Source organism: Lissotriton helveticus, chromosome 3_2, assembly GCF_964261635.1.
Source record: "Lissotriton helveticus chromosome 3_2, aLisHel1.1, whole genome shotgun sequence".
Taxonomy (NCBI): Eukaryota; Metazoa; Chordata; class Amphibia; order Caudata; family Salamandridae; genus Lissotriton; species Lissotriton helveticus.
This window is the reverse complement of record NC_136062.1, coordinates 477,705,171-477,849,349: the sequence shown is the minus strand read 5'-3', so window position 1 is coordinate 477,849,349 and position 144,179 is coordinate 477,705,171.

Here is a 144,179-nt window from a genome sequence, read left to right as displayed (position 1 = left end):
TGATGCGTGGTACTTGGCAGTGCTCCAGAGCCCCACAAATCCCCTCAGTCTATCCCCTTCCCTGAATCCTCTGCAGTGTCCTGTACCCTGCGGCTCAAATGTGCTGCATTGCGCACTCCTGCTAGTCCTCTCTGGGTCCATCTGCCCCTGTTATATTCCATATAGGTACACTACATAGGTCTGGGTAACACTGCAACCGTTCACCTATATCCTTCTCTACACTTCATACATAACGGTTCATAGGGACTGACCTTTTACCTAGATACAACACTGCATTAGAATGCAAGTTTTTCCCTGGTTCGAAACTCATACATTATGCATGAGTTCTTGGAAGCACAGCAGGACGAACAGCAGAACGAACATCTCCTGTATAATATCTATGATAAAGTTCAAGCCATACGTCATCCTTTAGGCCGACACAGTAACACAGCAAGGTAGGACCTCTGGGGAGACCTGTGGGTATATATACATCATGTCTTGAAAGACAGAGGAGACCGAGACTTCAGATTCAGGGGAGACGCTGAGGTTCCTGCTAACCGTGCACAGTAAACTTCGCTCCACCAGCGGAGTTCACAGAGTTCCCCCCACTCCGCGTTCGCTTTTGATGGGGAGTTCAGAAAAACTCCGCTTTTTCCGTGGTGTAGCGGAGTTTATCGGTGCAGCCGCTCACGCTCACCCCTTCAAGCCATGAGCAACAAGACTTAACTGCCTAGAGCGCCTCCACCAACACGAGCACATCAGTCATCCAATCAGACTGGAGAGACTAGAGATTAGTGTATCCCTCCTGTGCATGACTGTGTGTCTTATCGTAGAGAAGATACGAGAGTGGAGCTCCATCGACAATTGGATTCGGCCGCGTGCGAACCGCAAATGTGACCAACTGGCGCACCCCATTTATGTACCGAAAGGCACGGAAGGAACTCGGCATATCTCCAATGCAGCCTGATATAAATAACTGTGCCAGAATTGGGGCCAGGTTCCCGACAGTGCGAGTTTATGTAGGTTCCCCGGTGCCTCGCTCCCTGCAGCCAAACAGCAACCACCGGTCCGACAGAAGAACTTCACTGAAGTTTTTATTTATGGACAGTAGAGTTAGAGTAGAGACTGGCCTCTGTGCCCTCCTGCTAAACCGCGCAGCTGCTTTGCTCACTCAAGCTCCGTGTCTAGCTTGATTGATGGCTTGGAGGGTTTGGGTGGCTCGAAGTCACTACTGCAGTGCAACCTATCTGGCCACCATGATGAGAGACGTACCTCGGGCACACAGTTAACCTGCAGCACATCCGCCTTCCATTCATCCAAGGATCCCTGGCTCGCAGGGCCGTACTGGGAACCAAAACTGGCCCTGGCAAAGAGCTCGGCCGCCCCTCCCCCCCCCCCCCCCAACCCCCCCTGGCAGCGGCCGAGCTGTTTGCCAGGGTCGGTTTGGACAGTTTTTGTTACAGGGGCCGATTTTGCACGTATGCTGCAAAAATGACCCTGTAACAAAAACGGCCCCAGGGTCCCAAAATCGTCCCCCACCCAAGCGGGCCACTGGAGAAATGCCCGGTGCCCGCAATGGCCAGTCCGGCCCTGCTGGCTCGTAGGTATTGGGTGACTCTGCACGTCTCTCTCAGGTACTGTGACCGTCAAGGTCTGATTTGTTTTAATTTTGGTGGCAGGGTTTTCTTTATGAGGGATGTAAGAATATCTTCAGGTCAAAAGTATACTATCGGGTATCTTTAAGCGTCGTCCCAAAATGAAAACATGAGGATAATTGTACTTTATCTCCCTTTGTATTTTGTGGAGCATGCTGGGGTAACTAATTTTACAGCAGTACAGATGGAATTTTATATCAATTAAGCCTACAGTCTGTAAATTGAACGTTTGCACCGACCAACTGGCACAAATTGCGCACAATAGAAATGTGACGTACATGTTGTTTTTACTTTTTGGACAATGTATGTAATCCAGGGCCGGCAGGGCGTTGTGGTGAGCAGAGGGCATGATATTGTTAATAAAGTAGATGTTATTATTTTGTGGTGGCACGTATGGGTGACAGAGTGAAATCGAGAATTAAATTGGCGCCAAAATGTCTTTCTGTAATTTTCTCTTGAAGTGTCACCCCTCCTATGTAAGGAGAAAGAGAGCGCGCACTCATTATTTTATTTCTCGTACATGAACGAGCACGTGCTGTTTTTGGACACAACGGAATAGTCAGGCCAGGTGGAGGACAAATTGCTTTCACACCTCATTTTTAGAAGACGCGGGCAGTATGTCTGGGTCACTGGCTCCAATCCCAGCTGGCAGAAAGAAAGCTCGCCCTCACGAACAGCGAGTGCTTTGGGCACAGCGTGTTCCTGTGAAAGCAGCTCTGATCTACGATGCTGTTCCCTGCGAGACAGGCAGTAGCGCAATTTAGACCCCCCCAGTTAGTACATTTTTCAGATACACACCACTGATCAGGGCTCCACTGCGCATAATATATGATTCGCCAATTTGTGTACTTGCGCCGCTTGGTCAGAACATTCTTTGTTTCAGCTGAACAGAGAGAATGTGTCACAAGTAAACTAAGACCGAGCCGAAGTAGCGGCATAAGAGATTACTCCGCCCAAGAGCGGAACTCCGCGTAATCTCGTGGAGTGGTTTGGTAACTCCGCGGAATTACGTGAAGTGAAACTCCGTGAGCTCCGCCCACCCTTAGTTCCTGCATGCAGACACTCCAGGTAGCAGTGGTCTAATATCCCTCGTGGGGTGTCCAACTCGAGACCAGGATGGGGTCCCATATTCCCTCCTTTCTCAGGTAATGGGGTTGACTAGACCTTAGAGGGATTCTTGGATAACACCTACACCAATGCCAGGTACATTTAGGTACATCTAGTTAGGGAGACATCGTAGGAGTACGCACTTTGTTATCATGTGATTTATGTACTTGTATATATTCATGATTACTGCAAGATGGTAGGACTGTTCCATCCCTTTACTTTGTAGTACTGCTAATCATATATCTCTGCTACTGTCCAATGGTTGTTACAGCAAATCCATTCTACACTAGAATAACAACAGTTCAATAAATCCTTATTGAAACAACCAGCCTGTTTATTCTGTGTATCGCTGAGACAAACTAAGTGAGCACGAGTGACTGGGCGGAAAGTAGTGCATTGTTTCCATGATCCTGAGGGATCAGGGTTGTCATGTTCTGAGGATGCCACAAACTATTCTCTCCCCAATAAGAGGAGACTGTAGTGGCACTGTGCGCTAGCTAACGGAAACAGGTTAACATATCTGGTGGGGGTGCTCGGAACCACACTGCCAACAGCCCACAATTTATGTTATCCAAATGCGCAGATCCTGTATAGAATGTATAGGAACTACACGACAGCGTGGTACTTGGCAGCGTGGTACTTGGCAGGGCTGCAGAGCCCCACGCAGCGCCTCAGTCTATCCCCATTCTCTGTATCCCCTGCGTTGTCCTGTACCTTGCGGCTGTAATGTGCTCCATTGCACACTCCTGCAGCCCCTCTGTGGGTCCATGTGCCCCCTGCAGCCCCACTGTGTGCACCCTCATCACTAAGGGTCCCTAATCACCGGCCCCCTTGCAGCTGGGGAGCAGGGTGAAGGGGCGGGTCACAGCTGGCGCTCCCCTTTTTGTACGTTAACATTGACGGGCGACCGAGGAACATTTCACTGGAAGAAGGTCTGAGTCACCTGTTACCTTCCCTTGCAAGCTCTGCCCAACGTGGGAACAGTATGCAGGGATAGGTGGGTGACAGCTATCCCACTCCTCTGAACCCTGAAGCAACGTACAGGCAACAGAGGAGAGGATCATGGGAACAGAGTGCAGGGACGAGTGATAGCTTACCCACTCCTCTGTACCCTAAGACAATGTGCAAGCCACGGAGGAGCAGATCATGGGGACAGTGTAGGGACGAGTGACAGCTAACCCACTCCTCCGTACCCTAAAGCAATGTGCAAGACACAGAGGAGCAGATCATGGGGACAGAGTGCAGGGCCGGATCTAGGCTCATGGTGGCCCTGGGCAGGGAGCGTAGGTAGGGGGCCCCGGAAGAGGGGGTCCGGGCGGGGCGGAGCGCCGAGGCCAGTAAAGAGGGGAGGGGGTCAGGGTGTTTAGAAGTGGAACAGAGCCGGAGGCCTCCAAATCCCTGCCAGGGGCCACCACGCAAATATGTATCCATCCTCAGAGGATTATTATATCAAGGATATATATTGGTGTGGTGGCCCCTGGGGTTTGGTGGCCCTGTGCAGGTGCACAGCTTGCACATGCCTAGAGCCTGCCCTGCAGAGTGTAGCGACGAGTCACAGCTAACCCACTCCTCTGTAACCTGAAGCAACATACAGGCAACAGAGGAGAGGATCATGGGAACAGAGTGCAGGGACGAGTGATAGCTAACCCACTCCTCCGTACCCTAAAGCAATGTGCAGGCAAAGGAGGAGCAGATCATGGGGACAGAGTGTAGGGACGAGTCACAGCTAACCCACTCCTCTGTACCCTAAAGCAATGTGCAAGACACAGAGGGGCAGATCATGGAAACCGGTAGGGACGTAGGGACGCACGTTCTCCACATAAACGGGCCCGGTAGAATCTTAAATGCGCATGCGCACTGCTAGCGCCAGTTGTAGCTGGGCAACTGCTGCCTGAGTGGTGACCCTTCAGTGAGGGTTCTCGTCGTGTTCTGCCCCGGCACCGGAGTGCGTATTGTTTAATTTATTTGCAATTTTATATAGTGCAGACTTGGCCCAAAGGCATCAGAGGGCTGTACAACGAGAGCAGGATAACAAGTGTACTGCGAGTTACAGTTACAACAATTTTACATCGCTGCCAAGGTTTCAGATAGCTATGTGTGACATGTTCCTAATTTCAGTGTATTAATGTGTGACGTTTCAACGACTACGGGTGACACTTTCACCATTACAATATGGACACGCAGGATTGGTTAGCAGTCCGGGTGCCTTCTGTTTTGTTCGCTAAAATGGTTCCGCCAATGTTTTAGGAAAGGGCTTCCGGCGTAGGTGCGGTGACTCTGGAAGTGACTTTTGATTGGCTTGTGGTTGCTGGCAGCGTGGTGACGGTAGATTAGTCTGGTCGTATTTGCTCCCCTTCAGCTATTGAGCACCTAGTTCTGACGGTCAGTGTTAGACGGGGACCTGGAGGGTCGGCCGAGCACAAGGGGAGAGGCCTCCGGTGAGGGCCGTCTCCAGCGATCGTACAGACAAGTAACTCCCCCCCCCCCACAGATGGACACCACACGAAGATCAGAGTAACACCTTTTATAGGCAGTTCTTGAAGTAAGGTGGTACGATACAAGGAGATCAGGACACAATGATCCTCTCAATTCTAGTCTCTAGTAGGGAAAGGGGGTAGCGGGACAGTCTTGGTACCTACGGGTACTGAGGTGAAACGGCGGTAGCTCACAATCCTCGAGCTCGGCGGTCGGACGGGTCGGACCGCGGCAGCGCCAGCAGGTCCCGAAGAGATCGTAGGTGGCAACGGGCCGCGGCAGCGCCAGCAGGTCCCAACGAAGATGGAAGTTACAACGGGCCGCGGCAGCGCCAGCAGGTCCCACGAGGATGAAGGTTGCAGAAGGCCGCGGCAGCGCCAGCAGGCAGGACGATAGTTCACAAGGCAGGGCTGCGGCAGCGCCAGCAGTCCGTCAAGGATGAGTTCTTCTCGGTGTCTCTCGACTCCAGGATACAACTGCCTTCCTGCTCTGGGGCTCCTCGGTTATAGGTCTGGCGCCCTTTGATGTCCGGACCCTCGCACTGGGAGGTCGGGAGGTCCGGGATGAGGGAGTCCAGACACCCAGCAGGGGGGTGGAGCCAGCACCCGGGGAGGCTGGGGGCGATCGGCACCTGGCGGGGGAGAGCCATCGACACTTCTTTCTCCCATTAGCCTGCCAAGTGGTCCGTTCACCTCCTGGATGGATGGTGGTGCCGGGATGGCGGGGCCTGGCCGGGCCCAGGGTTGGGGTCGAGCTGAGGCCACGCGGCCGCGTGGTGCAGTGTCCAAGATGGCGGCTGGGCCGGGCAATGGGGCTGCCGGGGGCCCGGGCCCGTGACACAGAGATATCCGGGAGCAGGCGTCCCGGAGGGGACGGGTTGCGGGTTGCTTCTGCGGGTAGCCCCCGGAGAGCCGGTGTCTGGGCCCTGTCATGCGGGGAGGGAGCGAGCCCTTCGTGGGGCCTGTCCAACATGCGTCCCCCCCAGCTGAAGGCGGGGAGAGTCACCCATCCTCTTGGGGACTCTCCTCGTCGAGGCGGAAAAAGCGGGACAGGCCATCCGCGTTGGCGTGGTCTTGGCCAGGGCGATGCTCCACAGTGAAGTCCATCCCCTGCAGGGAGATGGACCATCGCAATAGTTTGGGGTTCTCCCCCCGCATTTGCATTAGCCATTGCAGGGGCCGATGATCTGTTTGTACCCGGAAGTGGGTTCCGAAGAGGTAAGGGCGGAGCTTCTTGAGGGCCCATACTACTGCGAAGGCCTCTCGCTCAATGGTGCTCCAGCGCTGTTCTCGGGGCAGGAGGCGTCTGCTGATGAAGGCCACTGGTTGGTCGACTCCCTCGGGGTTCAGTTGGGGGAGGACGGCCCCGATGCCATGGTCTGAGGCATCAGTCTGGACGATGAACTCACGGCTGTAGTCGGGGGCCTGGAGCACAGGAGCGGTGCACATGGCGGCCTTCAGCCTCTCGAAGGCCGCTTGACAGTCGGGAGTCCAGTTGACTGTTTTTGGGTTGGTCTTGGATGTGAGTTCCGTGAGGGGCCCCACAATGCTGCCATAGTCCTTTACGAACCGCCGATAGTATCCGGTGAGCCCCAAGAAGGCTCGGACCTTGGTTTGGGTTACGGGGAGGCGCCAGGACTGGATGGCAGCGATCTTGAGCTGGAGGGGGGCCACCAGACCGCTCCCCACTTGGTGTCCGAGGTAGGTCACGGACCCCTGGCCGATTTGGAACTTGCTGGCCTTGATTGTGAGGCCGGCCCGTTGGAGGGCCTGCAGGACCCCTCGGAGGTGGCGGAGGTGGTCTGACCAGTGGCGGCTATACACCGCGATGTCATCCAGGTATGCGGCGCTGAACTCTTCGAGGCCCGCCAATACCTGGTTCACAAGTCGTTGAAACGTGGCTGGAGCGTTTTTCATGCCGAATGGCATCACTCTGAAATGGTAGTGTCCATCCGGGGTGGAGAAAGCGGATCGTTCTTGTGCCCTGGGGGTGAGGCCGATCTGCCAGTAGCCCGCCGTCAGGTCGAAGATGCTTAGGTAGCGGGCCGCCCCCATGCGGTCAACTAGTTCGTCGGCTCGGGGGATGGGGTGAGCGTCGGTTCGGGTGACAGCGTTCAGACCCCGATAGTCGACGCAGAACCGGAGCTCGGGTGTGGTGCCCGGGGCCGCAGCTTTGGGGACCAGTACAACCGGGCTGGCCCAGGGGCTGTCCGAGGGTTCGATGACTCCGAGTGCGAGCATCTTGGAGACTTCTTCTTGGATGCAGGTGCGTACCCGATCTGGTACTCGGTACGGCCGGTGTCGGATAGGAGGACTGTCGCCAGTGTCCACGTCATGCAGACACCAGGGGGTGACCCCGGGTGTGAGGGAGAATAGGTTTGCAAATTGCAGCAGGGGGGCCCGACAGTCTTGGCGCTGCTCCGGGGTCAGAGCCTCGGAGAGTTGGACCCCGTCCACTGAACCATCTTTTTCCCCGGCCCCCAGTAGGTCAGGGAGGGGCTCGGAGTCCTCTTCCGCCCCACTGTCTGTAGCCATCAGCAGGCTGAGCTCCGAGCGCACGAAGTGGGGTTTGAGTCTGTTGGCGTGGAGGACCCGGAGGGGGTTCCGGGGGGATTCCATGTCGATGAGGTAGGAGAAGTGTGGCTCAGGGGTTAGAGGCAGCAGACCCGGAAGCTGAGATCGGTCCTGGACCAGGGTTCAATTCCCCGCCTCGGCGGGTCTTGGGCTAAAAATTCCACGGACTCGATAATTCTCGCCCCGGTGCCTCCTCGACTCACGGGTTCGCACTCTGCGACTCTGGGCAATAGCTTGCTTAATCTCCACAACGGCCCCTCGCGGCGGGATGCCTGACTTTCACCTTGTGGATACCCTGCTATCTCACAGGGGAATATCGGGACGGGTTCCCTAAGCAAGCGCCGGGACACCCACTGTGGGTAGCTGTGCGCTATATAAGCTCAACTACATTTACATTTACATTTACATTTACAGGTGACGGGGCTCTTACGCTCGATCACCTTGAAGGGCCCCGTCCATTTGTCCTGTAAGGCACAAGGTTCGATGGGGGACATCACCCATACCTGCTGGCCAGGCTCGAATTCGATGGAGGAGGCATGTTGATCGTACCACTTCTTCATGTCCTCCTGACTGGCTTCAAGATTGGCTTTGGCGAGCTCTCTGAATCGCCGGGTCTGATTACGGAGGGTCAGGAGGTACTTGTAGACGCCTGGAGGGGTCTTCAGGGGGGCCATTTCCCACTCTTCTTTAACTAGGCTGAGAGGCCCGCGAACAGGGTGTCCGTACAGGAGTTCGAAAGGGCTGAAGCCGAGGGACTTCTGGGGGACTTCTCGGTAGGCGAAGAGGAGGCACGGTAGTAGCACGTCCCACTGGCGGCGTAGGGGTTCTTCCAGCCCCATGATCATCCCCTTGAGAGTGCGGTTGAATCGCTCGACCAGTCCGTTTCCTTGCGGGTGATAGGGGGTTGTGAATTGGTAGGTGACTCCGCACTGTTGCCATAGGGATTTCATATATTTTTAAATAAAGTTCGTGCCCCTGTCGCTGACGACTTCCCTGGGGAAGCCCACTCGAGAGAAGACCCCCATTAAGGCTCGACCTACCACTGGTGCTGTTACAGTTCGAAGGGGAACCGCCTCAGGATAGCGTGTGGCGTGGTCCACCAGGACCAGGATGAATCGATGCCCTTGTGCTGTTCGGGGGTCCAGGGGCCCCACAATGTCTATTCCCACCCTTTCGAACGGGGTGGTCACAACGGGGAATGGTTGCAGAGGTGCCTTGAGTTTGCGGCCGCTCTTCCCGCTGGCCTGGCAGGTCGGGCAGGACCGGCAGTGGGTGGAGACGTCATTTCTCATTTTCGGCCAGTAAAAGTGAGTCACCAGGCGGTTGTATGTTTTGTCTTGCCCCAAGTGTCCAGCCCGGGGGACATCATGGGCCAAGTTCAGAAGGAAGTCTCTGAAACGGAGGGGCACCACCAGCACTCGACTGGCCCCCAGCTCCGCTATTCTTTGTTCGCTGTACAGTAGGTCATTGTCCCAATAGATCCAGTGGGCCCCTGCGGTGTCTCCTGCGCCCTGGGCGAGCGCTTGCTGTCGCAGTCCCTCGAAGGAGGGACATGTCTTTTGCTCTTGCCGGAATTGTTCTTGGGTGGGCCCCCCTTCCTGACGCCACTGAGCCAGGTCCGGAAGGTCTTGGGGCTGAGCGGGCTCTTCGTGGGTTTGTTCCGGGGTGTCGGTAGGGATGGAGTCTCCCTCTGGAGCGATCGGGGGAGGAGGTGCTGGCCATTCGAGTTCTTCAGATCTAGGGATGGTGTCGGCGGCCATGGACCGGGTTGTTACGCACGCCCAGCCCGGGAGGCCTAACATCCCCAGGTGCTCTCTTCTTTCAACGGCTGCCCACGGGGAACTCTCGAGATCGTTCCCCAGGAGGCAGTCCACGGGGGCATCGTCGCGGACAGTCACTTTTAACATACCGGAGACTCCTCCCCATTCGAAGGGGACGCAGGCCATCCGACACAGGCTCTCCGAATTGTCGGCCGATCGGACGGGGCAAAGAACGTTTGGCAGAATTTGTTCTGGGGTCACCAGGTGACAACGAACGGCCGTCACACTGGCCCCTGTGTCACGCAGGGCTTCGGCCTTACGCCCATTTATGTTCACCCACTGGCTGTATTTCCTGGTGTTGGCTGGTAGGGGAGCCCGCGGGATCAGGTCTCTTCCCCCTAGGCAGGCCAGGGTCATGGCGGCAGGTTCCCACTCGGGCTGCTCCTGCTCATACTCTTCAGGCTCTTCGGAGACTTGCTCTCCTCCTAGGGCGGCGGCAGCCACCTGGCGGGGTCCGGGGGTCTGGTTCTTTGGGCAGGTCGGGTCACTGGCATAGTGGCCGACTCGCTGGCATCGATGACACGTAACGTTGGCTCGGAACCCCGGGCGCATCGGGGGGTTGCCCCGGCCGGCCGGGGGCGGGGTGTTGTTGGCGGGAGTGGCCGGGACGGCGTCTCTGCCCCGGCCCTGTCCTCCTCCTCCTCCTCGGGGACGATGATGACCTTGGTTGGTTCTGTTCTGCTCGTTTGGCCCACTCCGGGTCACTCGGGTGCTCTCCCATCGGTCAGCCTCGGCGGCGAGCTGCCGTGGGTCAGTCAATTTACTGTCGAGGAGGTGCTGCCTGAGCTCGACGAAGCAGTTGTTGGAGAGGTGCTCCCACACAATGAGGTTGAAGAGCTGTTCGTAGGTTGTTACGTTGCTACCCTTGATCCATCCCTCGAAGGCTCGGCTGAAATAGTTCACATATTCTATCCAGGTTGTACCCGGGATCCGGGTGCAGTTGCGGAACCTCTGGCGGTACATCTCGGGCGTCAGCCCATATCGACTGAGGAGGGCGGCCTTCATGTGGTCATAGGACGTCATTTGATGGTCCGGAAGCTGCAGCAGGGCATCCCGGCCTTCATTGACGAATCTCCCCCATAGACCGGCTCCCCAGTCACTTCGAGCGATCCGGTGGGCAGTCATGGCGATCTCGTAGGCCTTGAACCACTGCTGTATGTCGTCGTTCCGATAGTATTCACGGACCACATCCTTGGGGATGTGGACCTTCTGTTCGGTAGTACCTGGGGGGCGCGGTTGCTCGGGCACCCCTAGGTCTTTGTTCTGTTTGCGCATTTCTATCTCCGCTAGCTTGCACTCGTGTTCGTATGCCAGTCTTTTTTCTTCGAGTTCTCTCTGTCTCTGCTTTTCCTCTCGCTCTTCTTGGAGCCGTAAGTGTTCTAAGTTCATCTTTTGTTCTGCCAGTTTCAATTCTCCGTCTAATTTGAGCCGTGCCAACTCTAACTCGTGTAGTCTATTTTTCTCTCGTTCTCGGATCTCTTCCCGGGAGAGATCCGTTCTCCTTTCTTCCGTCAGAGTGGTGTTTGTCTCCGGGGCTTCGGGGTCCCGGGGTCCGGCGATATTTGTCTCTGCCCAGGATTCTAGGGCGTGTTTGAAGTCCTCTTTCGTGCTCAGACCGGTGGTGGCAATGCCTAGTTCTATGCAAAATTGTTTTAGCTCTCGGTGGTTGTACTCTTCCAGTTTTTCCATCTGGAATTTCTCTGCAGATCCGCTCTCTCTGGTCGTCATTGTGGATTAGTCGTAGGGTGAGTTACTCTCTGTACGGTTACGCGTTGGTTCGGATCGCGCCGCTGGCCACCAATGTTAGACGGGGACCTGGAGGGTCGGCCGAGCACAAGGGGAGAGGCCTCCGGTGAGGGCCGTCTCCAGCGATCGTACAGACAAGTAACTTCCCCCCCCCCCCACAGATGGACACCACACGAAGATCAGAGTAACACCTTTTATAGGCAGTTCTTGAAGTAAGGTGGTACGATACAAGGAGATCAGGACACGATGATCCTCTCAATTCTAGTCTCTAGTAGGGAAAGGGGGTAGCGGGACAGTCTTGGTACCTACGGGTACTGAGGTGAAACGGCGGTAGCTCACAATCCTCGAGCTCGGCGGTCGGACGGGTCGGACCACGGCAGCGCCAGCAGGTCCCGAAGAGATCGTAGGTGGCATTGGGCCGCGGCAGCGCCAGCAGGTCCCAACGAAGATGGAAGTTACAACGGGCCGTGGCAGCGCCAGCAGGTCCCACGAGGATGAAGGTTGCAGAAGGCCGCGGCAGCGCCAGCAGGCAGGACGATAGTTCACAAGGCAGGGCTGCGGCAGCGCCAGCAGTCCGTCAAGGATGAGTTCTTCTCGGTGTCTCTCGACTCCAGGATACAACTGCCTTCCTGCTCTGGGGCTCCTCGGTTATAGGTCTGGCGCCCTTTGATGTCCGGACCCTCGCACTGGGAGGTCGGGAGGTCCGGGATGAGGGAGTCCAGACACCCAGCAGGGCGGTGGAGCCAGCACCCGGGGAGGCTGGGGGCGATCGGCACCTGGCGGGGGAGAGCCATCGACACTTCTTTCTCCCATTAGCCTGCCAAGTGGTCCGTTCACCTCCTGGATGGATGGTGGTGCCGGGATGGCGGGGCCTGGCCGGGCCCAGGGTTGGGGTCGAGCTGAGGCCACGCGGCCGCGTGGTGCAGTGTCCAAGATGGCGGCTGGGCCGGGCAATGGGGCTGCCGGGGGCCCGGGCCCGTGACACAGAGATATCCGGGAGCAGGCGTCCCGGAGGGGACGGGTTGCGGGTTGCTTCTGCGGGTAGCCCCCGGAGAGCCGGTGTCTGGGCCCTGTCATGCGGGGAGGGAGCGAGCCCTTCGTGGGGCCTGTCCAACAGTCAGCATGCCAGAGCTCGCCGTGGAAATGGTGGTGGGGCATCCCCTGGTGCTTCTAAGCGTTGTGGAGCAATGTAACAGGTGAGGCCCGGCACACCCTGGCTCAGAGAAGACTCATGGACGCCCTCAATAAGAAACCCGGTGGACAACCCGGCAAAGCAACACAGCAAACTAAAAAGTGTTTGGATTGTCAGGGAAGACGGGCGGAACAAGGGGAGACAATTTCACGGCGAGGTCACTGCCTGTACGAGGAGGTGAGACTAGAAGGCGTTGACATGCAATGACTTAAAGACAAGGAGGCAGATTTACGTTTCCTGGCGCATCCCTTCAAATCAGCAGGGATTTGCCAGGAAAGATGCCTGACGCAAGTTTACCCTTGCACCATCACAGATGCGCCGCATTTACAATGCGGCGCATCATTGCGCAAGGATAAACAGATGCGTGTTGCATCTGCCGGCGTAAGGTTGGCGCAGTGCTGGAGTTGTGTCACGGGCGCGACGCAACTCCAGTACTGTGCCAACCCAGCCTTTTCTAAACTTGGTGCGTCACGCCTTATGCCTGCTTCAAGCAGGTGCAAGGGTTTGACGCAGTGGCGTCGGAAAAGTGACTGAGTGAAATCTGGTAGATTTCACTCCGGCACTTTTCCAAGGCGTTCCTGAGACGGAACGCCCCCCTGCGCCGGAACGCCCACATGAAACCTGACGCAGGTTTCATGTGGCGCAGGGCATTACAACGTGATGCATCTCACTAGATACGTCACATTGTATGAAATGACGCAACGGCAGCGCAAATGAGGCATAAGGGGCTTGTAAATCTGCCCCTCTATTCATTTGGTTACTCCTTTTTGCAGTGAGAAACACACCAAATCTTGCCCGCTTTGTCCCTGGCTCCAAGTAATGGCAGATTGCGCGCCTATCAAGTTCTAATTGACAATAACAGTACACTGCAGTTTTGCACTAATGTGCTAGTAGTAGGCATGATGTAATGTGCACTCGGTGTATTCTGCTTTTGGGAATTTTATATGGCACAACCCACTATTAAGTAGTTCGCTCAGTGCTCTCTATCAGTAAAAAATCTGTGTTGTGTCCATTGCACTTGGGTTGCATACGCTAGATCTACCAGCCAGCCAGAGGGGTTGCGTTAGTTTGTCATGCCACAATAGGGGCTGTTACTGCAAGAGTGTTGAAAAATATGGGTTTGGAGCGCCAATTCTGACTATTACCTGAACACATTTGAAGTCATATTTAGAAGGTGCGGGTAAATTTGCTCATATGTTACTCTGTGTCTGCAAAATCCACAGCATTGACTAACCTTTCCGGCAAGCCGGGGAAAAAGCACAAAAAAGGCTACAATGTATTAAGAATACTTGGCATGTCCATTATTCAGGAAAATTCAAATTTGGCAGGAGCAGGTAAACTTCCACTGCTGGTGTAGTAAACGGTTATAAGGGCGAACCCCCAAAGTTTTGGGAATAAGCAAGTATGGGGGTAAAATAAGGGCTCAGTCTTCAGGGCTGGGGTGCGTTGAAGCACCAGGTGTGAATGTGTCCAGTACGACTTCTGAGCAAACTAAGTACGATCTTGCGTAGCACCATGGGCCGACATGTGTGCAGTGCTAGTTCTGAACAAACTAGGTGCTACAACCTCGGGGAGTCCATTGAACATGCCCCGGTGCGTAAATAAAGCAGGGAATAGCAGTTCCCAAGTTAAGTGGAGACCAGCGAACTTGCCTTCGGAAGGGTAAATAAGCCATGCGCAACGACCCCAAGCAGGAGGGCTTGATTCAACTCTATTCCATCATAATTTGAAGGGCTCGGTGAATTAGGAATGGTCTCTTTAGAGCTACATCGCAAGATTTCCCTGATAGGGCCGGAAAACACCTGCAGAGGTAGGTGTGAGTTGTCCAGCCAGTAGGACTGGTAACCATGTCAAAGGTAAAGGGGCATTGTCCGGGTCTGTAGAGGCTGTTGGAATTCCACGCAGGAGGGTATATAGCGCCATGTGCAAAAGTAACGGAACAGAGGGGTTTCTGGGTTATCAGATCCAGCTCTTGCATGCCATGACCACGGGATGTCTGGATGTGGATGGGGGTCCATTTGTCTGGTGGGCATGGACCTGTTTTGTTGGACCTGGGTGATGCCCTAGAATCAGCCTTGGTGGGGGTCCTGGTTGTGACTGTGGCCACACCCAGAGCTGTGGTGGAGTTACAGGGCGATCCAGAGGCTGAAAGGTAGATGGGGTACCCTCATCAGGAGCACAACAAGGGTGCAAATGCCAATTATCCCCAAGAAGTCAGCGCAGTGGACCCTGGAGGAGCGACGGCGCCACATTAGTCCTACGGGCGGTTATTAACCTGGCAACAAGGGCAGTCTGGTACGCTCCGCCCCCCTCAAGGGGCATGAATAATGGGTGGACTGACCGTCCACAGGTAGGAAGAGGTATACCCTCCCCCAAAATTGGTAAGCACCAATTGGTTAGTGCCACGGTGCAATTTGGCTCATCAGGTGGGCAGGCAGCAAAGGGGCCGCCTGCCCTTGCATCGCCCGTAAGTTGGCCCACCATGCTGACATATTTCCTATACAAATAAACCTGCAGCACTGTTTTCACGAACAACCAATGTGTCTTGTGTGTTCTTTATTATGGTATTACTGTATTTGCGGGTGGGGTGTGTTGCCGATATTGACACTATGAGGCACAAACCCGACCGGTGTAGTGTCAGGACCTCTGGGGTCTGGCTCTTCCGGTTGTCATTTCCGGCGTGCCCAGTGGGTGCGGGGCAGGTATATATACCTTTCCCACCTATCCTGCGACCCCATTCGCATCGAGGTTCCACGCCTTCTCCTTCCCTACCGCTTACCCAGCGTGTCGACTGGAGGGGTGGAAGACCATTAACTTGTTATTTTGTGTTGCAGGCGGAGTCACAGGGCGATCCAAAGGCTGAAAGGTACTTTATGGGTACCCTCTTCAGGAGCACAACAAGGGTGCAAAGGCCAAATATCCCCAGGAAGTCCTCGCCCTGGAGGAGCGACGGCACCCCGTCAGTCCTACGGGCGGTTGTAAACCTGAGCAACAGGGGACGGCCTGGTACACTCCGCCCCCCTCAAGAGGCGTGAGTAATGGGTGGACTGGCGGTCGACAGGTGGGAAGGGGTATACCCTCCCCCAAAATTGGTAAGCACCGATTGGTTAGTGCCACAGTGAAATTTGGCTCATCAGGTGGGCAGGCAGTCTGTCCTTGGATCGCCCTTAAGTTGACCCCTCATGTTGGCATATTTCTTATGCACAATAAACCTGCAGCAATGTTTTCACCAACAGCCAATGTGTCTTGTGTGTTCTTTATTATAGTATTGCTGTATTTGCGGGTTGGGTGTGTTGATGATATTGGCACTAATGGCACTGCCCCGTAGGTTGAGTGTCAGTGAAGTGTGGCACAGTCCCGGAGGGCAAGTGTCAGCACATTGTGGCACAGCCCCAGAGGGCGAGTGTCAGCACAGTGTGGCACAGCCCCAAAGGGCGAGTCTCAGCGCATTGTGGCACAACACCAAAGGGCGAGTTTCAGCACATTGTGGCACAGTGCCAGAGGGCGAGTGTCAGCGCAATGCGGGACAGTCCTAAAGGGCGAGACTCAGCGCACTGTGGCACAGCCCTGGAGGGGGAGTGTCAGGACATTGTTGCACAGCCCTGGAGGGCGAGTGTCAGCACATTATTGCACAGCCCTGGAGGGCGAGTGTCAGCACATTGTGGCACAACCCAAAGTACAATTGTCAGTTCATTGTGGAAGAGCCCGTGAGGGTGAGTGTCGGCACATTGTGGTATAGCCCCGGTGGGTGTGTCAACGCATTATGGCACAGCCCTGGAAGGTGAGTGTCAACGCATTGTGGCACAGCCTCGGAAGGTGAGTGAATTTTGGGGACCAAGTAAATGCAGTTTCCTCCTCAACAGCACATGTCCTTAAAACAGTGAAAAAAAATACTTCTGTTTTTACCAGCTGACAGCAGGCAGACGGTGGTTACCACACTAGTCCTATCGAGGCTGGCGTATTGCAACAGTCTCTATTTAAACATCCAGGAACGTTTTATGAACAAACTTCAAAGGCTACAAAATGCAGCGGCAAGGATACTCACGGGAACGCCTAAGCTTGCCCCAAACTCTAAAGAAATTAAAAAACTACGTTGGCTTCCGGTGAGGAACCGAGTGGTTTTAAATCCCTGTGCATTGTTTTTAAAGCACTCCAAGGAGTAGGACCGGACTACCTACAAAAACAGTTTAAATGGTACATTCCGAAAATAAATGTACGTTCGCTTGGAGCTCAGCTTGTTAGTGTCCCAGCTACAAAAAAGGCGACGTGGGGTGACCGAGGCTTCGTTTTCGGGGCAGCCAAAGCACGGAATGACCTCCCGGTTCACCTTAGAAACGCAACAGACTTGTTAGCCTTCAGGAAGGGTCTGAAAATATGTTTTTTTGATAAGTAACTTTGCCTGTGCCACTCTTGCATAACGGATAGGTAACTAGCGCCAGGACACCCTTTGGTAATTGTGCGCTTAATAAATATCCGTAACATAACATAACGCATTGTGGCACAGCCCCGGAAGGCGAGTGTCAGTACTCCTCTTCCCGGGCTGTGCCACAGTGCGCTGACACATGCCTTCCAGGGCTGTGCCACACTGTGCTGGAACTCGCCTTCCTAGGCTGTGCCACAATGCGCTGACACTCGCCCTCCGGGGCTGTACCACAATGCGCAGACACTCGCCCTCAAGGGCTGTGCCACACTGTGTTGGCACTTGCCTTCCTGGGCTGTGCCACAATGTGCTGAAACTCACCCTCCAGAGCTGTGCCACACTGTGCTGGCACTTGCCTTCCCAGGCTGTGCCACAATGCGCTGACACTTGTCCTCCGAGGCTGTACCACAATGCACAGACACTCACCCTCCAGGGCTGTGCCACCCTGTGTTGGCACTCACATTCCCAGGCTCAGCCACAATCTGCTGACACTCACCCTCTAGGGCTGAGCTACATTGTGTTGGCACTTGCCTTCCTGGGCTTTGCCACAATGTGCTGACACTCGCCTTCCCGGGCAGTGCCACAATGTGCTGACACTCGCCCTCCAGGGCTGTGCCACACTGTGCTGGCACTCACTTCCCTGGGATGTGCCACAGCCCGGGAAGACGAGTATCAGCTCCGTGTGGCACAGCCCCAAAGGATGAGTGTCAGCGCAGTGTGGCTCAGCCTCAGAAGGTGAGTGTCAGCAGGATGTGGCTCAACCCCAGAGGGTGAGTGTCTGTGCAGTGTGGCTCAGCCCCAGAAGGTGTCAGTGCAGTGTGGCCGAGCCCCAGAAGGTGAGTGTCAGCACAGTATGGCTCAGCCCCAGAAGGTGAGTGTCAGCATGATGTGGTTCAGCTCCAGACTGTGTGTCAGCTAAATGTGGCTCAGCCCCAGAGGGTGAGGGTCAGCTTAATGTGGCTCAGCCCCAGAGGGTGAGTACCAGCACAGTATGGCTCAGCTCCAGAGGGTGAGTGTCAGTGCAGTGTGGCTCAGCCCCAGAGGGTGAGTGCCAGTGCAGCGTGGCTCAGCCCGAGAAGGTGAGTGTCAGCATGATGGGGCTCAGCCCCAGATGGTGAGTGTCAGCATGATGGGGCTCAGCCCCAGATGGTGAGTGTCAGCGCAGTGTGGCCCAGCCCCAGAGGGTGAGTGTCACCATGATGTGGCTCCACCCCCGAGGGTAAGTGTCTGCGCAGTGTGGCGCCGCCCCAGAAGGTGAGTGTCGGCATGATGTGGCTCAGCCCCAGAGGGTGAGTGTCAGCACAGTGTGGCTCAGCCCCAGAGTGTGACTGTCAGTGCAGTGTGGCTCATCCCAGAGGGTGAGTGTCAGCCTAATCTGGCTCAGTCCCAGAGGGTGAGTATCAGCTTAATGTGGCTAAGCCCCAGAGGGTGAGTTTCAGCTTAACGTGGCTCAGCCCCAGAGGGTGAGTGTCAGCGCAGTGTGGTACAACCCCAGAGGGTGAGTGTCAGTGCAGTGTGGCTCAGCCCCAGAAGGTGAGTGTCAGCATGATGTGGCTCAGCCCCAGAGGGTGAGTGTCAGCTCGGTGTGGCTCAGCCCCAGAGGGTGAGTGTCAGCGCAGTGCGGCTCATCCCCAGAGGGTGAGTGTCAGCGCAGTGTGGCTCAGCCCCGGAGGGTGAGTGTCAGCCTAAGGTGGCTCAGCCCCAGAGGGTGAGTGTCAGCACAGTGTGGCTCAGCCCCAGAGGGTGAGTATCAGTGCAGTGTGGCTCAGCCCCAGAGGGTGAGTGTCAGCTCAGTGTGGCTCAGCCCCAGAGGGTGAGTGTCAGCGCAGTGCGGCTCATCCCCAGAGGGTGAGTGTCAGCGCAGTGTGGCTCAGCCCCGGAGGGTGAGTGTCAGCCTAAGGTGGCTCAGCCCCAGAGGGTGAGTGTCAGCACAGTGTGGCTCAGCCCCAGAGGGTGAGTGTCAGCACAGTGTGGCACAGCCCCAAAGGGTGATTGTCAGCGCAGTGTGGCTCAGCCCCAGAGGGTGAGTGTCAGCTCAATGTAGCTCAGCCCCATAAGGTGAGTGTCAGCATGAATTGGCTCAGCCCCAGAGGGTGAGTGTCAGCGCAGTGTGGTGTAGCCCCAGAGGGTGAGTGTCAGCTAAATTTGGCTCAGCCCCAGAGGGTGAGGGTCAGCTTAATGTGGCTCAGCCCCAGAGGGTGAGTGCCAGCACAGTATGGCTCAGCCCCAGAGGGTGAGTGTCAGCGCAGTGTGGCTCAGCCCCAGAGGGTGAGTGTCAGTGCAGTGTGGCTCAGCCCCTGAAGGTGAGTGTCAGCCTAAGGTGGCTCAGCCCCAGAGGGTGAGTGTCAGCGCAGTGTTGCACAGCCCTGGAAGGCGAGTGTCAGCGCAGTGTTGAAAAAGCTCCAAAAGGTGAGTGTCAGAGCATTATGGCGCTGCCCCTTGGGGGTGAGCGTGGGAGCAGTGTGGCACAGCCCCAGAGGGTGAGTCTCAGCGCAGTGTGGCACAGCCCCAGAGAGTGAGTGTCAGTGCAGTGTGGCTCATCCTCAGAGGGTGAGTGTCAGCACAGTGTGGTTCTGCCCCAGAGGGTGAGTGTCAGCACAGTGTGGCACAGCCCCAAAGGGTGAGTGTCAGCGCAGTGTGGCTCAGCCCCAGAGGGTGAGTGTCAGCTAATTGTGGCTCAGCCCCAGAGGGTGAGTGTCAGCTTAATGTGGCACAGCCCCAGAGGGTGAGTGTCAGCACAGTGTGGCACAGCCCCAGAGGGTGAGTGTCAACTTAATGTGGCACAGCCCCAGAGGGTGAGTGTCAGCGCAGTGTGTCTCAGCCCCAGAGGGTGAGTGTCAACTTAATGTGACACAGCCCCTGAGGGTGTGTGTCAGCGCAGTGTGGCTCATCCCCAGAGGGTGAGTGTCAGCTTAATGAGGCACAGCCCCAGAGGGTGAGTGTCAGCGCAGTGTGTCTCAGCCCTAGAGGGTGAGTGTCAGCACAGTATGGCTAAGCCCCAGAGGGTGAGTGTCAGCTTAATGTGGCACAGCCCCAGAGGGTGAGTGTCAGCGCAGTGTGTCTCAGCCCTAGAGGGTGAGTGTCAGCGCAGTGTGGCTCATCCCCAGAGGGTGAGTGTCAGCTTAATGTGGCACAGCCCCAGAGGGTGAGTGTCAGCGCAGTGTGTCTCAGCCCTAGAGGGTGAGTGTCAGCGCAGTGTGGCTCATCCCCAGAGGGTGAGTGTCAGCTTAATGTGGCACAGCCCCAGAGGGTGAGTGTCAGCGCAGTGTGTCTCAGCCCCAGAGGGTGAGTGTCAGCACAGTGTGGCTCATCCCCAGATGGTGAGTGTCAGCGCCGTGTGGCACAGCCCCAGATGGTGAGTGTCAGCGCAGTGTGGCTCAGCCCCAGAGGGTGAGTGTCAGCACAGTGTGGCACAGCCCCAGAGGGTGAGTGTCAGCACAGTGTGGCACAGCCCCAAAGGGTGAGTGTCAGCGCAGTGTGTCTCAGCCCTAGAGGGTGAGTGTCAGCGCAGTGTGGCTCATCCCCAGAGGGTGAGTGTCAGCTTAATGTGGCACAGCCCCAGAGGGTGAGTGTCAGCGCAGTGTGTCTCAGCCCCAGAGGGTGAGTGTCAGCACAGTGTGGCTCATCCCCAGATGGTGAGTGTCAGCGCCGTGTGGCACAGCCCCAGATGGTGAGTGTCAGCGCAGTGTGGCTCAGCCCCAGAGGGTGAGTGTCAGCACAGTGTGGCACAGCCCCAGAGGGTGAGTGTCAGCACAGTGTGGCACAGCCCCAAAGGGTGAGTGTCAGCGCAGTGTGTCTCAGCCCTAGAGGGTGAGTGTCAGCGCAGTGTGGCTCATCCCCAGAGGGTGAGTGTCAGCTTAATGTGGCACAGCCCCAGAGGGTGAGTGTCAACCTAATGTGGCACAGCCCCGGAAGCCAGGCTGCTCCTACCTGGTGGATCAGCAGCTGGCTGTGAACTGTAATCCCGACACTCTCCTTGCCGCTGGACCCCAGGTGTGTCCCTCAGGCATGTTTTTTCCCACCATCGATTTCTGGGGCCAGTTTAGGAAACTAGTCTCAATCCAAGATGGCTGCCGTCTTTGTGTCCACGCAGCCCAATTCAAGGTGGAGGAATTAATTCTGGTATAGCTTTCTGTTAGAATTCTATAATAAGAGCACTTTTTGACAGCACTCTGAATTTCAGGGAGCATTTTTCATGGCGTTCTTCGCCCCCTGGTTCTATTTTTGTCTCAGATACTTCGCTCTTGCCTTTGGGATTTTTTCTTCCAAGACTTTCCGCATCTGAGTTCCACAAACGTCGCTCCGGCTTTTTCTAGGCTAGAGCCTCTCCTCCGGTTCAAAATTCCTACAGGTTTCTGTCAGCCCAGGGGCGGCCTTAGGCATGTGCAAGCTTTGCACCTGCACAGGGCCACCAAACCCCAGGGGCCGCCACGCCAATATATATCCATAATATATTAATCCTCTGAGGATGGATACATATTTGCGTCGCGGCCCCTGGCAGGGATTTGGCGGCCTCCGGCTCTGTTCCACTTCTAAACACCCTGACCCCCCCAACCCCCGCCTCTTCACTGGCCTCCGCGCTCCGATCCGCCCGGACCCCCTCTTCCGGGCCCCCTACCTATGCTCCCTGCCCAGGGCCACCATGAGCCTAGAGCCTCCCCAGGTCAGCCGGCCTTCCCCACCCCTCAGTTGGGGGCTCTCTGTTGGTGGTATCTCTTGCAGGATGTCATTTCCGGCACCGGTGGCTACTGGGAAGGGTCACCCCCATCTGTGGCAGACGAGGCCAAGGAAGGCATCTCAGCATGGGGGGCCCTTGCCACACTGAGGAGAGAGTGGGACCCGAGTCCTGTTGGCCACGTGACTGACAGGGACGATAGAGAAAAAAGGGGAGGGGCCAGGTCTCAGCCACAAGCGGTAAATCTTTAAGTATTGCTCAAACCTTCAAGGGAGAGGGTGTAGACGTCAGAGTGCGCGCATCTGCTCTGAGGTGGCAGGAGCAGGGCAGATGCAGGGTTCAGGATGCGCGCTTCTCCTTTGAGGTGACGGGAGCAGGGCAGATGCAGGGTTCAGGATGCGCGCGTCTGCCATGAGGTGACAGGAGCAGGGCAGATGCAGGGTTCAGGATGCGCGCGTCTCCACTGAGGTGACGGGAGCAGGGCAGATGCAGGGTACAGGATGCGTGCGTCTCATTTGAGGTGACAGGAGCAGGGCAGATGTTGGGTCCAGGATGGTGCGTCTCATTTGAGGTGACAGGAGCAGGGCAGATGTAGGGTTCAGGGGTGCGCGCATCTGCTCTGAGGTGACAGGAGCAGGGCAGATGCAGGGTACAGAAGCGTGCGTCTCCCATGAGGTGACAGGAGCAGGGCAGATGTAGGGGTCAGGATGCGCGCGTCTCCTTTGAGGTGACAGGAGCAGGGCAGATGCAGGGTTCAGGATGTGCGCGTCTGCCATGAGGTGACAGGAGCAGGGTAGATGCAGGGTACAGGATGCGTGCGTCTCCCATGAGGTGACAGGAGCATTTCAGATGCAGGGTTCAGGATGCGCGCTTCTCCTTTGAGGTGACAGGAGCAGGGCAGATGCAGGGTACAGGATGCGTGCGTCTCATTTGAGGTGACAGGAGCAGGGCAGATGTTGGGTTCAGGATGGTGCGTCTCATTTGAGGTGACAGGAGCAGGGCAGATGCAGGGTTCAGGATGCGTGCGTCTCATTTGAGGTGACAGGAGCAGGGCAGATGTTGGGTTCAGGATGGTGCGTCTCATTTGAGGTGACAGGAGCAGGGCAGATGCAGGGTTCAGGATGCGCGCGTCTGCCATGAGGTGACAGGAGCATTGCAGATGCAGGGTTCAGGATGCACGCGTCTCCTTTGAGGTGACAGGAGCAGGGCAGATGCAGGGTTCAGGATGCGTGCGTCTCCCATGAGTTGACAGGAGCAGGGCAGATGCAGGGTTCAGGATGCACGCGTCTCCTTTGAGGTGACAGGAGCAGTACAGATGCAGGGTTTAGGATGGTGCGTCTACTTTGAGGTGACAGGAGCAGGGCAGATGCAGGGTTCAGGATGCGCGCTTCTCCTTTGAGGTGACAGGAGCAGGGCAGATGCAGGGTTCAGGATGCGCGCGTCTGCCATGAGGTGACAGGAGCAGGGCAGATGCAGGGTACAGGATGCGTGCGTCTCCCATGAGGTGACAGGAGCAGGGCAGATGCAGGGTTCAGGATGCGTGCGTCTCATTTGAGGTGACAGGAGCAGGGCAGATGTTGGGTCCAGGATGGTGCGTCTCATTTGAGGTGACAGGAGCAGGGCAGATGTAGGGTTCAGGATGCATGCGTCTCCCATGAGGTGACAGGAGCAGGGCAGATGCAGGGTTCAGGATGCGCGCGTCTCCTTTGAGGTGACAGGAGCAGGGCAGATGCAGGGTTCAGGATGCGCGCGTCTCCCATGAGGTGACAGGAGCAGGGCAGATGCAGGGCACAGGATGCGTGCGTCTCCCTTGAGGTGACAGGAGCAGTACAGATGCAGGGTTCAGGATGGTGCATCTCCCTTGAGGTGACAGGAGCAGGGCAGATGTAGGGTTCAGGGTGTGCGCATCTCCTCTGAGGTGACAGGAGCAGGGCAGATGTTGGGTTCAGGATGAGCGGGTCTCCCATGAGGTGACAGGGGCAGTGGAGACATAGGGTTCAGGATGCGCGCGTCTCCCATGAGGTGACAGGAGCAGGGCAGATGCAGGGTACAGGATGAGCGGGTCTCCCATGAGGTGACAGGAGCAGGGCAGATGTAGGGTTCAGGGTGTGCGCATCTCCTCTGAGGTGACAGGAGCAGGGCAGATGCAGGGTTCAGGATGCGCGCGTCCCCTCTGAGGTGACGGGAGCAGGGCAGATGTAGGGTTCAGGATGCGCGCGTCTCCTCTGAGATAGAAGCAGGGCAGATGCAGGGTTCAGGATAGGCGCGTCCCCTCTGAGGTGACGGGAGCAGGGCAGATGTAGGGTTCAGGATGCACGCGTCTCCCTTGAGGTGACAGGAGCAGGGCAGATGCAGGGTTCAGGATGCGCGCGTCTCCTTTGAGGTGACAGGAGCAGTACAGATACAGGGTTCAAGATGCGCGCGTCTCCTTTGAGGTGACAGGAGCAGGCCAGATGCAGGGTTCAGGATGGTGCGTCTCTCATGAGGTGACAGGAGCAGGGCAGATGTAGGGTTCAGGATGAGCGGGTCTCCTTTGAGGTGACAGGGGCAGTGGAGACGTAGGGTTCAGGATGCGCGCATCTCCTCTGAGGTGACAGGAGCAGGGCAGATGTTGGGTTCAGGATGAGCGGGTCTCCTTTGAGGTGACAGGGGCAGTGGAGACGTAGGGTTCAGGATGCGCGCGTCCCCTCTGAGGTGACAGGAGCAGGGCAGATGTAGGGTTCAGGATGCGCGCGTCCCCTCTGAGGTGACAGGAGCAGGGCAGATGCAGGGTTCAGGATGCGCGCGTCCCCTCTGAGGTGACGGGAGCAGGGCAGATGTAGGGTTCAGGATGCGCGCGTCCCCTCTGAGGTGACAGGAGCAGGGCAGATGCAGGGTTCAGGATGCGCGCGTCCCCTCTGAGGTGACGGGAGCAGGGCAGATGTAGGGTTCAGGATGCGCGCGTCTCCTCTGAGATAGAAGCAGGGCAGATGCAGGGTTCAGGATAGGCGCGTCCCCTCTGAGGTGACGGGAGCAGGGCAGATGTAGGGTTCAGGATGCACGCGTCTCCCTTGAGGTGACAGGAGCAGGGCAGATGCAGGGTTCAGGATGCAGGCGTCTCCTTTGAGGTGACAGGAGCAGGGCAGATGCAGGGTTCAGGATGGTGCGTCTCTCATGAGGTGACAGGAGCAGGGCAGATGCAGGGTTCAGGATGCGCGCGTCCCCTCTGAGGTGACAGGAGCAGGGCAGATGCAGGGTTCAGGATGCGCGCGTCCCCTCTGAGGTGACGGGAGCAGGGCAGATGTAGGGTTCAGGATGCGCGCGTCCCCTCTGAGGTGACAGGAGAAGGGCAGATGCAGGGTTCAGGATGCGCGCGTCCCCTCTGAGGTGACGGGAGCAGGGCAGATGTAGGGTTCAGGATGCGCGCGTCTCCTCTGAGATAGAAGCAGGGCAGATGCAGGGTTCAGGATAGGCGCGTCCCCTCTGAGGTGACGGGAGCAGGGCAGATGTAGGGTTCAGGATGCACGCGTCTCCCTTGAGGTGACAGGAGCAGGGCAGATGCAGGGTTCAGGATGCAGGCGTCTCCTTTGAGGTGACAGGAGCAGGGCAGATGCAGGGTTCAGGATGCACGCGTCTCCTTTGAGGTGACAGGAGCAGGGCAGATGCAGGGTTCAGGGGTGCGCGCATCCCCTCTGAGGTGACGGGAGCAGGGCAGATGCAGGGTTCAGGATGCGCGCTTCTCCTTTGAGGTGACAGGAGCAGGGCAGATGCAGGGTTCAGGATGCGCGCGTCTGCCATGAGGTGACAGGAGCAGGGCAGATGCAGGGTACAGGATGCGTGCGTCTCCCATGAGGTGACAGGAGCAGGGCAGATGCAGGGTTCAGGATGCGCGCGTCTCCACTGAGGTGACAGGAGCAGGGCAGATGCAGGGTACAGGATGCGTGCGTCTCCCATGAGGTGACGGGAGCAGGGCAGATGCAGGGTTCAGGATGCGTGCGTCTCATTTGAGGTGACAGGAGCAGGGCAGATGTTGGGTCCAGGATGGTGCGTCTCATTTGAGGTGACAGGAGCAGGGCAGATGTAGGGTTCAGGGGTGCGCGCATCTGCTCTGAGGTGACAGGAGCAGGGCAGATGCAGGGTACAGAAGCGTGCGTCTCCCATGAGGTGACAGGAGCAGGGCAGATGTAGGGGTCAGGATGCGCGCGTCTCCTTTGAGGTGACAGGAGCAGGGCAGATGCAGGGTTCAGGATGTGCGCGTCTGCCATGAGGTGACAGGAGCAGGGTAGATGCAGGGTACAGGATGCGTGCGTCTCCCATGAGGTGACAGGAGCATTTCAGATGCAGGGTTCAGGATGCGCGCTTCTCCTTTGAGGTGACAGGAGCAGGGCAGATGCAGGGTACAGGATGCGTGCGTCTCCCATGAGGTGACAGGAGCAGGGCAGATGCAGGGTTCAGGATGCGTGCGTCTCATTTGAGGTGACAGGAGCAGGGCAGATGTTGGGTTCAGGATGGTGCGTCTCATTTGAGGTGACAGGAGCAGGGCAGATGCAGGGTTCAGGATGCGCGCGTCTGCCATGAGGTGACAGGAGCATTGCAGATGCAGGGTTCAGGATGCACGCGTCTCCTTTGAGGTGACAGGAGCAGGGCAGATGCAGGGTTCAGGATGCGTGCGTCTCCCATGAGTTGACAGGAGCAGGGCAGATGCAGGGTTCAGGATGCACGTGTCTCCTTTGAGGTGACAGGAGCAGTACAGATGCAGGGTTTAGGATGGTGCGTCTACTTTGAGGTGACAGGAGCAGGGCAGATGCAGGGTTCAGGATGCGCGCTTCTCCTTTGAGGTGACAGGAGCAGGGCAGATGCAGGGTTCAGGATGCGCGCGTCTGCCATGAGGTGACAGGAGCAGGGCAGATGCAGGGTTCAGGATGCGTGCGTCTCATTTGAGGTGACAGGAGCAGGGCAGATGTTGGGTCCAGGATGGTGCGTCTCATTTGAGGTGACAGGAGCAGGGCAGATGTAGGGTTCAGGGGTGTGCGCATCTGCTCTGAGGTGACAGGAGCAGAGATATGCAGGGTTCAGGGGTGCGCACGTCTCCTCTGAGGTGACAGGAGCAGGGCAGATGTAGGGTTCAGGGGTGCGCGCATCTGCTCTGAGGTGACAGGAGCAGGGCAGATGCAGGGTACAGAAGCGTGCGTCTCCCATGAGGTGACAGGAGCAGGGCAGATGTAGGGGTCAGGATGCGCGCGTCTCCACTGAGGTGACGGGAGCAGGGCAGATGCAGGGTTCAGGGGTGCGCGCATCTGCTCTGAGGTGACAGGAGCAGGGCAGATGCAGGGTACAGGATGCGTGCGTCTCCCATGAGGTGACAGGAGCAGGGCAGATGTAGGGTTTAGGATGTGTGTGTCTCCTTTGAAGTGACAGGAGCAGGGCAGATGCAGGGTTCAGGATGCACGCGTCTCCCTTGAGGTGACAGGAGCAGGGCAGATGCAGGGTTCAGGATGCATGCGTCTCCCATGAGGTGACAGGAGCAGGGCAGATGCAGGGTTCAGGATGCGTGCGTCTCCCTTGAGGTGACAGGAGCAGGACAGATGCAGGGTACAGGATGCGTGCGTCTCCTTTGAGGTGACAGGAGCAGGGCAGATGCAGGGTTCAGGATGCGCGCGTCTCCCATGAGGTGACAGGAGCAGGGCAGATGCAGGGCACAGGATGCGTGCGTCTCCCTTGAGGTGACAGGAGCAGTACAGATGCAGGGTTCAGGATGGTGCATCTCCCTTGAGGTGACAGGAGCAGGGCAGATGTAGGGATCAGGATGCGCGCGTCACCCATGAGGTGACAGGAGCAGGGCAGATGTAGGGTTCAGGGTGTGCGCATCTCCTCTGAGGTGACAGGAGCAGGGCAGATGTTGGGTTCAGGATGAGCGGGTCTCCTTTGAGGTGACAGGGGCAGTGGAGACATAGGGTTCAGGATGCGCGCGTCTCCCATGAGGTGACAGGAGCAGGGCAGATGCAGGGTACAGGATGAGCGGGTCTCCCATGAGGTGACAGGAGCAGGGCAGATGTAGGGTTCAGGGTGTGCGCATCTCCTCTGAGGTGACAGGAGCAGGGCAGATGCAGGGTTCAGGATGCGCGCGTCCCCTCTGAGGTGACGGGAGCAGGGCAGATGTAGGGTTCAGGATGCGCGCGTCTCCTCTGAGATAGAAGCAGGGCAGATGCAGGGTTCAGGATAGGCGCGTCCCCTCTGAGGTGACGGGAGCAGGGCAGATGTAGGGTTCAGGATGCACGCGTCTCCCTTGAGGTGACAGGAGCAGGGCAGATGCAGGGTTCAGGATGCGCGCGTCTCCTTTGAGGTGACAGGAGCAGTACAGATACAGGGTTCAAGATGCGCGCGTCTCCTTTGAGGTGACAGGAGCAGGCCAGATGCAGGGTTCAGGATGGTGCGTCTCCCTTGAGGTGACAGGAGCAGGGCAGATGTAGGGTTCAGGATGGTGCGTCTCTCATGAGGTGACAGGAGCAGGGCAGATGCAGGGTTCAGGATGCGCGCGTCCCCTCTGAGGTGACAGGAGCAGGGCAGATGCAGGGTTCAGGATGCGCGCGTCCCCTCTGAGGTGACGGGAGCAGGGCAGATGCAGGGTACAGGATGCGTGCGTCTCCCTTGAGGTGACAGGAGCAGGGCAGATGCAGGGTTCAGGGGTGCGCGCATCCCCTCTGAGGTGACGGGAGCAGGGCAGATGCAGGGTACAGGATGCGCGCGTCTCCTCTGAGGTGACAGGAGCAGGGCAGATGCAGGGTTCAGGATGCGCGCGTCCCCTCTGAGGTGACGGGAGCAGGGCAGATGTAGGGTTCAGGATGCGCGCGTCTCCTCTGAGATAGAAGCAGGGCAGATGCAGGGTTCAGGATAGGCGCGTCCCCTCTGAGGTGACGGGAGCAGGGCAGATGTAGGGTTCAGGATGCACGCGTCTCCCTTGAGGTGACAGGAGCAGGGCAGATGCAGGGTACAGGATGCGCGCGTCTCCTCTGAGGTGACAGGAGCAGGGCAGATGCAGGGTTCAGGATGCGCGCGTCCCCTCTGAGGTGACGGGTGCAGGGCAGATGTAGGGTTCAGGATGCGCGCGTCTCCTTTGAGATAGAAGCAGGGCAGATGCAGGGTTCAGGATAGGCGCGTCCCCTCTGAGGTGACGGGAGCAGGGCAGATGTAGGGTTCAGGATGCGCGCGTCTCCTCTGAGATAGAAGCAGGGCAGATGCAGGGTTCAGGATAGGCGCGTCCCCTCTGAGGTGACGGGAGCAGGGCAGATGTAGGGTTCAGGATGCACGCGTCTCCCTTGAGGTGACAGGAGCAGGGCAGATGCAGGGTTCAGGATGCAGGCGTCTCCTTTGAGGTGACAGGAGCAGGGCAGATGCAGGGTTCAGGATGGTGCGTCTCTCATGAGGTGACAGGAGCAGGGCAGATGCAGGGTTCAGGATGCGCGCGTCCCCTCTGAGGTGACAGGAGCAGGGCAGATGCAGGGTTCAGGATGCGCGCGTCCCCTCTGAGGTGACGGGAGCAGGGCAGATGTAGGGTTCAGGATGCGCGCGTCCCCTCTGAGGTGACAGGAGCAGGGCAGATGCAGGGTTCAGGATGCGCGCGTCCCCTCTGAGGTGACGGGAGCAGGGCAGATGTAGGGTTCAGGATGCGCGCGTCTCCTCTGAGATAGAAGCAGGGCAGATGCAGGGTTCAGGATAGGCGCGTCCCCTCTGAGGTGACGGGAGCAGGGCAGATGCAGGGTTCAGGATGCGCGCGTCTCCTCTGAGATAGAAGCAGGGCAGATGCAGGGTTCAGGATGCGCGCGTCCCCTCTGAGGTGACAGGAGCAGGGCAGATGCAGGGTTCAGGATGCACGTGTCTCCCTTGAGGTGACAGGAGCAGGGCAGATGCAGGGTTCAGGATGCAGGCGTCTCCTTTGAGGTGACAGGAGCAGGGCAGATGTAGGGTTCAGGATGCGCGCGTCTCCTCTGAGATAGAAGCAGGGCAGATGCAGGGTTCAGGATAGGCGCGTCCCCTCTGAGGTGACGGGAGCAGGGCAGATGTAGGGTTCAGGATGCACGCGTCTCCCTTGAGGTGACAGGAGCAGGGCAGATGCAGGGTTCAGGATGCGCGCGTCTCCTTTGAGGTGACAGGAGCAGTACAGATACAGGGTTCAAGATGCGCGCGTCTCCTTTGAGGTGACAGGAGCAGGCCAGATGCAGGGTTCAGGATGGTGCGTCTCCCTTGAGGTGACAGGAGCAGGGCAGATGTAGGGTTCAGGATGGTGCGTCTCTCATGAGGTGACAGGAGCAGGGCAGATGCAGGGTTCAGGATGCGCGCGTCCCCTCTGAGGTGACGGGAGCAGGGCAGATGCAGGGTACAGGATGCGTGCGTCTCCCTTGAGGTGACAGGAGCAGGGCAGATGCAGGGTTCAGGGGTGCGCGCATCCCCTCTGAGGTGACGGGAGCAGGGCAGATGCAGGGTACAGGATGCACGCGTCTCCTCTGAGGTGACAGGAGCAGGGCAGATGCAGGGTTCAGGATGCGCGCGTCCCCTCTGAGGTGACGGGAGCAGGGCAGATGTAGGGTTCAGGATGCGCGCGTCCCCTCTGAGGTGACAGGAGCAGGGCAGATGCAGGGTTCAGGATGCGCGCGTCCCCTCTGAGGTGACGGGAGCAGGGCAGATGTAGGGTTCAGGATGCGCGCGTCTCCTTTGAGATAGAAGCAGGGCAGATGCAGGGTTCAGGATAGGCGCGTCCCCTCTGAGGTGACGGGAGCAGGGCAGATGTAGGGTTCAGGATGCGCGCGTCTCCTCTGAGATAGAAGCAGGGCAGATGCAGGGTTCAGGATAGGCGCGTCCCCTCTGAGGTGACGGGAGCAGGGCAGATGTAGGGTTCAGGATGCACGCGTCTCCCTTGAGGTGACAGGAGCAGGGCAGATGCAGGGTTCAGGATGCAGGCGTCTCCTTTGAGGTGACAGGAGCAGGGCAGATGCAGGGTTCAGGATGGTGCGTCTCTCATGAGGTGACAGGAGCAGGGCAGATGCAGGGTTCAGGATGCGCGCGTCCCCTCTGAGGTGACAGGAGCAGGGCAGATGCAGGGTTCAGGATGCGCGCGTCCCCTCTGAGGTGACGGGAGCAGGGCAGATGTAGGGTTCAGGATGCGCGCGTCCCCTCTGAGGTGACAGGAGCAGGGCAGATGCAGGGTTCAGGATGCGCGCGTCCCCTCTGAGGTGACGGGAGCAGGGCAGATGTAGGGTTCAGGATGCGCGCGTCTCCTCTGAGATAGAAGCAGGGCAGATGCAGGGTTCAGGATAGGCGCGTCCCCTCTGAGGTGACGGGAGCAGGGCAGATGCAGGGTTCAGGATGCGCGCGTCTCCTCTGAGATAGAAGCAGGGCAGATGCAGGGTTCAGGATGCGCGCGTCCCCTCTGAGGTGACAGGAGCAGGGCAGATGCAGGGTTCAGGATGCACGTGTCTCCCTTGAGGTGACAGGAGCAGGGCAGATGCAGGGTTCAGGATGCAGGCGTCTCCTTTGAGGTGACAGGAGCAGGGCAGATGCAGGGTTCAGGATGCGTGCGTCCCCTCTGAGGTGACAGGAGCAGGGCAGATGTAGGGTTCAGGATGCGCGCGTCCCCTCTGAGGTGACGGGAGCAGGGCAGATGTAGGGTTCAGGATGCGCGCGTCTCCTCTGAGATAGAAGCAGGGCAGATGCAGGGTTCAGGATAGGCGCGTCTCCTCTGAGGTGACGGGAGCAGGGCAGATGTAGGGTTCAGGATGCACGCGTCTCCCTTGAGGTGACAGGAGCAGGGCAGATGCAGGGTTCAGGATGCAGGCGTCTCCTTTGAGGTGACAGGAGCAGGGCAGATGCAGGGTTCAGGATGGTGCGTCTCCTCTGAGATAGAAGCAGGGCAGATGCAGGGTTCAGGATGCGCGCGTCCCCTCTGAGGTGACAGGAGCAGGGCAGATGCAGGGTTCAGGATGCGCGCGTCCCCTCTGAGGTGACGGGAGCAGGGCAGATGTAGGGTTCAGGATGCGCGCGTCCCCTCTGAGGTGACAGGAGCAGGGCAGATGCAGGGTTCAGGATGCGCGCGTCCCCTCTGAGGTGACGGGAGCAGGGCAGATGTAGGGTTCAGGATGCGCGCGTCTCCTCTGAGATAGAAGCAGGGCAGATGCAGGGTTCAGGATAGGCGCGTCCCCTCTGAGGTGACGGGAGCAGGGCAGATGCAGGGTACAGGATGCGTGCGTCTCCCTTGAGGTGACAGGAGCAGGGCAGATGCAGGGTTCAGGATGCAGGCGTCTCCTTTGAGGTGACAGGAGCAGGGCAGATGCAGGGTTCAGGATGGTGCGTCTCTCATGAGGTGACAGGAGCATTGCAGATGCAGGGTTCAGGATGCGCGCGTCTCCCATGAGGTGACAGGAGCAGGGCAGATGCAGGGTTCAGGATGCGTGCGTCTCATTTGAGGTGACGGGAGCAGGGCAGATGCAGGGTTCAGGATGCGCGCGTCTCCTCTGAGGTGACAGGAGCAGGGCAGATGCAGGGTTCAGGATGCGCGCGTCTCCTCTGAGGTGACAGGAGCAGGGCAGATGCAGGGTTCAGGATGCGCGCGTCCCCTCTGAGGTGACGGGAGCAGGGCAGATGTAGGGTTCAGGATGCACGCGTCTCCCTTGAGGTGACAGGAGCAGGGCAGATGCAGGGTTCAGGATGCAGGCGTCTCCTTTGAGGTGACAGGAGCAGGGCAGATGCAGGGTTCAGGATGGTGCGTCTCTCATGAGGTGACAGGAGCAGGGCAGATGCAGGGTTCAGGATGCGCGCGTCCCCTCTGAGGTGACAGGAGCAGGGCAGATGCAGGGTTCAGGATGCGCGCGTCCCCTCTGAGGTGACGGGAGCAGGGCAGATGTAGGGTTCAGGATGCGCGCGTCCCCTCTGAGGTGACAGGAGCAGGGCAGATGCAGGGTTCAGGATGCGCGCGTCCCCTCTGAGGTGACGGGAGCAGGGCAGATGTAGGGTTCAGGATGCGCGCGTCTCCTCTGAGATAGAAGCAGGGCAGATGCAGGGTTCAGGATAGGCGCGTCCCCTCTGAGGTGACGGGAGCAGGGCAGATGTAGGGTTCAGGATGCGCGCGTCTCCTCTGGGATAGAAGCAGGGCAGATGCAGGGTTCAGGATGCGCGCGTCTCCTCTGAGGTGACGGGAGCAGGGCAGATGCAGGGTTCAGGATGCAGGCGTCTCCCTTGAGGTGACAGGAGCAGGGCAGATGCAGGGTTCAGGATGCAGGCGTCTCCTTTGAGGTGACAGGAGCAGGGCAGATGCAGGGTTCAGGATGCAGGCGTCTCCTTTGAGGTGACAGGAGCAGGGCAGATGCAGGGTTCAGGATGCGCGCGTCTCCTCTGAGGTGACAGGAGCAGGGCAGATGCAGGGTTCAGGATGCGCGCGTCTCCTCTGAGGTGACAGGAGCAGGGCAGATGCAGGGTTCAGGATGCGCGCGTCCCCTCTGAGGTGACGGGAGCAGGGCAGATGTAGGGTTCAGGATGCACGCGTCTCCCTTGAGGTGACAGGAGCAGGGCAGATGCAGGGTTCAGGATGCAGGCGTCTCCTTTGAGGTGACAGGAGCAGGGCAGATGCAGGGTTCAGGATGGTGCGTCTCTCATGAGGTGACAGGAGCAGGGCAGATGCAGGGTTCAGGATGCGCGCGTCCCCTCTGAGGTGACAGGAGCAGGGCAGATGCAGGGTTCAGGATGCGCGCGTCCCCTCTGAGGTGACGGGAGCAGGGCAGATGTAGGGTTCAGGATGCGCGCGTCCCCTCTGAGGTGACAGGAGCAGGGCAGATGCAGGGTTCAGGATGCGCGCGTCCCCTCTGAGGTGACGGGAGCAGGGCAGATGTAGGGTTCAGGATGCGCGCGTCTCCTCTGAGATAGAAGCAGGGCAGATGCAGGGTTCAGGATAGGCGCGTCCCCTCTGAGGTGACGGGAGCAGGGCAGATGCAGGGTACAGGATGCGTGCGTCTCCCTTGAGGTGACAGGAGCAGGGCAGATGCAGGGTTCAGGATGCAGGCGTCTCCTTTGAGGTGACAGGAGCAGGGCAGATGCAGGGTTCAGGATGCGCGCGTCTCCCATGAGGTGACAGGAGCAGGGCAGATGCAGGGTTCAGGATGCGCGCGTCTCCCATGAGGTGACAGGAGCAGGGCAGATGCAGGGTTCAGGATGCGCGCGTCTCCTCTGAGGTGACGGGAGCAGGGCAGATGCAGGGTTCAGGATGCGCGCGTCTCCTCTGAGGTGACGGGAGCAGGGCAGATGCAGGGTTCAGGATGCGCGCGTCTCCTCTGAGGTGACAGGAGCAGGGCAGATGCAGGGTTCAGGATGCAGGCGTCTCCTTTGAGGTGACAGGAGCAGGGCAGATGCAGGGTTCAGGATGCGCGCGTCTCCCATGAGGTGACAGGAGCAGGGCAGATGCAGGGTACAGAAGCGTGCGTCTCCCATGAGGTGACAGGAGCAGGGCAGATGCAGGGTTCAGGATGCGCGCGCGTCCTTTGAGGTGACAGGAGCAGGGCAGATGCAGGGTTCAGGATGCGCGCGTCTCCCATGAGGTGACAGGAGCAGGGCAGATGCAGGGTAAAGGATGCGCGCGTCTCCTCTGAGATGACAGGAGCAGTGGGGATGCAGGGTAAAGGATGCGCTCTGAGGTGACAGCAGCACTGCAGATGTAGGGTTCCTGGAAGCACCGACAGGTGTCCCTAGGGGGGTCCTGATTGGGAGAGCGCCTGCCTGCCTGTCATCCTTCTCAGCGGCACTTACAACCCTGTCTTCCCCAGAGGAGGCGGCTTTGAATATCAAATTAAATTGCAAATTGAGGTGCTGGTGCTGATTGTGGAATGCCAGACCGCAATTTAAATTACCCGTCTTGATACTTTTGCATGTTCGTGATTTCAGGCTCAGCCGCCATCTCTGGAAGACGCTCTGCTGGGGGGAGTGATGTGAACCTTCGCAGTGAGAGATGGGGGGTGACGTGAACCCTCGCAGTGAGAGATGGGGAGTGATGTGAACCCCCACAGTGAGAGATGGGGGAGTGATGTGAACCCTCACAGTGAGAGATGGGGGAAATGTTAACCCTCGCAGTGAGAGATGGGGGTGATGTGAACCCTCGCAGTGAGAGATGGGGGAGTGATGTGAACCCTCACAGTGAGAGATGGGTACATGTTAACCCTCGCAGTGAGAGATGGGGGTGATGTGAACCCCCACAGTGAGAGATGGGGAGTGATGTGAACCTCCACAGTGAGAGATGGGGGAGTGATGTGAACCCTCACAGTGAGAGATGGGGAAATGTGAACCCTCGCAGTGAGAGATGGGTACATGTGAACCCTCGCAGTGAGAGATGGGGGAGTGATGTGCACCCTCACAGTGAGGGATGGGGAGTGATGTGAACCCTCACAGTGAGAGATGGGGAAATGTGAACCCTCGCAGTGAGAGATGGGTACATGTGAACCCTCGCAGTGAGAGATGGGGGAGTGATGTGCACCCTCACAGTGAGAGATGGGGAGTGATGTGAACCCTCAGAGTGAGAGATGGGGGGTGATGTGAACCCCCACAGTGAGAGATGGGGGGTGATGTGAACCCTCGCAGTGAGAGATGGGGGTGATGTGGACCCCCACAGTGAGAGATGGGGAGTGATGTGAAACCTCAGAGTGAGAGATGGGGAGTGATGTGAACGCTCGCAGTGAGAGATGAGGAGTGATGTGAACGCTCACAGTGAGAGATGGGGAGTGATGTGAAACCTCAGAGTGAGAGATGGGGGGTGATGTGGACCCCCACAGTGAGAGATGGGGAGTGATGTGAACCCTCACAGTGAGAGATGGGGGGTGATGTGAACCCTCGCAGTGAGAGATGGGGGAGTGATGTGAACCTCCACAGTGAGAGATGGGGGGTGATGTGAACCCTCGCAGTGAGAGATGGGGAGTGATGTGAACCCTCACAGGGAGAGATGGGGGGTGATGTGAACCCTCACAGTGAGAGATGGGGGTGATGTGAACCCTCGCAGTGAGAGATGGGGAGTGATGTGAACCCTCGCAGTGAGAGATGGGGAGTGATGTGAACCCTCGCAGTGAGAGATGGGGAGTGATGTGAACCCTCACAGTGAGAGATGGGGGAGTGACGTGAACCCTCGCAGTGAGAGATGGGGCGTGATGTGAATCCTCACAGTGAGAGATGGGGAGTGATGTGAACCCTCACAGTGAGAGATGGGGGAGTGACGTGAACCCTCGCAGTGAGAGATGGGGCGTGATGTGAATCCTCACAGTGAGAGATGGGGGAGTGATGTGAACCCTCGCAGTGAGAGATGGGGGAGTGATGTGAACCTCCACAGTGAGAGATGGGGAGTGATGTGAACCCTCACAGTGAGAGATGGGGGTGATGTGAACCCTCGCAGTGAGAGATGGGGAGTGATGTGAACCCTCACAGTGAGAGATGGGGGAGTGACGTGAACCCTCGCAGTGAGAGATGGGGCGTGATGTGAATCCTCACAGTGAGAGATGGGGGAGTGATGTGAACCCTCGCAGTGAGAGATGGGGGAGTGATGTGAACCCTCGCAGTGAGAGATGGGGAGTGATGTGAACCCTCACAGTGAGAGATGGGGGTGATGTGAACCCCCACAGTGAGAGATGGGGAGTGATGTGAACCCTCACAGTGAGAGATGGGGGTGATGTGAACCCCCACAGTGAGAGATGGGGAGTGATGTGAACCCTCACAGTGAGAGATGAGGAGTGATGTGAACCCTCACAGTGAGAGATGGGGGGTGATGTGAACCCTCGCAGTGAGAGATGGGGGAGTGATGTGAACCTCCACAGTGAGAGATGGGGGGTGATGTGAACCCTCGCAGTGAGAGATGAGGAGTGATGTGAACCCCCACAGTGAGAGATGGGGAGTGATGTGAACCCTCACAGTGAGAGATGAGGAGTGATGTGAACCCTCACAGTGAGAGATGGGGAGTGATGTGAACCCTCACAGTGAGAGATGGGGGAGTGATGTGAACCCCCACAGTGAGAGATGGGGGAGTGATGTGAACCCTCACAGTGAGAGATGGGGGAGTGACGTGAACCCTCACAGTGAGAGATGGGGGAGTGACGTGAACCCTCACAGTGAGAGATGGGGAGTGACGTGAACCCTCGCAGTGAGAGATGGGGGAGTGATGTGAACCCTCACAGTGAGAGATGGGGGAGTGACGTGAACCCTCACAGTGAGAGATGGGGGGTGACGTGAACCCTCACAGTGAGAGATGAGGAGTGATGTGAACCCTCACAGTGAGAGATGAGGAGTGATGTGAACCCCCACAGTGAGAGATGGGGAGTGATGTGAACCCTCACAGTGAGAGATGGGGGGTGATGTGAACCCTCACAGTGAGAGATGGGGGGTGATGTGAACCCCCACAGTGAGAGATGGGGAGTGATGTGAACCCTCACAGTGAGAGATGGGGGGTGATGTGAACCCCCACAGTGAGAGATGGGGGGTGATGTGAACCCCCACAGTGAGAGATGGGGAGTGATGTGAATCCTCACAGTGAGAGATGGGGAGTGATGTGAACCCCCACAGTGGGAGATGGGGGGGTAATGTGAACCCCCACAGTGAGAGATGGGGAGTGATGTGAACCCTCGCAGTGAGAGATGGGGAGTGATGTGAACCCTCACAGTGAGAGATGGGGGTGATGTGAACCCCCACAGTGAGAGATGGGGAGTGATGTGAACCCTCACAGTGAGAGATGGGGGTGATGTGAACCCTCGCAGTGAGATATGGGGGAGTGATCTGAACCTCCACAGTGAGAGATGGGGGGTGATGTGAACCCTCGCAGTGAGAGATGGGGAGTGATGTGATCCCTCACAGTGAGAGATGGGGGTGATGTGAACCCCCACAGTGAGAGATGGGGAGTGATGTGAACCCTCACAGTGAGAGATGGGGGGTGATGTGAACCCCCACAGTGAGAGATGGGGAGTGATGTGAACCCTCACAGTGAGAGATGGGGGAGTGACGTGAACCCTCCCAGTGAGAGATGGGGAGTGATGTGAACCCTCACAGTGAGAGATGGGGGGTGATGTGAACCCCCACAGTGAGAGATGGGGAGTGATGTGAACCCTCACAGTGAGAGATGGGGGGTGATGTGAACCCCCACAGTGAGAGATGGGGAGTGATGTGAACCCTCACAGTGAGAGATGGGGGGTGATGTGAACCCCCACAGTGAGAGATGGGGAGTGATGTGAACCCTCACAGTGAGAGATGGGGGGTGATGTGAACCCCCACAGTGAGAGATGGGGAGTGTTAGAAATGGGATCCCCGGCTGGCCGGGGCTTGCGCCAAAGTCAGTCAGAGACCACCACTCCCAAGTCAGGGCAAGGGAGTTACACGCCAAGATAACCCCTGCTCACCCTCTAGGTAACGTGGCGCGAGCAGCAAGGCTAAACTTGGAGGCGATGTGAGTTAAGTATTTGCGCATGCACCCCAGCAACAACACCCAGGACCCACCACAAAGGAAACTCCACACAAGGTTATATAAAAATAGCCTTTGTATTACACCAAAACACATTAGATAAAAACACACACTTTACAATGTGCCAGAGGCACGGGCAGAATTTACAGGGGATATTACAGGACAGGGCCACCTGGACCACTGTCAGGAATCAGCACTTTTTAGAAGTAACACTTTTAGAAATAGCACTTTAGAATGTAAAATATAGCACCAAATATAAAAATAGAGCACACAACCAGTAACTACTGGTAACCAGGACCTCACTAGCACCACCTGCACTAGGAGAAAAACAACCACCTATGTATCATAATACCTGTAGGGGTGTAAGAACATAACACATGATGCAATGCATAACATTCATTCAGAGGTGTAAGGAAGGAAAACACATGATGCATCAACAATACATTCAGAGGTGTGGAAAATGAACAATTGCGCCAAACTCACAGAAGTCACCACCTGTGACTGTCCGTAGGCCAACTGGCCTCTCCAGGGCTAGGACGCCCTGTGTCCCAGAGTCAGGGTCCTAAACGTGGCAGTTTCCCACAAAGTGCTGGGCAACTGTGTAGCAATTGATGGGGCCAGCGTTGGAGCCTCCTAGGCTCTGGACAAAGGAAATGTCCCCTAGAGCCTCTCAGGGCTCAAAACACAATGCGGGGTCCTGGAGCCTCGGGGGCTCTAAATAAACACATGGGCCCCTGAGCCTCTCTGGGCTCCTCAACGACAGAGGCCGCCTGAGCCTCTTGTGGGCTCGAAATATCAATGCCCCCTTTAAGCCTCTCGGGCCCGTCACTCGAGAATGCCCCAGGGGCGAAGATCAGGCTACTTGCGGGGGGGGGGGGCGGACACCGGCAATGTGTCCCAACGCCCTCCCTCTCTTGCATTAAACTACCACGGGGCTTCGGCCTCACACCCCCTCCTCCCGGTCAGCTCCACTCACCGGTGTGCAGCGGCTCTTCAGGCTCCTTCTCGTCCTCGGCAGCTGCGGGGCTCTCCCCACACCACGGGGGCCCCGCTGCTGGATGGAAGGCTTCTCTCTCCTTGGGCGAGTGCACCGGATTCCGGGGTCGGCTCCCGGTAGCTTCCGGCTTCCTCCTTCCTGTCCCGGGTCGGCAGCCAATCAGAGCGCGGCCCGGGGAAGGTCACGGGATGTCCTGCAGTCCCGCCCCCGGCCTGCCTGACTTCCGGTGCGGCCGGGCGGCGACGGGGACACTTCTCAGGGCAATGCCGGGTGGGCACCGGCTCTTCGATGCGATTAATAAACGAGGTGGGCACTGGTAAAGGGCGGCAATGTCCCTGGCAGGGTGGGCACCTGCCAGGGGACTCAAAAATCGGCAATAAGCGGCAAATAAGCGGGGTGAGCTCCCGCGCCGCAAATGGGCAAAACAGGGGGATCCCCACGCCGGGGAATCCCTCGAGGGCAGCAATTAAGTGGCCAAATGCCGGGTGGGCACCGGCAGAGAGATACAGCGCTCCCAAGCGCTGTAAGCAAAATAAAAGCGCTTCCAGGCGCTAGGGCAGGAAATAAGGCACTTCCAAGCGCTAGGAGGCAATTCCAGCGCTCCCAGCGCTAGAGGACAGCACAAGTCCAGAGAAAGTACTTCAGCAAGGCAGGGGGGGCAAGGCTGGGCCCAGAGCCAACTCACTGGGTCTCCAGGCAGGGAGACAGTCCAAGTGGCGGTCCTCTGGCCCAGCAACAGCAGTAGCCCCCTCAGGATCCTGGAAGAGAACAACTTCTGTGGGGACACAGCCCCATTTTTATACATCATTTCCTTTGTCTGTAGGTGCAGGGTGGGGACAGAACCAGTCGCAGCTGGTCTGTGAGCACTGTTGATGGGCTCAACCACCCTCTCTATTCACTGGCAGGGCTAGGGTCGTTAGACGCACCACAGGGGGGCGGAGCCAGCATTGTCAGGGGAAAACCCAGCCATCCAGGACACAGGTACACTCCTCCCACACATCACTCATGCTAATCTCCCACTCACCACCGGGTAGACCCATCCAGCCTTCCTGGAGCCAGGCTCACCAGCCAGCTCCAGCCAATCACACGCCAGCACCTTCACAGCACACACATAGCCATGTCTAGAAGTGGCACTTCCCTACTAGACACATACATGCCGCATACACCATCTCGCAGCATTCACTCCCACTAGTTCACACATACCAAACTCGAGCCCGCACTCCCCACACATCAGGAACTACCAGGGACACAGACATTCCCCATGCATTCCTATGGGAGGGCAGGCCTAGCTCATCACATGCACTCAAAGTGCGCACGCACTTTCCACTGGGACACAGTGAAAGTGCGTAGAACCCAAAAATCACCATCACCAATTCACCATTTAAAGCAAAAAGTCTAGGGGTGAACCTGCCCTAAGAGCCAAGTCCAACACGGAGTGATGTGAACCCTCGCACTGAGAGATGGGGGGAATATGAACCCTAACAGTGAGAGATGGGGAGCTATGTAAACCCTCGCAGTGAGAGATGGGGAGTGATGTGAACCCTCGCACTGAGAGATGGGGGAATATGAACCCTAACAGTGAGAGATGGGGAGCTATGTAAACCCTCGCAGTGAGGGATGGGGGAGTGATGTGAACCCTCGCAGTGAGAGATGGGGGGAATATGAACCTTCACAGTGAGAGATGGGTACATGTGAAACCTCACAGTGAGGGGTGAGGAGTGGTGTGAACCCTCACAGTGAGTGATGGGGGAGTGGTGTGAACCCTCGCAGTGAGTGATGGGGGAGTGGTGTGAACCCTCGCAGTGAGTGATGGGGAGTGATGTGAACCCCCACAGTGAGAGATGGGGGAGTGATGTGAACCCTCGCACTGAGAGATGGGGGAAATGTGAACCCTCGCAGTGAGAGATTGGGAGTGATGTGAACCCCCACAGTGAGAGATGGGGGGAATGTGAACCCTCGCAGTGAGAGATGGGGAGTGATGCGAACCCCCACAGTGAGAGATGGGGGAGTGATGTGAACCCTCGCACTGAGAGATGGGGGAAATGTGAACCCTCACAGTGAGAGATGGGGAGTGATGTGAACCCCCACAGTGAGAGATGGGGGAGTGATGTGAACCCCCACAGTGAGAGATGGGGGAGTGATGTGAACCCTCACAGTGAGAGATGGGGGAAATGTGAACCCTCGCAGTGAGAGATGGGGGAAATGTGAACCCTCGCAGTGAGAGATGGGGGAAATGTGAACCCTCGCAGTGAGAGATAGGGAGTGATGTGAACCTTTGCAGTGAGAGATGGAAGAAATGTGAACCCCCACAGTGAGAGATGGGGGAGTGATGTGAACCCCCTCAGTGAGAGATGGGGGAGTGATATGAACCCCCACAGTGAGAGATGGGGAGTGATGTGAACCCTCACAGTGAGAGATGGGGGGTGATGTGAACCCCCACAGTGAGAGATGGGGAGTGATGTGAACCCTCACAGTGAGAGATGGGGGTGATGTGAACACTCACAGTGAGAGATGGGGAGTGATGTGAACCCTCACAGTGAGAGATGGGGGGTGATGTGAACCCCCACAGTGAGAGATGGGGGAGTGATGTGAACCCTCGCACTGGTAGATGGGGAGTGATGTGAACCCTCAAAATAAGAGATGAGGAGTGATGTGAACCCTCACAGTGAGAGATGGGGTTGATGTGAACCTTCGCACTGAGAGATGTGGAAATGTGAACCCTCGCAGTGAGAGATGAGGGAGTGATGTGAACCCTTGCAGTGAGAGATGGAAGAAATGTGAACCCTCGCAGTGAGAGAAGGGGAGTGATGGGAACCCTCGCAGTGAGAGATGGGGGAAATGTGAGCCTTCGCAGTGAGAGATGGGGGAAATGTGAACCCTCGCAGTGAGAGATGGGTACATGTGAACCCTCGCAGTGAGAGATGGGGGAATATGAACCCTCGTAGTGAGAGATGGGTACATGTGAACCCTCGCAGTGAGAGATGGGGGAGTGATGTGCACCCTCACACTGAGAGATGGGGGAAATGTGAACCTTCGCAGTGAGAGATGGGGTAAATGTGAACCTTCGCAGTGAGAGATGGGGGAAATGTGAACCCTCGCAGTGAGAGATGGAGGAGTGATGTGAACCCTTGCACTGAGAGATGGGGGAAATGTGAACCTTCGCAGTGAGCGATCGGGGAAATGTGAACCTTCACAGTGAGAGATGGGGAAATGTGAACCTGTGAACCCTCGCAGTGAGAGATGGGGGAAATGTGAACCCTCGCAGTGAGAGATGGGGGAAATGTGAACCCTCGCAGTGAGAGATTGTGGGAATATGAACCCTCGCAGTGAGAGATGGGTACATGTGAACCCTCGCAGTGAGAGATGGGGGAGTGATGTGAACCCTCGCACTGAGAGATGGGGGAAATGTGAACCTTCGCAGTGAGAGATGGGGTCAGTGAGAAATGGGGGAAATGTGAACCCTCGCAGTGAGAGATGGGGGAAATGTGAACCCTCGCAGTAAGAGATGGGGTCAGTGAGAGATGGGGGAAATGTGAACCCTCGCAGTGAGAGATGGGTGAATATGAACCCTCGCAGTGAGAGATGGGTACATGTGAAACCTCACTGTGAGGGGTGAGGAGTGATGTGAACCCTCGCAGTGAGAGATGGGGGAGTGATGTGAACCCTGGCAGGGAGTGATGGGGGAGTGATGTGCAACCTCGCAGTGAGTGATGGGGGAGTGGTGTGAACCCTCACAGTGAGAGATAGGGACCTATGTGAACCCTGTCAGTGAGAGGTGGGAAAGTGATATTAAATCTTGCAGTGAGAGATGGGGAGTGATGTCAATCCTCACAGTGAAAGATGGGGAAATGTGAACCCTCTCAGTGAGAGATGAGGAGTGATGTGAACCCTCGCAGTGAGGGATGAGGAGTGATGTGAACCCTCGCAGCGAGAGATGAGGAGTGAGGTGAACCCTCGCAGTGAGAGATAGGGAGTGATGTGAACCCTCGCAGTGAGGGATGGGGGAGTGATGTGAACCCTCGCAGTGAGAGAAGGGGGAAATCTGAACCCTCGCAGTGAGAGATGAGGAATGATGTGAACCCTCGCAGTGAGAGATGGGGAAATGTGGACCCTCGCAGTGAGAGATGGGGGAGTAATGTGAACCCTCGCAGTGAGAGTTGAGGAGTGATATGTACCCTTGCTGTGAGAGATGAGAAGTGATGTGAACCCTCGCAGGGAGACAGGGGGAAATGTGAACCCTCACAGTGAGAGCTGGGGGAGTGATGAGAACCCTCACAGTGAGAGATGGGGGAGTGATGTGAACCCTCGCAGTGAGAGTTGAGGAGTGATATGTACCCTTGCTGTGAGAGATGAGGAGTGATGTGAACCCTCGCAGGGAGACAGGGGGAAATGTGAACCCTCACAGTGAGAGCTGGGGGAGTGATGAGAACCCTCACAGTGAGAGCTGGGGGAGTGATGAGAACCCTCACAGTGAGAGATGGGGGAGTGATGTGAACCCTCGCAGTGAGAGATGGGGGATGTTAGACCTGGCACCATTGGCGTGGGTCTCCCTTCCATTTCTGCTGTTGCCTCATGTGTTTTTGTTGGTGTTAGATGCTTTGGGCACTGTGCCACTGCTATTCAGTGCCACGGTGCAGGTGCTCCCTATTGTAAAATGATGTATTTATCAGTGATTCCATGTTTGACTACTTTGGTTTACTTGTCAGACCCTAGTCTAGTGCACTGAGTGTGCCAGGGCGTGTAATCCAAATACTGCTGGGGGGCCTGCAGCACTGGGAGATGGGGAGATGTGAACCCTGAAAGTGAGAGATGTGGAAGTGATTTGAACACTCGCAGTGAGAGATGGGGGAGAGCCCTCACAGTGGGAGATGGGGTAGGAATGTACACACTCACAGTGAGAGCTGGGCAGATATGAACCCTCGCAGTGAGAGTTGGGGGTTGCTGTGAACCTGCGCGGTGGGAGATGGAGGCGTGATGTGAGCAGTGGCAGTTAGGGGTGATGTGAGCAGTGACAGACAGGGTGGCGGTTCAGCCGTGACAACAAGATGGAACCGTGATCAGAGCAGTGGCACTGAGAGGTGATGCAAGCAGTGGCAGTGAGGGGTAAGTGGTGATGCGAGCAGTGGGAGTGAGGGGTGAGGGGTGATGCGAGCAGTGACAGTGAGGGGTAAGTGGTGATGCGAGCAGTGGGAGTGAGGGGTGAGGGGTGATGAGCGCAGTGGCAGTGAGGGGTGAGGGGTGATGCGAGCAGTGGCAGTGAGGGGTGAGGGGTGATGCGAGCAGTGGCAGTGAGGGGTGATGCGAGCAGTGGGAGTGAGGGGTGAGGGGTGATGCGAGCAGTGGCAGTGAGGGGTGAGGGGTGATGCGAGCAGTGGCAGTGAGGGGTGAGGGGTGATGCGAGCAGTGGCAGTGAGGGGTGAGGGGTGATGCGAGCAGTGGCAGTGAGGGGTGAGGGGTGATGCGAGCAGTGGCAGTGAGGGGTGAGGGGTGATGCGAGCAGTGGCAGTGAGGGGTAAGGGGTGATGTGAGCAGTGGCAGTGAGGGGTAAGGGGTGATGCGAGCAGTGGCAGTGAGGGGTAAGGGGTGATGCGAGCAGGGGCAGTGAGGGGTAAGGGGTGATGCGAGCAGGGGCAGTGAGGGGTGAGAGGTGATGCAAGCAGTGGCAGTGAGGGGTAAGTGGTGATGCGAGCAGTGGGAGTGAGGGGTGAGGGGTGATGAGCGCAGTGGCAGTGAGGAGTGAGGGGTGATGCGAGCAGTGGCAGTGAGGGGTGAGGGGTGATGCGAGCAGTGGCAGTGAGGGGTGAGGGGTGATGCGAGCAGTGGCAGTGGCAGTGAGGGGTGATGCGAGCAGTGGCAGTGAGGAGTGAGGGGTGATGCGAGCAGTGGCAGTGAGGGGTGAGGGGTGATGCGAGCAGTGGCAGTGAGGGGTGAGGGGTGATGCGAGCAGTGGCAGTGAGGGGTGAGGGGTGATGCGAGCAGTGGCAGTGAGGGGTAAGGGGTGATGCGAGCAGTGGCAGTGAGGGGTAAGGGGTGATGCGAGCAGTGGCAGTGAGGGGTAAGGGGTGATGCGAGCAGGGGCAGTGAGGGGTAAGGGGTGATGCGAGCAGGGGCAGTGAGGGGTAAGGGGTGATGCGAGCAGTGGCAGTGAGGGGTAAGGGGTGATGCGAGCAGTGGCAGTGAGGGGTAAGGGGTGATGCGAGCAGTGGCAGTGAGGGGTAAGGGGTGATGCGAGCAGGGGCAGTGAGGGGTAAGGGGTGATGCGAGCAGGGGCAGTGAGGGGTAAGGGGTGATGTGAGCAGTGGCAGTGAGGGGTAAGGGGTGATGTGAGCAGTGGCAGTGAGGGGTAAGGGGTGATGCGAGCAGTGGCAGTGAGGGGTAAGGGGTGATGTGAGCAGTGGCAGTGAGGGGTAAGGGGTGATGCGAGCAGTGGCAGTGAGGAGTGAGGGGTGATGTGAGCAGTGGCAGTGAGGAGTGAGGGGTGATGTGAGCAGTGGCAGTGAGGAGTGAGGGGTGATGTGAGCAGTGGGAGTGAGGGGTGAGGGATGATGCGAGCAGTGGCAGTGAGGAGTGAGGGGTGAGGGGTGATGAGCGCAGTGGGAGTGAGGGGTGAGGGGTGAGGGGTGATGAGCGCAGTGGGAGTGAGGGGTGAGGGGTGATGAGCGCAGTGGCAGTGAGGGGTGAGGGGTGATGCGAGCAGTGACAGTGAGGGGTGAGGGGTGATGAGCGCAGTGGGAGTGAGGGGTGAGGGGTGATGCGAGCAGTGACAGTGAGGGGTGAGGGGTGATGAGCGCAGTGGGAGTGAGGGGTGAGGGGTAATGAGCGCAGTGGGAGTGAGGGGTGAGGGGTGATGAGCGCAGTGGGAGTGAGGGGTGAGGGGTGATGAGCGCAGTGGGAGTGAGGGGTGAGGGATGATGCGAGCAGTGACAGTGAGGGGTGAGGGGTGATGAGCGCAGTGGGAGTGAGGGGTGAGGGGTGATGCGAGCAGTGACAGTGAGGGGTGAGGGGTGATGAGCGCAGTGGGAGTGAGGGGTGAGGGATGATGCGAGCAGTGACAGTGAGGGGTGAGGGGTGATGAGCGCAGTGGGAGTGAGGGGTGAGGGGTGATGAGCGCAGTGGGAGTGAGGGGTGAGGGGTGATGTGAGCAGTGGGAGTGAGGGGTGAGGGGTGATGAGCGCAGTGGGAGTGAGGGGTGAGGGGTGATGAGCGCAGTGGGAGTGAGGGGTGAGGGGTGATGAGCGCAGTGGGAGTGAGGGGTGAGGGGTGATGTGAGCAGTGGGAGTGAGGGGTGAGGGGTGATGAGCGCAGTGGGAGTGAGGGGTGAGGGGTGATGTGAGCAGTGGGAGTGAGGGGTGAGGGGTGATGAGCGCAGTGGGAGTGAGGGGTGAGGGGTGATGAGCGCAGTGGGAGTGAGGGGTGAGGGGTGATGTGAGCAGTGGGAGTGAGGGGTGAGGGGTGATGAGCGCAGTGGGAGTGAGGGGTGAGGGGTGATGAGCGCAGTGGGAGTGAGGGGTGAGGGGTGATGAGCGCAGTGGGAGTGAGGGGTGAGGGGTGATGTGAGCAGTGGGAGTGAGGGGTGAGGGGTGATGAGCGCAGTGGGAGTGAGGGGTGAGGGGTGATGAGCGCAGTGGGAGTGAGGGGTGAGGGGTGATGAGCGCAGTGACAGTGAGGGGTGAGGGGTGATGAGCGCAGTGGGAGTGAGGGGTGAGGGGTGATGAGCGCAGTGAGAGTGAGGGGTGAGGGGTGATGAGCGCAGTGGGAGTGAGGGGTGAGGGGTGATGTGAGCAGTGGGAGTGAGGGGTGAGGGGTGATGAGCGCAGTGGGAGTGAGGGGTGAGGGGTGATGAGCGCAGTGGGAGTGAGGGGTGAGGGGTGATGAGCGCAGTGGGAGTGAGGGGTGAGGGGTGATGAGCGCAGTGGGAGTGAGGGATGAGGGGTAATGAGCGCAGTGGGAGTGAGGGGTGAGGGGTGATGTGAGCAGTGGGAGTGAGGGGTGAGGGGTGATGAGCGCAGTGGGAGTGAGGGGTGAGGGGTGATGAGCGCAGTGGGAGTGAGGGGTGAGGGGTGATGAGCGCAGTGGGAGTGAGGGGTGAGGGGTGATGAGCGCAGTGGGAGTGAGGGGTGAGGGGTGATGAGCGCAGTGGGAGTGAGGGGTGAGGGGTGATGAGCGCAGTGGGAGTGAGGGGTGAGGGGTGATGTGAGCAGTGGGAGTGAGGGGTGAGGGGTGATGAGCGCAGTGGGAGTGAGGGATGAGGGGTAATGAGCGCAGTGGGAGTGAGGGGTGAGGGGTGATGAGCGCAGTGGGAGTGAGGGGTGAGGGGTGATGAGCGCAGTGGGAGTGAGGGGTGAGGGGTGATGAGCGCAGTGGGAGTGAGGGGTGAGGGGTGATGAGCGCAGTGGGAGTGAGGGGTGAGCGGTGATGAGCGCAGTGGGAGTGAGGGATGAGGGGTAATGAGCGCAGTGGGAGTGAGGGGTGAGGGGTGATGAGCGCAGTGGCAGTGAGGGATGAGGGGTGATGAGCGCAGTGGCAGTGAGGGGTGAGGGGTGATGCGAGCAGTGGCAGTGAGGGGTGATGCGAGCAGTGGCAGTGAGGGGTGAGGGGTGATGTGAGCAGTGGCAGTGAGGGGTAAGGGGTGATGCGAGCAGTGGCAGTGAGGGGTGAGGGGTGATTTGAGCAGTGGCAGTGAGGGGTAAGGGGTGATGCGAGCAGTGGCAGTGAGGGGTGAGGGGTGATGTGAGCAGTGGCAGTGAGGGGTGATGCGAGCAGTGGCAGTGAGGGGTGAGGGGTGATGTGAGCAGTGGCAGTGATGGGTAAGGGGTGATGCGAGCAGTGGCAGTGAGGGGTGAGGGGTGATGCGAGCAGTGGCAGTGAGGGGTAAGGAGTGATGCGAGCAGTGGCAGTGAGGGGTGAGGGGTGATGTGAGCAGTGGCAGTGAGGGGTGATGCGAGCAGTGGCAGTGAGGGGTGAGGGGTGATGCGAGCAGTGGCAGTGAGGGGTGATGCGAGCAGTGGCAGTGAGGGGTGAGGGGTGATGCGAGCAGTGGCAGTGAGGGGTGAGGGGTGATGCGAGCAGTGGCAGTGAGGGGTGATGTGAGCAGTGGCAGTGAGGGGTGATGCGAGCAGTGGCAGTGAGGGGTGAGGGGTGATGCGAGCAGTGGCAGTGAGGGGTGATGCGAGCAGTGGCAGTGAGGGGTAAGGGGTGATACGAGCAGTGGCAGTGAGGGGTGAGGGGTGATGTGGGCAGTGGCAGTGAGGGGTGATGCGAGCAGTGGCAGTGAGGGGTGAGGGGTGATGCGAGCAGTGGCAGTGAGGGGTGATGCGAGCAGTGGCAGTGAGGGGTGAGGGGTGATGCGAGCAGTGGCAGTGAGGGGTGAGGGGTGATGCGAGCAGTGGCAGTGAGGGGTGATGTGAGCAGTGGCAGTGAGGGGTGATGCGAGCAGTGGCAGTGAGGGGTGAGGGGTGATGCGAGCAGTGGCAGTGAGGGGTGATGCGAGCAGTGGCAGTGAGGGGTGATGCGAGCAGTGGCAGTGAGGGGTGATGCGAGCAGTGGCAGTGAGGGGTGAGGGGTGATGCGAGCAGTGGCAGTGAGGGGTGAAGCGAGCAGTGACTGTGAGAGACAGGTAGTGGGTGAGTTAGCAGTGAGGTGAGTGGAGACAATGGGATGGGAAGTGAGGTGAGTAGTGGGCATGAAATGGAGGTCTATAGGGTGCTTGATCATTGGGCAGGGTGGTTCGAGGAGTGTGATGTGGCTACCTAGATGGATGAAGCTGTTATGATTGAACTGGTTATTGGACGTACGATCCAGTTCATCAGGGTGGATGGGTATGCTATGATGGTGAGTTATGATTGGCCCTGATGAGTGAAGGTGTGTGAAGGTGTGTGATAATGAGCTATGCTTGGTCTGGATGGATGGATGGAGGTATGTGATGGTGAGTTATGATTGGCCCTGATGGGTGAAGGTGTGTGATAATGAGCTATGCTTGGTCTGGATGGATGGAGGTGTAGGATGGTGAGTTATGATTGGCCCTGATGGGTGAAGGTGTGTGATAATGAGCTATGCTTGGTCTGGATGGATGGATGGAGGTATGTGATGGTGAGTTATGATTGGCCCTGATGGGTGAAGGTGTGTGATAATGAGCTATGCTTGATCTGGATGGATGGATGGAGGTATGTGATGGTGAGTTATGATTGGCCCTGATGGGTGAAGGTGTGTGATAATGAGCTATGCTTGGTCTGGATGGATGGAGGTGTAGGATGGTGAGTTATGATTGGCCCTGATGGGTGAAGGTGTGTGATAATGAGCTATGCTTGGTCTGGATGGATGGATGGAGGTATGTGATGGTGAGTTATGATTGGCCCTGATGGGTGAAGGTGTGTGATAATGAGCTATGCTTGATCTGGATGGATGGATGGAGGTATGTGATGGTGAGTTATGATTGGCCCTGATGGAGGAAGGTGTGGGATGACGAGTTATGATTGGCAATGATGGTAGGAGGCATGTGATATTGAGTTATCATTGATGGTAATTTATGACCGGTTTGAATGGATGCAAATGTTCTGACTGAAGTGGGTGGATGCAGGAATGTTACAATTCGTCAGGGTGGATTGAGCGCGTCATGTTTGAGATGTAATGAGGTGTGTGAGGATGAGTCCTGATTGGCCCTAATGGATGGAGGTGATTGATGGTGAGTTATGATCGATGCTGATGAATTCAGGTGTCTGATGGTGAGTTATAATTGATGCTGTTGGATGGAGGTGATTGATGGTGAGCTATAATCGATGCTGATGAATTCAGGTGTCTGATGGTGTAGTATGATACCCAGCCAGAGACCTCCACTCTGCCCAATAGGCCCTGGCCACAACCCCACTAATCAGCAAGACCACGGCTGAAAGAAGATCCTTCACTTACCTCACAGCAAAGACCTGGAACTCCCTGCCTCTCCACCTCAGGCAATCACTGACACCGCCTCAATTCAGAAAGGCCCTTAAGACCTGACTCTGTGACTGAACCACTGTGCCTTTGACCAATCAGCAGTCTCCCCCTCCCCCCTAGTACCTTGAGACCATTGCGGGTGAGTAGTCGCACTTTACATGACACTTGATTGGTTGATGGGTTGATCGATTGATTAATAGATCCTGATGAATGAAGGTGTGTGATGATGTTTGATGGTTGTTCGGAATGGATGGAACTGTGTGATGAGGAGTTATAATTGGTCTAGATAGAGGGAGGTGTGAGATTGGGAGATATGATTGGACTGGATGGATTGAGGTGTGATGATGAATTATGATTGGCCCTGATGGGAGGAGGTGTGTGATTATGAGTTGTGCCTGGCTCTTATGGATGGAAGTGATTGATGGTGAGTTATGATTGTTCCTAAGTATGGAGGTGTAGGATGATGAGTTGTGATTGGCCCTTATTAATAGAAGTGATTGATGGGGAGGTATGATTGGTACAGATAGATGGAGGTGTGGGATGATGAGTTGTAATTGGTCCAGATGGATGACAGTGTGTGATGGTCAACACACTGTCCCCCCCTCAGGAAACCTTCAGGCAAACAGCCTTCCAACAAAGCCATCTAGTACTCCTATGCCCTCCAAGAGCCCAGGCGCACCTGAAGATGTGTTGAGAAAAGATGGAGGAGCAGCAAGTTCACGGCAGACCACCCAGCCTTCAAATTCGCTGTCACTCCACACCACTGCCTCATCAGAACAACAAAGAAGGCAGCCACGAGGAACACATCAACGTCAACGCACACAATAGCAAAGAACACTTCGCCGTGGTCAAAGAAGTTGCTAAACCGAGCACAGAGACAGCAGACATCCCCCGTCTCCAGACCTCTGCAACAACCTTGCAACCTTCTTCCACTGCAAGATCAAGGAGATCTACAACAGCTTCACAACCCAAGATATAACCAACCCCCCCGCAACCACCGCACCCAGTGGCTCCAGAGCCCAGCAGACCTTGACCAACTGAACCACCCTCCTCTCTGACAACACCCTCAGGATCATGGAGAGCATCCACTCCGAAGCCCCCTTTGATCCCTACCCTCACCACATCTTCAACAGAGCCGGCACCTCCATCACACCCGCACTCTGCTCCATAATCAACTGCTCCATCGAATCTGCCACCTTCCCGGAATACTGCAAGCATGCAGAGATCAACCTCCTGCTAAAGAAACCCTCTGCCGTCCTGATGGACCTCCAGAACTACAGATCCATCTCTCCTCTTCGCTCTACAGCCAAAGTCATTGAAAAAGCCATCAATGCCCAAACTCTCCAAGTTCATCGAAACAAACCACATCCTGGACCTCTCCCAATTGGGCTTCAGAAGTTACCACAGCACCAAGACCACTCTCTTCGCCGCTACCGACGACATCTTCACCCTCCTTGACCGAGGCAAAACTGCTGCCCTCATCCTCCTGGCCCTCTCAGTCGCCACCGACAAAGTCTCCCACAACAATCTCTGCGCAAGACTCCATGATGCCAGCATCCACGAAAAAAGCCCTAGAATGGATCTGCTCCTTCCTCACCGACCGAGCACAGAGTCAGACTTCCACCGTTCAACTCGGAACCTACAGAGATCAGCTGTGGAGTGCCTCAGAAACCCACCCTGAGCCCCACCCTCTTCAACATCTACATGTCCCCACATGCAGCCATCGTCAGAGGCCACAGACTGAACATCGTCTCATACGCTGACGACACCCAGCTGATTCTCTCCCTTACAGACAAACCCACAGCCGCCAAGAGCAACTTCAACAATGGGATGAAGCAGTCAACACCTGGATGAAGGACAGCTCAAGCTTAACTCAGAGTAGACGAAGTCCTCATCATGGGCTCCTTCCCCTCAGGCTGGGATGACTCTTGGTGGCTTGCAGCACTCGGAATCCCCCCACACCCAGGTATCACATACGAAACCTCTGCATCATCCTGGAACCCTCGCACTTAATTAACTTAATTAACCGCCAAACCAACGCTGTTTCATGCTTCTGCCTCCACAGGCTTCATCTCCTTCATAAGATCTTCAAGTGGATCCCCACCGAGTCCATGAAAACGGCCACCCAAGCTTTCAACAGCTGCAGAGTCAACTACGGCAATGCACTCTATGTCAGCATCACCCAGAAACTCCCCCAAAAACTGCAGACCGTACAGAACGCCTCCGCCAGACTCATATAAACTCCCCAAGCAGCAACAACATCACTGGCCCCCCGAGAGACCTTCACTGGCTACCCATCAACAAAAGAATCACCTTCAAGCTTCTCATGCACGATTACAAAGCCCACCGGAGCTCCATACCTCAACCACCACCTCTCCTTCTACACTCACACCAGACATCTTCGCTCTGCCCAAGTGGCCCTGGCCACCATCCCAGGGATCAGCAAGACCACTGCTGGATGAAGAGCCTTCTCCTGCCTCGCTGCGAAGACTTGTAACTCCCCGCCGCTGCACCTCAGCCAATCTCCATCGCTGACACAATTCAGGAAGGACTTCAAGACCTGGCACTTTAACTGAACTGCAGACCAGCCCCCCCTCCGACTCAGCAACTTCAGACCCTCATGGTTGAGTAGTTGTGCTTTATAAGACTACTGATTGATTGATTGATGGTGATTTCTGGTTTGTTTTGATGGATGGAGTTTAATAATGAGGGGTTATGATTGGTCCTGATGTGTGTGATGATGAGTTCATTCACATTTGATCGGGGTGGATTTAGGTAGATCCACTGATTAACATTTTTGCTTTTAACTCCGAAATTCTGCAGATGTAAAGCATCCAGTGAAATGAGTCACATCTAGGTGCTCGCTGACAAAGTAAAGAGTTAGGGCCAGATGTAGGTGTGCAAATACCGGTCGGAAACGGACGAAAATACCGATTTTCGGCCGTTTCCGACCGGTATTCGGACATTGGTATGTAGGGGTAGCAAAAACATACAGATTCGGTAAATTTACCGAATCGGTAATTTTACCGAATCGGTAAAATTACCGATCGGTATAATTACAGAATCTGTCATTTCTTATGTAGGTAGCACTTTAAACAGTGCTACAGGGCCTTTAGAATTCGTTATTTACCATGCAATACTATTACATGGTAAATAATAAATTCCTGTGTACATGCACATCTGTGCATGTACACCTGTGCCATGTGGCACACATACATGCCCTAAGGGCATGTATGCGTGTCACATTGCACACAAGCCAGAATCAGGGGTGCAACATGGTGTCAAAGTGACACCCTGTCCCCCTTGTAAATTCAGTAATTTTACAGAATCTGTATTTACCGATTCGGTAATTGACATGGATTCCTATGGGCCTTAAGGCCCATAGGAATCCATGTCAATTACCGAATCGGTAAATACCGATTCGGTAATTACCGAATGTTACAGATTCGGTAAAATATTCGGTAAATATACCTACATCCCGATTGCCAGTTCTTAAATACCGAATCGGTATGATTCGGTATTTAAGAATCGGTAATCGGGGATTACCTACATCGGGCCCTAAGTAACATCTTTGTTGTACTGATACAGTAGTGTTCAATACTGTTCATGAAAGTCAGCAGAGACACCATTCCATAGACAGGCTCTTGGGAAGTCGCCTTAAGGCTCCCATGAGACACGCCATGCGATAAGGCAGTTTGATCAAATTAGGGAGGAAGAAAAGGCTAATTATGCTGCATTGTGCAACATGTTCTGTGGCAGTATCACCTCACTGGGTTATCATTTTATATATATTGAATATATTAATACCAAAAGGATCGCAAGACAAGAAAACCTATAAAGGTTTCATTAATAGAAAATAACTGACATTCAATAGATTCTCTAGATGTTATTTACCAATAATTAATGATTTTAACTTTATGGCAGCACAGGAACAATATTTTATTTACTCCGCCACTTCTGGCTCCCAGCGTGAAATTGTTTGTGTGAAAAATGTACAATCCTGCACTCAGCAGAAAACAAGCCTACATGTGCACACTTCATGTTGAAAGGTGCACCTCTTTTGTTCTACATATCCCAGAACTAGTCTTCACATTACAGTGTACTTGGTGTCCTAAATGTGAGGCTCTAGAAACACATCTTTCCAGAAAACCTGGAGAACTGTGCTGTGTATTACACGTGGCTTATATCTATCATGCACACACATGCCTACTGTGATTTATGCATGTATAATATCTGTGTGCATTACACATCTAATGTCTATTGTGCATTATGTATGTCTAAAGACGGTTGCGCATTACATATGTCTAAATCCTATTGTGCATTGCATATGTCTAATGACGGTTGCGCATTACATATGTCTAAATCCTATTGTGAATTACATATGTCTGATGTCTGTGGTACATTACATATGTCTAAATCCTATTGTGCATTTCATATGTCTGATGTCTGTGGTACATTACATATGTCTAAATCCTATTGTGAATTACATATGTCTGATGTCTGTGGTACATTACATATGTCTAAATCCTATTGTGAATTACATATGTCTGATGTCTGTGGTATATTATATATGACTACATCCTATTGTGCACTACATATGTCTGATGTCTGTGGTACATTACATATGTTTAAATCCTATTGTGCATTACATATGTCTGATGACTGTTGCGCATTACATATGTCTAAAGTCTATTTTGCATTACACATGTCTAATGTGCATTACATTTGCCTGATGCCTATTGTGCACTACATGTCTATTGCATATTGCAGGTATTTAATGTCTTTTGTGCATTACAAGGGTCTAATGTCCATTGTACTTTGGGAGTGTTTCATGCCGTTGTGCATTACAAGTGTTCAATGTCTTTTGTACATTACATTCGCCTAAGGTTTATTGTGTTATAATTGTCTAATGCCTATTGTGCATTACAAGTGCCCACTGTTTATTTATTGTGGTTTGGAAGTGTCTAATGTCCATTGTCCATTACAGTAGTCTAATGCCTAATGTGCACTTCAAGCGTCTGATATCTATTGTTCTTTGGTAGTGTCTAATGTGTTTCATCTATTGACTATTATGTTGTGGGAGTGTCTAATGCCTATTGTGCATTTCAAGTCTCTAATGTCTATTGTGCTTTGGACATGTCTAATGTCTATTGTGCATTACAAGAGTCTAATACCTATTGTGCATTATAAGTCTCTAATGTCTGCTCTACTTGGGAAGTGTCTAATGTCTATTGTGCATTTCAAGTGACTAATGTCTATTGTGCATTACAATTGTATAATGCCTATTGTATCTAACACTAAGGGCATCATTAGGAGCCGGCCATCCTGATGTGAAATAGGAATGTCCGCTATGTGTGCGGCGGTCTTGCCTACACTGTTAGGATGAGCCCACTACACTGGTGGGCGCATCCTGCATATTTAACATTGCGGCGGGCAGTTCTTTCAGCAGCACCCGCCGCAATGCCAAAAGTGCATGTTGTGCATATGCATGCACAACGTGACTTGTGCATGCACATGCAGGGAGGTACCATAGGTACCCCCATATCCCCCCCACATCCCTAACATCCTGTGAGTCCGCAACGGGCCCCCAACTTCAGAATCCGCATGCCTTTCCAGGGCGGCAACATTGCCATGGAAAGGCTGCCTCCCGCCTGCATCCTGATGTGGATGGCAGAGTCTAGCAGACACCGCCACCATATTAAACCCTTTAGTCGACCGGGCGGAAAAGCGGCAGACAGTCTTCCCATCCGCCGCGGTACCCCCGCCAAACTAATATAGCGGGGGGGAAATGGGTGGTGGGCGGGGAAGGATGTAGGGTGGATCGCCACCGCCATGCGGGCGATGGTGATCCACCCTACATCCTAATGGGCCCCTTAATGTGGATATCAAGTGTTTAATGTTTATTGTGCATTACAAGTGCCTACTGCTTATTGTGCATTACAGCTGTATAATTCCTATTGTATCTTACACTTAAATGTAAATGTAAATGTAGTTGAGCTTATATAGCGCACAGCTGCCCGCAGTGGGTTTCCCGGCGCTTGCTTAGGGAACCCTTCCTGGTATTCCTCTGTGAGATAGCAGGGTATCCACAAGGTGAAAGTCAGGCATCCCGCCGCGAGGGGCCGTTGTGGAGATTAAGCAAGCTATTGCCCAGAGTCGCAGAGTGTGAACCCGTGGTTCGAGGAGGCACCGGGGCGAGAATTATCGAGTCCGTGGAATTTTTTAGCCCAAGACCCGCCGAGAATTGAACCCTGGTCCAGGACCGATCTCAGCTTCCGGGTCTGCTGCCTCTAACCCCTGAGCCACACTTCTCCACTAATATGGATATCAAGTGTTTAATGTCTATTGTGCATTACAAGTGCCTACTGCTTATTGTGCGTTACAGCTGTATAATGCCTATTGTATCTAACACTTAATGTGGATATCAAGTGTTTAATGCCTATTGTATCTAACACTTAATGTGGATATGAAAATTTTAATGCCTATTGCATCTAACACTTAATGTGGATATCGAGTGTTTAATGTCTATTGTGCATTACAAGTGCCTACTGCTTATTGTGCATTGCAGTTGTATAATGCCTATTGTATCTAACACTTAATGTGGATATCAAGTGTTTAATGCCTATTGTATCTACCACTTAATGTGGATATCAAGTGTTTAATGTCTATTGTGCATTACAAGTGCCTACTGCTTATTGTGCATTGCAGCTGTATAATGCCTATTGTATCCAACACTTAATGTGGATATCAAATGTTTATTGTCTATTGTGCGTTACAAGTGCCTACTGCTTATTGTGCATTGCAGCTGTATAATGCCTATTGTATCTAACACTTAATGTGGATATCAAGTGTTTAATGTCTACGGTGCATTAGAAGTGCCTACTGCTTATTGTGCCTTACAGCTGTGTAATGCCTATTGTATCTAACACTTAATGTGGTTACCAAGTGTTTAATGTCTATTGTGCATTACAAGTGCCTACTGCTTATTGTGCCTTACAGCTGTATAAGGCCTATTGTATTTAGCACTTAATGTGGATTTCAAGTGTTTAATGTTTATTGTGCATTACAAGTGCCTACTGCTTATTGTGCATTGCAGCTGTATAATGCCTATTGTATCTAACACTTAATGTGGATATCAAGTGTTTAATGTATATTGTATCTAACACTTAATGTGGATATCAAGTGTTTAATGTCTGTTGTGCATTACAAGTGCCTACTGCTTATTGTGCATTACAGCTGTTTAATGCCAATTGTATCTAACACTTAATGTGGATATCAAGTGTTTAATGTCTATTGTGCATTACAAGTGCCTACTGCTTATTGTGCATTGCTGCTGTATAATGCCTATTGTATCTAACACTTAATGTGGATATCAAGTGTTTAATGCCTATTGCATCTAACACTTAATGTGGTTATCAAGTGTGTATTGTCTATTGTGCATTACAAGTGCCTACTGCTTATTGTGCCTTAGAGTTCTATAATGCCTCTTGTATCTAACACTTAATGTGGATATCAAGTGTTTAATGTCTATTGTGCAGTACAAGGGCCTACTGCCTATTGTGCATTAAAGATGTATAATGCCTATTGTATCTAACACTTAATGTGGATATCAAGTGTTTAATGTCTATTGTGCAGTACAAGGGCCTACTGCCTATTGTGCCTTACAGCTGTACAATGCCTATTGTATCTAACACTTAATGTGGATATCAAGTGTTTAATGTCTGTTGTGCTTTACAAGTGCCTACTACTTATTGTGCATTGCAGCTGTATAATGCCTATTGTATCTAACACTTAATGTGGATATCAAGTGTTTAGTGCCTATTGTATCTAACACTTAATGTGGATATCAAGTGTTTAATGTCTGTTGTGCATTACAAGTGCCTACTGCTTATTGTGCATTGCAGCTGTATAATGCCTATTGTATCTAACACTTAATGTGGATATCAAGTGTTTAATGCCTATTGTATCTAACACTTAATGTGGATATCAAGTGTTTATTGTCTATTGTGCATTACAAGTGCCTACTGCTTATTGTGCCTTACAGTTGTGTAATGCCTCTTGTATCTAACACTTAATGTGGATATCACGTGTTTAATGCCTATTGTATCTAACAGTTAATGTGGATATCAAGTGTTTAATGCCTGTTGTATCTAACACTTAATGTGGATATCAAGTGTTTAATGTCTATTGTGCATTACAAGTACCTACTGCTTATTGTGCCTTACAGCTGTATAATGCCTATTGTATCTAACACTTAATGTGGATATCAAGTGTTTATTGTCTATTGTGCATTACAAGTACCTACTGCTTATTGTGCCTTACAGCTGTATAATGCCTATTGTATCTAACACTTAATGTGGATATCAAGTGTTTAATGTCTGTTGTGCATTACAAGTGCCTACTGCTTATTGTGCATTACAGCTGTTTAATGCCTATTGTATCTAACACTTAATGTGGATATCAAGTGTTTAATGCCTATTGTATCTAACACTTAATGTGGATATCAAGTGTTTAATGCCTGTTGTATCTAACACTTAATGTGGATATCAAGTGTTTAATGACTATTGTGCATTACAAGTACCTACTGCTTATTGTGCCTTACAGCTGTATAATGCCTATTGTTTCTAACACCTAATGTGAATATCAAGTGTTTAATGTCTATTGTGCATTACAAGTGCCTACAGCCTATTGTGCATTACATATGTATAATGCCTATTGTATCTAACACTTAATGTGGATATCAAGGGTTTTAATTCCTATTGTATCTAACACTTAATGTGGATATCAAGTGTTTAATGTCTATTGTGCATTACAAGGGCCTACTGTTTATTGTGCATTACAGATGTATAATGTCTATTATATCTAACAGTTAATGTGAATATCAAGTGTTTAATGTCTATTGTACATTACAAGTGCCTACTGTTTATTGTGCCTTACAGCTGTATAATGCCTATTGTATCTAACACTTAATGTGGATATCAAGTGCTTAATGCCTATTGTGTCTAACACTTAATGTGGATATCAAGTGTTTAATGTCTATTGTATCTAACACTTAATGTGGATATCAAGTGTTTATTGTCTATTGTGCATTACAAGTGTCTACTGCTTATTGTGCATTACAGCTGTATAATGCCTATTGTATCTAACACTTAATGTGGATATCAAGTGTTTAATGTCTATTGTGCATAACAAGTGCCTACTGATTATTGTGCCTTACAGCTGTACAATGCCTATTGTATCTAACACTTAATGTGGATATCAAGTGTTTAATGTCTATTGTGCATTACAAGTGCCTACCGCTTATTGTGCCTTACAGCTGTATAATGCCTCTTGTATCTAACACTTAATGTGGATATCAGGGGCCAGATGTAGGTAGCCAAATACCGGTCGGTAATGGCCGAATTCGGCCGTTACCGACCGGTATTTGGCTACCGAGATGTAGGAGGACAGAAACTGGGCAAATCGGTAATTTTACCGATTCTGTAAATATACCGGTCGGTAAATTTACCGACCGGTATTTTTACAGAATCGGTAAAATTGATATGTAGGTGGGACTCTTATGAGTCCCACAAGGCCTAAGAAATCGGTATTTTACCATCAAATTCAATTTGATGGTGAAATACCGATTGAGGTGTGCATGCACATGTGTGCATGCACACCTGTGCCATATGACAGGCAGACCTGCCCTTAGGGCAGGTATGCCTGCCACATGGCCCCCGTACCTTTTTTGGGGGTGCTAGAGGGTGTCAAAGTGACACCCCCTGCACCCTTGTCAAAATCGGTATTTACCGATTCGGTAAATACCGACCGGTAATGCCCCATTCATTCCTATGGGCTTCAAAGCCCATAGGAATGAATGGAGCATTACCGGTCGGTATTTACCGAATCGGTAAATACCGACTTTTAAAGATTCGGTAAATCCACATCTGGATTTACCTTCATCTCGGTACTTCTATTTTACCGATTCATAAATACCGAATCGGTAAAATTCGGTATTTATGAGTCGGTAAAATAGAATTACCTACATCTGGCCCCAGGTGTTTAATGTCTATTGTGCAGTACAAGGGCCTACTGCCTATTGTGCATTAAAGATGTATAATGCCTATTGTATCTAACACTTAATGTGGATATCAAGTGTTTAATGCCTATTGTGTCTAACACTTAATGTGGATATCAAGTGTTTAATGCCTGTTGTATCTAACACTTAATGTGGATATCAAGTGTTTAATGTCTATTGTGCATTACAAGTACCTACTGCTTATTGTGCCTTACAGCTGTATAATGCCTATTGTATCTAACACTTAATGTGGATATCAAGTGTTTAATGTCTATTGTGCATTACAAGTGCCTACAACTTATTGTGCATTACAGATGTATAATGCCTATTGTATCTAACACTTAATGTGGATATCAAGGGCCGGATGTAGGTAGCCAAATACCGGTCGGTAATGGCCGAATTCGGCCGTTACCGACCGGTATTTGGCTTTTGAGATGTAGGTGGGTCGGAATTTACAGAATCAGTATATTTACTGTATTCTGCAAATCCATATGTAGGTGGCACAGTTTGCATTGCCACAGGCCCTTAGGATTTCTTATTTTACCACCCAATCCTATTGGGTGGTAAAATACCGAATTCCAGTGTACATGCACATCTGTGCATGTACCCCTATGCCATGTGACACACAGACATGCCCTTAGGGCATGTCTGTGTGCCACATGGCACACAAGCCTGCATTTGGGGTGCTACAGGGTGTCAAAGTGACACCCCGTTCCCCCTGCCAGGATTCGGTATTTACCGATTCTGTAAATACCGAATCTGTATTTCCCATTGATTCCTATGGGCTTCAAGGCCCATAGGAATCAATGGGAAATACAGATTCGGTATTTACAGAATCGGTAAATACCGACTCTTACAGAATCGGTAATTTTTTACCTACATCTGCCTCCTTCCAATTTACCGACTCTTAAATACCGATTCGGTATGAGTCGGTATTTAAGAGTCGGTAAATCGAAATTACCTACATCTGGCCCCTAGTGTTTAATCCTATTGTATCTAACACTTAATGTGGATATCAAGTGTTTAATGCCTATTGTATCTAACACTTAATGTGGATATCAAGTGTTTAATGCCTATTGTATCTAACACTTAATGTGGATATCAAGTGTTTAATGCCTGTTGTATCTAACACTTAATGTGGATATCAAGTGTTTAATGCCTGTTGTATCTAACACTTAATGTGGATATCAAGTGTTTAATGCCTGTTGTATCTAACACTTAATGTGGATATCAAGTGTTTAATGCCTATTGTATCTAACACTTAATGTGGATATCAAGTGTTTAATGCCTATTGTATCTAACACTTAATGTGGATATCAAGTGTTTAATGCCTATTGTATCTAACACTTAATGTGGATATCAAGTGTTTAATGCCTATTGTATCTAACACTTAATGTGGATATCAAGTGTTTAATGCCTGTTGTATCTAACACTTAATGTGAATATCAAGTGTTTAATGTCTATTGTGCATTACAAGTACCTACTGCTTATTGTGCCTTACTGCTGTATAATGCCTATTGTTTCTAACACCTAATGTGAATATCAAGTGTTTAATGTCTATTGTGCATTACAAGTGCCTACAGCCTATTGTGCATTACATATGTATAATGCCTATTGTATCTAACACTTAATGTGGATATCAAGTGTTTAATTCCTATTGTATCTAACACTTAATGTGGATATCAAGTGTTTAATGTCTATTGTGCATTACAAGGGCCTACTGTTTATTGTGCATTACAGATGTATAATGTCTATTGTATCTAACAGTTAATGTGAATATCAAGTGTTTAATGTCTATTGTACATTACAAGTGCCTACTGTTTATTGTGCCTTACAGCTGTATAATGCCTATTGTATCTAACACTTAATGTGGATATCAAGTGCTTAATGCCTATTGTGTCTAACACTTAATGTGGATATCAAGTGTTTAATGTCTATTGTATCTAACACTTAATGTGGATATCACGTGTTTATTGTCTATTGTGCATTACAAGTGTCTACTGCTTATTGTGCATTACAGCTGTATAATGCCTATTGTATCTAACACTTAATGTGGATATCAAGTGTTTAATGTCTATTGTGCATAACAAGTGCCTACTGATTATTGTGCCTTACAGCTGTACAATGCCTATTGTATCTAACACTTAATGTGGATATCAAGTGTTTAATGTCTATTGTGCATTACAAGTGCCTACCGCTTATTGTGCCTTACAGCTGTATAATGCCTCTTGTATCTAACACTTAATGTGGATATCAAGTGTTTAATGTCTATTGTGCAGTACAAGGGCCTACTGCCTATTGTGCATTAAAGATGTATAATGCCTATTGTATCTAACACTTAATGTGGATATCAAGGGAATAATGTCTATTGTATCTAACACTTAATGTGGATATCAAGTGTTTAATGCCTATTGTGTCTAACACTTAATGTGGATATCAAGTGTTTAATGCCTGTTGTATCTAACACTTAATGTGGATATCAAGTGTTTAATGTCTATTGTGCATTACAAGTACCTACTGCTTATTGTGCCTTACAGCTGTATAATGCCTATTGTATCTAACACTTAATGTGGATATCAAGTGTTTAATGCCTATTGTATCTAACACTTAATGTGGATATCAAGTGTTTAATGCCTATTGTATCTAACACTTAATGTGGATATCAAGGGAATAATGTCTATTGTATCTAACACTTAATGTGGATATCAAGTGTTTAATGCCTATTGTGTCTAACACTTAATGTGGATATCAAGTGTTTAATGCCTGTTGTATCTAACACTTAATGTGGATATCAAGTGTTTAATGTCTATTGTGCATTACAAGTACCTACTGCTTATTGTGCCTTACAGCTGCATAATGCCTATTGTATCTAACACTTAATGTGGATATCAAGTGTTTAATGTCTATTGTGCATTACAAGTGCCTACAGCTTATTGTGCATTACAGATGTATAATGCCTATTGTATCTAACACTTAATGTGGATATCAAGGGCCGGATGTAGGTAGCCAAATACCGGTCGGTAACGGCCGAATTCGGCCGTTACCGACCGGTATTTGGCTTTTGAGATGTAGGTGGGTCGGAATTTACAGAATCAGTATATTTACTGTATTCTGCAAATCCATATGTAGGTGGCACAGTTTGCATTGCCACAGGCCCTTAGGATTTCTTATTTTACCACCCAATCCTATTGGGTGGTAAAATACCGAATTCCAGTGTACATGCACATCTGTGCATGTGCCCCTATGCCATGTGACACACAGACATGCCCTTAGGGCATGTCTGTGTGCCACATGGCACACAAGCCTGCATTTGAGGTGCTACAGGGTGTCAAAGTGACACCCCGTTCCCCCTGCCAGGATTCGGTATTTACCGATTCTGTAAATACCGAATCTGTATTTCCCATTGATTCCTATGGGATTCAAGGCCCATAGGAATCAATGGGAAATACAGATTCGGTATTTACAGAATCGGTAAATACCGACTCTTACAGAATCGGTAATTTTTTACCTACATCTGCCTCCTTCCAATTTACCGACTCTTAAATACCGATTCGGTATGAGTCGGTATTTAAGAGTCGGTAAATCGAAATTACCTACACCTGGCCCCTAGTGTTTAATCCTATTGTATCTAACACTTAATGTGGATATCAAGTGTTTAATGCCTATTGTATCTAACACTTAATGTGGATATCAAGTGTTTAATGCCTATTGTATCTAACACTTAATGTGGATATCAAGTGTTTAATGCCTATTGTATCTAACACTTAATGTGGATATCAAGTGTTTAATGCCTATTGTATCTAACACTTAATGTGGATATCAAGTGTTTAATGCCTGTTGTATCTAACACTTAATGTGGATATCAAGTGTTTAATGCCTATTGTATCTAACACTTAATGTGGATATCAAGTGTTTAATGCCTATTGTATCTAACACTTAATGTGGATATCAAGTGTTTAATGCCTATTGTATCTAACACTTAATGTGGATATCAAGTGTTTAATGCCTATTGTATCTAACACTTAATGTGGATATCAAGTGTTTAATGCCTGTTGTATCTAACACTTAATGTGAATATCAAGTGTTTAATGTCTATTGTGCATTACAAGTACCTACTGCTTATTGTGCCTTACAGCTGTATAATGCCTATTGTTTCTAACACCTAATGTGAATATCAAGTGTTTAATGTCTATTGTGCATTACAAGTGCCTACAGCCTATTGTGCATTACATATGTATAATGCCTATTGTATCTAACACTTAATGTGGATATCAAGTGTTTAATTCCTATTGTATCTAACACTTAATGTGGATATCAAGTGTTTAATGTCTATTGTGCATTACAAGGGCCTACTGTTTATTGTGCATTACAGATGTATAATGTCTATTGTATCTAACAGTTAATGTGAATATCAAGTGTTTAATGTCTATTGTACATTACAAGTGCCTACTGTTTATTGTGCCTTACAGCTGTATAATGCCTATTGTATCTAACACTTAATGTGGATATCAAGTGCTTAATGCCTATTGTGTCTAACACTTAATGTGGATATCAAGTGTTTAATGCCTATTGTATCTAACACTTAATGTGGATATCAAGTGTTTAATGTCTATTGTGCATAACAAGTGCCTACTGATTATTGTGCCTTACAGCTGTACAATGCCTATTGTATCTAACACTTAATGTGGATATCAAGTGTTTAATGTCTATTGTGCATTACAAGTGCCTACCGCTTATTGTGCCTTACAGCTGTATAATGCCTCTTGTATCTAACACTTAATGTGGATATCAAGTGTTTAATGTCTATTGTGCAGTACAAGGGCCTACTGCCTATTGTGCATTAAAGATGTATAATGCCTATTGTATCTAACACTTAATGTGGATATCAAGGGAATAATGTCTATTGTATCTAACACTTAATGTGGATATCAAGTGTTTAATGCCTATTGTGTCTAACACTTAATGTGGATATCAAGTGTTTAATGCCTGTTGTATCTAACACTTAATGTGGATATCAAGTGTTTAATGTCTATTGTGCATTACAAGTACCTACTGCTTATTGTGCCTTACAGCTGTATAATGCCTATTGTTTCTAACACCTAATGTGAATATCAAGTGTTTAATGTCTATTGTGCATTACAAGTGCCTACAGCCTATTGTGCATTACATATGTATAATGCCTATTGTATCTAACACTTAATGTGGATATCAAGTGTTTAATTCCTATTGTATCTAACACTTAATGTGGATATCAAGTGTTTAATGTCTATTGTGCATTACAAGGGCCTACTGTTTATTGTGCATTACAGATGTATAATGTCTATTGTATCTAACAGTTAATGTGAATATCAAGTGTTTAATGTCTATTGTACATTACAAGTGCCTACTGTTTATTGTGCCTTACAGCTGTATAATGCCTATTGTATCTAACACTTAATGTGGATATCAAGTGCTTAATGCCTATTGTGTCTAACACTTAATGTGGATATCAAGTGTTTAATGTCTATTGTATCTAACACTTAATGTGGATATCAAGTGTTTATTGTCTATTGTGCATTACAAGTGTCTACTGCTTATTGTGCATTACAGCTGTATAATGCCTATTGTATCTAACACTTAATGTGGATATCAAGTGTTTAATGTCTATTGTGCATAACAAATGCCTACTGATTATTGTGCCTTACAGCTGTACAATGCCTATTGTATCTAACACTTAATGTGGATATCAAGTGTTTAATGTCTATTGTGCATTACAAGTGCCTACCGCTTATTGTGCCTTACAGCTGTATAATGCCTCTTGTATCTAACACTTAATGTGGATATCAAGTGTTTAATGTATATTGTGCAGTACAAGGGCCTACTGCCTATTGTGCATTAAAGATGTATAATGCCTATTGTATCTAACACTTAATGTGGATATCAAGGGAATAATGTCTATTGTATCTAACACTTAATGTGGATATCAAGTGTTTAATGCCTATTGTGTCTAACACTTAATGTGGATATCAAGTGTTTAATGCCTGTTGTATCTAACACTTAATGTGGATATCAAGTGTTTAATGTCTATTGTGCATTACAAGTACCTACTGCTTATTGTGCCTTACAGCTGTATAATGCCTATTGTATCTAACACTTAATGTGGATATCAAGTGTTTAATGTCTATTGTGCATTACAAGTGCCTACAGCTTATTGTGCATTACAGATGTATAATGCCTATTGTATCTAACACTTAATGTGGATATCAAGGGCCGGATGTAGGTAGCCAAATACCGGTCGGTAACGGCCGAATTCGGCCGTTACCGACCGGTATTTGGCTTTTGAGATGTAGGTGGGTCGGAATTTACAGAATCAGTATATTTACTGTATTCTGTAAATCCATATGTAGGTGGCACAGTTTGCATTGCCACAGGCCCTTAGGATTTCTTATTTTACCACCCAATCCTATTGGGTGGTAAAATACCGAATTCCAGTGTACATGCACATCTGTGCATGTACCCCTATGCCATGTGACACACAGTCATGCCCTTAGGGCATGTCTGTGTGCCACATGGCACACAAGCCTGCATTTGGGGTGCTACAGGGTGTCAAAGTGACACCCCGTTCCCCCTGCCAGGATTCGGTATTTACCGATTCTGTAAATACCGAATCTGTATTTCCCATTGATTCCTATGGGCTTCAAGGCCCATAGGAATCAATGGGAAATACAGATTCGGTATTTACTGAATCGGTAAATACCGACTCTTACAGAATCGGTAATTTTTTACCTACATCTGCCTCCTTCCAATTTACAGACTCTTAAATACCGATTCGGTATGAGTCGGTATTTAAGAGTCGGTAAATCGAAATTACCTACACCTGGCCCCTAGTGTTTAATCCTATTGTATCTAACACTTAATGTGGATATCAAGTGTTTAATGTCTATTGTGCATTACAAGTGTGTAATGTCTATTGTGCATTTCAAGTGTCAAATATAGATTATGCAATAGTTATGTATAATTTACATGTCTCACTGGGAGGCAGTGTAACATCAGATCATCAGAGTTGTACAAAGTAGATGTGTTATTACCTCCACTGCCGTTTCTACCACCATCACTACCACCTTTACCATAGTTACCATCACCACCACCCCCACAGCGTTGGTGCATGTCGGTGCTGCATACTTTACCACATGAACGCCTGACCTTATGACTTTGCCAGTGCTTGTTTGTTGCTGACACCTGCGCATTATTATGGGTCTGTGGGATAGATGGAACCTGCGACTGTGGGGTGGGGGATGGGATGGGCATAAAGGGAAGGGACCTTGCCCACTTCCAGTGGTGCTGCACATAGCCTTGCTCTTCTAGCCAGAAATGAAAGGATCTGGTGGCTGGCCATGGAGGCAACGGAGGGTCAGGCCCAGAATACTGGTGCCCCCCCTCCTACCCACCCCCTCTGCTGAGCAGGCAGCTAGCCTGACCCTGGTCCTACCCCAGAGATGGACTCAAGTTTGTAACATGCACAGGCGAGGCGCACTGCTACACCACGAGCTGCCCTTTTTAATGGCTCTTTATATCTCACTCCTGGTGCTTCTGGGTGCTATAAATAACAGGTGTCACTAGTGATTGCAGTAGCAGTGCTCGTGTTATACATATCAGGAGGATTTAAGATCCAGTCTGCCTTTCTGGGTAGAAACGCGTGACAGCAGAACAGCACACATTTCAGCTGTGAGCGTTTAACTCACTGAGCCATCTTGGCGCCATTCACACTGACCAGCCATGAGTCAGTCCAGTATTTCTTATCACACAGTTACATGTCAACGGGGCACGTGTAATGTTACTGGTCAATACATTATTTTGCTGATGTGTTCTACTGTAGTCAGGGCCGGCGCTAGGCATGGGCAGTGTGGGCAGCTGCCCAGGGCCTCGCGCTCAGCACAATAACAGGGGGCCCCGCTTTCACACTCTCACAGGCAGATCACCTACTCCCCGAGGCCCCCCTCCCCAACCCGATCACATTGCTAAAGTATTTGTGAGCAGAGCGAGGTGTCTTGACCTCGCGGTTCAGGGCGGCATTCCTGGGTGTGAAAGGAGGGGGGAGGGTAAACAAGGGGTACAGGATGTGAGAGCAACAAAGCCAATAATTACGGCAGCTCTCCAGAACAAGGACGGGGCAGCACCTCTGTTAACATCCTGCGGTGAAGAACTTGTCTGCCTTTGTCTATTTCCTCTCCAGGCGATAGATGGCCCTTTTGTTTCCACGATTAACCAGACATCAGGAGATAAGGAGAGGTTGATGAGGGGAGGGGGGAGCATCTAGCTCAGACTGCCACAGTAGGGCAGTGTTTATTTATTTTATGCGTGTTTATATAGCGCTGACTTTACCCAAAGGTGTCAGAGCGCTTCACAATAGGAACTGTACTGATACACGAGGAGAAAATTCCAAGCGAACAAATTACAAAAGCAAACGTTAAGTTACGTAAGGCAAAAGTGACAATTGTGAGCAAACAAAATACAAGAGGTAGCAAACGGTACATTACAGGAGAAAAAAGTGACATGGGTGCACATTACAAAAGCGTACAGAGTACAAGAAGAGGTATAGTACTGCAATAAATGGCAGACACTCAAACACAAGAACAAACGTTACATAGGCAACGGTGGAACTTGTGCTCAGCAAAGTGTCTCACTACTGCTTTGAGGCACAGGAGAGGTGGTCCTTATCCCCTGGGCCTCAAAGCACTAAATCATGCTGCAAGGTTAGGCGTGGGGCCCCTTTCACTGGGACGTGGCTATTATCTAATGCTTCGAAGTCCAGGGCAGGGGGCCCTCACAGCTCTCGGCCAGGCTGCAAGGTGCAGATGTGGGGCCCCCTTTGCAGGGCTTTGTAGCCATTATTTTGTGCTGGGAGGCCCAGGACAGAGGGCCCTGTCCTTGGCCTCACAGTGCTACTGTTAGATCATTAATTTCTATTTTCCAGAGAGACTAGCATGTTTTCTTCCCAGTCTAGGCCACCAGTGATAAACTTAGAGGGTTGTCTAGTAAATACAGCTAAGTGCGTACAAATGGATTACCACCCAATTTCCCGAGCAGGAAGCTCCGTGGCCCCTCTTATCGCGAATTAAGCAGATTGACATGGGCGTCCGCAGGGGGGGCAAGGAGGGGCGCTTGCCCCCCCCCCCTGGAGCACCCCTCCTTGCCCCCCTGCCAGAGCCGGCTCTAGGGTGGTGTGACCGGTGCCACCTTGGGGCGCCGTGTTTACAATTTAATTATGATTTTAAAAGCACCTGCTGCACGTTCCTTTCCTCCTGCAATTACGGGGCCTCACAAAAATGTCAAGATAACTCCTGTGATGAATGTTCTTCCTGGCCAGAGATCAGAGTTTTGTGTAGTTGAGGTTTTTGACGTATGTGAAGGTAGTACAGAGGGTTAATATGCCTGCTGCAAAGAACGTGTGCCAAGTAGATTAAAGAGTGCATTTAATGTAAATAGATCAGCAGGTTACTGCTTTTAAAAGAGACATCCTTTTCTTACTTGCAATTAATAACTTAAAGTCCTAATATAGAATAGTGAGGTATTAACTTTCATCATAGAAGTGCATACACTCTGCTAAGTATAGAACATTGATTAATTTAGCAAAAAGGGGTAATTTGGGTAGAAATGGAGTCTTACTATTAAAGAAAACTCCCAACTATGCTGTTTCTTTTTCGACTCTGAGTTTGTGCTTGTCCACACCAAGCACTCCTAAACTATACTGCCTACCAATTATGGATGACATGTGACTCCTACACTTTTAGGGGCATATCATCAACGACCAGCGATAATTATCGCTGGCTGTGTGTAGCGCTCAAAAAATTAACGCCGCATATCGCCGGATTCTATCGCCTGGTGACGCACTATCAGCAAGGCACATCGCCCAGGCGATAGAAATTCAGGCTACCGCGGCGGAAAGAGTCGAAATCGCCGAAATTCCAGCGATATAAAACCGCGTTAAGGAAAACCTAATCTATAATGGGAGACGTGGACTCAGTATTACAATCCATCTCCCATTATAGATATGGCTTAGTAAGGAAAATAGCAGGCCTTACAAAGCGGCGAAAAACCCGGTTAGCGCTGATTATGATATCGCTATGTATGTTAGCGATACACCTGAAAATAGAGAGAACCAGTGTTAGTGATGATATCCCATGTTGTTTCACCGGACATACCTCCCTTGTATCTCATTAGCGATGCAAGGCGATGCGATGTTGAAACCAGCGCTAATCCCATTGAACACGCTTTAGCGTGCTCTTGTAAATAAAGCAATATTTTTATTGTCATATTTCATCCGAAAACGGACGCAAGCGTTGCGATAAAAATATCGCTAGGCCTTGATAATATGCCCCTTTGTCCTTTGACTTATGTAACATTTCCTATACACTGATTTACACAAGTATGATTGATTGTCTGTGTAATGTGTGTGTGATGCAAAGTGCTCTGACATACTTTAATGGTATGAGTAGCGCTATATAACGAATTCAATGCATCTGAGAGAGAGTGGTTATGGACTCTTGGTCACTGTTAAAGGGTGCTAGTGAGAGAATCCGTGGTGGAGGTGGTCATTGGGGGCGCCAACTAACATTGTCGCACTGGGTGCCACCAGCGCTAAAGCTGGCCCTGCCCCCTGCAGACGCCCATGCAGATTGACTGCTTTGTGACACACTTTGAGCCCCTCACTTATGTTCGAGGGGCTGTGAAATTCTTGTCCTTTTAATTACTTGTAGGGGATTTCATAGATACTGTTTTGACAGCCCATGTTTGTGCTGCACCTGTGTCTTGTTTAACAGGGCAGGGAAGGTGGGGTGTGGTGGAAGGCAGAAGGGAAGTACTGTAGCTAGACAAGGTTTCTCGTTGTGAAAGAGTGCGACACACTGTCAGCTACTAACCATGAAAACATGTTGTCTGCCCTTTTCAGATGTAGAAATGACAAGCAACTTCATTGATATTATGAGTTGAAAGACATTGAAAAACCTATTCAGTCTAATGAGCAAAGGAATAAATGCATTCCGATGAACTACTCCCGGCAGAGCCACCCTTTATCCGTGGGCCCTTGTCCCCAATTAGTTCCTCAGAAAAGCCCTTAAGGGTCCTTACACATCCCTCTTTTCTAGCTCCTCCTTTTGATCTCTGAAGATAGCAAAATGCGGCTGCGCACGTGATCGTTGAAAATCTTTTAGTGCTACTCTGACCCTTTTTAGGGTAGTGCCTGCAAGAGCATGCACTACTGCATGCGTCTTGTTTGCGAGACACTGTTGTATGCATAAAAGAGCTTGGAGCCAGCCCGTTGCTTACCACATGTTGCTTTGCGTGGTACTCTTCTTTACAGCCTGATAATTGGTCAAGGCAGATCTAACATCACTTCCGTTCCTCTCTGTCGAGCAGGGACCAGGCACTGATTGATTCAACTTAATCAGTGCACATTTGCTACTCCCGATGTGATTGAGGTACTATTTTATTCTGTTCAACTTTTAGTGTCCTGCAAACAGAAGACGTGAGACTGGTAAAAACGAGCCTAGCAGGACAAAAAAAGTTGCAAAGATTTATTTTCTATAGTTAAGTTTCTTTTATTTTGCCAAGTCTTCTTTTCTTACTGTTCACTAATATTTTCTTTTGTTTTTGCCTGTGTACGCTTCTCTCGAATATTATTGCAAATTGACAATGTTTCTTTCTTATGTGTTTTTTCTGAAAAATGCTTTAACACATAATAGTTCCGTACACCTCCAATCGGGCCCACTCTAATGCATGCCAATCCACCCCACACCAATCCACTCCACTTAATCCGGGACGCTTACGGGCAGCTGTGCGCTTTACAAGTCCAAAACATTTACATTTAATCCAATCCACCATAGACCAATCCAAACCACCCCACTCCAACACACTCCAATCCTCTCACCCCACACCAATCTGCCCCACTTCAATCCAAAACAATCTGCCCCACTTCAATCCAAAACAATCTGCCCCACTTCAATCCAAAACAATCTGCCCCACTTCAATCCAAAACAATCTGCCCCACTTCAATCCAAAACAATCTGCCCCACTTCAATCCAAAACAATCTGCCCCACTCCAATCCAAATCAATCTGCCCCACTCCAATCTCCACACAAAAATCTGGCCCACTCCAATCCAAAACAATCTGGCCCACTCCAACCCAAAACAATCTACCCCACCCCAATCTCCGCACTCCAATCTACCCCACTCCAAGCTGCCCCACTCCAATCTCCGCACGCCAATCTGGCCCACTCCAACCCGAAACAATCTGCCCCACTCCAACCCGAAACAATCTGCCCCACTCCAATCCAAAACCATGTGCTCCAACTCAATCAGCGCCACTCCAATCCAAAACAATCTGCCCCACTCCTGTCTGCCCCACTCCAATCCAAAACAATCTTCCCCACTCAGGTCCATCCCACTCCAATCCAATCCACCTCACCCTTATCCAATCCAACCCACTCCAATCCAATCCACCCAACTTCAATCTAATCCACCCAAATCCAATTCAATCCACCCAAATCCAATGTATCCCACTCCAATCTGACCCACCACACTCTAACCCAACCCACCCCAATTCAATCCAATCCACCTCACCCCAATCCATTTCACCCCACCCCAATCCAATTCACCTCAATCCAAGCCACCCCACTCAATCAAATCCACCCCACTGCAATTCAATCTACTCCACTCAAATCCACCCACCCCACCCCAATTCACCACAACCCATTCCACCCCACCTCACTACATTCTACCCCACTCTAGTCCTCCACCCCACACCCCTCCAGTCCACCCCACTCCTGTTCACTCTTCTTCACTCCAATCCACCTCACCCCAATCCAGTCCTACCTCCCCATTTTAATCCACCCCACTCCAGTCTAATCTACCACATTCATTCCACCCCACTCCACTGCAGTTCAATCCACCTCACTTTAATCCAATCCACCCAACTCTACCCCAATCCAATCCACCCGCCCTAGTTCAGACCACCCCACTCAGTCCAATCCCTCCAGCCCACCACACTCTAATCCACCCCACCACAAACCAATTTAACACACCCTACTCCATTTCAATCCATACCACTCCAATCCACCCCACCTACCCAGTCTAACTCACTCCACTCACTCCAACTCGCTCTATCCCAATCCACCCCAATCTACTCCAATCCACTCACTACCTCAGTCCAGCCAACCTACTCAACCCGATTCCACCCTACTCCAATCTACGGCACTCCACTCTATGACGCTGCACTCAAAAAAAATAAAAAATTTATTTGTATCTGAATTCAACTTCATCTCGCTATACCCTGTTGCATATTTAACTAGGAGGTAGAATAGCCATCTTTGTGAGATCTGCGTCAAGCATCCAATGTGACTAATGTAATCCACTTAATACAGGTTTAAAATAGACTTGTTCCATTTGGATATTTATCTTTTAGTTCATGTTACTTATATCAACAGAATGTCTCTTCAGCAATGACAAAGATCAATAGTTTTGTGATGTCAGTTTTCTATGATGTCACGTCTTGTGATGTCACAAGCAAATTAGAGGGGCCTCACATCTTCCCTTTCGCCCAGGGCCCCACAAGTCCTAGGACCGGCCCTGACTGTAGTAATTTAAGGCGAGCGCCTTGAGGCTGTTAGCTCTATACCAAGGGCTACGTGACTGCAGGAATTATTACATATCTTTCAGAGGTCGAGAGCATGAGTTGTACAACATTTCTAAATACATCTTATATGTAAAAGCGCCTTGAGACCCTTCAACGTGTTGTGTGCGCTCTGCATAAAATATCAGTATTTTAATTAAAACAATATCAAACTCTCCGGCCAGACAGTTTCGCAATCGGCTGAGAGTTAAAGGTGCCCTCAGAGAGATAACATTCAAATTCAGGCAACTGAAATGTCTGGAACGAAACGAGGCTTCGTGATTGAGCAATCGATGGAGTTATTGACAAATATCGGCCTTGTCAGAAACAGCAGCAAGGACAGTGGGGCATACCCGAGCAAGAATGCTTGCAAGCAGCACAGTGGCAGCAGGAGCAGGGCGGTAGGGTGGGATGAAAAAAAGGGTGGGCCCTAAAGGGGGCGTGGCCTGTGATATTATGGGCGTGGCTTAAACATGTAAACTAAAATTATGTGCTTCCTATTGAGCGCCTCCCGATCAGGCCCTTTCTGAGCTTCCTGTTTTTGCATCCAGGTTTTTGCATCCTGTTAGACATCTAAAACAAGCCAGGACTATTGGCTTTGTCAGTGGCTGTTAGCTGTTTAAGATAAGTTAGAAACACAATGATGTTGTTGCACGTAATTAATATTGAAAATGTTTCAATTATGAGAGTGTGAATTACATGTTGGTCTTCAGAGCATCTCATTCATTCCTCTTTTCTGTTCACAGAACTTTCCTCTGCAGTCCATTATAGACCCTTCGGCCCTTTTTGTCTAAAATCCTCCATCTGCATATCTCACTCACTATCTCTTTCCTCTTCAGCACTCTTTTCACGCTTCTCCTGATAGTGGCGTAACCAGTGGTCGAAGTGGGGGGGGGGAAGTAGGGGAACTGTGGGTGGAGAATCAGAGAGCGGGAATAACCCGAGGATTGGGTCAGTGGGCGGAGTCAGAGGTGTGGCCAAATGTGCAAAACATACCAATTTTAGTAGTTGTTTAGCATTTCACTGACCAGTTACAGCGTATTATGTTATTTAGTTCAACCAATAGATACACATACTTATTTGAGGTTTGAATGTCCCAAATACGTCTAAAAGTGGAAGCAGAAGCCATTTGTCTCCGAGCCATGGAGATTCTGTCTTCAGCACTTCTACTTTTTTTCACAAGAGTAGTTCAAGCATGAATGACAAAACAATCCTACTTTGCAAATGTTTTATATATATTGGTTTGTAGCACAAAGGAAACAAAAGTAACAAAACAAATGTGACTTGTGTTGCTGCGAAGTGGACGGCCCTTTGCAAAGTGGGACTGATCACTTTTCTCACTGCTGCATTTGTATGCTACACTGGTAGTAATAAGGCAAAATCTTCCCAGAGACTGTTAGCATGTGTAAAAATGTCAAAATAACAAAGTATCAGAAAACACACTGCATTACTCTGCATCCTTCTTTTTGTTGCATAATTTTGTCCCCCATTGCTGCATAATTCCAGTGGCGCCAGAGCAGGTAGCACATGTTAAAAGTGCTTGTGCATGAAGCAGGGAGACTGTGAAGTTTGCAAACTAAGGGGCGGATTCACAGAACTAATCTGAGAAAAAATCCTAAATTTACTACTTTTGGCATTCACAGAAGGCATCTAGTAGTAGTAAAGTTAGGATTTTGTCTTAAATTAGGATTTTGTATTAAATTAATCTTAAATTAAACTTAAGTTTGTCTTAAGTTTTGGTCTTAAGACAAAATCCTAATTTAGACAAAATTCTAACTTTCCTACTACTAAATGCTTTCTGTGAATACCAAAAGTAGTAAGTTTAGGATTTTGTCTCAGATGAGTTCCGTGAACCCGCCCCCTAGTTTGGTGTGCATGCAAATCCTGCATTGCCGATACTTGGCGAGTTGCAGCTACTACTGCTGAAACAAGGCCAATGGAGGTACCAATGGGTGAGACAGATTAGCCTTAGGGGCACTGCCGGATTTAACGCTGGTGGTGCACTGTGCAACAATGTTTGTTGGGCCCCCCCAATGACCACCTTTGCCACAGATTCCCTCACTACCACCCTTTAACAGTGCCCCTCCAGCCACCATAACCACTCTCGCTCAGATGCATTTAATTTGATTTACAGCTCCACTCATACCAGTGTAGGGTGTCAGGGCACTTTACATCACACACATTACACAGAGACAATCAATTATATGTGTGTAAATCACTGTATAGGAAATATTACATAAGACCAAGAACTACAAGGTGTAGGAGTCACATGGCAACCAGACTAGTAGGCAGCATAGTTTAATAGTGATTGGTCAGGAGAAACACAAACTCAGAATTTAAAACGCAGTACCATGTTTAGGGGGTCTCTTTAAGAATCAGATTTGATTTCTATCCAAATGAACACTTTTTGCAACATTAGGATAATCCAAGACTGGGGGAGGAATGGGTGGGAGGAACTATAACGCTCTGATATATACCTTGCAGTTGTCATGCAGCTCTTAGATGACAGTTAATATCTCACTGTTCTTTGTTAGGATTTTAACTTATAAACTGCAAGTAACCAAAAATCTCTAACAAAAGCAGTAACCCACTGACCAGTTTACATTATGTGCACTTTGTAATCTGCATGGTACATGTTCTTTGCAGCAGGCACATTAACCCTCTGGGCTACCTTTCCTTGAGTCAAAACTTCCACTAGACAAAACTTCAATCTCTCTAGGAAGGACATTAATCAACAAAGGTATTATAACATTTTTATTGTTGCTGAAAATTTCTGGAGGCCATGAAGGACTCAGCAAGCACTTTTCCATAATATACTTGCAAACACCGGTTGCACTGCCCTAAAACCAGCACTTCTCAAGGGTCCTGTGACCTCAGTTACAGCATCACTGTCACTCTAGGGTGTGTTGTTTTGTAGGCCTCCCCGCAGGACTGGAGGCAAACTCCAGTGTGGATTGTGGTGGACAGGCCTCCAAGGTTAACCCACACTTGACACCGCTAGGGTACACCTGCTTGTGCTAAGACATCAGGGCTTCTAAGGTCTAGCATGGGAATGTGCTCCCTCAGGAGAGTGGTCTGGTGAACTGGTCATGAAGTCTCAGCCTGGGCCCCCAGTTCCGAATTCGGCATCTTCTCGCCCCAATGAACACCGTACTGCCCCACTCAGAGAAACTCGCACTTCCTTCAACTGCAACCCAATTGTGCCTCGCTGTAAACACCTGGATGCGCCTCAATTCAAATTACGCACTAGGCAAGAGCAATATGCTGCCTAAAAAAACAGTAACAACATCCTGAAACAAGCATTTACAATGCAATGGTTTCGCCTTTGGAAAAGTTAGAGCTATTGGCATTGCTCATGACATTTCTTTTTTTTTTTTACTTATAAATAAATGGCATTGTTATTTACATTTCCAACAGCTCTCTCTGCCCACACAGCTCGCTCAGCTCTCACAGCCCACACAGCCCACACAGCCCTCACAGCCCACACAGCTCTCACAGCCCACACAGCTCTCACAGCCCACACAGCTCTCACAGCTCTCACTGTCATGATTCACTGCCTCGCGCCTGCATTGCCCGCAAAGACTACGTTTCCCATGAACCTCCGGGGGAACCAGGAAGTATTTCTGTGTGGGAAGCGAGCATCCGGGTGCTCGTTATTCTGATTCCTGCCTTTCCGCGGCGCGAGAGCGGCTGCTCTGCGCGCCTGTCCCTGGTTCCAGGTTTCTGCCCGCTGCTGTGCGGTGAGTCGTTTTCGAGCTGCTCCGTTTGAGAGGGCGTGTTTGTTCTTCTCGCACGGAGAAGCCTTCTCTGTTTGTTCTCCGATTTCTGTATCGGACAGTCTCCTGTTGGTTTCTCTGCATCAGTTCCTGACTTTGTCCAGTTACCTGCTCCTCGCTGGTTACAGGGGCATTCTACTGGTCTTCCTGGCTTTCTATGGTGGCAATTCAAAGCCGGCTATATGCGATTAGAACATACTGTTGATACTCGTTAGGGGCAATTGCATTGCGGAACACGGTGGTGGTCGAATCCACGTGTTGCCGTGATTTCTTGGTTACTGTTTACAGGGAACTATGAGTGGAGCGTGGTAGTGAAGCAACTACGCGTTACCGCTTATTACCTTTTGGAATTGTTTGTGTGACACACGTTACTCAGAACACTTCGGTGGTCGCAACTAGGTGTCACTGAGTAAACGGTTCATCTTGGTTTATTTTGGAATACCTCTCAAAGCAGAGGGGGAGCGGAGTGTTGTAGTTATTGCCTCCTACACACTACCGTATCCTTTAATCATTGTTTGATACTGTTTTTCTTCATGGATTTCCTCATGGATCTAAATGTACAAAGCGACCTCTGACTCGTTTGGGGGTATGTTGTGTTTATATGGTTCCTGATCACATTATGATAGGAGGAAGGTAAAAGAGATTACAAACCTCACATGTTGTTGCTTACCTTTTCTAGTAGGAGTTCCCTCTGATGGTGTTGGAGTAGTGATTTTGGGTTCATGAGAAAGGTCCTTACTCCTACGTACATGCAGGTATCTATGTGCATTATTAGCGAGACTTTATGAGAGTAGCCTTGTGTCTAGTACAGCATTTACTGAATGTGTCTTGTTTTTTGTTACAGGCATCCTTTTCCCTGCAGACCCTTTCCTTTTCCCTTCCCTTGCTTTCTTATTTTAGTTTGTTATTTTTCTCCCTCGCCTAATGACTCGAACACCTTGTGAATACATTTCGGGGTGTTGGTGACATTTGGAGGTGGAACCATTAGTGCAACAACTGGATCCCGTGGAGATAACCCTGACAGAATAACGAGCCCACGAACGTTGCTCTGCCTGGTCCAGTTGTTGCGTAATGGCTACCATGGATGACGTTATGCAGGCCTTGCTTTTGGTCCAACAAGAGTTGGCCGCTTCCAAGGCTGAAGCCACTGCTCTACGAGAGAAAGTGGATAGACTGTCACGGAATCCCTTTGATGCTTCCTCGACACAGGTTCAGGTTACGGTACCCCCCCCTATTCCGTTAGCTAGCCCGGAACGGTATTCAGGGGATCCAGCAAAAACTCACGTATTTCTAACACAGATACTGCTTCACTTTTCTTGCAAGCCAGCTTCTTTTCTGAACAACCATTCAAGAGTGGCATTTGCAATATCTTATCTGGTAGGCGATGCAGCTAACTGGGCGGTGCCATTGGTACGGAACGACGATCCTATCCTGTCCGATTGGTCGGCGTTTCGCACTGAGTTTGAGAAGGTGTTCGACAGAAGGGCCACCACTTTGAGTGCAGACAGAGAACTCCTAGAATTAAAACAAGGCAGATCGGATCTCATTACTTATTTGACTAGGTTCAACAGGCTGGTGGCAGAAACAGCCTGGCCTGAGGAAAAAAGAATGTCCTTGTTTTATCAAGGGTTAAGGGATGGGCTTAAGGATGTAATCGCCCAAATAGATCCTCAACCGGTCACGTGTGTAGACATGGTAAACCTAACCCTGAGATTAGATGGTCGGATGTCTGATAGAGGTGGGGATCGGAGGAAGTGGGATAGAGGCCCGCCCAGAACCGAATGGACTCCCCGCAGGGCCTTGCCTTCTGCTGAGTCTTCCGCTGAACCCATGGAAATAGGGGCAGTCCGCGCCCCCTTAACTAAGGAAGAAAAAGAGAGCCGTAGAACAGCGGGCCTATGTTTGTATTGCGGCAAAAAAGGCCATTACGTTAGGGAATGTCCATCCAAACCGAAGAGCGTAGGGGGATGGAATAGAACCAAGAGAGTGGCAGTCACTACAGGAAGCACTCAGGGAGAGACAGGCAGGAGGGTTGAAACACAACAGAGCGAAGCTCAGCCGTGGAAGGTACCTTCTTTGACCGTGCTCACCCTGCTCGAGTCTGCTTCTCATATATTATTGCCTATGAGGTTGGAATGTCAGTTGCAAGTGTATCAAGTGATGGTTATGATTGACTCAGGGGCCACTGGGAACTTTATCAATAGTGGGTTAGTAACCACATTGTCATTGGCCAGAGTATCAAGAGACAGACCCGAGGAGGTACTAGCTGTAGACGGTAAACCTTTGATATCAGGGCTGATAACCGAACAAACCGAGTTGATATCACTGACCGTGGACGTGAGAGAAGGCAGACATAGGGAAGATTTAACTCTGAACATTATTGAAGCCCCACAATATGAGGTGATATTAGGAATGCCCTGGCTAAGTCATCACAATCCCTCCATTGATTGGAAGGAAAAAACGGTTCAATTCCTATCTGAGGAATGTAAATCTCACATGGAAGAAAAGAACGAAGCTGCGCTTCTGCCCACATGTATTCCGTTATTGGTGGCTACGGCCGCGGAAAAAGAGGTGGCCTTGCCAGTTGAATATTTCAGCTACAGAGATGTATTCAGTGAAAGTCAGGCTGAGACGCTTCCTCCGCATCGCTTGTACGACTGTAGAATTGATCTGGTCGAGGGGGCCACCATCCCGTCATGCAGGGTATATGCTTTGTCGGAGCCTGAAACCAGGCATTTGAGGGAATACCTGGAGCATTATGTAGACATTGGTTTTATTCGACCATCTAGATCTCCTGCAGCCTCTCCTCTGTTCTTCATCAAGAAGGCTAATGGCGATTTGAGAGCCTGTGTTGATTACAGAATGTTAAACAGGAACACAGTGAGAAACAGGTATCCCTTGCCCCTCATCTCGGTATTATTAGATCAAGTACGCAACGCCAAGGTGTTCACCAGATTGGATCTGAGGGGGGCCTATCATCTGGTTCGCGTACGTGAGGGAGACGAATGGAAGACCGCCTTCAAAACTAGATACGGTCTATATGAATATACGGTAATGCCATTCGGGTGGTGCAATGCCCCCGCGGCATTTCAGTACTTTCTAAACGACGTTCTGAAAGACATGGTGGACATCAGTGCGGTGGTTTATATAGACGACATATTGATCTATTCCCAGGACACCAAGGAGCACTCCCGCCATGTAAAGGAGGTGCTGCAGAAGCTGAGAGAACATAGACTATTTTGTAAACTCAGTAAATGCGAGTTCAGTGTGGACAAGGTAGAGTTCCTAGGTGTCTTGCTGAGCCAAGAGGGGCTGCAAATGTCTGAAAGGAAAATACAGGCAGTACAGGAGTGGTCTACACCCACCAGTGTTAAAGAGGTGCAAAGCTTTTTAGGCTTTGCGAACTATTATCGTAGGTTTATTTTGCGGTTCTCACAGGTGGCAGTTCCTCTGACAAGACTGCTCAGGAAAGGAGTCAAGTTCGCGTGGACTTCAGAGGCTACGGCGGCTTTTGAGTATTTGAAGAAAGCATTCACAACAGCCCCCATATTGGCTCATCCACAACCAGAACATCCTTATGTAGTGGAAGCTGATGCTTCAGAGGAGGCTATAGGAGCGGTTTTGTCTCAGAGGGATAAGGAGACAGGACAACTACACTCTGTGGCGTATTTGTCCAAAAAACTGAGCATACCCGAAAGGAACTATACTATAGCTGAAAAGGAATTGCTAGCTATAAAAAGGGCATTTCAGGAATGGCGACAATACCTCTGGGGGGCCAAGTATCCTGTCACCGTCTTTACCGACCACAGAAATCTTCAGTATATGAAGACTGCCAAACATCTCACGCAAAGGCAGATGAGATGGATGCTGTTTTTCTCTGAATACGACTTCACGATTACGTTCAGACCCGGAGCAGAGAATCTTAAAGCAGACTCTCTATCTCGTCGGGATCTGGTTGTTGATTCCGGGAATGAAGACACAAAGAGGGCAATCGTGAGTCCTGAAAAGGTGATTTGTGTGATTCAGGCCAATTCCTTTTTGGATGTCATTCGGAAAAACAAGAACCATAATGCTTGGATTCTTTGGGCCACAAAGGGGGTGAATCGCACATTAAGGCAGGGTCTCCCTTTCCAGAATAACAGGTTGTACCTTCCCACAGGTGACTTGCAAAGGAAAGCATTTGAGTGGTGTCACGTGTCTCCTTTGGCAGGTCATCAAGGCATACATAAGACTCTACAGCTCATGAAAAGACATTTTTGGTGGGACACCGAAAGCAGCGATGAGGCCACCTGGATTGCACAATGTGAGGCCTGTGCAAGAGCAAAGACTATGCCAGGAAAAAAGAAAGGCCTGTTGATGCCTTTACCTTCGCCCAGAAGACTATGGCAGAACATCAGTTTAGATTTTGTCACTGGATTACCATTAGAACAAGGGAAATCGGCCATCTTAGTGGTCATTGACAGTCTCACCAAGTTGGGGCATTTCATCCCTTGCGTGAATCTCCCCACGGCTGGCCAAACGGCTCAACTGTTGCTAACCAATATTGTCCGTTTGCATGGTGTGCCAGAGGTTATCGTGTCTGACAGGGGGCCTCAGTTTATTGCCAGGTTCTGGAAGGCATGGTGTCAGGCAATGCATATACAGTCCTCACTCTCCACCAGTTTTCACCCTCAGACCGACGGACAAACGGAGAGGTTAAATCAAACCCTGAAGAAATACCTCCGTTGTTATGCCACTGATGCTCAGGAATCATGGGTGTCTCTGTTATGGATGGCTGAGGTAGCGTATAACAATGCTTGGCATAGTTCGGTTGGGATTTCTCCGTTTCGTGCTACCTATGGGTTTGATGCACGTATCCTTCCTGTACAGGTTCCTGAGGAAGTGTCTCGGCAACCTACGGTTCTGGGTCAAGTGCGGAGGATGCAGGCCTTACATGGAAAGATAAGGGGGCATCTGAAGAGAGCTAAGGCAGCCTATAAGAAATGGGAGGACCGGCACCGTGTGGAGGGCCCCACTTACCAGGTGGGCGACAGGGTGTGGTTATCCACTCGCAATATCAGGTTCAAGCTGCGCAGTGTGTTTCATCCCCGTTATATCGGGCCGTACTCCATCATCAAACGAATCAATCCGGTGGCTTTTAAACTGAAACTGCCTGGTTCGCTACGGATACATCCGGTGTTTCACTGTAATCTCTTGAAACCTGCTCGTGCTGCTAGGTGTCGGGCTCCTCCGCCTGTGGTTGGGGATGCGGGTGAGGAGTATGAGGTCAGGAGCATAAAGAGCTCGAAGTAGAGTAGGGGGTTTTGTGGTACTTGGTGTCCTGGAAAGGGTACTCGGCTGAGGATGATTCCTGGGAGCCTGTGTCGCATGTACACGCCCCTGGGGCGATCCGTTCTTTCCATCGTAGGTTCCCCCTGCGTCCTGGGTCTAGGAGGCGCTAAGGGAGGAGGTTGTACTGTCATGATTCACTGCCTCGCGCCTGCATTGCCCGCAAAGACTACGTTTCCCATGAACCTCCGGGGGAACCAGGAAGTATTTCTGTGTGGGAAGCGAGCATCCGGGTGCTTGTTATTCTGATTCCTGCCTTTCCGCGGCGCGAGAGCGGCTGCTCTGCGCGCCTGTCCCTGGTTCCAGGTTTCTGCCCGCTGCTGTGCGGTGAGTCGTTTTCGAGCTGCTCCGTTTGAGAGGGCGTGTTTGTTCTTCTCGCACGGAGAAGCCTTCTCTGTTTGTTCTCCGATTTCTGTATCGGACAGTCTCCTGTTGGTTTCTCTGCATCAATTCCTGACTTTGTCCAGTTACCTGCTCCTCGCTGGTTACAGGGGCATTCTACTGGTCTTCCTGGCTTTCTATGGTGGCAATTAAAAGCCGGCTATATGTGATTAGAACATACTGTTGATACTCGTTAGGGGCAATTGCATTGCGGAACACGGTGGTGGTCGAATCCACGTGTTGCCGAGATTTCTTGGTTACTGTTTACAGGGAACTATGAGTGGAGCGTGGTAGTGAAGCAACTACGCGTTACCGCTTATTACCTTTTGGAATTGTTTGTGTGACACACGTTACTCAGAACACTTCGGTGGTCGCAACTAGGTGTCACTGAGTAAACGGTTCATCTTGGTTTATTTTGGAATACCTCTCAAAGCAGAGGGGGAGCGGAGTGTTGTAGTTATTGCCTCCTACACACTACCGTATCCTTTAATCATTGTTTGATACTGTTTTTCTTCATGGATTTCCTCATGGATCTAAATGTACAAAGCGACCTCTGACTCGTTTGGGGGTATGTTGTGTTTATATGGTTCCTGATCACATTATGATAGGAGGAAGGTAAAAGAGATTACAAACCTCACATGTTGTTGCTTACCTTTTCTAGTAGGAGTTCCCTCTGATGGTGTTGGAGTAGTGATGTTGGGTTCATGAGAAAGGTCCTTACTCCTACGTACATGCAGGTATCTATGTGCATTATTAGCGAGACTTTATGAGAGTAGCCTTGTGTCTAGTACAGCATTTACTGAATGTGTCTTGTTTTTTGTTACAGGCATCCTTTTCCCTGCAGACCCTTTCCTTTTCCCTTCCCTTGCTTTCTTATTTTAGTTTGTTATTTTTCTCCCTCACCTAATGACTCGAACACCTTGTGAATACATTTCGGGGTGTTGGTGACATTTGGAGGTGGAACCATTAGTGCAACAACTGGATCCCGTGGAGATAACCCTGACACTCACAGCCCACACAGCTCTCTCAGCCCACACAGCTCACAGCCCACACAGCTCTCACAGCCAACACAGCTCTCACAGCCCACACAGCTCTCACAGCCCACACAGCCCTCACAGCCCACACAGCTCTCACAGCCCACACAGCTCTCACAGCCCACACAGCCCTCACAGCCCTCACAGCCCTCACAGCCCACACAGCCCTCACAGCCCACACAGCCCTCACAGCCCTCACAGCCCTCACAGCCCACACAGCCCTCACAGCCCTCACAGCCCTCACAGCTCTCACAGCCCACACAGCTCTCACAGCCCACACAGCTCTCACAGCCCACACAGCCCACACAGCTCTCACAGCCCTCACAGCCCACACAGCTCTCACAGCCCACACAGCCCACACAGCTCTCACAGCCCACACAGCCCACACAGCTCTCACAGCCCACACAGCCCACACAGCTCTCACAGCCCACACTATGCTGCTGTCTCTAAGAGAAGCACTTCCCAAATTCAAAACAGATCTCAGTTTCAGAGATTCATTCCCCAAATGCAACTACAGACATGTGCTTTCCCAAGGAAATATAGTGCAAAAATAAAACAAGCATTTACAAGTGGGGCCGGAGACATGGACAGCGGGAGGGGGGGCAGGAACGGGCTCACGGACAGCGGGAGGGGGGGCGGGAACGGAGAGCGGGACATCGCGCAACCTAACCCTGAAGACGACACTTCAAAAATGGCAAAAACAAAGCTTGAAAAAAAAAAGCACACACCCACCGCCGCGATGACGATGCGAAAAGGGTGGAGAGGGAAGAAATGGCGGGAACGCCCACGAATCTGGTCCGGCCATGACGGACAGATCTCTGTTCGAATGGCTAGCCTCCATTTATGGAGCTAGCCAATGGAACAGAGGGCATATTCCAAAGCCACATATTATTCTCATTAGGTTTTCACCTTCGTGAAAAGCCTGCTGCGCAGGCTTTCCCTTAGGCGAAACCTAAAAAGTTAAGGTTTTAGTTTGCACTGTAAAAAGTCCAACCTACGCCTTTCAGGGTACATGCAGTTCTTAGTAGTGTCAACATAATGAACTGAGAAGATGCACTAGGATCACAGCTTGGCACGTGTAGTTTGCACAAGGCTCGTGATCTTTACCATGATTCTAATTAGTGACATATTGTCACATTAACTGTCTGAGCTATTATTGGATTATTGTAAACGTTCAACAGATCATACATGAATTTTTTCAGGACACGCGCGATTACCACGTGTTATGACACAAGCTTTGTAACTTGAGTTGCTTCATAAACACGTGTCTGCAGTGGGTGCTTTGCTAGAAGCAATGCTTTGCACAATACACTATCTCCTATAACCCACTCAAAAGGTGGTTAATTTCTTTTAAACCGCAAGCAATCTAAATCACACACATTTAAATTCTGGTTGCTGCCAGGCTAGCCTTTTTTTAGTTAGAATTATTTTTATTTCACTTTAAAAGGAAAATTAAGAAACACATCAGATCAACCGAGTCTTTAAATTCTCGAAGGTTCGAGTGCGTTGAGCAGACTACATAGACTGTATCTACTCTTTACAGTGTTACTGAATGGTAACATTTTTTAAAAGTACTATGTAAAACAAAAACACACAGATGTGTTTATTTTCAAAACGACGTGTATGAATTGTGCACGGAAAGGGGGGCTGGGGTACGTCACTTATTCACATGGGTTGGGCTTAAAATTGGGATTTGGTCTAAACAAAGATGTTAAAGATACAGTAGAAGAGCATGCTGCTTCCCAGGTGAGTGCGGAATTGGGAGGTGGAGACAGAGGAGGAGAAGGCAGTCGATTTCTGTATGTTGCACCCCTAACCTGTGGCAAAGTAGCGCCAATCGGCCTTCTAATTCTTTCCGCTTACACAGCTCTTGAGTTCCCCCAACTCCTCCTCACTTCAACCTCAGTGCCTCTATGTGCCTCCCTGCTTATGTCTCCCATTTCACCTTTTGTGCTTCCTCTGTTCCTGATGATCCTGTGGACAGCCCTTAAACCTCTTTTTCCATGTATCTACCTGCACTCACTTTCCTTTTGCCTCCTAATCCATGCCCCCTGTTTCTATTCATTTCCCCTCTGCTTGGATCGCCGTACCTGTGCTCCTTGTGCCTAAGGCTCTTTATGTCTGTGCTTGCCTGCATTGGGGCAAGCTTGGGCTCCTGGGCCCCAGCCGATAGTCCAGTGGTCATTTACCTCTGATGTCCTGGAAACGTTGTACTGTGGATCTGCAAACTGGGCCAAGCACAACCCCTTCAACGTTTTACTGTCAGTGGTAGTTCTAACGGGCAGGCGCAGGCATCTCAATCCGGCTAGTGTAGTGGTACGACAAGCTAAGCATTCATCAAACACCTGCAAATGTAATAACTCGATTGAGCCCAAAGTACTTGAATACGCTTCAAATGTAATACTACACACTACAAAACTAAGGTACTCCGAGTCTCTGGCGCGAAGCCACTGTCTTGCGCAAGATGGAACCTGTATACTGACTCCACTCTGGTTCACTTAGCTGTTCACGATGCATTTATCACACTGATTACACACACAGGCGCATGCAATCTGGGATGTTAGCACAAAGATCTGAGTCTGGCTTGAGGCAGTAGGCCTTTACTTAAGTGGGTCAGTAGGACACCGCTCCCGTTATGCAGATAAGGGCTGGTCAGGACTATGACCAATGAAAGTTGACATGCTGCCACGTCACCTTCCATGCTAGCACCTAAGACAATGACGGTAGTCTGCTGTCATTAAAAAGAACGCACTTGGTGCGCCCCTAGTGGTCCAGGACTGCACTTCTGTCTGAGGAACAGGCCTAGGCCCTCGAGCACACATTAAATTAGCGTGAAGCTGGAGCAAAGTTAAAAAAGTTCAAAAACCAGGATACCAGATGCTTGCAGATGGGTACTCCATGCAGAGAGAGGACACAGCTGTACACGAGTCAGGGGACGTTACTATCCCCCCATCCACCCGTGTCAAGCGGTGTTGGACCATCCATCACCTCTTACCTAAAACATATGTCCCTTTTTGTCCTTTTGTGCGAGGGAAGTTTATACTACAAGATTTCCTATTGTTAACACCTGTTGTGTGTGTGAGACAAGGTTGTGCTGCTAGTGCCTATTTATTACCACTTATCTGTGTCTCAAAGCTTCAGAAATGTTTTACTTCGGAGAGACAAAATGAAAGGCCTTGTTGATGCTTCTATTCCTTTGGCGAACATCTTTCAGGGTGGGAAGTCTTCGAAGCATACTACCACTCACTGGCTATATGCTTGAGGCCAACCTGCAGCTCCCAAATGTAATGGGTTTACTTACCAAAGGGAGTAGTTTGTCTTCTACCAGAAATGAACTACATCTGACTTTTCTGAAGGATGCATGAGACGTATGGGCTTGAGTGCATTTCAGCCAGGCTTTGCGTGAAGTCTGACTGAAGTGCACGCTGTTGTTACCTCATGAACTAACCTTGCTGTCTGATAACCTGTTCCACAAGTTGGAGGTGAAAAAAGATGATGGGGTCGGGAAAAGATACTCACCAGTAATGTCTGTACTGCTGATCCAAATGCACGGTCATGCTAACAGTGTCCATTACTGCCTCGATTTCTTCAATCTATATTGGATTCGAGCATTGATTTTAAGTTTGGATTCGATCTTAAACTTTTTTTAGTTCACAGATATAGATGCTATCTTGTGATGAGTGACACATTGAGAGGCAGGACTGAAATTACAAGCTGTCCTTTTAAAGCCTGGTTTCCATTGTTACCTCAGGCCCTTCTTATGACCTCATGTGGTCTGCTGCTTAGTGACTCAAGAACATAACGTGACAAGGGACTTTACAGCCTTCTGGCAATATCCTCCCTTCTTCCGCCGCTCATGCAAAGAGTTAAAGAACGGACACACACGGACAGCGGGAGGGGGGCGGGCGGACACACGGACAGCGGGAGGGGGGGCGGGCGGCAACACGGACAGCGGGAGGGGGGGCGGCTACACGGACAGCGGGAGGGGGGGGGCGGGCGGCTACACGGACAGCGGGAGGCAGAAGGCGTTGTGGCTCTTGCATACCTGTTGTATGCAAAATGTATTAAAGCTTCATGGAAATAAACGTACAAACGCAAGACTACAACAACTAAAATTAGGTGTGCTAAGGCCAGATACACTGGGACATGGACGCTGGGACCGGAGCCGCCTGCACGGACACACACGGACAGCGGGAGGGGGGCGGGCGGGCACACGGACAGCGGGAGGGGGGGCGGGCGGCTACACGGACAGCGGGAGGGGGGGGGCGGCTACACGGACAGCGGGAGGGGGGGCGGGCGGCTACACGGACAGCGGGAGTGGGGGCGGGCGGCTACACGGGAGGTTCGAGATGCAGACATCGGATCGGGGAAGCAGGCGGCCTGTGCTATGATCTACGGGTTGGTTTCCCTGTCCCGACCCCACCCCGCCATCAGCGCGTGAACCAGGGAAGTGGATAAAGAGCAATTACGGACGGTGCAGAGCAGCTTTCCATCGCGTACGTGTTTAAAACAGGCGCGTGGGAAGATCTCGGAAAGCACAGATTGCGCGCCTCCCCTACCTCTCTAAAGAAATGAGCATAACCAAAAAACAAACACCTACGGGCACACGGACAGCGGGAGGGGGGGCGGACACGGACAGCGGGAGGGGGGCGGACACGGACAGCGGGATGGTGGCGGACACGGACAGTGGGAACGGGCACTCACCTGGACTTCTTCCGGCGGGCGTGGTCGGCATAATGACGAAAACAAACACCAAAAAAAACCAAAAAACGAAACTCCGCCCACCGCCCGATGACGATGCAAAAAGGGTGGAGAGGGAAAAAATGCAGGAACGCCCACGAATCTGGTCCGGCCATGACGGACAGATCTCTGTTCCAATGGCTAGCCTCCATTTATGGAGCTAGCCAATGGAACAGAGGGCGGGACTAAGCCACACACTGTAGGGACATAAGATTTCTCCTGTGCGGAGCTAGGAGCTCCGACGCCAGGCGAAACCTAAAAAGTAAACGCTCAAGGGAATGTAAATGTAAATGTACAGGAATTTATATAGCGCAAATCACCAAGCGGTTTCTAAGCGCTTGCTTAGGGAACCCGTCCTGGTATTCCCCTGTGAGATAACCCCGGCAGGGTATCCGCAAGGTGAAAGCCAGGCATCCCGCCGCGAGGGGCCGTTGTGGAGATTAAGCAAGCTATTGCCCAGAGTCGCAGAGTGTGAACCCGTGAATCGAGTAGGCACCGGAGCGAGAATTGTCGAGTCCATGGACATTTTAGGACTCAAGATCCGGCCGAGCCGGGAATTGAACCCTGGTCCCGGGCTGACCTCTGCTTTCAGGTCTGCCTCCTCTAACCAGTGAGCCACACTTCTCCACTCCAATGCAAGGATAAGTAAAGCATGTGAAATTTAAGCTGGAACAACATGGTTACCATAACTCTTTTACACTCATTATTCAAAAACCATGATAACAGGGCAAGAAAGGGGCCCATTTCAAAAGATGACATTTCCAACAAAAGTGTTTTTCTTTTTGGGATCCATTTCACATGGGAACAAATGAAACGAAAGGAGGAAAGAAAGGGTGAAACCTTCTTGAAGTCACGGTTTTCACTAAGTGAGGAGGAGTGAGAGAGAGACAGGAAGAGAGGGAAGAAGAGGAAGAAAGAGAGGGGGTGCTGCTGACAGTGGCAGAGCAGAAGTGGACACTGTCCTTGTCTTCTCTGGGCAAGAAGAAAGAGACAGAGGGGCTTATTTACAAGCCCCTTGTGCTGCCAGTGCGCCACTTTTAACATGGGAAAATGTGACGCACCGGCGGCGCCAGGGGCTTGTAAATAAGCCCCAAAGTGCTTTTAATTTCCTTTTCCGCCCACCCCTGCGTCCCCGAACAGCCACATATGCCGAGCCTTATCTATGGGCCGTGTCTATTTCTGCCATCCTGGGACGCATTTTTAAGATAGAAAAGTAGAGGAACAGAATCTATTGAATAAAAGAAGTAGGGGCACGCCGTGCCCTGCCGATCCCGCCCACTTCGGACACTCAGCATAATGAGACTTCCAGGGGCTCCCTATGCAAAGTACACAGAGGGGGCCTCCCGCGCTGCAGACCCAGTCTGGAGCTCTCACCCCAGGGGTTTATTGTCTCCATACAGTGCCAGAGGGCCCCCTGGAGTTTGGAGTCCCCGAGCATTGTGGGACCTGCGGCGGCTATTGTTATGCCACTGTCACCTTCACTTCACCACCTCGAAACAAACCACACACACACACACACATAAGTACTGCATTTTTTTAAACTTCACCCTGACAATATTTGGACAGCTATGTACCCCTTCCACGCACATATGAACAGAATCACAACAGCAAATGGCACACATGATCATTGCTCTGTGTGCTTTGCAGAGAGGCCAAGGATTGGATGATCATATATTCTGAACATCCTTTTGACTCACAAACAGGCACTGAGAGAAACTCGCACAGCCTTCAGCCACAATTCCACTGCTCTCAATCGTGCCAGCGACTCAGTTACAAGTGTTCATTATACAAGAGTAATATGGCGCCTGAACAAAATAGCAGAACACAACCTCCTGCTGAAAGCTGCACTTGTAGGCCCAGATTTGCAAACGTTTTTGTTACATCTTGGTAAGGAATTCCAGAAGACTTGGATAGGTTATAGATGATAAGTTTATTCTTCTTAGATGGTTAGATAGGTTTTCCAGTATATAAGTAATCAATACCCCACCAGGAGCATCCTCTCTGCTGCTCAGCCCTCCAATGACATCACACTCACACTAACATTCCACTCACACTGGCTGACCAGCAGAGGCAGAGAAACAGGGAAGATGTAAGGTAAAAACCTTAGATATAACAGTTTTGCGTCTTGTTTGTGTTACTTTTGTTGTGCAAAACCAATGTAAAGTGTTAAGGTGTGCTTTACTATCCAACACACATCTGGATATGTGTTGGATATTATCCTAAAGCTGTGCAGTGTGCAGCTTTGCGCTACCTGGCATCAAGAGGGCATTCATTGGGTGGTGGGTGACATTCACATGCACCCCCCACCCATGGGTTTTGATGCAAATTCCTATCTACAAAGAATTATTGACAGGCATTTGTGCCAAAATCCTCGACCTCCTGGAGACAGGTGCAATGTTGAGGAATGCTGTCATTTATTTTCTCTCTATTGCTTGTGTGCTGCATTGTAAAATAATTATACAAAGTGGTAAAATACTTAAAGGGAGTGCTTTAGGTACAAAGCCTATGCTTCAGAGAATGCAGACACCCTTGCACCATGGCGCAAGGGTGTCTGCTCTAGTGTAAGGCTGTGAAAAGGGCGAGAGGCGCAGGGCGGGAGCAGAACAGCGCCACATGTGACTAGGTATAGTACTGAGCACCATGGCGCAAGGGTGTCTGCTTCGGTGTATGGCTGCGAAAATGGCGCCAGCGCAGGGCGGGAGCAGAACAGCGCCACCTCTGGCTAGGTAAGGTGCTGTTCTGTTCTATCCCTTTCATGCCATACAGCGCTGCAACTTTAACTGCTGTGCTGCGTTGTGTGACTTCTTAGCAAATCCGGCCCTCAGGCCCCGGAACATGAAACAAAGCCGGTGAAATGTATCCTGGGACTTCACGGATCACCCGAACGACCAGTGTTTTCCTGTAAAGCTAAAGACATGAATACAGGGCAACGCGCTGGCACCGGTGCCGGGTTCAATGTCCGTTATCAATTACTACCAGGTCTGAGACCCGGAGGGCCCTGGACCACTTAAAGCTCTGGTTGGAAGGGATTGGAGAGTGGATCTGAAAAACATCCAGAAAACGACAAGGTGTGAAAAAACCTGAATGTAGCCTTAGACAGCGCCTCTCTATTCTGATTAATGTAGCGCTTCCTTCGTAATCTGTGTAACAGAATCACAAACTGATTCTGTCCCTTTAAAATCAAAGCCTCCTTGGAGGTGTGCCGATATTGTCCCAATAAAAGCAGAGCAGCCCTCCTGAGGTGTGCTGATACTGCCCCATTGAAGGAAGAACATCCACCCATGACGTGCTGATACTGCCCCATTAAAGGAAGAACAACCACCCATGAAGTGCAGATACTGCCCCATTGAAGGAAGAGCAACCACCCATGAAGGGCTGATACTGCCCCATTGAAGGAAGAGCATCCACCCATGAAGGGCTGATACTGCCCCATTGAAGGAAGAGCATCCACCCATGACGTGCTGATACTGCCCCATTAAAGAGAGAACATCCACCCATGAAGTGCTGATACTGCCCAATTAAAGGATGAACATCCACCTATGAAGTGCTGATACTGCCCCATTAAAGAGAGAACATCCACCCATGAAGTGCTGATTCTGCCCCATTAAAGGATGAACATCCACCCATGAAGTGCTGATACTGCTTCATTAAAGGAAAAACATCCACCCATGAAGTGCTGATACTGCCCCATTAAAGAGAGAACATCCACCCATGAAGTGCTGATTCTGCCCCATTAAAGGATGAACATCCACCCATGAAGTGCTGATACTGCTTCATTAAAGGAAAAACATCCACCCATGAAGTGCTGATACTGCCACATTAAAGGAAGAACATCCACCCATGAAGTGCTGATACTGCTTCATTAAAGGAAAAACATCCACCCATGAAGTGATGATACTGCCCCATTAAAGAGAGAACATCCACCCATGAAGTGCTGATACTCCCCATTAAAGAGAGAACATCCACCTATGAAGTGTTGATACTGCCACATTAAAGGATGAACATCCACCCATGAAGTGCTGATACTGCCACATTAAAGGAAGAACATCCACCCATGAAGTGCTGATACTGCCACATTAAAGGAAGAACAACCACCCATGAAGGGCTGATACTGCCCCATTGAAGGAAGAGCATCCACCCATGACGTGCTGATACTGCCCCATTAAAGAGAGAACATCCACCCATGAAGTGCTGATACTGCCCAATTAAAGGATGAACATCCACCTATGAAGTGCTGATACTGCCCCATTAAAGAGAGAACATCCACCCATGAAGTGCTGATTCTGCCCCATTAAAGGATGAACATCCACCCATGAAGTGCTGATACTGCCCCATTAAAGAGAGAACATCCACCCATGAAGTGCTGATACTCCCCATTAAAGAGAGAACATCCACCCATGAAGTGCTGATACTGCCCCATTAAAGAGAGAACATCCACCCATGAAGTGCTGATTCTGCCCCATTAAAGGATGAACATCCACCCATGAAGTGCTGATACTGCTTCATTAAAGGAAAAACATCCACCCATGAAGTGCTGATACTGCCCCATTAAAGAGAGAACATCCACCCATGAAGTGCTGATACTCCCCATTAAAGAGAGAACATCCACCCATGAAGTGCTGATACTGCCCCATTAAAGAGAGAACATCCACCCATGAAGTGCTGATTCTGCCCCATTAAAGGATGAACATCCACCCATGAAGTGCTGATACTGCTTCATTAAAGGAAAAACATCCACCCATGAAGTGCTGATACTGCCCCATTAAAGGATGAACATCCACCCATGAAGTGCTGATACTGCCCCATTAAAGAGAGAACATCCACCTATGAAGTGTTGATACTGCCCCATTAAAGGAAGAACATCCACCCATGAAGTGCTGATACTGCCCCATTAAAGGAAGAACATCCACATATGAAGTGCTGATACTGCCCCATTAAAGGAAGAACATCCACCCATGAAGTGCTGATACTGCCCCATTAAAGGAAGAACATCCACCCATGAAGTGCTGATACTGCCCCATTAAAGAGAGAACATCCACCCATGAAGTGCTGATACTGCCCCATTAAAGGAAGAACATCCACCCATGAAGTGCTGATACTGCCCCATTAAAGAGACAACATCCACCCATGAAGTGTTGATACTGCCCCATTAAAGGAAGAACATCCACCCATGAAGTGCTGATACTGCCCCATTAAAGAGAGAACATCCACCCATGAAGTGCTGATACTGCCCCATTAAATCTAAAGCAGCCTCAGGGGGTGTGCTGATACTGTCCCATTAAAAGCAGAACAACCACCTGTGAAGTGCTGATACTGTTCTATTAAAAGGAGAACAACCACCCGTAAATGCTGATACTGTCCCATTAAAAGCAGAACAACCACCTGTGAAGTGCTGATACTGTTCTATTAAAAGTAAAGTTGCCCCTCTCTAAAGCATCACACTGATAAGTGCTGAGGCTGCACCATTAAACACAACATAGCCACACCCAGTCTTGAGATGTGCTAATACTGTCCCATTAAAAGCAAAGTAGCCTACAATCTCAAATGTGCTGCTACTGCCCCATTAAATGTGAAGCAGCCTTCCTGAGAAGTGCTGACACTAACCCATTAAAGGTTGAAGAATCCTCTCTGAGAAGTGCTGATACTGCACACTTAGGGCCCGATGTAGGTAATAGGGAAATACCGAATTCTAAATACCGAATTTTACCGATTTAGAAATCATTATTTCAGATGTAGGTACGAATTCGGTAAAAAATACAGAATTCTTAATATTCGTTATTACCGAATCGGTAATTGAGATTTGGTAATAACGAATACCTGCCCATTCATTCCTATGGGCTTTGAGGCCCATAGGAATGAATGGGAAGACATTCGGTATTACCGATTCAGTAATATCGAATCGGTAATACCGGGAGGTATTTCAAGGGTTCAAGGGTGCCCTGTTGCACCCCTGAAATGTGCATGTGTGCACATGTGGCGCACATACATGCCCTAAGGGCATGGATGTGTGCCACATGGCACATTTCAAAAATCAAAAAAATGATTTTTGAAAGGAAATCGCTACTTACCACCAACTTGAAGTTGGTGGTAAATAGCGATTCTTAAAGACTGAGGTGCACTGTTTTAAGTGCTACCTACTTTGCATTTAAGGATTCGGTATTACGGATTCCTTAAATGCAAGGCAAATAAGGAATCAGTATTAAGGAATCGGTATTTACCGATTCCATATTACCGATTCCTTCCGTATATCCCACACGGCTAAATACCAGTCGGTAACGGTGAAATTTTCCGTAAGGCTGTTCCCTGGCGGAGAAAAGGCAGTCTTAGAGCGGTCCAACTGCCCGAGTCTTAATCGGGTGGTCGGAACGCAGGTGCTGCAGTGGCTGGATCCGTAATTGCGGTGCCAGAGCCAGACTCGTAATCTGGCCCTAAGAGTGAAGCAGTCTCCCTCAGAAGTGCTGACACTGCCCCATTAAACGTGATGCAGCCTCCCTCAGAAGTGCTGACACTGCCCCATTAAACGTGAAGCAGCCTCCCTGAGAAGTGCTGACACTGACCCATTAAACGTGAAGCAGCCTCCCTGAGAAGTGCTGACACTGACCCATTAAACGTGAAGCAGCCTCACTCAGAAGTGCTGACACTGCCCCATTAAACGTGAAGCAGCCTCCCTCAGAAGTTCTGACACTGCCCCATTAAACATGAAGCAGCCTCCCTCAGAAGTGCTGACATTGACCCATTAAACGTGAAGCAGCCTCCCTCAGAAGTTCTGACACTGCCCCATTAAACGTGAAGCAGCCTCCCTGAGAAGTGCTGACACTGACCCAGTAAACGTGAAGCAGCCTCCCTCAAAAGTGCTGACACTGACCCATTAAACATAAAGCAGCCTCTCTGAGAAGTGCTGACACTGCCCCATTAAACGTGAAGCAGCCTCCCTCAGAAGTGCTGACACCGACCGATTAAACATGAAGCAGCATCCCTGAGAAGTGCTGGCACTGACCCATAAAACGTTGAAGCAGCCTCTCTGAGAAGTGCTGATACTGCCATTGAAAGTGAAGCAGCCTCTCTGAGAAGTGCTGATACTGCCATTAAAAGCAAAGCAGCCTCCATGAGTAGTGCTGACACTGACCCATTAAACGTTGAAGTAGCCTCTCTGAGAAGTGCTGGTACTGCCCATTAGAAGCAAAGCAGCATCCCTGAGTAATGCTGATACTGCCCATAAACGTGAAGCAGCCTCCCTCAGAAGTGCTGACAGTGTCAATTAATAGTAAAGCAGGCTCCCCATGTAGTACTGATACTGCCTATTAAATGTAAAGCAGCCTCCCTCAGAAGTGCTGACACTGACCCATTAAACGTGAAGCAGCCTACCTCAGAAGTGCTGACACTGCCCCATTAAACGTGAAGCAGCCTCCCTCAGAAGTGCTGACACTGCCCCATTAAACGTGAAGCAGCCTCCCTGAGAAGTGCTGACACTGACCCATTAAACGTGAAGCAGCCTCCCTGAGAAGTGCTGACACTGCCCCATTAAACGTGAAGCAGCCTCCCTCAGAAGTGCTGACACTGACCCATTAAACGTGAAGCAGCCTCCCTGAGAAGTGCTGACACTGACCCATTACACGTGAAGCAGCCTCCCTGAGAAGTGCTGACACTGACCCATTAAACGTGAAGCAGCCTCCCTCAGAAGTGCTGACACTGCCCCATGAAACGTGAAGCAGTCTCCCTGAGAAGTGCTGACACTGACCCATTAAACGTGAAGCAGCCTCCCTGAGAAGTGCTGACACTGACCCATTAAACGTGAAGCAGCCTTCCTCAGAAGTGCTGACACTGACCCATTAAACGTGAAGCAGCCTCCCTCAGAAGTGCTGACACTGCCCCATTAAACGTGAAGCAGCCTCCCTCAGAAGTGCTGACACTGCCCCATTAAACGTGAAGCAGCCTACCTCAGAAGTGCTGACACTGACCCATTAAACGTGAAGCAGCCTCCCTCAGAAGTGCTGACACTGACCCATTAAACGTGAAGCAGACTCCCTTAGAAGTGCTGACACTGCCCCATTAAACGTGAAGCAGCCTCCCTCAGAAGTGCTGACACTGCCCCATTAAACGTGAAGCAGCCTCCCTGAGAAGTGCTGACACTGCCCCATTAAACGTGAAGCAGCCTCCCTCAGAAGTGCTGACACTGCCCCATTAAACGTGAAGCAGCCTCCCTGAGAAGTGCTGACACTGCCCCATTAAACGTGAAGCAACCTCCCTGAGAAGTGCTGACACTGCCCCATTAAACGTGAAGCAGCCTCCCTGAGAAGTGCTGACACTGCCCCATTAAACGTGAAGCAGCCTCCCTGAGAAGTGCTGACACTGCCCCATTAAACGTGAAGCAGCCTCCCTGAGAAGTGCTGACACTGACCCATTAAACGTGAAGCAGCCTCCCTGAGAAGTGCTGACACTGACCCATTAAACGTGAAGCAGCCTCCCTCAGAAGTGCTGACACTGCCCCATTAAACGTGAAGCATCCTCCCTCAGAAGTTCTGACACTGCCCCATTAAACGTGAAGCAGCCTCCCTCAGAAGTGCTGACACTGCCTCATTAAACGTGAAGCAGCCTCCCTCAGAAGTGCTGACACTGCCACATTAAACATGAAGCCGCCTCCCTGAGAAGTGCTGACACTGACCCATTAAACGTGAAGCAGCCTCCCTGAGAAGTGCTGACACTGACCCATTAAACGTGAAGCAGCCTCCCTCAGAAGTGCTGACACTGCCCCATTAAACGTGAAGCATCCTCCCTCAGAAGTTCTGACACTGCCCCATTAAACGTGAAGCAGCCTCCCTCAGAAGTGCTGACACTGCCTCATTAAACGTGAAGCAGCCTCCCTCAGAAGTGCTGACACTGCCACATTAAACATGAAGCCGCCTCCCTGAGAAGTGCTGACACTGACCCATTAAACGTGAAGCAGCCTCCCTGAGAAGTGCTGACACTGACCCATTAAACGTGAAGCAGCCTCCCTGAGAAGTGCTGACACTGACCCATTAAACGTGAAGCAGCCTCCCTGAGAAGTGCTGACACTGCCCCATTAAACGTTGAAGAAGCCTCTCTGAAAAGTGTCTCATTAAAGTAAAGTAGTCCTGCTATGAAGTCCCGATACTGTCTGATTGAAAGTAAAACAGTCCTATTATAAAATCATGATACGGTCCGATTAGAAGTAAATCAGTCCTGCTATGAATTTCTGATACTGTCCGATTAAACGTAAAGTTGTCCTGCTATAACAATCCTGCTGAGATGCACTGGTTTATGAAAATACAACAACCCTGCTGAGATGTGCTGGCTTATAAGAATATAACAATGCTGCTGATGTGCACAGAAATAATATCACATCCAAGCTGAGATGTACCGGTTTATATAAATATAACAGTCCTACTATGATGTACTGGTTTATAAAAATACAACAACCCTGCTGAGAAGTGCTGGCTTATAAGACTGTAACAATGCTGCTGATATGCACTGGTTTCTAAAGAAATATTATCACATCCCAGTTGAGATGTACTGGTTTATATAAATATAACAACCATGCTGATATGCACTGGTTTATAAAAAAAAAGAAATATAACTATGCTGAGATGTACTGGTTTATAAAAAAGATGTATATACCAACCCTGCTGAGAGGCACTGGATTATAAACATTGAACAGTCCTGCTTAAATGTGCTGGTTTATAAAAGTATACCAACTCTGCTGAGATGTTCTGATTTATAAAAATAAAACAATATAACAACTCTGCTGAGATGCACTGGTTTTTAATATATAAATGAAGCGTCCCATCTATTTACAGGCCATACTTCTCATTCACAAGAAGACAACGACATCCGCTTTTAAAGAGTTCCAAGCAGTTTATTTTTCTCTGGCGATATGCAGCAGTTCACTCCAACCTTACACATATCAGCTCTCACAGGAGCTTTGATAACAGGTGAGCGTTTCTCCATTTTAAACGGACCACGCGTCCCTTGTGAATAAAGCCACTTTTTATGGTAGTTTTCCGGTTTTACTATCCCCACTAACTCCCCTAATAAAAGCATACTGGGATAAATGTAGGATTTTCAAACTTTAAACCTTTTGGCCTATTTCTCCTAATTACTCTCTGAAATATGGTTGAGCCCACCCTGACCTTTAGGAGTCAGGTGAACCCGATGAAGTATGACACTACTAGAGAGTGTGAGGGTTATATAACAAAAAGGAAATGGTTCCTTCCCCGCTCCCAAGCCGATGGTTTAACACCTAAAGAGAGTCGTGCCCCAAGTCACACTCAAATACAGGGTGGAATACCTTTTTGTTTGGCTAGCCCCCCTACATATCTGTGCACCATGTGGCCACATAGTGCAGGGATATGCAAAATGTGTATACGTTGTACTTCTGCATGTGCTGCAGTCCGCAGCACATGCCACAATACAAAAAATATGCTTTGCGTCCACCTTAAAGGCGGTTGCATTGTAATACCCAATGCTAGACCACCGACAGCAAGTCGGGCGGTCCCATTCCTGATATGGTTTGTCTGACCGCCTTAATAATCAGGCCCTAAAAAATTAGAAAATAAAAGATGGGTGGGAAATCAATAGCTATTTTAACAAGTATATAAAAAAAGAGCCACATAGTAATATCCAACAAACAATAAATATTATATAATATAGACCCTTAATAATATAATTCTATATGATTAACAACTGGTTTCCAAAAATACTGATAAGTGGATGTGGTATGAACAACACCCAATTTAGTCAGATCAGCTCTTTTCTGGGTAAAAATGATTGATGACCACCATGAATGAATTGCCAGTAATGAAGCGGTTTTTCCAGTTCGTAGTAATTGATTTTAGCGCATCAGATAGCAAGAAGTCAAAGAGCTTGTTATTTGAATCAGACGGGTTTGTTGAAAGCAATATCGATTTACAAATCACCATATTATATGAAAGTTTATCTGATAAAGGAAATTTATTTTTTATAACATCCTAAACCTCTTCCCAAAACCTAAAGAAAATATTAAATTGGAAAAACACATGTCTTAATGAACCTGGACCAACTGACAGTGCCAACAATTAGGTGAATTTAGTAGTTTTGCATTAAACATTTGTAATGGAGTCCATAAACAATTAAATAGAGTGAAAGAATTAGTATGATATAAAGACGCAAGTAACCAGCTAGAGACACAATTTATCCTTATTTTCTTCCATACGTCTCAAGAAAAAGATACATTGAGTTCATTATTCCAAAAGGAAGAAATACATTGAATGTTATTCTTGTCAGAGTTATTGCATTTTTAATAATACATCAACACAGTATGAGATGAAGTGGCTATTGTTTGACTATACGTTTCTAAATATGATATGTTTACCCTTGGAAAATTGTTGGGAAATCAGTCTAAAATGGAGTTCCATAAAAATTTGTATTTAGAAATATCACGTGGAAGCAGGATACATTTGTGTTGTAGTTCTTCAAAGGATAAAAATGTACTATTATGATATGTATCTTTTAAATAAAAATACCTGCATTCATCTAAGATTGCCAAAATTGTATGTTTCGATTACGTTTTATAATAGGATTATACCGTAAGGACATATTTAAGGTGTCAGAGATAGATGTTTGAAAGAGAGAATCTAAATCCTGCAATATTCATTTTGTAGAATTTAGTAATGCTGATTGATGTAATAAGGAGTTAGAAGAAGACAAAGGGGCTGATTGCGATGTTGTTTGGAAACTCTTCCTGACGAACCAGTTTTGGCATTTTTTCCGACCGAATGGGGTTCTGCGAGTACGACCGACCGATTACGAAGCTTCCGAACATCATTCGGTCGAACTCGCATTGACTTCAATGGGAGCCTGTGTGCCAAACGAGAGCACATGCTCCCACTGCAACAGAGATGGTTGGGGAAAATCTTGCACCCTGTGATGAGCACCCCATGTTTGACTAGAGGGGGTCTCACCATGCCCACAGCCAGTTCAAACTCGAAATAGGGTGAAACTCGTAATTCCACTACTAAAGTAGAGTAAATTCTTTGATACGGAACAACAGGTTTCTAGGCATCCTCTTATCTCAACTGGAGGTGAGAGTATTAAAACACTGGGACAGGTAGAGTCCTGAGTAAGGCTGGTGTGACCCTACATGTGGGGCACATACGGCTGAAACATGTCAACCACCTGGCAGTATAGGATGGGTGTTGGGAGCACATTGCATTTCCCAATCACCACTATCCTTCACGTTTTTAACCCTGTCCGGAGGGTCCAGGAATAAAGTCTTAGGCACAGTGACACTTACGAGCTAGTTTTAACTCACACAACACTGCACTTTCACTACCGTCGTTCCTGGCCACTGTGATAGAAATGATCTCTCTGTGTTTTATTGTCTTACCCCACCCTATTTCTCCACCCCGTGCGTGGCTACACCAGGGTGTATTGTAAGCAGCCATATGATGAAGCATGTCACACATTTGTGAGAGTGAGGGCAGTATTAGAACACACAGCACATGCCATCACGAGATAGAAAACATTTTTATAACTCACTACTCCTGCTGGTGGATTAAGTATTGACAGGGGGTTGGGGGTAGGTGAGTCCGTACGCTTACCCCTTCATGTGTGTGGACTAGTGTAAAGAGGGGCCCCATGGGTTCAATAGCAAGAAGATAAAGCAAAAGTGACAAAGGACATCGTTGACAAGTACCTCTAAAAAGGAAACATTTTCTGGAGGGTTGACCATTAACAAAAAGTCTAGCAGAAGGACCAGAATAAAGTGCTGAAACTATACGGATAAAGGAATTGCCAAAATTAAATGCAGATTAAGTATGAAATAGATATTGCCAATGTACTTTGTAAAACGCCTTTTCAGCATCTAATGCAAGGACACCAGCGGAAAAATGCAAAGATGAGACAGCTTCAATTACATGAAATTATAATCTAGTGTTGTTTAAAGAATGCGTGTTCATGAATCCAGACTGATCAATGTGAACAACAGTATCAAGTACAGAAACCAATCTGGTTGCAAGAATTTTTGCATAAAGTTTACAATTGTGATTAATTAAAGAGAGAGGGCAGTACTTTGAAACAACAGTGAAATCTTTATTAGGTTTTGGAGGAACAATAATCACAGCTTAAGTGAAGGAACATGCAGTAGAACCTGAAATACTAAAGTGAGAAAATAACTTAAGTAAATGAGGTAGCAGGTAAGGAGAAAATTCTTTATAAAATTCAGCAGGTATACCATCTGGTCCCAGTGATTTACTCAGCTTAAGAGATTTAATAGCTAAATTAATTTCTTCTAATGTGATTGGTACATCCAATTTTTCTCTCACTGACTGCATAATATTAGGTAAGCCATTGTATTGCAAAACATTATCAATACTAAACATATCAATGACATGAGGGTTAATATATAACTTTAAATAGCAGGTCAAAAATGAATTAACCAATTCTTTGTGAGATAATGCCAGTTTACCATTTAAGCCAACCTTGCACTCATTTTGATATTATATTTTTTTTTAAAGTATATAATTTGCTAAAATTCATTCAGATCTATTGGCTTTAAAATGAAATTTAGTCTTGTTATTTGAGATTTGTACACCAGCTTTTCTGCTTAACAAAGAGTTAAAGTCATATCTAAATTTCTGTAATTGCATTTTGTATTTATAGTCATTATATGAAATAATGAGCCATTCATATTTTGCTAGTTGTTTATCTAATTCGTTAATTTTAGCGTTAAAAGCTTTGTTTTTCATGTGCCACAATAGATATAGTTACCCCTTTGGATGCCTTAAATGCATCTCAATGGTTTACAAGTGAAGTAGAATCTTCTGGGTTGAAAGAGAAAAAATCATGTAATGTTGACCAGCCAGAGTGTGGATTTATTATTGTTATTAAGAAGCACATTAGTGTTCATACGCCAGTGAGAGTGGGATTGTTAGGTGGCGCTGAGTTGTAAAACACCTGAAAAAAGAGCATGGTCAGAAATATTAATATTGTGAATTATAGGACCAGAAAATGATTGAATTAATGAATGGGAAATTAACAAATATTCACTTTGAGGATAAGAATTATGAAGGTTAAAGAAAAATGTAAACTGTTTTTCTTTTGGATGATATTGAGGCCAAAAATCGACCAATTTGGTTAGATTTATAAATGGATTTTAAAATTTTAAAAATTCTCTAGGCGGACAATATTTAGTTGGAGAATATTTATCCAATAGGGGGTCACATATTAAATTAAAGTCACCACCAAAAATAAGTGAAGCATTACCTATTTTAATCACTTTAGAAGTAAAGATAGACCAAAATGTAGGATCATCATTGGTTGTGCCATAAACATAAATTATATGAAAAATGGTAGTATCAATTTTAATTTTTGCTATGACGAACTTCTGTAGCTGAACATTTAGATAGTATTTGAACATTTAACTTTTTTTTCAAAAGAATAACAACACTGTTTTCCTGTTAACTGCAGGAGAGGAAATAATATTACCCACCCATCGTTTATTCATATATGATAAAACTGTATCATCTATAAGGGTTTCTTGAAGAAGGCAAATGTCAGCTTTATATCTGGCTAAATAATCTAAAACTTTAGTTTCTTAACAGGGCGTTTTAACAGTTTAACACTAAACAAGACACTAAATTATATTCATATTATATGTAAAGTTTTGTAGACAGAAAAAAAAGAAGATAGAAAAGAGAAAGAAAAAATATAGTTTAATGGATTAAAGAGCAGCTCCAGAAGAAGAAGATAGGAAGAACATGAAAAATAATTATACTCAGATGTAAGAATTAAGTAGAAGTGTCACTCGTTTCCATGGATAGCAGAGAATGCTGATCTAAAAAAGCACGACATTGCTTGCATTCGAGATGGAAGTCTATGTGCTCTATCAATTTCAATGTCTCTGGGAATTTTAACTGTAATAGACCAGGTAACAAAGTTTTCAAATAAAGCCTACAAATACTATCTTCAACACCTTTTGGTAAATTAAAGATGCAAAAATGATATTGCATATTACGATTTTCTAATTCAGGTAATTGAGTATTTAGAGGCTCCATTTGTGCAGTTAGAGGAAACATTCTGTCAATGTTTGCTTTATTAGCCTGAATCTTTATGGAATTGTCAGAGACTTTCATTGAACGACTAGACATGTCCTTGCAAATATTTTTAATTTCCAAAACAATGTTGTCTGCATTAGAGTGTATTGCTTGTAAGTCTTCCAATAAAGTAATTAAAGAAAGCTTAATGGTATCCATAATTTTTTACTTTACTGGTGGAGGATAAATTGTTTGCTTACGTTTGTTAGCAGTATTATCCACATTCTTACCTTCCGTATTACTATCTTCCTTTCAAAATATGTATAAAAGACGTTAAACTCACTTCAAATGCAAAGAAAATGAAATTAGACAAGAAATCACCAAAGAAGGAGAGTGCGCAGCAGCTAAAACCAGCTGTGGGTGTGGTTTAAGCCTCAGTCTCGCCCTTTCCTCGAAATGTCTCCGCCCTCCTGACAGGCAACCCCAGCAGCACGCCTCAAGGCAGCTCAGTGGTAGGCACAGCACGACCAATGGCCTTTCAACCAGAACAGAAAGGCACAAAATCTACCTCCAAAGGAAGCGCTGGCCTTAGGAATCAAGATATTACTCCTTAAACAAGAAAGCCTGGGAAACGACTTGAAAATCGTCAAAAATGCGCTTGAAACCGATAGAATTACTGGGAGGTGGACATACGGGCACATGCATCATTGCTTTTTGCATTCGCAAACGGTGCGAATCGGAAAAATCGGCTGTTTGCGAATGCAAAAATCATTTTTGGGATGCATCAAACTTTTGTGCACAGTTCGCATTTTTTTGCATTTCTAAAAAATGCGAATGCATTTAAGGAATCGCATTTGTGCGATTCCTTAAATGCAATGCATCATTTTTTTAAAAATTGCGAATTTGGAAATTGGAAGTGCAAATTACCACGAGGTTGACCCTCGTGTTAATTTGCGAAAATTTTTAAAGAAGCACAAAAATGCGTTTTTTAAACTTGCATGTTACAGACACACATGTCCTTAGGACATGTGTGTGTGAAACATCCACTTAAAAATACAATTCAGGGGTGCAGGGGGGGTCCTATGGACCCCCCCTGCACCCTTGGAATGCATCAACAAATTGCGAATTCTAATTTGCTAATTCGCAATTCCCATTGATTCCTATGGGCCTTTTGGCCCATAGGAATCAATGGGAAATGTGAATTAGCAAATTAGAATTCGCATAATATTTGCGATTCGGTAAAAAAAGCGATTTTTACCGAATCGCAAATATTATGAGAAAATATTCATGCATCCCGTTTTGCGAATTCCAAATTGCGATTCGCTATTTTTCGCAATTTGAAATTCGCAAACGGCCGGGATGATGCATGTGGGGGATAGTGTCTAGCGCATTCGCGCGACTCCAGATGTACTGGTTTATAAACATATACCAGCCCTGCTGAGATGTACCGGTTTATAAACATATAAAAACCTTGCTGAAATGTACCGGTTTATATACATATAACAGCCCTGCTGAGATGTACTGAATTATAAACATATAAAAACCTTGCTGAAATGTACCGGTTTATATACATATAACAGCCCTGCTGAGATGTACTGAATTATAAACATAAAAACCTTGCTGAAATGTACCGGTTTATATACATATAACAGCCCTGCTGAGATGTACTGAATTATAAACATAAAAACCTTGCTGAAATGTACCGGTTTATACAAATATAACAACCCTGCTGAGATGTACTGAATTATAAACATAAAAACCTTGCTGAAATGTACCGGTTTATATACATATAACAGCCCTGCTGAGATGTACTGAATTATAAACATATAAAAACCTTGCTGAAATGTACCGGTTTCTACAAATATAACAACCCTGCTGAGATGTACTGAATTATAAACATATAAAAACCTTGCTGAAATGTACCGGTTTATACAAATATAACAACCCTGCTGAGATGTACCGGTTTATAAACATATAACAAGCATTGGAAATGCAATAGGTCTCGCAGCATTAGAGTTAGTGCTTTTAGAATTGTTTATGGGTTTTTTTGTAAATCTTTAGCATTTTTGTTTCCTGTAGCCAATGCTAAAGAATTAAAAAAAAAAAAACATAAACATTTCTAAAAGCTCTAACTCAAATGCTCCGAGACCTATTCCACTGTGTGAGGGTGAGGGGTTGAGGGTGAGTGAGGGTGAGTGAGGGTGGGTGAGGGTGAGTGAGGGTGAGGGGTTGAGGGTGAGTGAGAGTGAGGGTGAGGGTGAGTGAGGGTGAGTAAGGGTGAGGGTGAGGGTGAGTGAGGGTGAGTGTGAGTGAGGGTGAGTGAGGGTGAGTGAGGGTGAGGGTGAGTGAGGGTGAGGGGTTGATGTTGAGGGTGAGGGGTTGAGGGTGAGTGAGGGTGAGTGAGGGGTTGAGGGTGAGTGAGGGTGAGGGTGAGTGAGGGTGAGGGGTTGAGGGTGAGTGAGGGGTTGAGGGTGAGTGAGGGTGAGGGGTTGAGGGTGAGTGAGGGTGAGGGGTTGAGGGTGAGTGAGGGTGAGGGTGAGTGAGGGTGAGTGAGGGTGATGGGTTGAGGGTGAGTGAGGATGAGTGAGGGTGAGGGTGAGTGAGGGTGAGTGAGGGTGAGGGGTTGAGGGTGAGTGCAATTAGGTTAATGTCAGGTTGATTGCCCATTCAAATTATCACTGTCCTGTAACTCAGGATTGCTTTTAAAACCAGGGAATCCTGTCTGAGAAAAAAGCATGAAACATGCGTAATTACTGTGGTCTTCACTGGCTAAACTAAACACGTGAGAAGTCACATAAAATCAGCCTCTTACTTAATTGTACGAGGAATCCTGGAGACCTATTTAGTGCCCAAATGCTTGTGCTAAATAAATGTATTATATTTCGCAAAGTCCACCACAAACTTCAAAAAGCAAAGAGAGATACAGTAAAATTCCCCTCGATACAATGCCCAGTAAAAATGTGAGACTCCGGCCATGCTTATGTATAATATCTCGTGGCCCGAGAGGGCACTGCTTAGAATTGGTAAAGCATCTCAGCCAGCCATATACACAGGGTGTCGAGTCCATCACAATCTCACATGTTCCTGTGTTTTTAACACTTGGTAAATTTCAAATACCATTGCGGTTACAAGACCTAGGAGGGGAAGGGAACTCCAGGTCGCCAGCGTCACGAAGGTTCAAGAACCAAAATGTTTTAAAGAGGTTTATATTCTGTGCCTTGCAAAGAATGTCTTAAAAGAAATCCACCATCATTCGCACGCAAAAGGAGCAGAAAAAGATTTTTTTGTTAATAAAAAAAAATGGTAGTCACAAACAGAAATCCACAGCCTGCTCAGCGAGTAGAATAGCTTTTTGTGAAAAGCTTCTCTTTTTATGGCTTTTTTCCCTTGCTGTGCTGCTGGTTTGCTTGGGCGTCGTCTGGCTGCTCCGCCTGACGGAATTGTCAGGTTATCTTTTATTCACGGGAGGATGAAGGGGAGAAAACACACCGGGCTGTTTAAATCAAGCCAGGCAGGGGGTCGGGCCTGCCTTTCTCGCAGGCAGCGGGAATGCCAGGAATTAGAGACATCAAAAACATGCAACTGCTCGCATTTTTGTTTGGAGTCCTTCCTTCAAAGGCGGCGCGGCTGGATGAACCAGCGTCGTGTTAAACGGTGCTTCCTATGCGGCATCGTTAAGAGCACAAGGAATCCGCGATATGTTCATATTTGCAGACAAATAACCTTCACACAACAATGGTGTGCTATTTACATAGCGCCTAAACACCGAGTGGTCCCTTTTCTAAGCGCTAAATAACAATTGGTATTGGTCAGATGTGGAAAATAATTAGGGTACACTTGCACCACCAACGGCATCTGGCATTACAATGTGAGCTATTATTTCATGTGCAAAGTCACAGCCATCTATGGCCATTGAGAGAAACGCCCATATCTATAACAACGCTTTCTGGCTTTAAGTGGCATTCGGGGAGCTCTTGAAACATGATGAATTACAAAGCATGTGCTTGTAACAGGGGAAGTAGCAAAAAGCACGTGGCTCTAATCCTGGATAGATTTTGTCCAAGCTAATTTTGTAACGTTGGGGCTTTTGGAAAATCTGCACTACACGTATGTATACACACACACACCTGCTCTACACATACACACACAACACATAGAGAGCCGGGAGGGATATTTATAAACACTGGTAATGATAGGTGGTATTTCCACAGCTTAGACGCTCATTACAGAAATTGTGAAGTACACAATGTCCTTCCGGGTGAATCACCTTTAATAAAAGGAGCACAAAACTGAAAGTGATAGACGCCCGTAGCTGTCTAGAAAACCAACGAGCCGACAATTCATGTAGATATAGGCCCAAACGTCAGACGACCACAGAGAAGCGCTTCTGAAATCAAAGAGCGTTGGGTTATTTCAGCGGCCTTCGGATAAGTGAAGAAACGAAACCAGTCCACCCAGGAAAGCACGGAGCAGCTGACCCCTGTATAGAGGCAACCAGCGGCTCGGCCGGGGTCACAGCAGCTGAGCTATCCGATACAAATACAGGGCCTGCCCAGGACGTGCCGACAGCCAGGGCATTTACACAACTTCTGGTAAAGGTCAGTGTGCTTATTTGAATAGGAGTGCAGACCTGGCTACCTCAAATACACATACAGCCGACACTCCTAACGGACATTTTTAACCAGGATAACTGGAACCCAGCGAGGATGCGTTTTGGAAAAGCCCTCATATTCACCAACAAAAATATATTAACTATGGTTCGGAAAGGCATGGACAAATTCTGCAGAGGAAGTTTTGGGCATATTTTAGTGATGCACGTTTTAAAATCCTCAAACCCGCAGCCAATCAAGATAAATATAACAAGACGGAGGGAAGAGAGGGGAGGGGGGAGGAGAAATGCGACACGGCGGGAAGGGGCAGGCAGGATGACTCAGGGGAGGGGGCGGAGCGGGGCAGAGCGGCATGTGGGTGTGAAGAAGCCGGGCCTTTGAAGTGAAGCTAAGCTTCACTTCAAAGGTGTCGGAGGAATGCGGGCGGCTGTGCACGCGCTTTTAAGCTCAATGCACATGCGCATTGAGCTTAAAAGTCACGGGCACTGCAAGGAATCGCCACGATTCCTTGCAAGTTAGATAAAGAGTAGATGAGCCCCTATAGTCTCGCTTGCTCGATGCGCATGCGCATCGACAGGCGAGACCTAAAAACCTTGCTGAAATGTACCGGTTTATATACATATAACAGCCCTGCTGAGATGTACTGAATTATAAACATATAAAAACCTTGCTGAAATGTACCGGTTTATATACATATAACAGCCCTGCTGAGATGTACTGAATTATAAACATAAAAACCTTGCTGAAATGTACCGGTTTATATACATATAACAGCCCTGCTGAGATGTACTGAATTATAAACATAAAAACCTTGCTGAAATGTACCGGTTTATACAAATATAACAACCCTGCTGAGATGTACTGAATTATAAACATAAAAACCTTGCTGAAATGTACCGGTTTATATACATATAACAGCCCTGCTGAGATGTACTGAATTATAAACATATAAAAACCTTGCTGAAATGTACCGGTTTCTACAAATATAACAACCCTGCTGAGATGTACTGAATTATAAACATATAAAAACCTTGCTGAAATGTACCGGTTTATACAAATATAACAACCCTGCTGAGATGTACCGGTTTATAAACATATACCAGCCCTGCTGAGATGTACTGGTTTATAAACATATAAAAACCTTGCTGAGATGTAAAGGTTTATACAAATATAACAACCCTGCTGAGATGTACTGAATTATAAAAATATAAAACCCCTGCTAAGATGTACCGGTTTATACAAATATAACAACCCTGCTGAGACGTACTAGTTTATAAAAATACAAAATCCCTGCTGAGATTGTACTGGTTAATACAAATCTCACATCCCTTCTAAGATGTACTGGTTTATAAAAAGACAGCAACCCTGACTAGATGAACTGGTTTATAAAAATATATAGCAGCCCTGCTGCGATGTACCGGTTTATACAAATATAACAACCCTGCTGAGATGTACCGGTCTATAAAGAAAACATATCACATCCCTGCTGAGATGTACTGATTTATAAAAAAAAAAATACAGCAACCCTGCTGAGATGTACCAGTTTATAAGCATATATCAGCCCTGCTGAGATGTACCAGTGTATAAGCTTATAACAGCCCTGCTGAGATGTAAGAGTTTATAAGCATATACCAGCCCTGCTGAGATGTACCAGTTTATCAGCATACACCAGCCCTGCTGAGATGTACCCGTTTATCAGCATACACCAGCCCTGCTGAGATGTACCAGTTCATAAGTATATACCAGCCCTGCTGAGATGTACCAGTTTTTAAGTATATACCAGCCCTGCTGAGATGTACCAGTTTATCAGCATACACCAGCCCTGCTGAGATGTACCAGTGTATAAGCATATATCAGCCCTGCTGAGATGTACCAGTTTATCAGCATACACCAGCCCTGCTGAGATGTACCAGTTTATCAGCATACACCAGCCCTGCTGAGATGTACCAGTTTATAAGTATATACCAGCCCTGCTGAGATGTACCAGTTTATAAGTATATACCAGCCCTGCTGAGATGTACCAGTTTATAAGCATATATCATCCCTGCTGAGATGTACCAGTTTATCAGCATACACCAGCCCTGCTGAGATGTACCAGTGTATAAGCTTATAACAGCCCTGCTGAGATGTAAGAGTTTATAAGCTTATAACAGCCCTGCTGAGATGTACCAGTTTATCAGCATACACCAGCCCTGCTGAGATGTACCAGTTTATAAGTATATACCAGCCCTGCTGAGATGTACCAGTTTATAAGTATATACCAGCCCTGCTGAGATGTACCAGTTTATCAGCATACACAAGCCCTGCTGAGATGTACCAGTGTATAAGCATATACCAGCCCTGCTGAGATGTACCAGTTTATAAGTATATACCAGCCCTGCTGAGATGTACCAGTTTATCAGCATACACAAGCCCTGCTGAGATGTACCAGTTTATAAGTATATACCAGCCCTGCTGAGATGTACCAGTTTATAAGTATATACCAGCCCTGCTGAGATGTAAGAGTTTATAAGCATACTACAGCCCTGCTGAGATGTACCAGTTTATCAGCATACACCAGCCCTGCTGAGATGTACCAGTTTATAAGTATATACCAGCCCTGCTGAGATGTAAGAGTTTATAAGCATATACCAGCCCTGCTGAGATGTACCAGTTTATCAGCATACACCAGCCCTGCTGAGATGTACCAGTGTATAAGCGTATAACAGCCCTGCTGAGATGTAAGAGTTTATAAGTATATACCAGCCCTGCTGAGATGTACCAGTGTATAAGCATATACCAGCCCTGCTGAGCTGTACCAGTTTATAAGTATATACCAGCCCTGCTGAGATGTACCAGTTTATCAGCATACACAAGCCCTGCTGAGATGTACCAATTTATAAGTATATACCAGCCCTGCTGAGATGTACCAGTTTATAAGTATATACCAGCCCTGCTGAGATGTACCAGTTTATAAGTATATACCAGCCCTGCTGAGATGTAAGAGTTTATAAGTATATACCAGCCCTGCTGAGATGTACCAGTTTATAAGTATATACCAGCCCTGCTGAGATGTAAGAGTTTATAAGCATACTACAGCCCTGCTGAGATGTACCAGTTTATCAGCATACACAAGCCCTGCTGAGATGTACCAGTGTATAAGCTTATAACAGCCCTGCTGAGATGTAGCAGTTTATCAGCATACACCAGCCCTGCTGAGATGTACCAGTTTATATGTATATACCAGCCCTGCTGAGATGTCCCAGTTTATAAGTATATACCAGCCCTTCTGAGATGTACCAGTTTATAAGTATATACCAGCCCTGCTGAGCTGTACCAGTTTATAAGCATATACCAGCCCTGCTGAGATGTACCAGTTTATCAGCATATACCAGCCCTGCTGAGATGTACCAGTTTATCAGCATACACCAGCCCTGCTGAGATGTACCAGTTTATATGTATATACCAGCCCTGCTGAGATGTACCAGTTTATAAGCATGTAACAGCCCTGCTGAGATGTAAGAGTTTATCAGCATATATCAGCCCTGCTGAGAGGTGCTGTCTCATTAAAAGTACGCCAGGCCCGCTCTCCGGTAGGGGGGGGGGGGTCCCCTGCTGAAGCTAGCGGTCTCATTAACATTATAATGGCCCCTCTGAGGTTAACCGCCTCATTAAGGTTTCAACAATCTACACTGATACAGTCCCATTAAAAATGTAACTCTCTTCCTGAATTCACTGGTGCATGCCATTAAAAGTATATATCCGGCCTGCTGAGACGGAAGGGTGCAGTCCCATTCCAAGTATAGCCACCCTGGTGAGGTGGTATGTTCCTAGGGCCCTCCTGAGGGGTGTGCCGCATTCTACACCCTCCCCAGTACCCCCCAGCATGGCACTCATCAGGGGGACCCCCTTACCTGTAGGACACCTGCTTCCTGATGGCCAGGTGCATGAGTTCCTGCTGCAGGAGGGCGCTGTCCTGTAGCGCCCCATCCATGACCGTCCTGCCTCGGACCGCCTCCCCCGGTGCCCCCCGGAGCTTCTCGAGGGTGGTGTCAAGGGGGGTGATGCCATACACTCTGTCTGTCAGGAAGACGTCCTCTTCCTCGGCCACGCCCTCCAGCGTGGGCCTCAGCCCTGGCCTCACGGGGCCCTCGTCCTCTCCAAGGGGCCCCGGGGCCTCGCCGCTCCTGCTGGGGGCCCCCCAGGCCTCGGCCATGGCTGCGCAGGCGTGGACTGCTCGAGACCCACTGGGGCGGTCTTCTTTAGGGGGTCCCTGCAGGCGTGGTCCGATGGGGACCCCCTTCCTGGCTAGCCACTAGGGTGCGGGGCCCTGAGGCACTTAGATTAGAAGAGTCAAGGGCCAGCCGATAACATCCACCCCTCAAGAGCCACCAGAGACCCCAAACTCCAGTCCTGAAGTCCACGTCCAAGCCACCAACCCCCACGCGAGAGGGAAGACCCACACACTGCCCTAAAGCTTCAGGGCATAGACTGACTGGGCAGGCCCAGGTACTGCCCTCTTTCAGGAGGGGCGAGGGGAAGGCCACGCCCCCGCCCTTAAAAGTATGGCGTCTAGAGTGGCCCACCTACTGCCCACTTCCAGTGAGTCAGGAGCAAGTGGGCAGAACCCCCTTACTGCTCTCTTACAGTGGGTCAGAAGCGAGCGAGCAGACCCTCGTACTGCCCTCTTCTAGTGGAGTCAGGAGCGAGTGGGCAGAAGCCCCTTACTGCTTCTTCCAGGGGAACCTAAAATGAATGAGCAGACGCCCTACTGCCCTCTTCTAGTTGGGTCAAGAACAAGTGGGCAGACCCCCTACTTCCCTCTTCCAGTGGGCCAGGAGCGATTGGGCAGACCCCCTACTGCCCTCTTCAAGTGGGCCAGGAGCAAGTGGGCAGACCCCCTACTGCCCTCTTCCAGTGGGCCAGGAGCAAGTGGGCAGACCCCCTACTGCCCTCTTCCAGTGGGCCAGGAGCAAGTGGGCAGACCCCCTACTGCCCTCTTCCAGTGGGCCAGGAGCAAGTGGGCAGACCCCCGACTGCCCTCTTCCAGTGGGCCAGGATCGATTGGGCAGACCCCTACTGCCCTCTTCCAGTGGGCCAGGAGCAAGTGGGCAGACCCCCTACTGCCCTCTTCCAGTGGGCCAGGAGCGATTGGGCAGACCCCCTACTGCCCTCTTCCAGTGATGGGGCGTCGAAGCCGAGTGTCTCAGAGCAGATCTTCCAAGCGCAGCCAGGCGCAGTCGAGGCGCTATGTTCCGTTAGGTAGGGTGCAGTAAGCGCTAGAATGAGGTAGATTCCGGTCTTGCCTGGACCGGTGCCCACGCACTGACTTCCAACCGCACTCAGACGTCCGTGCCAGGCCGGGCTCCCTGCGGGCTCTGGGGCAGCCACGACCCGCCGCAAGGCACTGGCAAAGTTCTCCCCAAAGGAGGCGCTGTTCGACCCCTCCGTCCCTGGGCTGGGGGCAGGTGGACGCGCGCACCTGTGGGATGGGGCAGCAGGGTGTGGCAGAGTGCCCCCACAGCAGGGCAGCCCCAAAGGTAGGCAGGGCCACCACCGGGCACAGACAGAGGCACAGGAGCAGGCTGGCAGAGATGTCTGTTGCTGAGGGGCACAGGGCAGCCCCACAGCCAAGCAGAGAGGCACAGGAGCAGGCTGGCAGAGATGCCTGCTGCTGAAGAGCACACGGCAGAGAGGCGGAGCCGTGCTCCTCGCCCGTCACCTACGAGTCTGCCTGTGCCCTTAACTCTTCCAGGGCCGGAGGCGAGCGGGCGGGAGGCAGTGCCAGGCAGGATGTACATGGCAGTTCCTGTGTGCACAGGCACCGACCATCTGGGGAATGATTGACGTAGAGAGGAGCTTACAGGGGCTGAGCCTGTGATGGGGCGAGAGCTGCCAGGCGCGCGGTTAGAGGACGGAGGGATACCCGGTGCCAGGCGCGCGGGGCTAGAGGGCGGAGGCTGCCCGGTGCCCGGCGAGGGGTGAGAGGACGGAGGGATGCCCGGCGAGGGGTGAGAGGACAGAGGGATGCCCGGCGAGGGGTGAGAGGACAGAGGGATGCCCGGCGAGGGGTGAGAGGACGGAGGCTGCCCGGTGCCCGGCGAGGGGTCGTCAACCCCCCTCGGGGTGTGTGATACAGGCAGAGATGCTGCAGGTAGAGTCTGTAGGTAGGTGGATGTCGGCGGCGTGAGATGTATAGGGTGCGAGTGGTGGCTGCTCTAAAGGGTGAGGGGGTGGGGCGATGTATTGTATTGTAATTGCATTTATATAGCGCTTACTACCCCCAAAGAGGCGTCGAAGCGCTTTTTCGGTGGATAGCACGGTACTCCGGGACCCATAGAGGATTAGTGTTGAATTAGTATAGTGAAACATGCAGGTACATTTAAGTACTGAGTGGTGATATATACAGGGTGCAGGTGATGGGGAAACAGGTGAGGGGGTGGGGATATGCAAAATATGTTCAGATTGGTGATATATACAGGTTGTGGGTGATGGGGTTACAGGATGAGGTGGTGGGGAGATGAACTGTATGTTCTGAGTGGTGGTATATACAGGGTGCAGGTGATGGGGAAACAGGTAAGGGGGGGGATATGCAAAATATGTTCAGATTGGTGATATATACAGGTTGTGGGTGATGGGGTTACAGGGTGAGGTGAGGGAGAGATAGAATGTTGGCATGTGCTTCCTATGGGAAGGTGGACAGTGCCGGGCAGTGTCAGTGTTTGGGACTGCCCTGTCTACTGACTGCCCCAGGTCCTGTGTTAATGTAGCATATGCTAACGCGGGATTACTGGTTACTAATTATCTTACCAAATCCCATGTCCTGTCGACTGAATCGTTGGTACCTATCTTGAGTAAAAGGTAATCTCGCAATAAATCAATCAATTTAAGAACTTACACCACTCTAAATGACCACTGACCAAAATTAAGTTTTAAAGATTTAATATAAAGTCAAAGATAACTGAAGATACAAACTTCTCAAAATGAGATTAAGAAGATAAATCGGTATCACTATAAACATGAACTTTTTTGAATAGTCTGAGTCTGAAAAACAGAATAATAAGTACAAGTTCGAAAACCATCAGGGTTGCCAAAATGGATACAAGTTGCAACCTCAAAGTCATTACAGAAAAGAAAAATTAAGGTTAGTCTGTCCCTACACTACACTAAATGACATCCCTACTTAGCAAGATCTTAACCCTCTAGGTGTCAGCCGTGGTGACTTCCTAAGAAGATCACGCACTTCTCTTTGTCTCTCCTCTGATAATGGGTCTCTCCTGATCAGCCTATCTGCCTACCCATCCGCTTCCTTAGGCTCCCAAAATCATCTGCTCTGCTCTCCTCCCGGGTCACTTTCCCTAATACCAAATCACATTTCTGATAGGAACGCCCCTTGGGACGCCCCTCACGTGGTACATCTTTGCGCGGTAAACTCCATGATGGTACTCTTGAAGACCCTCGTTATAGTTGACCTTGGTTCCCAGGCTCCTTCTTCCGTGCGCTGATACCCCCTGAAATTCCTGGAAACTCCTACAGGCCTGCGCAAGGCGCCACTGAACAAAGCCCCTTTCATTCGAGCTGATTAGGACCCTCGCACCTGCATACAGCTCGTCCTGCAGTGGGCCTCAAATTCCAGACTCCACCATATCTTTAGTCATAAAACACTCTCAAAGCTCCGTGCTGGACACCTCACGACCTCTCCTCTAACGAGCATATGGCAATTTAAACTACATGACATTATCTGCTCTGGCCTACTTGATTTACATGCAGCAGGTTCCTGCACTCTTAAAACGTTAACTTGATTTAAACAGCAAACATTCTTAACTAGCATACGTTTCTAAAATAACACATCTATAAAGCATATACTTTTAACCCTAAGTTCAATAGTACAAATTTGAAAGAACCATGTCAACTTTATCTCACATTAATTTAGCAGCACGTTCAGGTTTGCTGTGAATTGCCCTAAGGCCTACACATAATACTGGATTTTCAAAGTTACATTTAATTCGGACATGACTCTTTTTAACATGAGAACATGAGGTTTTCACATATATTCCAACATTTCTACATTAATCTCACACCGTTATAATTATAGTGACTCTACTTAACATTCTATACGTTTCACTACTGAATATAAACTACTCGTGTGCAAAACATGTTTAAACTAACTACGTGCTTGTAAATATGGCGTACTTATACATTTTTTCAAACTCGTGCTCTCTCAGTCCCCCCTTTGATGACCTTCAGGGGTCATCATCACCAAGACACTAAAATGTAGAACCTTTTAAAGTGAAGACAGGGCAGTTCCACCTCTTTTCATACTCTCTAATGCTTTCAGACTCTTATATTGAGTGTCCTGCATCACTGTCAACTCTTCTTCCTGTTTCTTCATAGCTCTCTGTAACCTATTTGCTCTATAACATTGATACAAACGCACCAATCCCCACAAAGTGATTACACAAATCACAATTATGATGATGGGTTTCAGTATGTACCAAACGATACCCTTTCCTAAGTTGGCAAACCAACTTCCAACTTTACCCATTCCATGGCCTACTTTTTCCCACACATTTATCTTTGCCAGGTCCTCAATTTCGTAGTGTATGGCAGTGATGTTTTGTATATACTTCTCTAGAGGCTTTGAATTGTCTGGAATGTAAGTACAGCATTCCTGGACCTTCAAGGCCCTACAGACTCCTCCCTCTTTTGCTAACAGAACATCTAAAGCAAGTCGGTTCTGAAGAACCATTGCCCTAATCGATTGCATCTCCCCTTCTATCAGCATCAAGGATCTTGCAGTACTAGCAGATAGCCTATCTACGACTGTAGCTAACCTCCTGATCTTAATGTCATTCATTATCAATCCTAAGAAAGGGAATGCAGCACCTATTACATCTCCAACTACTTCTGCTGCACCCAGCCCTCGCTTCCATCTAGTTGATATTTCTTTCTTAGGCGTGTCTAAATTCTCAACATGATATATTTTAGGAAAGACAACAGCCAGATAGCATGATCCGTACCAATTATCTGGTAACTTCACATAGGCATATCTTCCACATACAAAATATACATTTGGTATTGCTTGCATCCCTTTCATGAAGTTCTTAGAGTAATACTCCAATTGAAAGGCATGTTCGCAATTGACTTGTCCTACATAAACGTTTTCATAATAGGAGTAACTCCTGTGAATGCACAGTTTCCCCCGTTTCTCCTTATCCAAAGCAATTGGACCAATACTACCTTTTCGTTGTTGTGCCCTTTCCTCCTTGGTCCAATCTGTTTCCCCTTGTCCTGATGCCTTCAATATCTTCTGCCTCCTGTATCTAGTATCTACCTGTGCTATAAACTTTTTCTCAACTTCTGATATTTGACAAGTCAGATTGTTTCTTCGAGCATGTGAAGTATCTAACGTTTTCCATGGAATAAACCATTTGTGTAATCTGTCTTCGCTTTTGTAGTAGTCCCATTTGTTCAAATGCTTGAAATTCGGAACCTCTGGCAATGTCGAGTCGAAATTCGAGAAGTAATACTCAAATCCGTCTCGTCCATAAAACATACTTAACAATAAACTGCACGTTATTCCATATGTCAACGGAAGATGATGGTATCTGATACCCTCCTCCACTGAAGCTGGTAACTGCATACAAACATAACAATCCTTTACTTCCATGGCATCAACATATTCATAAAGCAATTTAGCATAAGCATTTGACTTGTAATTTCCCTGTGACTCATCCATGTGTAACCTTTTTACTTCTGCATCTAACAATGCTTTGTCTTTCTCATTGATGTTTCCCTTCTCTTTAATAACGGTAGTTTTCGGTGTTGACACTCCCTTATCCTCCTTAACTGCGGTTTCATCCCCTTCGTGTCCCGCTAGGAATGAAACAGTTACCACTAAAATTATAAGAGAAACCACCACTCCTAAAAGTATAACAGCTATACATTTTGCCCTGCGGTTCGGGTTGCCAGCCTCCATGTTCTCAAACAGTGTAGTTTTTGACTTTCTTCCAGCATTCACTTCCTCTTCTTTTCAAACAAAGTCTTTCTCTCTTGCAATGTCTTTCTTTGAACACTTGGAAGCTTGACAATTTGTTTCCGCAAAACAGTTCAAAGTCCAGTAGAAAATAGACAACCCTAGCCCTTCTCCATCCACTAAAATGAAACCCCTATCACTTTTCTTCTTCCACTCGGCGCTAGGTTATCTTGCAACAAGTTTTTACAATTTCTTTTCAACAGTCTTATTTTCGTCTGAAGTTATGTATGACTCAAGGAGTGACACTACTTCTTCATAAATGTCCATCCGAAGTATCATTCCCTCAGGTTCTGGACAGTTCGTACCACAACATGGAAAGTCAACTTTTTCTAGGATTATTCTCCTTATTTTGCTCAAGACAAGTGGACGGACAAAATTGAGAGTTAGCGTTTTTTCAATTTCCACTCCTGGTACTATCAGTTCTACATCCACAATTACAAAGGGGTCCGTTCTAATCAAGATCACTTTCTTCACCTTTCCAGTTCTGCGCCCCTTTGAAGACATTCACAATATGGTATTAATCCACAACAATAAGCGCTCCTAGCATTTCCACTACTCGCTCAAGCATTTCCAAACGAAGAAGAGTTCCCTCCAATATTGGATATCGTGAACAGCAAACTGGAAACTCAACTGTCTCTAGAATCAATTTTCTTATTCCACTCAGGAGAGCAGGATGAACGATGTTGAGTGTCAGCAACCTTTCGGTCTCCGCTCCTGGCAGTAGAAACCTTATTTGCACTGTGATGATCGGGTCAGTTCTGATCAGTTCCACTTCCCTGATCCTCCCTGTTCTGTGTCTCCCAGACATCTGCAACGAGGTAGGTCCAGTCGGGAGTAGAGTATCTTCTACTAGGCACTCGCACCCTCCTTGATCTTCTAAGACCCTCCTCGGCTTGATCCTGGATATCTTCTTCTGGATCTGAGTCTTCGGATATAGGAGTAAGCGTTTCTTCTTGGGCCGACCTCAAACTTAGCCTTCTTCTCCTTGTTGGCCAAGTGGCAGCTCCAAGCCTTATTCTCCTATTTCTTGTCCTCCCACTTGGTTCTTGGTCGCTCCGATACGGATCTGAGTCTGAGTCGTATTCACTTCTGCTCTCTCCTTCAGTTGCGTCTTCTGTCTCACTGCCGTCCTGCCTTCGCTCTTCTCCTGAATCCGATGCGTTCCCAACTTCTTCCGACACCTCCTCAGCTGCCTCTATCCCTTCTTGCGACTCTTCTTCCACTTCCGGGCTTTCGTCTGGGATGGGAGCTGTTCCTTCTAGAGGTGCTGGAACTCTTCTAGTATGGGATGCATGGATCCAATTTGGCAGCCCCCCGCACTTCACCGCGGTGTTCGTTATCAGGATTACCTGAAAGGGCCCACGCCAGCGAACATCTAGGCAGTTCTTCCGGACGTGCTTTTTAACTAAGACCCAGTCCCCTGGGTTCAGGTCATGACACAGGTTCCTCGCTGCTGGAACTTCAGCCGCATGCACCTGAAGGGACACAGAATGGATGGCGTCAGACAGTCCTTTACAATAATCCAAGATCAGATCATCTGTAATATTCAATAGAGCAGTAGTTGGAACTGTAGGAAGTCTCATGGCCCTCCCCATCAGGATCTCGTGGGGAGAGAGACCTGTCCTCCTATCAGGTGTGCTGCGCATGCTCATGAGCACTAAAGGAAGAGCATCTGGCCAACTCAAGGATGTGGATGCCACTACTTTAGCCAATCTATTCTTCAAAGTGCCATTCACTTGTTCCACAATTCCTGAAGCTTCTGGTCGATAACTACAATGCAGCTTTTGATCGATATTCAGTGTGGAGCACAACATCTTCACTATTTCGCTGTTAAAATGTTTTCCTCTGTCAGATTCCAAAGAGGCAGGCACCCCGAAGCGCGGTATCAACTCCCTGAGCAACAATTTAGCCACTGTGAGTGTATCGCACCTACGTGTAGGGTACGCTTCAACCCATCTGGAAAATACGCATACAATCACCAACACGTACCGAAGGCGATTGACTCTTGGCATTTCGATGAAATCTAGTTGCATTCTATTGAAAGGCCCCCCCGACCTCCCAATGTGACTCAGTGTGACTGGTGTTCGTTTGCCTACGTTCAGCTGTTGGCAAGTAACACATCGTTTACATACTGATTCTGCTGCTATTCTAAATTTAGGGCAATACCAAGTTTGCCTAAACACTCTCATCATAGCATCCCTTCCTAGATGTACTGGACCATGTATTTCTCTCGCCATGGGATTAGCTAATTCTTCAGGTAACACAGCTCTCCCATCTGCTGAAACCCAGAAATCCATTTCACTTCGCACACAACCTGCTATTTCCCATGCCTTTTTCTCTGTTTCAGGTGCGTTCTCCTGCATTATTCTTAAATCCTCCCAAGTGTCTACAGTTTCTAACATCATACTTAATTCAGTCTTTTCTTCTGCACCTTCTATTTCCACCTTTGAGAAAGAATAACTTTGTTCCGCACAATAGCGTGCGACTTCATCAGCATATCTATTACCTTGTGACACAAAATCTGTATTCTTAGTATGTGCTACACACTTCACTACTGCGATGTCAACAGGACCTTGTAATGCTTCTATCAGCAATCGCACAAATTCTCCATTTCGAATGGGCGAACCAGAGGAGGTCATGTAACCCCTCTGAGACCACAACTGCCCGAAATCATGAACCACACCGAAACCATATTGGCTGTCCGTGTAGATGGTGACTCTCTTTCCATTTCCTGCTATGCAGGCACGAGTTAGGGCAATAATCTCTGCTACCTGTGCGGAATGTACTCCTTCCAGGCAAGCGGCTTCTACAACTCCAGTAATAGTACAAACAGCATAAGCTGCTCTCAACCGACCAGTATCGTCTCTTAAACATGAGCCATCAACAAAATAAATTTCATCGGGGTCTGACAATGGCTCATCCACAATATCTGGTCTGGGTTTCGTGCATAGTTCAGTCACATCAAGGCAATCGTGGTCTTCACATCCTTCGCCTTCTATTACCGTGGGTAATGGCATCAAAGTAGCAGGATTCAAGACAGAGCATCTCCTGAGAGTCACGTTCTCTGCGGCAAGTATAACTTGCTCGTAGCGCGTGAGCCTACTATTGGTCAGATGCTGCGTCTTCGTCCTGGTCATTAGCAATTCAACTGAATGTGGTACATACACCACTACTGGATGTCCCATCACAATACTCTCGCTCCTTTCAATGCTGACACCCGTTGCAGCAACGGATTTGAGACATCCGGGCAACGCTGCGGCTACTGGATCTAATGTAGCCGAAAAATATGCAACTGGTCTACGGGCATTTCCGTGGGTCTGTGCCAAGACTGACAAAGCACATCCCTCTCTCTCACAGCAATAGAGTGAAAATGACTTTTCGTAATCTGGCATTCCCAGAGCCGGAGCACGACATAAATCGTCTCTCAGCTGTAAAAACGCCACCAGACATTCTTCATCCCATGGTACCGGATCACTCACCTCCTTGTGCGTCAGTTTCTGTAAGGGCTTTGCTTTCAGTGAAAAGTTAACTATCCACTGTCGGCAGTAACCCACCATTCCTAGGAACATTCTAACTTCTCTCTGTGTTGTAGGCGCATTCATTTTCATTATCGCCTCAATCCTCTCCGGGGACACCTTACGTTTCCCTTTTTCTAACCTGTGCCCTAGATACTGTACTTCTGTCAAACAATACTGCAACTTGCTCGGAGATACCTTATGTCCATTTTCAGCTAAATGGTTCAGTAAGGCAATTGAGTCTACTTTACAGGCTTCCTCTGTCTCTGACGCAACAAGTAGGTCATCTATGTACTGTACCAGAACCGAGTTCTGTGGCAGTACTAGATTCTCAAGATTCTTTTTCAACAACTGATTAAAGATGGATGGGCTGTCTGTGAATCCTTGTGGAATTCAACACCATGTTAAAACGCGATCTTCCATTTTAAAAGCGAAAAGGTACCTGCTCTCTTCATCCAATGGGATTGAAAAGAAAGCCTGACAAAGATCTATCACTGTGAACCATTCTGCTTGACATGGTATTTGAAACAATATTACTGATGGATTCGGTACCACGGGACAACATGAAACGACTATGTTGTTAATTTTTCGTAAATCCTGAACTATCCTAAACTTCCCGCTAGGTTTCTGCAAACCCATAATCGGGGAGTTACAAGGACTACCCACGATTTCTTTCAGTATTCCCTGTTGAATCATTGACTCGATCACAGGCTTTATTCCCGCAATCGTTTCCTGGGACAATTTGTATTGAGGCGTTCTTGGAAACTCAACATTTGGCTTTACCAATATTTTTACCGGTTCTACCCCTTTAATCAATCCTATATCTTCTCCTGTGAAATCCCACACCTCTGACGCCACTGCATTTCTTAAATCTTGGGGAAGATCTTCTACAGTCAGAGTAGGATATAGTTCTACACAGAATTTTGAATTGGCCACCTTAAAGGTAGCATCATCGTCGGTAGTCTGTACCTCCACTCCTTGCGGGGTGCAGTATATGGTGCAGTTCAATTTGCACAACAAATCCCTTCCTAACAGACATACCGGACTCGAGTCACAAACCACAAACTGATGTTCGTTCATATGATTGCCTATTTTCACAGATACTGGTTCTGTCAACGGACTAGTCATTCTTTTATTTGCGACTCCTACCACCTGAATTGTTTCCCCTGACATTGGCAAGTCTGGAACCACCGCTGATCTCAGAGTCGAACGAGTAGCCCCAGTATCCACTAAGAACGTAGTGGGACACCCTGCCACTTCTGCCTCAACAAATGGCCCTCTCTGATCCACTTCTAGAACTGCCCCGAGGGTACAGTCCTCTTCACTGCTCACCCGTTGTCCTGTCAATGGATCAATGTAATAACATTTTTCTTCCTCGATAAACAGAGGCATTTGTTTAAAGACCTTTCCTCCAGCTGCTATCTTCGGTGGCTGTGGGAATTGGGCCCGTGGAGCCGAAGTCCCCCCTTTGGCCACCTTACTGCTTGGGACTGTCACCTTTTGCACTGGGTCTTCTTGGACCTGTTCTTCTACTTCTAGCTCTCCATTTTCAGGGTTAAAGGGACACTCGCGTCGCCAATGCCCCACCTGGTGACACTGATGACACTTTGTCGTTTTCTTTAAAGTGGCAAAGTCTATCCTAGGTCTCTGCCCTTCTTCATTATCTTTGCTCTGACCATTTGGTTTTCGTCCCATCCCCTGCTTCTGCTGGCCACCCTTCCCCGCGGACTGCATTTGCACCACCATCAATTTCTCCTTTAGATTCTTGGCTTTAGAATCTATCTCGTCACTGCAGTACCTCGCATATCGTAAAATCTCATCTAGTGGTTTGTTCTGCCAACAGATTAAATGTTGCTGTATCATCAAGCAAATATCAGGTCTCAACCCCAAGACAAACTTTGACACAAACTGCCCTATATCTTTGGGATCCATTACATCTAGTCCACTGTATTGCTTGAATGTTTTCAGCAATCTTTCATAAAACTCGTGAACTGTCTCCTTGGGTTCCTGCCTTGTTCGGTCTATTTTTACCCAATCTATGTCCTGTGGTGGTACCTTATCTTTCAGCCATGCTATTACCCTTTCATACTTTCGCATGACAATCTCAGACGGTCCATTAGTCCGAGCATCCCTCAATGGTTCAGCATTTGGCCATTCAACACTAGTCTTACAAGGGGTCCACAGATCAGATGGGACCACGATGTCAAACAACGTGTTCAAATCAATCCACAATACTTTCGAGATTTTGACAAACCTCTCTACCTGTTTATACCATTCGACTGGATTGTCCCGCAACTTCGGAAATGAGTTGGTAAATGCGGCTAAGTCTCCTCTACTCCAGGGCACATGTACATAATTTCCATTTGATATTTCTCGCAAAGGGAATGCCTCCATCTGCATTACCCTTCCCTCAGGGGTCATCACATTTGTACTTCGCCTAACTGTGCCCTTTTTCGACCACCTTTCTTCCCATTTATCCAGTTCTCTCCATACTCTTATCCCTGTTACCAGCTCTCTTATGTGTGTTTTTAATCCAGTAGTTCTCTTCTCATCTAGATCCTGGTCTGCGTACTGTAATCTGTGGTTACTCTGTAATGCCCTTGTCCTAGACAAATCCACGGCATACTTGTCTGCCAAATCAGTCAGTTTTTCATGAAACGCTCTAGCTTTCCTAGTAATATCCTTTGCCATGAACAATAACTCATCCTGTTCGTACAATTCTATCCTTTCCAAAGGCAATGTTCCATCTATTATCTCATCAACATCTGATTTTAAACTGGTAACATCAAGCCTTTTTGCCTTAATTTCAGCTTTCAAGACACTCAATTTAGCTCCTCCATCCGCATCTCTCCCATCCCAGCTCCGAGATCTACGTTTAGGTATTGGTGAATTATAGGGAGTCCTCCCCTGTTCCCATCTCTCTAGATCCCATGCCTTTCCGTCTTCTCGGGGTGGGTGGTGAAACACTCCTTCATGCCTCATAGCCCCTCTCTCCCCCTCCGGGCTAGTTTCACGGGATGCAGGGTAAGATGTTCCATTACTCCCTCTTTCTTCCCTACTTCCCTGTGATTCCTGATTATTCGAGGCGTGGCGGGACCTATCGCTGTTCTCCTTTCTCCAATGTTGAGCGTCTTCCCCGAGTGTATGATGAAGGCACCTAAACCTATTCTGAAAAGCCCGTACCGCCTCATCTCCTCCCTTCCCCCAGAGACGGGACATTTCCTCACATTCTACAATCCTAGTATTTTGTTCTGGCTGTTCCCTCTGATTTGTAGGACATGCATCCCCTCTATTCTCTTGACTTTGGCCTTCCCGGCCCTGACTGCTTTCGCTGGCCCCACAATGAGATACAGTCCCGTTACCCCTGCTTTCCCACTCTGGTTCCGTTCTTGTCCTGTTACTCGGAGATACTATGGACCCGTCCCACTCCCTCAAATCAGCTCTTAACTCTGAAAAAGATCTTGGCCGCGGTCCCCTTAGATCCATTGGTCCTCTCGGACCTCCCTGTTCTGAATTGGGACCGACAGTTGTGTCTAATGGGGTATTCCATGTTACTGATCCTGGCAATTGTTTCCATGCATTTGTCCCATTATTCCTCCTTTCCATCTCAATCCTTTCCCTATCCAATTGCCTTTGTTGTTCCCCTCTATCTCTCTCAGAATTATAGATCGAAACTATGGGTCCTATGGTAACAGGCACTTGAAGAGCGTCTGGCAATCCCACAGACTCAACCCTTTCTGTGGTTGGCGTTTTCTGCACCACAAACCTTCCCACTACACTCTGTACAGTGTTGTTTAGAGGTGTTTCTCCACTTTTGATAGGTGTCCATTCCGATATAGGGAGTGGTGTATATCCCTCTATGTCATTCCCATCTTCCCTTGCGAGCCCTCTATCTTCTATCAACTCCACTCTCGGAGGTGGTCTATCCATTAACAATCTGTTTATCAGATTGTCCTCCGACTCGCTTTCCTCGTCTTCTTCCATGAGGTTTCCTCCTCCTGACACCTCCCTCATCGGATACATTTTCTCCACCTCGATAGTCTGTACCCTCCAACGCTTTTCCTCCTCATCCCATTTGGAATCTCGCACTGCCCTTACCGATCGCGTCAGCCTTTGTTGACGCCTGTTCAAATTTCGGTCGTGTGCAGCCTTAATCCATGCATTAAGTGCCTCAAACTGTGTTGGTCTGGGTGAGGGTTTCAATGAGGACATGGTTGCTTTTAGCCGATGTAACACCTCTAATTTAAACGTCCCGTACTTCGGGAACTGCATTTCCTCATTCCCTTCCGTAAGCTTATTCCAAGCCCCAATCCACAATATCGTATGCAGCCCAACATTCGTTGCCATATAATGAGCTGGCGTACCCTCTGGGGGAGCCTCTTCCCCGTAATATTGTTCACTTCGTTTACGTTTAAAAATCCCTTTCAAACACTTAAAACACTTCATGATTTCTCTTTTCTCCGCGTTTGTTTACTTCCTGATGACACTCCACCAATCTCAGCGCTGTCCTCACTAACTGGCCTATCCGTACGCGACTTTCCTCCGACGTCACGCCAGCCGCCCAACCAGAGCGCGGTTCTAGCTAACGTCACACCAACCGCTCAATCAGAGCGCGGCTCTAGCCGACGTCACCCGTCCCCCTTCGCAGCAGTTCCCCTCCTTTCTCAGCTCGTCTCCTCGGTCATGCACGCATCCCATTCATACTCTGAAAAATGATTACTTCCGTCCAAGCGATCACCTTTCTTTGACTGTACGCCCACAGTCTTTCTGTAGTTGTCACCTTTTGCTTGGCAAAATGTCTTTCCGATTACTTCCAGACAATCGCCTTCTCCGATAGGTTACTCACACGCAGTAACTTTCGACCAGCGTCCGTTACTCATACATTCACTCTTACACTCCCCCTATCTTAGATCCACGGCGGTCAATGGTACCTCGTGACCTCCGTACTATGGTCGACAACTACCCTGGATGTTCGATACACCCAAAACCACTTAAGCTCTGGCCTGAACTTAAGATTTCACCAGTTCACCCGTTTACCAGGTTACCAGCTTACCAGGTTGCGCGCGCTCACAACCGTCTCTCATTCACACTACAGGCATTCAACTCCGCAAGACATTACAATACAAATACAACACAATACACCGCAATCTATTCACGCATGACCCTTTTTATACTCACTCTCCGATACTGCTGCTTTTCTCGCACCGTCTGCACCTTTCGGCACACGATTCTTCCGCTGCTCGTCTCTCGGCGTCTCGGGCCTTGGGGTAAACTAACCTCTCTAGATTACCTTCCTCAAGAAGATAACCATCCTCACTCTGCTACCAACTGCTAACGCGGGATTACTGGTTACTAATTATCTTACCAAATCCCATGTCCTGTCGACTGAATCGTTGGTACCTGTCTTGAGTAAAAGGTAATCTCGCAATAAATCAATCAATTTAAGAACTTACACCACTCTAAATGACCACTGACCAAAATTAAGTTTTAAAGATTTAATATAAAGTCAAAGATAACTGAAGATACAAACTTCTCAAAATGAGATTAAGAAGATAAATCGGTATCACTATAAACATGAACTTTTTTGAATAGTCTGAGTCTGAAAAACAGAATAATAAGTACAAGCTCGAAAACCATCAGGGTTGCCAAAATGGATACAAGTTGCAACCTCAAAGTCATTACAGAAAAGAAAAATTAAGGTTAGTCTGTCCCTACACTACACTAAATGACATCCCTACTTAGCAAGATCTTAACCCTCTAGGTGTCAGCCGTGGTGACTTCCTAAGAAGATCACGCACTTCTCTTTGTCTCTTCTCTGATAATGGGTCTCTCCTGATCAGCCTATCTGCCTACCCATCCGCTTCCTTAGGCTCCCAAAATCATCTGCTCTGCTCTCCTCCCGGGTCACTTTCCCTAATACCAAATCACATTTCCAATAGAAACGCCCCTTGGGACGCCCCTCACGTGGTACATCTTTGCGCGGTAAACTCCATGATGGTACTCTTGAAGACCCTCGTTATAGTTGACCTTGGTTCCCAGGCTCCTTCTTCCGTGCGCTGATACCCCCTGAAATTCCTGGAAACTCCTACAGGCCTGCGCAAGGCGCCACTGAACAAAGTCCCTTTCATTCGAGCTGATTAGGACCCTCGCACCTGCATACAGCTCATCCTGCAGTGGGCCTCAAATTCCAGACTCCACCATATCTTTGGTCATAAAACACTCTCAAAGCTCCGTGCTGGACACCTCACGACCTCTCCTCTAACGAGCATATGGCAATTTAAACTACATGACATTATCTGCTCTGGCCTACTTGATTTACATGCAGCAGGTTCCTGCACTCTTAAAACGTTAACTTGATTTAAACAGCAAACATTCTTAACTAGCATACGTTTCTAAAATAACACATCTATAAAGCATATACTTTTAACCCTAAGTTCAATAGTACAAATTTGAAAGAACCATGTCAACTTTATCTCACATTAATTTAGCAGCACGTTCAGGTTTGCTGTGAATTGCCCTAAGGCCTACACATAATACTGGATTTTCAAAGTTACATTTAATTCGGACATGACTCTTTTTAACATGAGAACATGAGGTTTTCACATATATTCCAACATTTCTACATTAATCTCACACCGTTATAATTATAGTGACTCTACTTAACATTCTATACGTTTCACTACTGAATATAAACTACTCGTGTGCAAAACATGTTTAAACTAACTACGTGCTTGTAAATATAGCGTACTTATACATTTTTTCAAACTCGTGCTCTCTCACATACACAGTGGTGATCCTGTAATGATTCTCTTGTGACGCCCCATCCCTTTTCTCCATCAATGCCATCTCCTCTCCCTCCCCTCCACCCCCTCCCCGAGGTACCAGTGATGAAACTGCCCATCTGGCTCTGGATTTTATTGGCATTCAAGTCAATACACGACCGATGCCCTCATGCCCTCGATTTCTCATCCTTGCAGTGGGTACGAATCCAGTCTCTTAGGGCCTGATTCCAAGTTTGGCGGTGTGGCCGCGGGCCACCATGCTAGTGCCCCGTTGCCACACTGCCGAACTCGCCCACACACCGCTCCCCAGATTACGAGTCCATTCGTGGTCCGGCGGGTGGTGCTTGGCAGCCCATTGGGGTGCCTCATATCTGAGCCTTAGAAAGGCACCGCAATGGGACCGCCAAAGCACGTCCCTGCACGGCATGGATGGCGAAGTCCATGCCGTGCAGGTATTGGGGAGGCATGCAAACAGGGGGGCACACCACGTGCCCTCCTGCAGGCATCCCCTGGCCCAGAGGCAACAGCTTAGCTTCCTCTTGCCATCCCTTTCATGGCAGGCTCACCGCCATGAAAACTGTGGTGGTGAGGAAACCCGTCATATGCTTGGAAGTGCTGCAGCAGCACGGGCAGCATAATGCGGCCTCAGGCGGCTGCGAGACCACTGAGGAATCACGGATCGCCGGCAGTAGCAGTGGTCTGACCGCCAGAGTCGTAATAAGGCAGTTGGACAACCGGTGCGGTGGTTTTCGCACTGCCACAGTGGGTTGGCGGTCCATCGGACCACCAAACTCATAATCAGACCCTTAGTTCTTCGTACTCAACCACTTTGAGTTTGAGTTTATGAAGCGCCTGGTTACACCAGCTGGTGTGTCCCCGCGCTATTTCATTCCACCTGACAATTTAAAAAATCATTTGTTTCCAGTTTGTGTTAGTCTCAAGATTACTGTGTAAAAAGCCTTGGGGGCAGATTTATGACAACTGGCGCATCCCCAGGGATGCGCCAGTTATATTGCGCCGCTGCTCCGCCAACCATGGTGCGCCGCATTTACAATGCGGTTAACCGTGGGGCAAAAACGGGACAGATGCGTGACGCATCTGTGCCGTAAAGGTGGCGCATTGCTGGAGTTGCGTCGCAAGCGCGACGCAGCTCCAGCAAGGCTCGGGGGTGCCCCCTCTTAACAATGCTGCGTCAAGACCTACGCCTGCTTCAAGCAGGCGCAAGGTTTTGACGCAGCATTGGCCTGAAAGTGACTGAGTGAAATCTTATAGATTTCACTCAGCCACTTTTGCGAGGCGCACCTGCGCCGGAACGCCCACAAGGGGCGCAGGGCTTTACAACGTGACGCATCTGCCTAGATGGTTCACGTTGTAAATGGGTCATAGGGATGCGCCACGTTTACGCCGCAGTTGCGTGACGCAAACGTGGCGCATTCCCAATATAAATCTGCCCCCATGTTTTTAGTTTCTTGCGGAAAACTATATGTGTTGTTCCTCTGGAAGGAACACGGGAAGCTCATTCCAGCTCTTTGCTGCCAAATATCTGAAAGAGCGCGCGCCCCTGCGAGCTCTTTTTATCCTCGGGACGTTTACCTGGTGTGTTCCAGTAGATCTTAACTGGCGTTCCGTTTTATGTGGTAAAAGTAGGTTGTGCAGGTATGCAGGGCTTTTTCCCTGCACAATACGATGGCCAATACCATGAACATGATCCATTTCGGAACAGGCAGCCAATGCAGTGTTTTCAATGCATTCTTAGAAGGTGTCCTTCTCGGCAGATTCAGAGCCAGATGGGCAGCTGCATTCTGGATGCATTGCAACTTCTGAAGACCCTTTTTTGTTGTGCCCAAAAGCAGCACATTCCCGTAGTCCAGTCTTGTCTTAACAAGAGCATGGATCAGGGTTTTTCCGGCAGATATAGGAAGAATGTCCAGGGTTTTCCTGAGAATTTTCAGGATTCCGAAGCATTTTCCTCTCGTTCTTTTAATCTGGGCATCACAGGATAGTTTAGAGTCCATCCATACTCCCAGATTTTTCACCTCAATCTTCAGGGAGGGAATCGGTCCTAGCATGGTTGTCCACCAAGCCAGCAACCATGTAGATGGAGACTTTCCTTCTATCAGCACCTCTGTTTTACTGCCGTTTAGACTCAGGCAGTTGTCTGACATCCATCCTGCCAGGTCTTTCAGGCAGGCTGCAAAGCTATTGGCTGCTTGAGGTGAGTTAGGTGCCAGAGTGACCACTAGCTGAGTGTCATCTACGTACGACACAATTAAAAGTCCATGTTTTTCTACAATATTGGCCAGGGGTGCCACATATAGATTGAAAAGAGAAGGGCTCAAAATTGAACCCTGCGGCATCCCCTGTGCCAAAGTAACAGGTTTGAATGTGTACGCAGATTGTGTCACTTGAAAGCTGCAGTCCTGCAGGTAAGATACCATCCAGTCCATCGCAGCTCCGACCACACCCCCTCTTCTTAGACGGTGTATGAGCAGCTTGTGTGACACCGCATCAAACGCTGCGCTCAGGTCTAATAACCAGCACAGCTGTCAGCCCTTCGTCCACTCTCTTCCATATTGTCTCGGTCGCAAAAAGCAGAGCTGTCTCTGTTGAATAGGTTGGCCTGAACCTGATTGTGTGGGATGTAGTAAGTTAATTTCCTTTATGTGTCCCTCCAGCAGTATATTAACCACTGTTCCTACAATTTTGGAGAAATATGGTAGCAGTGAGACCGGTTGTAGATTTGCTAGTAAATTCCCATCCGCTGTGGGTTATTTCTTGATTGGACTAATCATTGCTCGCTTCCACCTGTCAGGAAGCTGGCCTTCCCGAAAGGAGGTGTCCAGCAGTTGTTGAACATAAGGGAGTATTACCCCTAGTCCTGTACCAATCACTTAGGGACTAGCTGGATCGGTAGGGGAGCCGGATCTTATGCTTTGTATTATCTTTTTCAAATCTTCTAAGGGGGGGAATTGTCAGATACTGTTTTCACCCCAATCTTGTATTTGTCCTTTATGTTGTATGCAGCCATTCTGAGCGTCATCAGTAAAGGTATCATAGATTGTAGATACTTTTTCAGCAAAGAACTCTGCAATCTCAGTGCATGATTCTTCCGAACCAGAGGTCCGTGCTATTGTTCTTTCTAATGAGGATATCTCTTTAAATATATTAAATAGTTCCCTTGATGAACTTTCTGCTGTCTCGATTCTTTCTGAATAGTAGGTCACACAAGCTTTCTTTATAAGTAAATGATACGATCTAAGCTTAACTTTATATGCCACTTTCCCTGAGTCCAAGAAGCCATCCCTCCATTTTCGTTCCTGCCTTTTGAATGCCTTTCTGGCCGATCGTAAAGCTTCATCGAACCATGGCGAGCTCTTTGTCTGCCTCTGTGGAGCCCTATTGGTCCATGGCGCCGCCGCATCTAATGCCTCCGTAATCCATTTTTCTATTCCTTGACTTTTGACCATGGCTGCTAGATCCCACCTTAGGCAGAGCTCTGCTGTGATTGGTTGCTGTCACTCAGAGGCTTCCAAGGATTCTGAGCATGGACTATGTCTGTTTTTACATGGCTGCCCGGATTACTCTGGTGATAATCCGTGGTCTTGACACCACACAATATAACATATGTATTTGTAAAGTGCCCATTCACCCAGAAAGGCATCTTGGCACAGATTCACAGATGTTTATTGTTACCCAACCCAATGGTACTTACTTTAGCGACCTCAGAAGGATGAAAGGCTCTGTGGGCCCATCAGAATTTGAGCCTGTGACCATGAGGTCAAATGCAGACCCCTACAGTCGGCATATTAGTCCACTAAGCCACCAGGCCCGGCCTACACTGGTTCCGCAGGTGCGGCCCTGTGTTCGGCAGGTGAAGTTGTTTAGATCAATGCTCTCCTGACTTTACAGTTGCAGTCCTGATTGGACCGATTCAACACCAAGGTACTTGTGACCTTGAGTTTTGTCCCAGCAATCCCTTTGTGGTGGTCGTAAGTCATTCTTACAGACAAGCTATCTACAGGTAGCATGGCCTAAGCTGCCTCCAGACTAAACCCGAGAGGGCAGGTGGTGCCTGCTGTTAATACCTGTTCAATCCTGTATTGGCATATGCAAAGTCATCGCCCAAGTATATAGTATAATATGTAGTTATCCCTTCAAGGCCCCTGTGCTCTTTCGTGTATAGCTGCACAAGCGTCATTGTAAGCACACTTTCTCCATGTTATGCGGCGAACGGCGTACAGCAGGAGTTGTAACTTGCTGGGTTTAGCCTGCTGACGCTTGTTGTGAAGTGTGTGGTTGAGTTGCAGGGCATGTGCTGGAACGCCTATTGTTCGATTAGAAGCACCTTCAGTAGTAGGGGCCCCTCCTCATCACTTTGTCATTCACCTGGAAGTTTGACTTCAGGTAACCGGGTATGGTTACACTATGGTTGCAAAGCATTAAAAAGCCCGGGGTATCTGGAGATTAGGGGCAGAGGGGCCTGGGTTACTTCAGGCATGTAATTTTCATGTCAGGATCAGGTCGCTTCGAGGTGGAACGGGTCCACCGCTCACCTGTCGTTTTGGTGTTGTTCCTTGGACTGACAAAAGGCTCTACAGAGCAAGGGTTGCAGGTTTCCCTAAAAAGCGAAGTGGTGGGGGGCCCGGACGGCGACGGTGGCCGCCGGCCGGGCTGTGGCGGAGTTACAGGGCGATCAGGAAGCTGAGAGGTGCAACAATGTACTTCAGCGGGCACATAGGGGTGCCAGAGCCTAACCTGGAACCTCATGGGAGGTCCAGGAACTCGTGTCGGCGCCCCAGTAGTCCTTCGGGCGGTTGTGGGCCTGTGCAACCGGGGGTTTGCCTAGATACGCCCCGCAAGGGGCGTGTGTAGTTTTATTACCATAATGGTGCAGCAGTTGGGTGGTTCGCTACTGTGCTGATTGGCTCAACAGGCGGGCAGGTGGTGAGAATGCAGCCTGCCCTTTGATCGTCCGTAAGATAACCCACCCTGATTACATAATGTTGTATGTAATAATAAACCTGCAGCAATTGTTTCCCAATCTTAACACTTGTGTCTGTGTGTTATTTGCGGGATGTTGTATATGTTGGGGCGGGGGGTCCTGTGGCCCTGAAGTGACTCTGCGCCTGCCCGAGGCCACCCTGTGGCCATCAGGAGGGCGGGCCCTTAGTCGCGGAGGGCTGCCCCCGTCCCGAAATATGGTCAGCCACTCCTTCCCAGGGCAGGCGTTGCTCTGTGGGATGTGGGCGGGACGGTGACGCGCGTCCGGGGCGGCAGGCAGGGAGAGGGGGGTATATCTCTCCCTCTCGTCATTGCTCAGGCCTCTTTGCCGCTCCGGACGTTGCGCGCTCTATGTCGGGGACACTCTTTTCCCTCCCTACCTCTTACCCAGAGTGTCTTCTTGGGGGAGGCGCTCATAAGGGAGTTTTTAATGTGTTCCTTTTTTCGTTGCAGGCGGAGTTACAGGGCGATCCGGAAGCTGAGAGGTGCAACAATGTACTTCAGCGGGCACATAGGGGTGCTAGAGCCTAACCTGGAACCTCATGGGAGGTCCAGGAACTCGTGTCGGCGCCCCAGTAGTCCTTCGGGCGGTTGTGGGCCTGTGCAACCGGGGGTTTGCCTAGATGCGCCCCGCAAGGGGCGTGTGTAGTTTTATTACCATAATGGTGCAGCAGTTGGGTGGTTCGCCACTGTGCTGATTGGCTCAACAGGCGGGCAGGTGGCGAGAATGCAGCCTGCCCTTTGATCGTCCGTAAGATAACCCACCGTGATTACATAATGTTGTATGTAATAATAAACCTGCAGCAATTGTTTCCCAATCTTAACACTTGTGTCTGTGTGTTATTTGCGGGATGTTGTATATGTTGGGGCGGGGGGTCCTGTGGCCCTGAAGTGACTATGCTTTACAGTTCTCATTGGGAACAGCAGAGATACCGGGAGGCTCTGCAGCCCGGGTTGCTCCTGCCTTTGCTCTCGTGCAGTCCGCCTTCTCTGGGTGTCCCTCCTGCCAGGAACATGCCCGGCTTCTCTTCCTGGACAGTCTCTCCTCCTGCACGGCCAGGCAGGCTCTTTCCCTCTCTCAGTAGTCAGACAGGCTTCTAAGCACTAGGTAGACCATCAGACCCTCCAGCAGAGAGTGCGGGCGCATGGGGGCTGGCTGTCCGACAGACACCCGCCTCGGTCACACAGATCTTTTTTGTGTATCCTCCAGGGGACTCCCTTCCTCGGTCCTGAAGAACTTGGAACTGGATCAACGTGGGATGGTTTGATTCCAACCTTTATGCACATTTCCTGGACAGGCTGTAGATCCGCTGTCCCAAATGTCAGAAGGTGAACTGCTTTGGGTTGGTTCTCTTTCAAGTTTCCTGCTGAGGCTGCCTCAAAACACAGCGATTGTATAAAGTGAAGCTTCTCCCAGCAGGTAGCATTAGGGTAGCGCCAAGCTGGAGCGGCCACACCATGGGAACAGTGGTGTGGGAGGTTTCTGCACACAGTCGGAAGCAGTAGTTAGCTAAAGCCAAAGGGCTGGCCTGACCCAGAATTTTCTCACCCTGAACAACAGAAACTGCAGTCGCACCCTTGTCACCTACCACGCACCAAATGGCAGCGCTCAGGACGAATCAGCATCCCCATGCTAACTTAGGGGCCGATTATGATGGCGGATTTCCCGCATCCTCCGGGCCGGCGGAAGCCACAGCCGGCCCGGAGGATGCGTGAAATCCACCACGGATGCTTAAAAGACCCACCGCCAAATTAGGATGGCTGGTGGGTCTTTGAATCTGTCCGCCGCTTTTCCGCCGCGGTCGCCTTCCGACCGCGGCGGAAAAGCATTAACATGGCTGGCGGTGTCTATCAGACACCGCCATCCATATTAGGATGGAGTACAAAGTATGCTTTTCCACGGCAAGTTTTCCGCCGTGGAAAAGCATACGGAGCTTCTCTTCGGGGGCCCGTTGCGGGCCCCCTGAGTGAAGGGGGGGTGGGAGGTGCACATGGGGGGTACCTCTGGTACCCCCCTGCATTTGCGTGGACAAAGCGGCAGGCACCGCGCGGTGCCTGCTGCTTTGTGCACGCAAATGCCGTGCATGCATTTTTAACATTGCGGCGGGTGCAGCTTGAAGCTGCACCCGCCGCAATGTTAAAGATTGAAGATGTGACCGCCAGGGTAGCGGTCACATCCTAATTGCACAGGAGGGAACTCTGCAGGCAATGCAGAGGTTCCCTCCTACTCTATGGTGGCGGACGGACTCAGGTCCGTCCGCCATCATAATAGGCCCCAAAGTCTTCATCTAATGTGCAAGCTGTGTCTGTCTCCATCCTCCTCACTTCCAAGTCTGGAGCTCCACCCTACAGCCAATGGAATGCAGGCAATATATCCCACTGTCTAGAAAGCTGTTCTCATCCTCCGTCATGTGCCAAACAGAATCAGGGGCATCCAAAATGGATCCTACTGGCTTCAGTATCCAAACTCAAACACAGACCGAGGGCCTGGTTACAAATACAGAGGTCCTGGGACCATCGTACTCGCATTGGCGGTCCAACTGCCGCCAGCTCAGCAGTCAAAGCGCTGCTTACAAATTGTGTGGTGGGACCACTGCAAGACCGCCTCCAGACCCCGCCTCCACCAAGAGCTGAGCACCCGCGGTACGGCGGTGGGGATAGTGGCAGACAATGGTGGCAGTGCTGGCTTGTGCACCACTGTTGTAATTATGACCTGCAGTTCAGTTTCATGGCACGGACACCGCCATAGAAAGGATGGCAGAAAGACAGGTTTTGGGGGTGAAAACATGTTTCCAGGGCAAGTGTGCCCTGGAGACATGTACATGGTGACACCTATGTGTACCCCTGTGCCATCTGCATGGTTGCATGCACTATTGCTCCTGCAAGGGAAACAGTGAATTCGACCGCCCGGATGCACTTCAGCATGGCCGGCATTGGCCGCTGCTCTTTCCTAGAGCCACAGCATGCTGCCGCCATGACTGCAACATAGCAAGACTGCCAGCCACACGGTTCAATTGTAATGCGGTGGTCGGATGCCACCAGCTTGGCGGCATTATACCGACTGCCACCATGAGGTCTGGCGGTCTTTCCACCAAGTTCATAATCTGTCCTACTACAACACACAGTACATGCCAGAACACACAAATGTGTTTGATATGCACCCAGGATGTTAGAACATGGCTTGGGTATTCACATACCAGCAGAAGTTTACACAAGAGGGTCGGTAGGCCACACTCTTACAGACACATAAAACGAACTGGACACACACTCAGTCTCAAAACACAGTATGCCGCCACCGCCATTTTATGTGTTATGCATAGGACTGGGACAGTATCTCTCTATGCACTACGAGAGCACGCCTAGAACGCCCCATCAGGTCACAGGGCATGTTTTGGTCCTTGCATAGTCCGGGACATGCTTAGGTTCTGGGCACACAGTAGATTAGCATGACATCACGGTCAAAATAAAAGCTTGGATACAGTGGTGGCTCCTCTGCTAGGGCGGAGGAGCGTCGCCCCACTGTTTTTTTAACAGTATAGGAAAAAAATAAAATGATAACTCAGTTATTTTATTTTTTCCTTTTTGGTGTACGTCAGCTTTGCGCGGTGAGGCGGGGCGCGGCTGACTGAGAAAACAAGGAGTGCTTTTTCCCTACTCCCGAGTGCAAAATGACTGTTTGGCCACCCCCCTCGGGCCGCCCAAACCAGCCTTCTAGTGCTGTCTCTTCCCAAGACAAAAAGTTGTTTAAAACGATTTTCACTTTCTGTGTTTACTGTCTATGCCTGTGGTTGTTACAGTTAAAAATTGTAGTTTTAGCCTGCCTGTAATTGCATATTTTATCACCTGTGTTGTGTTTTAAATGTGTGGTATCCCTGCCCATGATTGCCTTCATTTAGTGTGTTGAATTGTGGAATTTGCAGTCCAACCTCTGTAGTTTGTCCCTCTCATTCTTTGGTGACAAATCTGTTTTCCCTCCAAATGTCTGCTTTGCTCTGTGCTTAGGCCTGTGTGCTCAAACAGTGCACCCCAGCCACCATTTTGTGTTCACAAGCCAGTGAGGCCAGTCCCCCTGCCCCCCCCCCCAGCAACAGGGATTTTCTACATCAGAGGTTGCTTCTGTGAGCTGTTTAAACTGTATTTACTGGGGCCTGTGCACCTTGTTTTTTGGCCAGCAGGGGGAGTAAAGTTTTATTCAAACAGTATTGTTAGATTTCGAGTTAGTGAAGCCTTTACCTGCTGAAGTCCAAAGTTGTGGATTGAGCCTGTCTGTCTCCTAGGAGATTCTGAACAGGAGCAAGCAGCTGCCCAGACCCCACCCCAGGCCAGCAGCCCATTGGCTATTCAGCTACCAGGCAAGTCTGAGCCCTCCTCTCACACCTGCCCAGGCCCCTTAAGGCCTTGCTGGGTGCACCCCAAATCATTCTCCTCCATCTTGTGAGTTGCAGCCTACATGTGCCCCAGATTGCAGTGAGCAGAGTCCAGGAAGTGGTAAGGAGACAGACTAGTGCTGTCTCTTCCCAAGACAAAAAGTTGTTTAAAACGATTTTCACTTTCTGTGTTTACTGTCTATGCCTGTGGTTGTTACAGTTAAAAATTGTAGTTTTAGCCTGCCTGTAATTGCATATTTTATCACCTGTGTTGTGTTTTAAATGTGTGGTATCCCTGCCCATGATTGCCTTCATTTAGTGTGTTGAATTGTGGAATTTGCAGTCCAACCTCTGTAGTTTGTCCCTCTCATTCTTTGGTGACAAATCTGTTTTCCCTCCAAATGTCTGCTTTGCTCTGTGCTTAGGCCTGTGTGCTCAAACAGTGCACCCCAGCCACCATTTTGTGTTCACAAGCCAGTGAGGCCAGTCCCCCTGCCCCCCCCCCCCAGCAACAGGGATTTTCTACATCAGAGGTTGCTTCTGTGAGCTGTTTAAACTGTATTTACTGGGGCCTGGGCACCTTGTTTTTTGGCCAGCAGGGGGAGTAAAGTTTTATTCAAACAGTATTGTTAGATTTCGAGTTAGTGAAGCCTTTACCTGCTGAAGTCCAAAGTTGTGGATTGAGCCTGTCTGTCTCCTAGGAGATTCTGAACAGGAGCAAGCAGCTGCCCAGACCCCACCCCAGGCCAGCAGCCCATTGGCTATTCAGCTACCAGGCAAGTCTGAGCCCTCCTCTCACACCTGCCCAGGCCCCTTAAGGCCTTGCTGGGTGCACCCCAAATCATTCTCCTCCATCTTGTGAGTTGCAGCCTACATGTGCCCCAGATTGCAGTGAGCAGAGTCCAGGAAGTGGTAAGGAGACAGACTAGTGCTGTCTCTTCCCAAGACAAAAAGTTGTTTAAAACGATTTTCACTTTCTCTGTTTACTGTCTATGCCTCTGGTTGTTACAGTTAAAAATTGTAGTTTTAACCTGCCTGTAATTGCATATTTTATCACCTGTGTTGTGTTTTAAATGTGTGGTTTTCCCTGCCCATGATTGCCTTCATTTAGTGTGTTGAATTGTGGGATTTGCAGTCCAACCTCTGTAGTTTGTCCCTCTCATTCCTTGGTGACAAATCTGTTTTCCCTCCAAATTTCTCCTTTGCTCTGTGCTTAGGCCTGTGTGCTCAAACAGTGCACCCCCAGCCACCATTTTGTGTTCACAAGCCAGTGAGGCCAGCCCCCCTGCCCCCCCCCAGCAACAGGGATTTTCTACATCAGAGGGTGCTTCTGTGAGCTGTTTAACCTTTTCGGTGCGACCGCGTTTCCCCCTCCGGTGCTGGGGCCTAATAGAAACGGGCGTGGTCATGACGGAACGGTTCCGTCATGAGCACAGCTCAACCGTAGCTCATGACGGAACCGTTCCGTCATGAGCATGGAAGGGGTTAAACTGTATTTACTGGGGCCTGTGCACTTCGTTTTTGGCCAGCAGGGGGAGTAAAGCTTTATTCAAACAGTATTGTTAAATTTCGAGTTAGTGAAGCCTTTACCAGCTGAAGTCCAAAGTTGTGGATTGAGCCTGTCTGTCTCCTAGGAGATTCTGAACAGGAGCAAGCAGCTTCCAACTCCCTGGCCAGCAAACCTTGTCCGAGGTTGCTGGGACCTTATATGGTGTGCTAGTGGTTGGCACATGTGTACACTGATTGGTGGTTGTATCTGGTGTTTCTATTGGGTTAGGGTTAATGTCCTCATTGGTTGGGTATTTGAGGGTTCTGATTGGTTTCTTAGTCTGTGATTCAATCATTGTAGGGTTGAGACTAGGGCTAGGGTTAGGATTTTTATTGGAAGTAGGGACTAGGGCTTCCTATGTTATTGGTTGTTGGGAGTAGGATGGGACTAGGGCAAGGGTTAGACCTTTAATTGGAAGTAGCTATTTAGGGCTTCTGGTGTGATTGGTTGTTGAACCAGTTGTGGGACTAAGAGTAGGGTTAGGCTTTCTATTGGAAGTAGGGACTAGGGCTACCTGTACCATGGGCTGGCTGGACTTGGGTTGGGACTAGTGGTAGGGCTAAGGCCTTTATTGGACGTAGAGATCAGGGTTTTTGAACTGATTGGGTGCTTGGACTAGGGTTAAGATTGGCTACAAGGTCCTGGTCTCCTATTGGTTCTAGATGTTAGGGCTAGTGTTGTGATTGGATAGTGTTAGGGCTAGGGTTCCCATTGGCTGAAGGGGTCACCTGATTACTAGGGCTATAAAAAAGGCCAGGCTTAGGGCGTCTCAGCCCGGGTGTCGAGGCTAAGGGTGGAGAGGACAAGGGTAGTTGCTTGTTTGGGCCTGGTAAGGGAGGAGAGGACAAGGGTAGTTGCCTGTTTGGGCCTGGTAAGGGTGGAAAGGACAAGGGTAGTTACCTGTTTGGGCCTGTTCGAGACTGGTCGGGACTAGGGCCAGAAATGCTGCCCTTTTTCTCATTTAATAATACCCAGCCCACACCATCCAAAACCACAAACAGAGCAACAGACTCACACCAAATATACACCACGCACAACACTATGCACAAATTAATGTACCAGCATGCACCACCAACCCAACCAAACCACATCTGCACACCCTACTATCCCAACTACCACACATATCCACAATCACCCACAAACAGTACACAACTCTATCCTATACCACTAACCAATACACTCATTATTAACACAACGCCAATCAACACCATAAATAACTACATCCCACTCAGACACACTCTCCCTGCTGGAATTACACCTAACAGTCCACCTTTTATCACTAACAAATATATAATGATCCTTCCATCAGTTGACTTAAAAAAAAAATCCTTCACTCTTTTATCCCTCCACTATCCTTTTTCTATCAAAATTAACAGACTAACATGTTCACTTCTCAAATTCCATATTCCATATTCAACTATACTAATATACTGCCCAAATAACTGAATAACATATCTACTACTCAAATTACTTCATATTTATACTATACTAATTTTCAACACTAATCCTTTATGGGTTCCGGAGTGGCGTGCTACTCGCCAAAAAAGCGCTTCAACACCCATCAGGGGTAACAAGTGCTATATGAATGCAAATCTTTCTTCCCCTTTTATCCATCCGCTATCCTTCTCACCCCAAGTAACAGACTAATATCCACCACTGAAATTACCTCATATTTTACCATATTAATTCACCACTAATCCTTTATAGGCTTCCTGAATAGCGTGCGTCAACAAGCAATAAATAAATACAAACCTTTGTCCTCCTCTGTCCTTCTGCCATCATTCCAAATCCAAATAACTGACTAACCTATCCACCACTTAAAATGTACTTGCATGTTTCACTATACTAATTCAACACTAATCCTCTATGGGTCCCGGAGTAGCGTGCTACTCGCCGAAAAAGCGCTTCGACGCCTCGTCAGGGGTAGTAAGCGCTATATAAATGCAATTACAATACAATACAATGCGCAATTTTCATCTTCTCCACCCAGGCTGCATCACAGCCTGCGTGGAGAACATGCCCATGCCTCCATGCCCTGTCTGAGCACCGAGTCACGGTGCTCAGACCAATTACAACACTGCATTGCAGCATTGTGATTAGCTCAGGGGAGCCTGGGCGCCTCCAGGCTGCTTCCTGTTCCTGCCAGCCGGAGGAGAAGAGACGCACCCAGGAGGAGCCGTAAGGGCGATGCGGCAAGCAGGTAAGTACATTTTTGTTTTGTTTTAAACTCCCCCACGCCCCTCCACCCTCGATTGGTGCTGGCCGCTGCTGCTGGGATACCACATACACACACAGTTCGCACTCAGGGCAGGAGAACACTCCTGCCTACCATAGAGGGGAAATTCCAGTCTCAACAGATGCCCCTCCCAGATCGGACTGCCTGGCTCCTCACTGCACCATTGGAGAAGTCCTGTTGTCGAATCTGCAAAAGAATGGGAAAGTCCATCTACATTACCATGGGTCATTCCGGCTCTGAGCTCCACTGTGAAATCAAGGCCTTGTAGTAAGATCGAGCCTCCCAGCCACCAGAGGTTCCCACCAGTCAGTGTCCTCAATCATTTGAGTGGTATGTGATCTGTTTGTACCACAAAATCGGTACAAACAGGTAAGGCTGGAACCTTCCTGAAGTCCTCTCTGTCGTGAATCATTCTTTCTCAGTGTCCAACCAGTTCTGTTCTCTAGGAAGTATCCTCTGGATGATGAATGCCCCCTCATCCTTGAGTTGAGCCAGTGCTGATCAAATTCCCTTGTCTTAAGCATCGGTCTATACAATGATTGGCTGACTTTAGTCCAGTTCCTTCAGCACAGATGCATCCCATAGTGTTCTCTTCGGGGAACAGCCTTTACCACGCGGGTATTACCACGCGCTACCATTACAACGCTGCTATTACAACGCAAGTCCTTACAACGACTTGCGCTGGAGGGCGCTGTTGGATAGGGAATAGTTTATATTTCTATTCCAACACCTTCCCTACTGTAACGTGGGCTGGAGTTGGAATAGAAAATTAAACAATTCCACTATCCAGCACTTACAGCGCAAGTCGTTATAACGACTTGCGTTGTAAAAACAGCATTGTAATGGCACGTGTGGTAAAAGTCTGCGTTGTAATGCCATACAACAGTTCTCTTCTGGTCCTTGAAGCCCTTTGGCCACTCCTCAGTCAAAAACAGAGTCTAAAGCTGCTGCTTTGATGTCAGGGCTGCCAGTTACAGAGAGTTTTGTAATAACCAGTGCACCCTAAAAATACTTCCCCCCGTGCCTGGGTGGTGGGCAGGGGCGGCTCGTCCATGTGGGTGGAGTAGCTTCGCCTCACTTGCTTTCTCGCAGTGCGAGAAGCAGAAACATAAAATGGTATACCATTTGATGTTACTGCTTCTCGAACGGCAAGAAAGCGTAAGTTTTTGGTTCGGGGCGAGCGTGTGGGCGATCCTGCAACAGGGCAGGGCAGGAGTGGCTAGCCCAATGTTGCGGGCCCTGACTGGGCCGACCAAATCTGTCATGCGCACTCCATTTTCTCCATTTAGGCTGCATGCAGCCTAAATGGAGAAAGCAGCCTCCCCATAGCCGCCTGTGCGTTTGGCACCCAGCGAATCGCAAAGCTGCTATTGCAGCATTGTTATTGGCTAAGGGGAGGGGAGGGAGGCTGCCTGCTTGCTTCCTGCGGCTGCAAGGAGCAGAGACAACGTGGGACCGGATCAAAGAAGGTGATCAAAGAAGGGGTGGGCGGTTCTCGCGGAGTTTCACTCTGCGGAATACTGTGAAGTTACATGCCAACTCGGTGAGATTCTGTGGAGTTCCACAAAAGGGCAGAAATCAACACGTCACGCTGCTCGCGCTCGTTTTTAACACAGGAGCTTATCCCACACTGCAAAATCAGCGTGAACATCACCTTGCAGTGTACCAGAAAATTTCTACTCGAGCAGCACCCTTCTCCTCGTGAACGGTCGCAATTGCCCAACCGTGTTGGGAAAAATTTGCTGGGTTAATTCGTAGAGACCGAAAATCGCACTAGGGGACGCTAATTCTCGCTCGCCAACTTACCATTAGCGAGCTGCGAGTAAGAAAACACTCTGACGAGCGGCAGTTGGCAGAGTTTGGCTAGAACTCCATGTTACACGCGTAACGCAAAGTGGACAAAATGCAGTGAACTCTGCCCGTGAAGCCCCTACAAAAAAGTGTATGTGTTAATTATTGTTAATTGAATAGTAGATTAGTTATGCATTTTCAATGGTTTATTATTTGTTGCTATGTTTAATTATTTTAAAATACTTTAGTACATTCAATATCTTGTTATGTTTATTGGGAGACAGGGTGGGGAGTATTTTATTTACAAGATTATT